Genomic DNA, 144,179 nt, shown 5'->3' with positions numbered 1-144,179 from the left:
GGTTTGATTATGTTTTTAATGAAACCTTAGCACCTGTGACTTTGTCCTATGTGAGCCTAGGCAAACCCCGTCAAGGTCGAGGGATAAAACCGTTTTACAGGATGTTTTATTCCCGGCTAGTTGGAAAACTTCCATGCAGTGATAAAGTGGATCTAGTAACAACTGTGGGAATCTGACCTTGGCCGAGGTGCAGCATTACTTTTCAGCATGTGGCTTCAGTCTGCACAAACAGACAGTCTGTGTAGTATGGATTCTTGCTTGCTGGAACGAGAAGAGCTTTTTTCTGATGAGATAATTGAACACCCCTGGTACACGCTTGAACTGCGGTGCAGACTGCTGCCTGTTTGCATGTAGATGTCCATGTGTACTTCATGTGTTTGTGGGCTACCTTTGCCTTTCAGTCTAGTTTGTGGTTCCTACCCCTTTGTTCCCTTGAACATTTTGGCAACTCGTGAGATTCTGCTGTCGCTTAAGTGTTTCAGTTTCATCTCTGAGCTGTTATTTTTTTTTTCCCCAAAGTCATCCTCAGTTTTTTGTGAAAACTGATAAGCTCCATCTCTGTTGATCAAACCTTCTTGTGATTATTGTGTCTCTGAACTTCCAGTATAGTAGATTTGGAGTGGGAAGAGAATGCTGCTGAATTTTCAGTAAACCCAGATTTAGTATCATTTTGTATTCTGTTGAGTTTCTCAAAACTGATGTAATCAAGCAATAGCTTTACATTTCTGGAAAGTCTTACTAGAGTTTTAAGAATTACTTGTTTACATCTCTAAGCAATGAAACCTTAATTTTAAACTCCTAAATAGCCTTTATGACACTTAAATTTATAGTTCAGATTACATTGTAAACTAATGTGATTTAAGTCAGTTCTTTTGCACACCTGCAAGGATTCTGCTAGTTCAGGTAAGATTGTTTAAACTGGTCGTCGGCTCAGCCCCACACAGCTGCTTGCTCACTAACCCCTGGTGGGATGAAGGAGAGAACCAGAAAAGTGAAAGCTTAGAAAAGGTGTGGGTTGAGATAAAGACGGTTTAATAGGCAAAGCAAAAGCTGCAGGCGCGGACAGAGCAGAACAAGGAATTCATTCCCTGCTCCCAGCAGCAGGCAGGCGCTCAGCCGTGCCCGGGAGAGCCGGGCTGCGCAGGGTGTAACGGGTACCGGGGAAGACAAACGCCATCGCCCTGAATGCGCGCACCCCCCCTTCTTCTTTCCCCCAGTTTTACATGCTGAGCATGACCGCATATGGTATGGGATATCCTTTCAGTCAGTGGGGTCAGCTGTCCCAGCTGTGTCCCCTCCCAGCTTCTGGTGCACCCCCAGCCTCCTTGCTCCAAAACAAAACATTTGCTCCCATCTGAAACATAGCGCCGTGTGAGGAAAAGTAACTCTGTCCCAGCCCGAACCAGTACAACTGTTGCTTAAAAGTAATTTTTATAAAGTATACAGCTGTTTAGTCAGTGATGTTGTGTAATGTTTTCCTCTCTGAATGTTTCATCACAATTTCTGAAAGAGCTTCAGAATTCTCTTTGGACCATTTCTAGCTTTTTATTCCAATTCTTTCTTCCGTGTGCCCTGAAGAGCATCACACTGGATGGCTGAAACGCTAAGTCTGTAATGAGATTCGAAGTTAAGATCTGTTTAATATAAAGTAATTTGGTTTGGCCAGCCTAATATCTTTTCATCTAGTAGATACTCCAGAGCAGACGGTTCTGTTTTAAATTGAAGACGTCAGTTGTTGTTCTAGCCAGCAAACAGATGTATTTTCCTGAATTTTTTTATATTCTGGCCAAGACTGAAAAAAAGTAAGTGACTCTGGGTACTTAGTTTCAGACAAACGGAGGAGTTTTAGAAATAAAGAGGCTTTCACCTTGGGAAAATTACCGCTCTTTTAAAGAACCGTAGCTCTTGAAATTTTGTTTTAAACAATAGATCATGAGTCTTTCGGGAGTTATTCTTATTGGATTTTATTTTGAGAATAGGTTTTTATTTATTCCTATCTAAAAATATTTGTCCTGTAGTCGAAAAAAGACTGGCTAGCTATTGGTGCAGAAAGAAAATCTTGTGCTATACTACAGTGTTTCTGGAACAAGTTCAACAGTCGAGGTTGATTTTTCACACATTTCGTGGAAGCCTAAGTGGTTTCACTCAGATAAGATACATACAGAAGTTTTCATGTAGGTGTTGTGATGTCCCCACCAACGTCAAGTCCTTCCCAGCCCCTCGCAGTGTCCTGCGGGTGACAACAGACAGAATCTCGCTGACGGACATTCTTGTTTGTACATAGTTCTCTATTTAATTTGTGGTGTCTGTTTGTTTGTGTTTTTCAGAGAGCTCTTGCTAAGACCGGAGCAGAATCTATCAGCTTGCTTGAGCTGTGCAGAAATACAAATAGAAAACAAGCAGCTGCAAAATTCTACAGTTTCCTGGTACTTAAAAAACAGCAAGCTATAGAGCTGACACAGGAGGAGCCTTACAGTGACATCATTGCAACGCCTGGTCCCAGATTTCATATTATTTGAATGGTTAGGTACAGCAGAGCTAGTGTTCGTTTCACTAGTGCATACGTGTATTGCCCCATCTGTAGGGCCCACAAGACCATTGCAGAAAGTTTAGATTTTATTGTCTGTATAAAGTCTTTGGTTTTCTTTTGGGGTTATTTTGGTTTTTTGTATTTTAAATTTACCACTTCAATTTTTAGTGAAACTGCTGGGGTGGGTGGCTTGAGTTCCAGCTGCAAAAACCAGACAGCTCAAGGACCCAGATGAAGATTGTTTTAACAACTCGGAGCAGATGTGTGCAATATTGGTGCATGTAATGTTGAGTATCAATGAAAATGTCTTACGATAATTTGACTAGGTGATTCAATAGTGGTATTTTTAACCTACACGAGTAAACCTGAATGGCCAGCCTATTGTCTGATTAAAAACTTTGCCAAACTTGTCTAAAATGTTCGGTCTGCTTCTCATAGTAGTGGGGGTTTTTCCCCTTCTCTAGATCTTTGTGCATACCATAGAATCATAGAATCATTCAGGTTGGAAAAGACCTTTGAGATCGAGTCCATCAACCCTGCTCTACCAAGTACACCCCTGAACCCTCTCTCCAAGCACCACCTCTAACGACCGCGGGTCTCTTAAAGCTGCCAGTATGAAAGGCAGTGCCTGCTACGTCAGCTTGCTTTGTCACTGCGTTTTTGCAGTCAGATTTTTGTAGCCCTTGATGCAAAGGGGAAACGGGTGTCTGTGGAAAGCACTTCCTCTACGTGATTCTGTTGCATACATGAAAGGACGGAACATGTGTTAAGCATTTTAGACGAAACATTCCTTTTCACTTACCACCTCATTATGGTCCACTACTGATAATGGCTAATTACTGTTAATAAGCGTCAAATAAGACCTCTAGTCATTTCATTTAAACCTTTAAGATATCAAAATGCGTTAGGCTTGTTAGAGCTGTATATAAACTCCAGACTTTTTAAAACAGACTTATAGATTGTAAATTATCTGATTTTTATTAAGCAGGCATATGAAGATAAGATTAAGAGAAGTTGAACAGATTGCCTTTGTAAAGATGCTAAATTCAGATACCACCTGTACTGGAAGGGCAATAAACTTGAATATACAGTACAAACGGGCACAGTTCCACTTAATTCTGTAGTGTATTAATGGCTCTTTGGATATATTTATGGTTTTAGTATCAATTTTTCCAATAATGCACACTCCCATGTTCAGAACATTTTACCAGTTTTGCAAAATAAGTCCCATTTGATTTTTACTTATAAAGAATGAAGCTTTACTGTTAGACCGGGTAGCACCAGAAATTATGTGAATATGTTGATTATGGAAACCTGTCTTAACTTTTTTTAGGGCAAAATTATTCACACTGAAGGTTCTGGTTTTAATGTTGGCACTTTTGTGAAAGAATTTTGGGACTCTGAAATTTCAGCGTATACTCAACTGTAAAATTATGTGAATGTTTAAAAAAATCTGAGGCTACATGATGACCATGTTTTAATAATCTTTGAAAAAGTTAATTGTATAAAGTTACTGCAGCTTTATTTTCAACATGATGTGCCTGTAAAACCATGGTTTTCCCCTTTGTAAAAAGAGACATTGTAGATAACTTGAATGTTTAATTATAGAAAAGGTCATTAGTTTCTTGTTACACATTTTTAGTCTGTTTTTGTTGCTTTTCAAGGTTAATATTCTTGAAAATAGTTGATGCTGTTATGTATAACTTTTCTAATAAAAGTTGTGTTATAAGCTGTTATGTGTGAGCTGTGTGTCATGTCTGAGCACCTTTCACTTGTGGAGGAGGGACCTAGCGTTTACAGGCTGCTTGTTCTGGTATTGGAGTGGAAGTGTAAGGATTTAGCTCTTTGAGGGATTTAAAGCTTGAAAATGTAAATAGATTTCTTGCCATTAGGCAGGAAGAGTTATTTTACTGGCCGTACTGTGGTTTTGCTCAGGCGTTCTATGTGAGGAATGTCTGTGCGGAAAATCGGGGGAGACTGTCTACAAAACGTGATTCCCCTCCGTGCCAGTCCCCTCCAAAAGCCGGAACATCCCCTGCTTGAGTCCCTTCAGCTCTGCTCTTCGCTTGCCTCTAGAATCGCCTCTGCATGCGGGTGTGTCAGCGCTGCTGACCTTCCCTGCCCCCGGTGGGCCCAGGCGCTGGGATCCCAGCCTCCAGCAGCCGCGCACCTCCCGCGGACCTTGTACGGAGCCCGGGTGTCGTGAAGCCTGTTCGGCGGCGGCGGCGCGCTCTGGAGGCTGAAGAACCAGCCTGGCTCCAGTAAAGCTGCCTTCACCCGCTCTCCCCGCAGCAGGGGCTGTACGTACTGCTCCCGAGCTGCCCGGGGAAGGGGTCGGGCTGGTCCTGATTGTGCTGCAGGCTGAGCTTGCCTGAGTGTGGGCGCGTGCGTGCAACTGGTCTGCACTGGAAAACAAGGATTGGACTCTTCATTCCTTTGGTTAAAGCTCTGTAAGGGAGAGAACTATGGGAACTCGGGTACTCAGACTGGCATGAAACGTGGTTTCTCTGCCTTTTTCTTCTCTTATATCAATAATAGAGGACTTTTACCACTTTTGCTCTGTTATCAGTACGCCACTGTGATCAGCACTCATGACAAGCTGATTTTGAACAAATGTATACTCCTGGTGACACTAAATGCAGTCTGAGGCAATGAATACAAGCTCTGCTTTATAACCTACGGGATTTGTGACTAGTTTTGAACATGGCCTGCAAGCAGTACCGACAGACTTACGTTTCTTGTAGGGCAGGCTTCGCAGTAGTATCCTGGTCAGCTGTTGAGCAAGGTCTAAGGAATGGTGATGGCTGAAGCATTTGCTCTATATTTCTCCTATATACAAGAAGTGTATTTCCTCACTCCGATACTGCGCAGACAGATGATGAGATGCAGAAAGGCTATCTCTTTTACAGCATTTATTCTGTTTTCCCTATGACTGCTCTTCCTTACAAAGATAAGGGAGTACTTTTAAAAAAAGGAAACAAAAAGATACAGCATCTGCATTTCATTATAGTTCCTTTTCAAATAAATGTCTGAAAGGTTTTAAAGGACTTTACCATAAGCATTCAGTTAGTTTTTACTAGATAAGAAGCCATTTTCCTAGCAGTTCAGCGAGTAACACCATCCACTTTTCAGAAACCAATCTTCTCGTGAAGGGTTTAGATTTGATTGATAACGTTACTGTAAAATGTATTCCTTGCTGCTTTACCATGCAGGCTGGAATGTCTCTAGTGTGCTTGGCTGTAGAGTTACACTGCATCAGTGAGGGGAAGGAACTGCCGTGAATACCTCTCAGTGCTCTGTCTTCCCCACTGGCAGCAGGTTTGTTCTGTCTGCAAATCTTAAGTATTTACATCGGTGACTACTCTACATGCCCTGCTTTCCAAATTGCTCCTTTTTGGTGGGTGCAAAGGAAAACAGTTCAGGAATCTAAGGAAATATTCCTGCAAGGAGATTCGGTTGTTGAATGAATTCCTGCCCTGGATGTCTGACCGCCATGAAGACACACATACTGCTCCAGTTCTCCCTCGGAGAGCTCTGTTCTCATTGCAGCTGGGGAGGGAGGCAGGCAGGTAACGTTACCTACATCTGCAGGTTAAATAGCTCTCTGCTTCCGGGAAGGGCAGGAGGAGAGGCCTCTTCGTAATTCACAAGACATTTTATAAGGCAGGTTCTAAGTGAGCTAGAAGGGTTGGCTGAAGGTAGCGCTGGAATTCACACTTCAGGCTTTTAAACTAACTTGGTTAGCAACCTAACTGGCAGCCATGATGTGTAACATTGCTTCAGGGACTTTGTTGGAGGGTCAAGTATACGGTCTTAAGGATGTTGAACTGTGCCCATCTGTTGTCATCCCACTGCCACACGTGTGCCTGTGCGCTGGTACTCTTGGGAGTGGGTGGGATTCTGGTAAGTTTTTCTGTTTCTAAAGCTCTCACGTGTCCACCGCTTATGGACCATTTCCTCAAGTGGTTATCATCTTCCGGCTTGTGCTTTTTCAAAGATTTTTCTTTTCTTACACCTACAAGAATTGGCTAGGCTGCCTACTGTGAACTTCTGCAAGGCAAATGTATAGAAAAGCTAAAGGACCAGGAAAGAGATTGTCCCAACACACAAGGAAGAAAGGACAATTCTTTCTGCATTTCTTGTTATCCTCTGAATGTCTGATAAAGCCACCAGAGAGGCAAGAACAGGAGGTAGAAAAAGGGAAGAGTTTCCCATGTTGTTCTCGCAGGAGTCCTTTTTACATTTGTTTTAGTTCAAAACATTTTCATGCACATCCAAAAATTCAGCTAGGAGAAAATATTCACACTAGCCAAACTGTAATGTTAATGTTGTGTTATAAGTAGAATAAAGTGCCAGAAAATTTCTGGGAGAACACACCCTCCAATTTCGTTTGGCCCTAGCTATTCCCCAGCAGCCAGGAAGGATACAAGAAGTAGTTCGGCTGTCATGAGCTGAGTTTCTACATGTTCTCCTCCAGGCCCACTCCCCCACCCCCCCCACCCCCCCGCTTTCTTGTTTGCCCAACTTTTGTTTTCAGTAAAAACATTAAAACATCGTAACATAGCCTGAAACTAACATTAAATAATTGAGGACTGTGTGGTTGATCTTTTAATCATGGATGTTTATAAGTGTTGTTTGACATTGATCAAGAATACAGGTGATGAGAAACACTGATTTTCTCATACTTTTGCATCTTTCTCGAGCAGATGGGGGTCTAAAGCCAGCAGTGTTCTCCATGCAAGGACTCCTCGCTAAACTAAATTGTTCTGCTACTTTCCCCTTTCCTGCCTTGCAGTGCCCAGGTAGTGCTGGCAATTATTTGTACAACTTAATTATCTAGGTTTGGGGATGGTGATTTCTGATTGGGAACTGATTCACAGTAAAACCCACCAAAAGAAACATGTTTTTTTTTTTCCTCCAGCTGGATCAATCCCTACATCCTGCGCACTGGGCAGCCATACAGAAACCTGTGCCAGCATAACACAAGAAGCATCAGGCAGGAGAACAGAGAAGGGAAGGGGTGAAGACTGTTTTTTTCGGGTGGCTGTGCCAGCTTTGCGTGTGTGTTAAATCAGTCTAAGAAAATTATTCACAATAATGCTGTTTGAATTCAGGAGTCTCCACACTGGCTAAAACTGGTGGATTGTCACGTCTATCGTCAACTTGCACACCAGTATTAATATTCTGCTTTTCCAAGGCAAAAGTTGAATGTTCTCCCTCAAATTGGGTATTTCTATGACAAAGCTCAAGTCCAGCCTCTACCAGAGGATGTGTCTGCACTAGCTTTCTGTTCGTTTTGTGAAAGTTAATCTATCCAGTCCTTGCATTACTTGAGAATAAGCCAGAATTAGAGTCAACGTGCACTTCACAGGCAGCATGTACCACACATCATAGTGGATTGTTAACTCCGAAACAAAGGGATTGGGATACCATAAACTGTTCCACTGCTGAGCATTTTTTGGAGAAAAGTTCAGCTAAATTTGTTTTTGTACAAATTAAGCTGCTTCTCATATTCCTTGACTACGGAACTTGATCTCCAAAACAAAAGAAATGCTGATGTTTAAGGAATAAGAAACCACAGTCAATGTTGTGAGAAAAAATAGGAGAGGCAGCTTAGCATTTGGGTTCAAAAGCCAAATTGGATGCTTAACTTGGGAATGGTTCTCTGATTGGTCAGATAACTGATGAGAGCCCCTGAAAATAAACTTAATGTACCATTCTGCATTTTGTAGTTATTGCATGGGAACTTGCAGTTAGTCTTGAAGATGCTGAGGGAGGCAGCAATGAGCCAGAAAAGGCATGAAAAGGTTTGTTATGGTGGCAGCTACTTAGCAACACAAGCTGAAGGTTTTCCTTGATCATTTCTCAAGACTGAAATAAGTGCAGAAGACACTGGGTGCTTCCAGTGCTAAGTTTCATCTTCACATCTGTCAGAAGCAGTTCCAGTTCATTAACTGTGGCAGGCTGCTCCCCGCGGTGTGCATTGGGGCTGGGATCTCTCTCGCCTTCGCCACTGAGCCTGTGGAATCACAGGGAGGCTCTGTTCAGAGCTGAGCAGGTAGCCCTGATACTAAAAAGATTTAAAACCAAGACCAAGAAGAGCAGACCCACCTCATGCGAGAGGAATGGGTCAAGAATACTTAAAACATCCTTCATATCAGCAGCAAAGCTGCTCTGTGCTGCAGCCACCATCATTCCCCTGTCTCGCTTGTGCTGTTCCATTGGTAGGGGTGACATGACCCTTGGAGCGCTGCAGGTGTTCGACAGGTTTTACCAAGTACCACCGAGCTGCTTTTGATGAGGCACAACTGAGCAAGCGGCTCAGTCTCTGGTGCACACAACATGGAGGAAGTTCTCGATGCAGCCCGGACTCCCTGTCGTGATTGCCAAGAGCTGTTCCCTGGATGGCACATGCAGATCACTCCCAACATGCAGAGCCTGGGGAGGAGAAGGCTGAGCCTACCTCTGGAAGGAGTGTTAGGTCTAGCTAGATAGGTATGCATATAACTTTACCTAAAATTATTTTGCATTTATAGCAGACATTTATAGCAGACTTTGTTCTTATGTCTCAGTAAGTGCCGTTTCTGTTAGGACAAGGCCCTTCTCGTTCAGTGTGATGTGCAGTCCATTCATGCCCCTAGGGAAGTACAGTGGGTGCCAAATCATAGAATCGTAGAATCACAGGATGGTTTGGGTTGGAAGGGACCTTAAAGATCACCTAGTTCCAACCCTCTGCCACGGGCAGGGACACCTTCCACCAGACCAGGTTGCTCAAAGCCACATCCAACCTGGCCTTGAACACTGCCAGGGAGGGGGCAGCCACAGCTTCTCTGGGCAGCCTGTGCCAGTGTCGCACCACCCTCACAGTGAAGAATTTCTTCCCAATATCTAATCTCAGTCTCCCCTCTTTCAGGTTGAAACCATTACCCCTCATCCTATCACTACCCTCCCTGATCAAGAGTCCCTCCCCGTCTTTCCTGTAGGCCCCTTTAAGCACTGGGAGGCTGCTAGAAGGTCTCCCCAGAGCCTTTTCTTCTCCAGGCTGAACAACCCCAACTCTCTCAGCCTGTCCTCATAGGGGAGGTGCTCCAGCCCCCTGATCATCTTCATGGCCCTCCTCTGGGCCCGCTCCAACAGGTCCATGTCTTCTCTTTTCTGGGGGCCCCAGAGCTGGACGCAGCACTGCAGATGGGGTCTCACCAGAGTGGAGTAAAGAGGGAGACTCACCTCCCTCAAACTGCTGGCCACACTTCTCTTGATGTAGCCCAGGATGTGATTCGCTTTCTGGGCTGTGAGTGCACATTGCTGGCTCATACTGTTTTCCATCCACCAGCACCCCCAAGTCCTTCTCCCCAGGGCTGCTCTCGATCCACTCATCATCCAGCCTGTATCTGTGCTTGGGATTGCCCCAGCCCAGGTTCAGGACTTTGCACTTGGTCTTGTTGAACTTCGTGAGGTTTGCACGGGCCAGATGTGCTGAGCATATGTATAGCAGAGCCATAGGACTCTGAAGCCCTGAGGCTGGACTGAAACCGAGAGGAGTTGGTTTTCATCGCAGATAAGGTGGAGCCATAAGGTCTGCCAGCTGTGGAGGTGGATTCAGCAGGATGAGAGCCAGGGCCTGCAGTTCGGCCGCGGGGACAAGGATATGACAAAGTTACCCACCTGCTCAAAAGATCCACAGGTACAAACATGAATATGCTGTCTCTGTGGTCTTTCTTCAAAACCCCTCTCCATTTCCATGGTTCCTGACACCCAGATTTTCAACTGTAACAGTGAGTTTTCTGCTTAATTTTAGGGCCAAGACTTTTCCTGACAAAGGACCAAATTTCTGGAACCAAGGCTACCTGGGCTCATTCTGTATTGTAAAGCAATGCACACCTTTATCTCACATGCAAAAAAGGCACCATTAGTGGAAAACCACAACCAAAACATGCTTACCATACTGGCAGGAAAGACTAGACTACTCTTACTCTTCAGATTTTGGTGGTTACATGCTCCTAAGTGTGGCACTTCTATTTTTATATTAAAGTATGTGGTTTTAGTTAACAAATAGACAACAGCAATTTTTTGAACCTAACACTTTCTTCCTTATGGTAAGAGGAGCTCGGTTGCAAAATCCCTGGATACGTGGCAATGCAGTACATCTGATTTATAACGTGTCATCTGTGAAGAAAATGGGCACGTTATCAATGTTTGTGTCTGGTTGAGGGAGAGAGCACTGTTCGAGAAGGGTACCACAGTTACTGCATTCCTATAGTGTAGCAACTGGCTCACACATCATTTCTGACTACGCAGGGAAAAAGCTTGGCCTGAGAGTTCTTTTGCCCAAAAGGAAAATGGATGCTCTTATGCAGCAGCCCTAAGTCTGGTACTCAACTGTGAGCTGCCAAGAGTTCTCTCACAGCCCTGGACTCAGGGTTTGCCTGCTCCCTGTTTTCCTCAGGGGTACGCCGTGCAAGGACATGTGTGTAAACACTCCTCCGTGAACAGCACTTGGCAAGTCACCTGGACTACAAAGTGCCCACTCTCCTTCCCCTCCGGCAAAGTCATCTCCCAGCCTGTCCTACTAGAAAACCCGACCGTGGCTATCCAGGGGAAAGCCCATGTGAGAGAGCCCCATGAGGTGTGTGCCCTGCCATTTTATTCCTACATCTCATCACCTCAAGCATGTCACAGCTGCAGAGGAAAGCCAATACTCTGTTTCCCCTCACAGCACAGCCTGCCAGAGGCAGAGGTGAGGAGTAGGATGGAGAGAGCATCTCTCCCCAGGACCCTCACAGTTAGGACAGAGTCCTTGCACCCAAATCACTGATGAGCTGATGCAGCTTAACCAAAAGGTACAGGTAGTAGGGAGGCACTACGTTTATGCAGTTTGACTGCAGAACTAATTGGCTCACAAAGTGATGAATTGTCACTACAATACGTTCTGCACGTGTTTAAAACGCATCCTCCTATAACAAACTTCTAGATCCCAGTTAAATGTAGCAGAAGTAGCTAGCATTTAAAAGAAACTCTCACAAACTGCAATTTCTCCATGTTGTTTTTACATCTTCTTTTTCTGGCTTAGGGTTTAGAAGCACAAAAAGTCTGGTAGGTATGAGTTCTTGATGAAAGCCATGTAACGGTGGGCAAAAGGCCAAGAAAAGATGATTTAAAGGAGTTAATTTCCTGCTAACTGAAGGATGTGTGTGAGGTCACATGTATTTATCTTCTATCATGACTCCATATTTCCTTCTGGAGGGGAAGGAAACTTGTCTTCATGGCATTTCTGCACTGATATTTTAACTTTAGAGGACCTCACTGTAAAAGAAGGACCAACAATCTAAGCAGTCCAGGGAAGGATCTTGAATGCTTGAAATACTTAAAGTAATATGAGGTAGAAACGGTCCACAGAAAGATGTCATCAGCTATCTGCTACCAATGTCAGTATCTATCTGCACTGCCACTGAGGACTGAGCTAACCTACTCCCTCCGTGCCTGGACTGGTCTCACAGAGCCAGAAACCTTTCTCGGGAAAAGTCTTTCTCAGAAATCACATTCCTGAATATTCTTTTCGTGAGTCTGCAACTGTAGTCACTTGGCTCTCAGTTATTTTTCTCCAGTGTTGGCAATTTGTTATTTCTCTCAAATGTTCATCTGGCTCTGTTTTGCTTAATCGTGGTGTCTCCCAAAGGCCTGCACTAATGAGTTTCTACATTCGTACCATATGCTTTCTTTGCCATGGAGAAGTTTAGTTGTATAGAAAACAGATTTTGAGACTCTTTCTGTTCCCTTCCTCTTCTCTCCTCAAACCTGAACGGTCTTCTAGGCAGAAGAGGCTTCTTGGGTCCCTTCACCCTGCGATTTAGAATCAGACCACATCTTAACAATGCTCCCACGTAATTTAGATATGTGGCAAAACTTCAAAAGCAATTGTCCAGTTCCCTCCTGATTTGGATTTAGGTTAACCAGCTTTTTTGGAGCCGTCACTTGAAATCCCAGAGGCCAAGGTCATCCACACACTCAAAAAGTGGCGGAAGCTCTGGGTGACAAGAGACACGAGCTTCCTATTGAAAGAGCTGTGCTTCTCAGGGTGCCACTTACAGCCAGGCGGGACGGGGAAGGATTGCTCCTGAGCAAGGGGAGGTTTCAGAAGGTTTTAGCAGGCTTGAGGTAGCTAGAAGATCAGCAGCGGAGCACAAACCTCTCAGGAAAGGCCAAGCCAGCTGCCCTGGAGGTAATCACAGCTAGCAAAGGGAGTCACCCAAACTACTCAGCTGATAAAAACAACCCATAAGAACTAAATATCCCAGACAGAGAATATAAAATCTCATTTAAAATTATCCATTTAGGAAACAGCCCAGCAGGGAATGTTCTTCACAAGAAAGTCCTTGGAGGACTATTATTCCCACCTTTTCTGGCAATTACTTTCTCTCCACTCCCATAAATTCCCATCCCAGGGCGCTTCTGGCACAGATCTGCTATCGACAGCAACACTTAGCTTAGTGAAGCATCACAGATCCAGGTTCAGTAGCACAGAAGAGTTCCCTCGTGCATTTTCCCCATATGAATCACTTTGTTTCTAGTTTTCTCTTGTAGATGCAATGGAAGCAGTGTTCAAATGACATTCTAGTTTTTCAGATTGTCCATCAGGTTGAAAGTGTACACGAGTGCTGTTTGCAAATCTAGGTCCATGCACGGCCTCTTCCCTGGTACGAAACTCTATCTGTTGGGTGGAACATAGGGACATATGGAAGAACCTGGTGCTTTCAGTCCAAAGAGCAGCAGGCAGGAAGATAGTGGCTCACTCCAATACAGCTGTGCCAGGAAACCTTCCGGGCAGGCAGGGAGCCATTCGTGCACTGTCCATGCGTGAAGTATGGGAAGATGTTGAATGATCTGAAGGATGGAGACCAGGACAGTGGCATTGACATACACTGGGGCTGGGGGAATTGTGCAGAGGAGTTCTTGTTAGTGAGCACTGGGAACTTGGGGCAGAACAGATTTGTTCAGAAGAATTTTGGGGAGGAACAATAGTTTTCCCATAATGAAGGACTTTTTTTTTTTTTTTTTTATGGTACCAGATTAACAACAGCATCACTCCATTATATCCTTCAGAAAGAAACTATTTTCTTTTTCTCAAGGCTGTCATTTCTCAACCTGTTTATTACTGGAGGCTTAGACTGATGCACTTTGTCACCACCCCAGAGCAGCATCCAGGACAGCCAATCTCCTCAGCAGTCGTGCCAATTACAGCCCATCACAGGGTTGCGCTAGACCTAATTTTGCATCCCTTTGTGGCACTGAGATGGATATCCCAGAGCCTCTTGTTGATGAGAGTCCTGTCTAAGGAAGAGACTCACCACAGCTGAAGGTCACTGGTGATGTCCTGCCCTCTCTGCTTTGCAAGTCTACTGGTAAGTAAGAAGAGCATCAACATCAGTCGATGGCATTTTACTCTGAGATGTTAATGAACTTTCGGGCAGCTATATCAAATCTTAGCTGATTATCCAGGCACTGCGAGAAGAGCAGAAGACAAAACTGTGCTTATGTCTCCACGACACCATTTCCAGTTTGTCTGCTGAAGTTCCTGCTGCTACATTATTTTACAGCTTTTGAGATTTTTGCCCAGGTCTTTTGTCATCTTTATTTTTTCAATTACTATGGATCTTCTAATTGTCTACTTTTGTTTCTTTTTGCTGGTTTTACAGACAATTCCAAAGGATACTTTAATGTAAACACTGGGCTTACCTGTAGGATGTCCCCTGATAAACTTGACTATCAGTTACACTAGCTCACATTTTTCCCAAGCTGGCCAGATCTCTTGAAGCAGACTAAAGTAAGTTGCATTAATGTATAAGAAGAGACTTAATTTACTTTTATATCCATTTTCAATAAAACACAATTTTCTCTGAAAGATCTGCCTAAAACCTTTGTCTCCCAACTTGAAATATATTTCTGAAAGTAATAAAATTTTCCATTACACCAGCAAAGTAGATATTAAATTTTATTTCTCTAAGTATCAGAACGTCCCATCCCTCGAGGGATGTCTTCTGAGTATCTCTGCAAACTTGATAAATGAAATACAATGAATCCAACTGATGTCCTACCTGCAGAGCAGGGTTATTATAAAACAGGGAAAAAAGAATGTTCTTACAGAAAATTGAATCAGAAAAAAAAATCTCCTTGTGTTCTTAGCATACGCAGAAATTTCTGGCAAAAATTATGGCAAGGTATTTTACTCCTGTATGTGCATGTAACTGTAAGGGCGGCTTGCTGTATACTTCACTCATTTAGAGGAAATATCCCTGTGACAGATGACATAACTATGCAAAAAATAACATAGCCTGGTGATAAATTCATTGTGGAGCCTTGACCTATTGTCATTCTAATACTCCATCTCCTAGGGACTTTCTCATTTCAGGTGTCCTAGCCTCCTCAGCTGTGGCTTTGTCTTCCTCTATTCCTTTTCCTTTTCCTTTTCATTTTCCTCTTCCTCTTCCTTTTCCTTTTCCTTTTCCTTTTCCCTTTCCTTTTCCTTTTCCTTTTCCTGTTCCTTTTCCTTTTCCTTTTCCTTTTCCTGTTCCTTTTCATTCAATTCAAACTACAGGACAAATGTTTCATTCTCTTCATCCAGGTATGGACTTCTCAGCTGCTCCAGGCCACAGGCAGGTGAAAATCTGTCCAATACTAGTGGAAACTTTGCTACATGGACAACAAAATCACTCTGGGAAAGTGTGGCATTTTGGCCCACTAAGAAAAATTGGCTGAAATGCCAGTGCTGTTGAAGCAAGTGGAATTTTCCCCGTGGATTTCAGCAAAGTTGGAACTTTGGTCCTGGAGTTTGGAACCATGGAGCTGGGCTGTCTGGGGGGACACTCTATGGTCTTGGCCAGAAATGCCGGGGATCTTGTCCCACGGGAGCTGGTGTGCTGTCACTGCTGTGTCACCACTCTCTTGCTCACCACCAGTGCTGTAACAAACAGAAATGGTGTTGTGGAAAGATGTGCTGGCATCTGCCACTCTTTCACTCTCTTCTCATTCCTTATGCTGAGACAACACAAATAACATTCAAACATTACCATTATGAGGCCATTGGCAAATTTGGTCAGTTAATTTATGTGCTGCCCTTTTGCTTTGGCTGGCAGGGAGGAGCGAGCCCGAGCAGAGATTTCATCATCTGACCCATCACTCATGCCATGACCACTACTGGAGACAGGAGCACAGAGAAGTGCCTCCTTCCCCTGAAACATAAAGTGGCCAAACACTAGAAATGACTGGTGCAAAAAATGACAGCCCAGAGAAGGAAGATCACCCCTTAATTTTTTGCAGGTTGAAGAAGATAGATGGAAGCGATGGTGTCTTTCGGGGTTCAAGAGAGACGTGAGCATACTGCCTGTCTCAGCACAAGCCGCTCGCTGGCCAAAGAGACTTAGGTGGAGGATTGGCCACGGGGTGAATATCACGGTTCAGTACTAGCCCGTTATTTTCTTTTCCTGTTTTGTTGTCCTATTGTAGCTGCTTTCTGCTAGTTGTTTCCATGCCCAGTGAAAATCTTCATGGTCACTCTCCTCTCCAGGTGTTTGGTGTGCCCAAGGCAGGCGAGAAGGGCATGTGCTGTACCAGAAGCCTGTCCTTGAATCCTGCAATTTGGATTTCTTCTAATCAGGCTGCCCTGCTCAACAGGTACCTTGAAAAAAACTCTTGTAGGAAATGAATGTGGCTGCTGTCAAAGAGCAAGAATTCAGATGGGATGTTTGATCCCTCCTTAAAATAATATTAGACAAAATTGAATCTTCCTTGGACAACACTTCCATCCAGATATGGCAGCAATCTAAGTACGGTGGGGCTCTCTGGTGCCCTCTGAGTGTATTTCATTCTCCCCTCCACTTTGTCAGAAGCAAAAAGAAAATGCTCTTGATACTGAAGAAGCTACCCTGATGTACAGACACCTGACCTGTGTAATGGTCAGTCTGGTGACCAGACACATTCCTGGAAAAAGACTCCCAGATATCTGGGATATCTTGTCCTACCCAAACCTGCAAGCACCCAGGCCTGGCTGTTGTTGAAAGCAGGATATGAGACTGAAGAGACCCTGGGTTTGGTGTCCTCTTAAAACCCCTCTACCTTCTTGAAACCCATCCTGCCCACTTCCTCCTGCCAAGCTCCAACCTGCACAATGGATCCTGCTTCCTAGCACCAAGCCAGGGCTGGCACAGCATTCGTGTCTGACAGAAATAGCAGTTTCATTACTCCTAAAGTGACTTGCTGAACTTGAAATAGGAGTGCTTGGGACAGAAAGATGCGTAGCAGATACCACAGACCAAGGAGTTTGGGGATACCTCATACCTACTAAGAGGTACAGCCAGAAAAAAAGCCACCTGTTTCCCTCTAAAATGTCCCTCTGTATGCAGGTAAAAATGATCACAGAATCATCGAATACCAGGTTGGAAGGGACCTCAAGGATCATCTGGTCCAACCTTTCTTGGCAAAAGCACGGATGATCCAGCACACTGTCCAGCTGAGTCTTAAAAGTGTCCAACTTTGGGGAATCCACCACTTCTCTGGGGAGATTATTCCAATGTCTGATTGTTCTCATTGTGAAAAAAATTCCTCTTGTGTCCAATTGGAATGTTCCCAGGAGTAACTTGTACCCATTAGCCCTCAAAGGATACGCAGCCTGAATTGTGATAGTAGTTGGAAATGTTTTAAAATCCATTTGCAGGTCACATCTAGCAGGCAAGCAGGCTGTCATCAGCTCTGATTTTGCCATTTCATTTCCACTCACTCTCATTCATGTGGAAAGATCCCGGAGCGCCCTGGGCTGTGATCTGCTCAGTTCTATTTTTGGCTGTCCCCTTTCTGAAGGAAGGTGACTTCTCACATGTGGTTGTTTTCCAATTATCACTTGTTGAGACGTACCCCTTGGTTATATTACAGAGAGAATCAGGTGGCAAGTACATATTTACAAGTCTTTATTCTAAGGCACAGGAATACCTTATTGATCTGAGCTTTGAACTGAAACTGTGGGGACTCTCACGAATCACATTTCTTCTGGCTGAGTTGACCCAGCCTCTTACTCTTCCATGGGAGATACAGAAAATTAAGTAACATCTAATTTACTTGTGTGTGTGTATGAATAGGGTGACGGTGGTCCATTGTACAAGATTTAAAATAACCAAGTGTCTCCTACAAATATGCTCTAAAGTTCCCATTGTAATTGATATTAAATAGGCTTTTTTCCAGTTCACCCACAGCACACCAAGCGGTGACCCAGCTGCTTCCTTCATTTCAAAAGCTTAATCTTTTTGGTGTGTAATATTAGTTTGTAAATCACTTTATCAGGAAAGCATGGATTTGTGAAGGGATGAGTGGGTGAGCTAGCAGTGCTGTGGCCTTTCTGTTTGCTCTATCCCACTCACAAGATGCATGGGATTACCTTTGAGCTCTCTCAGCCGCATAAGTTTGAAAACTGGAAAAAGCGTGATGATAAATGAAATATTTCCATTAACAAGGACCAGACGGACTTATTCTGCATCAAAAATTAGCTCAAATATTGACAGCGTTACAATAACACATCAAATACAGGAAAACAAAAGCCTTGGGGCTGCCACGTCAGCTTCTGGCAAACCATGCCATGGGCTGATCAAAGCCACCCTCTGTCCCCCTCATCTGCTGTCCCAGCAGAGTCCTAGGGCAGGTCCCAGGAGTAACCAGTGCGTCCCAGCTGCAACAACAGCACCAGCAGGGGCTTTCTTGGAGCAGCCTTGTAATTAGTGGTGGCTCCCTTCTGCGTGAATGTGCAGGACCACCTCAGCAAAACCTCCAGACACTGGTTTTCCTCCATTCTGCAAGCTCCCAGAAGTGGTAAAAATCCCATTGAGAGCTGCTGAGAAGAGAGGATCTGTTTTGTTGATGCTGTGGATATTTCGTGGTTCATACCCTTTGACTTTTTTTGGCAGCCACCTTTTCCTTTGCACCAGTGTGGTCAGCAGCTGTCTTTTCTCCTTGAAACTTGAACAAATTTGATCTATTTCTGCAGTTTCTATTACTTTGGTGAGCAATTTATCCCAGGGTCTTTACACCAGCTGTTTTCCTCTTCCAGCTGTTTGCACACATCTGATGGAATGATTTCATTAGAGCAGCTTCAAGCTCATTGTAGTCAATGCCCCAGTTTCTTTTACAAGTCACTGAGATGCAGTTCATTTTCTTGCTTGTAGTTTTGAAGATCAAAACTGAGATGCATCAACATTCTGGTAATTTCTGGTTGTTTCTTACCCATTTTTTCATTTTTTAGACATCCTACTTTTTCTACATGAACAACACACCCGTTATCCTCCTCCTTTCTGTGCATTGTTTGATTCAAAAAATCAAATTCGAGAACCAACTCACTGAACTTTTCATCTGCAAATGTGTATTCAGCGTATGGTGAGTGGCTTTGGCTCTGGTTCATAAAAGCAAGAGTACCAGATGTAAATATGATACTTGCATATCCAGGGAAACTGAAGGAGAAAACAAGCATCTTTCTGGCAGTGCAGAAGGATGCACACAGTAAGAGCAGGAGCTCCCTGTTTAAGATATGAGGTCCATAGGCCTGGACTGTGCAGCCTTGCTTTTCTCCTGAGCATCCAGTATTGGAGATGTCTGTGAGTAACAGCTAACAGCAAGAGTGCAGAGAAAGAAAGAAAAGGTATGATCATGCTGCAAAAAGCATGGGCAACTAGTTGAAAAGTTCAATAATAACACCAGATAGCTGGAATGAAAAGTGCCCTAAAAATGTATGATTACTCTCTGCAGAGGCGTGCAGTTTCAATACAGTAAGTGGACTATTTCCTTATCAAACGTGACAGAAGGTCAGAACAGACTGTAAGGTACCATACAAGTATGAACTATGACCATTATTTAAAGCCACCCTACTGAATAGTCTGGCACCTGGAAATCCACCTACCAGTAAGAACAGTTATTTTGTCCATGTCTAAAACATATTTCTGAACCTTTCCTACCTGTCAGCAGTTAAGTCAGAAATAATTACGTAATTCAATAGCATGTTTCTGTAAAAATAAGTAGCATGAGAAAACAGGTCTTTTTCTCCTGTTCAGCTTTGTTTTCCAAGATACTCCCTTCTGTGCTGCTCTCACTCTCCATGTATCGTATGAAGGATTCATAATATCTGAAGGAAGAATCAAGTGGCCTGGAAATACCTTATTCTAAATTGCATGTTCACTTGGCTTCTGATCCATGGAACAGTCTGATAGAATAAACTGGTGTGGTAGATTTTATTGAAAAGGGTTTTATTGAAAAGAATAAGCAAGGGAGTTTACTCTTAAGGCAGCAAGGGTTAATCTGCTACAATTTTGCTAAGTTAATTAAAAATGGAACAATCCTGTGATTGCATCAGGGTTCGTATTAAGACTAAATCAATAAACAAATCGGTTCAAATCACGGAATCACTAAATTAATGTAGCGAGTAATCAAACCAGAGTCCGAGGTCAGCAATGGAAGGAATTACTTTGAGTTAGTCATGTTTCAAGTTCTCGTGAGAGCAAGGGACAGAATTTAAGGAAAAGCTAGCTTCCTTTCCATCTCAGGCTGCAGGCTGTAGTCTAACCAGTGCATGAAATTACTTAGCCAGTGAAGAATCATTTTGGTTTTAGGCCCATGCCAAGGAGACGTTGTAATCCCATCCGGTTTCATTTTGAGGAAATGCAATTTAGAGAGTTCTCAGCAGTTCCTCTTTGACACGGCCTCTTCGTGCTTGGCTGCTGCCAGCGGTTACGTGTTAACTGTTCTCTCTGAATACCACAAAAGCTAGAAACTTCCCAGAGAAGAATAAAGACTCCTTCTACGAGGTGCAAAAGAAGTGATACAAAGAGAAGCCCACTGTCCCCAGACCAACTGCTCTTTCTTCTCCCCAAGCACTTGTTCCCATCAGCGAACTGCCAGACAGTGCTCTTCTCACCTGTCTGACTTAGGGAGAGGCTATTCCACAAGACACTTTTCTTTTTAATATATCCACAAGTCTGAATTTCTTATTCCAGTCTAAAATGTCCATCAAATTGTTTGTGGCACACAGAAAGCCCCTCATGTGGATGTCACGGTGCATCCTCCCTCCAGACATTCTGGACTAAGTGCCCCTCCACAGACTGCTCTTCCTGCCCACTAATCAGCCAAATAAGTGGCAAGACTACAGAAGAGTTTGGAATCATTATTTTATTTTATTTCTTGTTTTATTTAAAGTACCTTTAAAATCCAAGCTCTCTTATTTTCCTTACTGTGGCTGTGGCTTTCTTCCCACTCTGCCTTTATCCAGGCAATTTCAGGGGAACATACTCTGTAAAGCTAAATGTGATGCTATTTTCCAAACATTTCATGCATTTTCTTCTTCTCGAGAGAGTACTGCAAGGAAAACAGTCAGCTTTTACCTGTGGAGATTTAGTTCAGGCTTCACTGGTGAAATTTTGAGAGACACATTTTTAAAGATACTTGAAGATCCTGACAGATGACTTGTAGGATATTTAGTGCTGTCTTTACAGCTGATCTGTAAGCTTTTGAGTTTCTAACTCTCAGTGCCTTTAGAAATCAGGTGTAATGCCTAATGAGTGGGTGCTTTGAGCAAGTGAAAAATTGTCCTATTCTTTTGCCTATGCTTAAAAAACCTCCCTGGTACTAAGCACCCTACTGTGCAAAGTGTCCCGGTAGGTACATTTTCCTATGTTTATCCATTTTGGTGTACTGCTTCAGTTAAGAGGGTGACCATCAGATGAACACACTCTTTAAGAATTGATTAGGACATCATGAAAAGCACAAGACAAGGAAGCCAAAATGCTGTAATTTTTAACCTCGCATGTAAACTTGAAAAAGTTATTTCTGCCTTTGTTTCCTTGTGTATAACACAGGTTAGGGAACAGTGTCCTTCCTTTGCTGACATCCGTTTTGTCACAGGCACAGGCTATTACATGAGAGAGAGGGTCAAATCTTTCTTAGCCAGGGTGGCTCCACACCTGACGTCGTATCATCAATAATTAACATAATTCCTGTCCGAGCACAGCAAAGTCCTGTGTGGTCACCAGCTCACAGTGAACAGTCAGAATAACCAAATGATTTCTTCCAGCTGAAAACACTTCTATGCTGTAATGACCGGGAGTTCAGCCTGCTGGGCATAAATGCATCACATCTGGCAGAGCCCTTGGGGTTGTGCCCTCACCGGGTAACACTAGAGGGCTGGGCAGGCAATGATATCCCTGCCATAGGCTTCTATGGGACAAGTGAAAAATATACAGGCAGGCTAGTGTGCTTTACAGGGTTTGACATATTTTTAATGAATTAGAAAAAATCCATGGTAAATTCATTAAGACTTTTCCGTGGGGGTCTCTAAGCAGAGTCCCACAGCTGGGATTTAAAGGTCCTGAGACAAGATGTAGAAGTTTTCCCCTTGGATGAGGCCCAGAGTACGCACTGGAAAGATAAATGCACACTTCTCTCCTAATCTTCTTTCTTTCTCTGTAAAACATTTAGGCTTAGATCTTCCCTGGAGATAAACTGGCACAGTTTCACTCGTTGCAGTAGAGCTGCAATAATTTACGAAGGGCCTATCCATTTTAAATCACACCAATTATGGCAGAGACAGAGGGAATATTGCAAACCACGGTCCCTTCTGAACGACCACATCCCCTCCAGCTCCTGGTCCCCACCTGACTGCTCTCCCCGTCTTCACTTTAAAGCCAGGCTCAGCGGAGATTTTTTCATCCACCAGTACCTCGGTCCCGACCCAAAAAGAGCCTGAAGGAGCAGAGCTGCAGCCAGCAGCAGCTCGGGGCCTGCACGCCAGCCCTGGGCCAGCTGGCGCGGCCCCGCTGGCCGTGCTGAGCGCAGGCAAAGGGAAGGCTTCCAGCAGAGCCGCGCCTTGGGGACCCCACGCCACCTCTGCAGCCGTCCTCGGGGCTCTCAGGGGAGCTCAGGCTGCCTCGCGCCCTTCCCGCTTCCCAGCCAGAACGCGGGGCCCCGCGCCCGGCCTGGCCTCGCAAATCACCCAGCCTTCCTCCGGAGCCTTTGCAGGCTTTGGGGTTTCCACTCAGCGGCCCTCTGAAGTAATTAATACAGAGGGCCGTATGCTGATGCTGCAGAGCCCATTAATCACTTTTGCTGAGACAGGGGGACTGTTTGTACAGAGTTTGCAGAGATTATCGCCCTGGCTCCGGGATTTGTCACATTGCATTACAAATGGTCTTTTAGTGAGCTCCTCGGTTCCCAGTGGGCCATAACCTGTCTGAGGCAAAGTCAAATATTGTCGAGCAGCAGAGTTTTCCCAAGAAAGGGCTTATCTGTTCCAGATTGCTTGATTTTATAAATAGGACTTCGATATGAGATACAAATGCAATTAATTCCTCAAGGGCTACATTTGATAATGGCACAGAAATTAATCTTCAGTCGCAGAAATAACACTGGCTGTTTCACTGAGTTTAAGTAAAAGCCTGTAGAGATATCCACTATCCCACCAAAAATATTGCTTTATTTTCCATTTTGAGAGAATTATATTATTATTCTTGTAACCTACCGAGATTTCTTATTTGAAAAAGTTTTAACAGGGATTAATTCATTAGTAACTGAAGGAAGTGGCACAGCAGCCACAAAACAGCTGTGCTGCAAGCACAGTACTGCACAAGCAGGAGGCTGAGCCAGTGTTCCTGGCTTTCATATCCACTCTCCCAGCCATAAGCCAGTAGGATGAACCAAGATTGAGTTTTACAAAGTCATTCAACACGTGCCAAGGTAGGCTGGTGTGAATTAGTTGCCTAACACCATTGGGGAGCTGTTCTAGATAACATAATGGGTCATTTTCCAAGGGCAACTGGGAATCTCTCATGTGATTCTATGATGAGGTGCTGATCATAAACCCATTCCTGGAAAAGTTTACCAGCACAACATTCAGATAAGGACAGTCATAAAGCCAAGGGCATTAGTGGAGGGTCAATGTTTTCAGGACTATACTATACGTTTTTTAGCCATTCCTTCTGCTCTCAATTGAAGAGCAGAATTTCCAGTCTTAAGATTTTACTTAAAGTAAACTTAGTAAATTAGATAGACTTAAACTTACCTAAACTTAGTAACTGTTAGTGTTATTGATTCCTTTTTTAGGTTAGATTTTCTTTTCTGGGCCAAATGTACCTATACACGTAAACACACCTAGTACCTTCCCCAGAGTCTTGTTCTCCATCTGGTAAGTGGCAGCTCTGTTCAGTTCACTGTCCATAGACCTCGTAGGCCCATGCAGAAGACCAGAGCACCTAAATGCCACTGGTTTATCTGTGGCTTTCAGAAAAGGGAGAACCTGGACAGAGATGGAGGAGTGAGAGGAGAAGAAGGGAAAGGTGATGCAAAGGCTAGTGGGATCTGCCTTTCATGCAGAGATGCTGGTGCAGGGGTATAGCCAAAGGTAAGCGGTGTTCATGTTGTCACTCTCAAATATACCAAAGAACTGGTGATTACCACTAGGCAGGTGGGTAGGGTATCAAGAGAAATGTGTCCAGGGACTGGGACACACAGTTTTGGCACAATCATGGAGAAAAATGCTGGGAAATGCTTCAGGGAAAAAAAAAAAAAAAAAAGAAAAAAAGAAAGAAAGCAGTGAAAGCAGGGCATTAGTCTTCTTCAGTATAATGGTACCAGATTTGTGGTGGAGGTAAGCTTGTGTATAACAGGAGGGTAGCTGAGAAAGCCTTCATCAAATGTAGTTTAAAAAAAGCACACATGAAAGAAAAGTTTTGTTACTTAGAAGTTCTGTGATTATGTATTTTGAGCAATCCTACCACCTGCAGCTTGAGTCAGCTAGCTACTTCAGAGACTTTTGGAAGGCACAAGTGAACAGATGGTGTGTTTGTGACACCATCAGGCAGTGGGCAGTGAATATTAGTAAACTGGCAAGTATCCACCAAAAATTATTCCAGGGCAGATAATTAAATAAGTTATAAATAACAACAACAACAAAATTAAAAAAAAAAAATCTCAATAGTTTTAAAGGAAGGAATGAGGGGAGGAAACAAGATTTTTTTCAGATGAGTTAATTATAGAGCCTTATTTCTTACCTTCTCCTAGCCCATTACACACAGAGAACAATTGAAAATCCAATAAATTAAACATCCCTCAGATATTCTACATAACTGAAGCTAACTGTCTGCCATTTTGATATGGTCAAGCACATACAATAACAATGTTCTAGTTCTCACTAGCATTGAGAAATAAACACAGACTTGATGAAATCAAGTCCCTCAGACATCACAAAAAAACAGATAGATGGAAGAAAAGTCCACTGTTGGCACAGAGCAGTGATTTGTATGAATGCCATATGCCCATTTTAATTTTACTATCTTCAGGTCAGAAGCTTGGCAGGCCTGGCTGGGTTCTGATAGCACCAATCTTGGATTTTTTGTGAAAATTTCTCACCGACTCAAGCTTGACACCAACAGTATTGTTCTTGTTTAGGGCAACAATAAATCTGACTTCTTTTCTGCACAATGCAAAAGGAAATACTGCAATTCTGTAAGCATTCTAATGATGATAGGACAAGGGGTAATGGCTTTAAACTGAAAGAGGGCAGATTTAGATTAGATCTTAGGAAGAAATTCTTCCCTGTGAGGATGGTGAGACACTGAAAGAGGTTGCCCAGAGAAGCTGTGGCTGCCTCCTCCCTGGACAGCGTTCAAGGCCAGGTTGGATGGGGCTTGGAGCAACCTGGTCTGGTGGAAGGTGTCCCTGCCCGTGGCAGGGGGTTGGAACTAGATGATCTTTAAGGTCCCTTCCAACCCAAACCATCCTGTGATTCTATGATTCTACAACGCATAAACCTTATATAATTTTTCTAATATCCAGGTTAATTAATAAAATAATCTAATATAAACAAGCAACTCTCGTTCTGAAAACTCATTGTGGATACTGACAGGCGAGGTCTAAAAGTGGGATAGAAATACAGTCAAAGGACTTGGGGGAAGATTCTGGCTATGGAAATGTGGTCATATAGTCATCGAGGACTGCAAGAACCTTGCTAGGGTATGCAGAGAAGCAGTCAGGATGGCTAAGGCTCCGCTAGAACTGATATTGGCCAAAGATGTCAAGAAGAACAAAAAATGGTTCTTCAGCTACATGAGCAGTAAGCAGAAGCACAGGGAAGACACAGGATCACTGCTAAACTAGGGCAGGGAAACTAGTTACTTCTCAGTGCAAGGCCATTATTTGAAAAGTTGTGGAGATCAGGTGCAGGAGCTGCGTGAGAACACTGGCACGATCCATGTGATCTAACAAGTGAACCTTTATTTCCGTGTTTTTCAGTGCAATTTATAACCCTCGACCACACCCAATAAATACTGATTGGCTTCATCGCAAATAACAGCCCATAGTCCAACCCGATTGGCCATATTGCGAGTCATGTTCAAGTCACGTTCACAGATGTTCACACCCATCTTCTTCAGGAATTAAAACTGCGTCATTAATGGCGGCTGTCTCTTCTCCTGCACCTGCAAGATGTTCATGCCCCCTGCACCAGAAGTTGTTATGCTTTCCACAGTTCCGGTATGTCCCAGCCCAGGCTCTCTGAAAAGGCTGGATTGTTCACATGTCACTTATTTTGTAAATATCCTTCCACAATCAGGGGATGTCCTTGATGACTGAAGAGGGCAACTGTCATACCCATCTACAAGAAAGGCCCAAAAGAGGACCCAGGAAACTGTAGGCCCATTAGTCTTACTTCAGTCCCTGGGAAAGTAACAGAATGAGTCCTCCCAGGAAGTATCACTAATGGAATGAAGCAGGTGATTGGGAAAAGCCAGCACAGATTTAACAATGGCAAATGATGCTAGACTAGCCTGATCACCTTCTACAACAAAATAAAATCTTCTCTCGACATGGGAAAGCAGTAGATGTTGTTCACCTGGACTTCACAAATGTTAAAAACCATTTCCCACAGCCATCTCCTGGACAAACTGGCAAGACACAGACTGGGTGGGTGGTCTGTGAGATGGATAAGGAATTGGCTAAGAGGCTGCACTCAGAGGGCGGTGATCAGCGGTTTTCACTCAGGCTGGCAGCCTGTCACAAGTGGGGTCCCCCACTCTTCAACATCTTCATAAATTATCTGGATGACGGGATTGAAAGCTCCCTCACCAAGTCTGCTGATGACACCAAAGTGGTTGGTGCAGTGGGCACATCAGAAGGGAGAGCCATTTTACAGGGAGTCCTTGACAGGCTGGAAAAGCAGGCAAGCAAGAACTGTATGAAGTTTAACAAGGGCACGTGCAAGGTCCTGCACCTGGGACAACATAGCCAAAGAGCCCATTACTGGCTAGGATCTGTGTGGCTGGGGAGCAGCATCAGTGAAAGAGACCTTCGAGCCCTGGTGGACAACAAGCTGTCCATGAGTCAGCAGTGCGCCGCTGGAGCAGCGAAGGCAAATCAGGTCCTGGGCTGTATCCACAGAGGCATTACTAGCAGTGGCAGAGATGTGATCATCTGACTCTGCTCGGTGCTTGTCTGGCCACAGTTGGAGCACTGTGACTAGTTCTGGCACTCACAATTCAAGAAAGATATGGACAGCCTGGGGAGGGTCCAAAGGAAAGCAATAAAGATGGTCAAAGGGCTGGAAAACCCACCCTCTGAGGAAAGACTGAAGGAGTTAGGTCTTTTCTCCCTGGAGAACAGAAGGCTCAGGGGGACCTCATCACTATTCCAGTATTTAAAGGAACTACAAAGCTAAAAGAGGACAGAGACCCTCTCTTCACAACGAGACACATGGAGAAGACAAGGGGCAACAGGAACAAGATGCACTGGGAGAGTTTTCATATCAACACAAGAAAGAAACTTTTTACAGTAATAGCAATCATTCAGTGGAACAACCTCCCCAGCGATGTGCTGGAATCCCCATCACTGGAGGTTTTCAAGATGCAATTGTACAGGGTGCTAGATAATCTCATCTAGGCTCCCTTTCCCATGAAAGGTTGGACCAGATATTCTTCCGAGGTCCCTTCCAACCTGTGCTGTTCTATGATTCTATTCTATTCAAATTATAATTTACATCTTAATTTTACAGTGCAGGGATACAACTGTAAGTCTAGTGTACAGCTGAGTTTTATTTAGGATTGATTGTGTACTAGGTGAAGACTGGGCTCTTACAACAGCGTCAGTGCAGTCGCCAGTTGACTTGCGCACAACAGTGATCCCAGCCTCTAAAGAGCTTGGGAGCTCAGGGAAATATTTACACCATCATTCCAGAGGTGAGAAGCCAAGACACATCCAAGGGCAATGGTATTCAGCTCAGGCACCCGGGGAGTGGGTGGCAAACCAAGAGCTGAATGCAGAGTTCCTGTCCAGCACCTTTTCTCACAAGACTCCTCTTGTCCGTGCTCCTCCTTGAAGAACATCCAGCAGAAAGCAGAGACGTTCTGGTTTTCTAAAGTGCGCTCAAATAAGTTGAAATCTGCTTTCCTGTTAAGTGCTGTTGTTAGGTGCTGCAGAAGACACTTCAACCTGGAAAAGAGATGAATGAATTGAAATATCACAGAGGTCTATGCAGTCACAAGTGGCATGGGAAGGGTGACTAAGGAGTGACTGCTTAATGTTTCATCCATTACAAGGGCCAGCTGGTAGGTAGTACATTCAAAAGAGATGCATGACAGTACTCTTCAAAAGATGTGTTCAAATTGTGCAACTCCTTACCACAGAAAATTAGAGGCTTAAAGTTTATACAGTCTCAAGGAGAGACTGGACAAGTTAGTGAAACAGAAATTCACTGTGTGCTGCTAAAAACTAAATATTCTTCCTGGGTCAGGAATTCCCTAACAAATTGTCAGAAAGCTGGAAAGGCATCTGGGGAAGTACCAAAAAAATGTTTAGTCTATTTTCATTCTGCTCCTGAGAAAAAGCTTTCGGCCACTATTGGAGGCATGAGGCTGGGCTAGACAGATTTTTGGACCATCCCAGAACAGCCGTGCTTGTATTCTTGGGAACTGACAGAGAGGTCAGGGGTGGAAAGACGGAGCCAGGAATTCTAGAAAACTGCTCTCTTCATTTTTTCTGAAAACCTGCCTGTTGAAATGGGTGCCAATTCACAAAGTGAAAAATTTCCTCAGTGTTTCTCCAAGACAGCCTGAAAAGAGTAACTGCCCCGAAGAGTCAGATCAGTAGCATCTTTGGCTCCAGAGGAAAGAACATGGCAAAAAGATCATTCTGGATCAACTAGAAGTCAAGACTGCAACAAGAAACTCTCAAGTCCCCTACTGAGCTCCTGGAATGAGATTAGACTTAAAAAAATGCATACCATGCTTTGGGTTATGATTTCCACAGCCAGAAGAGCCTCAGTCTATTCCAGGCTGTTGCTGCAAGTACCCTCAGGAGCAATTAACTACATGGATTCACCCTATCAATAATGGCACGAGTAAGGTTGCTCCTGGATGTAGTATCTGCATGCTGGGCAGCGAGCCACGCATACTGTCAGGCAAGCTCTACAGAAGAAGGATTTGGCTACAAACCTGCCAGTGCTGCAATGTGTGTAATACTGAAAAACCATAAAGACAGGGAGTGTTTGGCATCATGAGACCTACATTCTGTGGGAACTTGGGCTACCAACGCAAGACCTGTGAGCAGGTTAGTCAGTCCAGCTCCCTGTTTTGAAAAGGCAGAAACTGAGTCAGAAAGGGCAATGAAGTTTTCTTAAGGGAATCAGAAATATTTTTATTTTTAAAATTTGTTTATGGCTTATTATTCTGTTCCCTACTCTCCTTGACCGCTAAGCCATTTCTGGTTCACTTTTCACTACTGACCAACTCTTTCCTCCAGTTAAAACCCAGAAACCCTCATATATATTTTTCTCTCTTCCTTGGTTTCTTTTAAATCCCAGTGAATAATCTACTATTTCTTTTCTTCCTCCAAGCTCTCAGCTCTGGGTTGTTTTTAATTGGACCCTTGTTAAAGGCTTTGTTGCTTCCCTGTATCCATACACAGAATGCAGCTGCATGCTCTCCCTCTCAATCGCAGGAGAAGAAATCAGAAAATGAAGTCCCCTCGAGAGAGCCCAGCCTGTCTCTTCTGTAACAAGCCGTAGCAACTTTTGCAAAAAGACTGCCTCCATGGGCAGACAGCTGAGCTCTCCAAGACGAATTTGAGGCTCAGAGTGCACAGACATAATAATTACCAGAAACACACGACAATCCCCTCTCCCAGCATTAGTTAGGCTATTCCTAATTCACAAGGTGCAGCCTCTCACTCACTCCACACTCTCTGGGCACGAAAACTTTTTGCTTTCTGTCATTCTCTCTCGGTACACTGCAATCTTTCTCCCTGAAACTGTAAATGATAACACCTGCTGGGGCTCTTATTTGTTCATTCCCCGTATCTCTGGCTGCTCCCTGTGTGAGATATTACGCCCACACAGAGGTATGAAATATACAGTAGCTGCTTGTGAAACTTCTATATGAAAGATGCAATGAGTATAAATAATGGCATTGTTCTGACGTTCTTCATCTTGTATCTGACAGAACATGTTCAAGAAACTCCAGGAACACTCTAAAGCTGATGGAGAAGTCATTCACACCATTATCAGTGTAGCTGAAAACAAATGAGCAGGACTGCTCTGGACATCCTATTTTCCTTTCACCACCAGAATGTATTTATTCTTCAAGTCATACCATATTCATATTTACTTTAATAATTCATAAACATCCCAGGTTCCAGAAGCTTCTAATTAACTCATCTATTTAGTGTTGTTAACAGATGCCGAGGGAGTGATTTATTGTACAATACCGGATCACACCAATGTATAAATCCAGCCAATTGAATTGGCAGGCAGTCTGGATAAATTTCTTCTGCTGCTGGTAGATGAGACTCTGTCCTAAACTCAGCATTAATGCCCTGCAGACTGTGGATGAAGCATTATTGTTTTCTTCTTCTATTACTCTGCACATGTAGCGTACATTGTACTGTACAACACTGGTTATTTCCCTCCTTTAAAAAAAAAATAAATTAGCGCATAGGATTCAGGGTATATATTTATCCTGTCTGAGAAAAGAGGAAATCAATAGCCCCAAAGAAGTTTTTGCTCAAGCTCCTTTTAATTTACTTCTGCCTTTCTGTAGTTTCAAATCCAAAACCAGTCCCTCTGACATGCTACAGCAAAACGATCCTAAACTTCTTTAGGAAAGTCACACTGGGAACGCTTTCTATACCAGACTTGTGGCCAGATCTCCAGACCATTTAATGATAAATAAGGGAGCGGGACTGGCCACCAGGGCTTTGGGCAGAACGCGGAGCTGACACCCACAACAGCAGAGTTTGGTCTGCAGGTACTTCCGCAGCCGTGTTTCACACAGTGCCGACTCACGCTGCTGGATGAGCAGAGGGACTCCGGCACGGTTCTAGCCTGGGCCAGCTCACCCTCCACCACATAAACCCTGGCTGGGCACCACGAGAGCCCAGCCTGGACGGAGCCAGCCCATGCCAGCTCGGCGCTACAGCCTGCTCGTGGCGTCATGGATTTAACGGTGTAAATTCACCCTGTCAGCTTTGGCCTGGCGGACTTGTTTCACTTGGAAACTAGGGCAGGGTGTTTTCCAAATTTCAGAATGGTAACAACACATGGTCCGATTGCCTCTGCTTGTTGCCTGGGCAGAAACTCTCTTCCAAAACTAAAAGGCAAGTTATTTACCTCGCTGGAGCAGAGCTGCAGCTATGCTGCAGACAAATTTCACAGCTTTTCTCCTAAGAGCTCACTCCCTTTTCATTCCAGTTCTTCCCAACAGCAACACCATGACTCAGTTTATGTTAACAAAATACTAAGGAAACAGATAAATATTGTTTTAAATTCCTTGAGGTGGGAGTCATTAGAGAACTATTAAAATATTCTTTTTTGCCATAATTATGTTTTTGTTTGTCTACAGAGAGACAAAAAGTATATTTAAGCTTTGTGTTTCAACAGCAGTGAAAGGGACTATTGTAAATAATTAGGGTGTGTCTTCTGCTTAATCTTTAAAAACAGTATTTTTAGTAGTTACTGGATTTTAGTTTTGACTTAGAATGAGATTTTGAAGATGAACCACCTCTGCTGTCTTCTCCAAGCTTTACTTGTAACAGTGCTTTCTGCAAGTGGGTTTGGGGAGGGGGAAGAAATACGAGGGGAATATTTAAGGGGGAATGGGAAGTAAAACTACATTAACACGGTACTGTGCCTAAATAAGTGAAGGAGCAGGGAATGACAGCTTGGGAAAGGTGACACACATTAAACACACATGTTGCATTAAGGAACTTCTAGGAGTTTATTTCTCCTCAGGACTCACTATTGGCAATCAATGTAGGAACACCCCCACGATGAGTGTGACTGTTCTAAACTTCAATTAAAGCTTTCATCGGGAGCAGGGCAACCTTCCTTGGGGCCTCCACCTCTCACGGTCAGTTCCCAAGGCGCACGCGGTCTCTCATACGGAACAATAAAGGCACAGTCCACTCCTGCCAGCTGAGGGCGAGGGACGGCTTCGACCTCGGGCTGCAGCGGCAGCGCACTGCGCTGAGAGCACAGAGCACACCAGTGCACCTCTCCTGCGCTGGCCGGAGGGAAGTCTCTGCAGACTCTAGGGAATGACCCTGCAGCTTCCCCTAAGACTGGCCAACTCCCATCACTCAAGCTGGTTTCTCAAACTCCATGAGACAACTGTCCTTATAATTTGAAAGCCAACAGAAAGCATCATACATTACAGCTGTGTACGTGCTCCAGACATTCAAGGACCCGTGCAGACAACACTCCTACGAGAACTACTGTGCACACGATACATAGGTTGAAGGATTGTTTAAAAAACACAGCTTAAACTCAGGTAAGTGAAGAAACAGAAAGCTTTCCTTTGAAGAATTACATCTCAGTTAAGTAGAAAAGCACGAAGAAAAGTTGAAAACCCGGTGAGAGGTGACTGGGAACACTGTGACAGCACACCTATGCCACAGCACGTACTCTACTGCACACCCCCTATCACGTCACCTCAGTCACTCACTTCTGCCTCCTCACGCCACCAAACACGCAAGGTACAGGAAACAGCTACCGAAGAAAATCAGGTACTTGAAACATTTTTGGCAGCTCCCTCCTCCAACCCAGTTCTATTCTGCTCACAACCTCACAGGACAGTGAAACACGTGCAATAGGGTCTGTACCCCACCAGCTGGCTGTATCTCAGGACTCCCCCCCAGCTGTGCTATACTGCGATGGCATTAGGGCTCAGCCAGTGCTTTGCTTCAGCATTTTCAAGTTGCATCCTTCCTATCTAAAAAAGAAGAATAAACTAGAGACAGACACGACACACTGGAGATGCCCATTATAACATCAGGAATACCAACGCAATCACATGCCCTCCAGGATCTCCTTAACAAACAAAGACCGTGAACAACAGACGCGTCAGTTCAGATGGAGCTTACAGAGTAACTTGGGCTGGAAGGGACTTCCTAGGGCACGCAGTCACTTTGCAAAAGAGTTAACTTTTGTATTTAGGCAATACAGATAAATAAGATACTATGCTCTTTTAGGTCAATTCCACACTCTGTAACAGCACAACTGTCAAAACTAGTTTTAACAAGAATGGCGACCTAGATTTAGAAAGAAGTCTAGTATCCCACCAAAACCCATACAAAACCCAAGAAGCATTTCTAAAAAATTGCTGCTGATCATGGGAGCTCTCTGGTAGGAATCCAGATGCTGGAGAGAATAATGAAACATGATAAATATTTTATCACAAACCCAACTACTAAACAACAGAATAAATTATTAGGACAATAACCTGCAAATGCTGAGATGCGGTAATAAGCAGTACCACCTCATAAAAATAAGTTTTAATATCAACAACTTGGTTTCACACGATTGCATATTAATCTTTCTGCAAAGTTCAAACAACGTTCAAGGCCTGCATTGTTTAAGAAGATGGGGTTATTCTTCTTCATTCTTTTGCACTGACTGCACGGCTTCTGCTTTAACCCTGTTTCGCTTTCTTTTTCTTCTTTTCTTCTTTTCAGCAGAAGGCTCCTGACCCTCCTGTGTTTTCTTCTTTTTCTTCTTCAGACAGCTGAGAGGGTTGGGGCCGCCTGCCCTTTTACGTTTTCTTCTCTTTTCACCTTCTTGCTTTGCTAGTCCCCCTCTTTCTTTAAGCTGCACAATGCTTTGTTTTTGGTGCTCCGGAACAAGCTGACTTGTCTGCAACTTTTGAACAAATGCCAAAGATTTAGGAGAAGGTTTGTCTAGCACCATAGTGTTCTGAATAATAAAGAGCAATGGAACGCCAGCCTTCTTTTTCACTTTGTTTGCTAAATCTTGGTCCTGTAAAATTAAACACTTTAGTCAATATTTTGGGATTAAACTGTATTTGCAATTCAAATGCACTTTTAATACAAAACTACAAAGATAAATTACATTATGAAAAAGATAAGAAACTTAATCTAGCAGATATACACGGCAGTGCCTTTCAGAGCAACTTAAATTTCAATTTCTCTCCTTCTGATTAGGTGTACTTCTGATGGAAAACTTATTACCATTTCCTTTTCTCGTGCAGGTATAAGCAAACATGCATTTTTTGAGGAAAAAGTCCCAGTTCAGTGGTATGCAGTCCATCACTGCACAAGAAGTAACATAATTTCTTCTATAGCAAGTCATTTTAAACTCCTTGTATCTTACATAAGTATACAGAATTCTACTGTAAACTATTTTGTACATATTGTATATAATCTATACATACAGTCCCAATAACAGATCTAAGAAAAAACCTGACTTTCTTATTTGCACACAACAGCTACCTTTATTCTCTAGTTAAAACTTCCAAAATGTCTTAAAATTGAAAATATATGTGGTTGTTTAAGACTTAATTTCACTTTTCAGACTACTGCTTAAAACCGTTTGGGGCAGGGGATGCATGCACAAGCAATAAGCAAATTGACATTCATCAGCTGGTTTCTTGCATGTCACTAGGTAGTCAGTATGTTTTCTACACTTTCTGCTAAACTAAGCAATATCCTTCTAGGGTAAAACAATCTAGTTGTTCAACTGAGACAAAAGATTCCTTACTTCATAATTAGCAAACACATTTAAGAGCGAGTAAGGCTTTACAAGGTAAATTCCCACAAGCTATTTAAAAATCTCACAGTCGAGGTTTCTGTAGGGTTCCTTAGCCTTGGGTATCAAAGGATCACTTCAAATGACACGGAGTTATGCTTCCCATGAGCATTTACCTGTGTAGCGATAAAGAAGTGATGAGGGTTGCCTTCTCCAATCATGGAAAGTAAGCAGGCTGAACCACTCACAGCATCCTTGTGGTGAGAACAGTTTCGAACCTGAAATCTTTGGGCAATTAATTTTGCTCCATACAGTGCTTTTCCCAACGATTCCAGTTCTTTTAGAACACATCTGAAAACCAAAACCAATAATGATTTCTAAACGAGAAAATGACTACGTGTGCTTTACAACAGCAAAAGGTTGAAGCGAGTTAATCAGGAACGAGCAATGCCCAGTTGTTCAGGCTCTGTGATCTGTAAATGGCACCCGGTAACCTGAACGCAGTGGCCCATCTGAAGACGTCAGCAAGACTTCCTCAGTTCCAAACAAGATTAACCAGTAACAACACTGCTATACTAAATGATTTAAAAATATTTCCTATCAGTGACAATGCTCAGTCCTTATGTTCGGGTACCACCTAGCATATGAACTTAACAAATAAAATTACTTGAATTAGCACAAAGTCATGAATCACTGCATGCAAGTTAAACTCTGTATTAGCATCTATCACCTTGCTTCAAACTTGCTTTCAGAATGCAACCAACTCAAGCAGAGTAAGAAAAAAGACTGTCCATATGATTAAAAATCTGGAAGTTTAGGGCTCCCCAACATTCCCACTAGAGAATAAAATGCAAACCTAAAGACCTAAAGATGTTCACAGACAGTGTAGCAGTCTACGAGGATGCTAGCTTGGATACTCAGAAATGAACGGCAGATGAAACCAAATTTACTCTGGTCACTGAGTCTTACTATTAAATGTGGATAGTGGCAGAAATGTCCTGCCTTGAAATACAGCTTCAAGGACATGGTAGCAACTATTTTTCTTTCCAGAAAAGTAAGTTTAGCCTTTGAGGACAGTTTTTGTGAAAATTGAGCCTTTTCTTTTTGCAAGACTCTCTCAGTGAGCCAGCTGATTTCCTCAGGGAAGCTCTGGTCATGACACTGAGGAGCTGCCTCACCAACTTCACATTCTGACAGCAGAGAAAAACGAGTCCGTTCAGCTGCCCTACGTGAAAACAGGTCAAAAAGACCAGAATTGCCGAAAGAAGGACGGAAGAAGCAACATTTAGACATGACTGGAATATAGCTTGGATCAAAGTGATTCCTGAACCTTTCACAGCTAAGGCCATGAATCGATACTTTGGACTGTTTAGAAGTACGGGCCAGCCCTGTATGCTTTGCAAGACGGCTCACTGTTTAATTTTTGTAGCCTAGGGTATACATCTTGCTGATATTTTCAGCACTTGCCTCCGTGACGGGCAGTTGGCTATTCTGTCATTGCAGAAATCCAAGTGAGGGAGATTTTATCACACACAACATAAACAAAATAAAACCAAAGGCAAACTGAAGGCAACTTAGACCTTAATGTGCACGCTCCGCTCCCACGCCTTTGTCCAGCACATCCTTGCTCTCCCTTGAGAAGAGCTACTTTGGCAACAACCCCTCACCGGCAGGCTGAAGCTCCAGACAAGCACTCACCCCCTCCCGCCCCACAGATCGGAGCTGGCCTCTGCTCTTCCCGCTTCGCCAAGAAGAGCGCTGGGGGCGGGGAGCGGCCCGCCCAGGCCTCCCTCACCCACCCCGTCACCCCGCCTCACCCCTCAGCAGCTCCTGCCCCCTCTGAAAAGGCAGCCGCCCCTAACGAAGCCCCTGTCCTTCACAGCCCGCACCCACCGCCCCCCCGCCCCGCCGCCGCCGGCGCCCGGCACGCCGAGCACAGCGCCCACCACGCCGCCCCCGCGCGTGCGCACTGCGACTCCCGCCCCCCCCCCCCCCCCGCTCCGGGGCCTCCAGCGCCCCGCGGCCCCCTCCCCCCCGCGCACGCGCGCTGGGCTGGCGGCGGTGCCCCACCGGGTGGTGCAGAGGTCGGTGGCGCCGCCGAGGTAGCCGGGCAGCTGCTCGCGGATCTGGATCTTGTTGCGGAGCGCGGCCTGGCAGAAGGTGCCGTCCAGCAGCACCTGGAAGGGCTGGCAGAAGTGGAAGTTGTGCCGGTAGAAGCCCATGTTCTTCTTGGCGTGCTTCTGCCGCGTCAGCCCCATGGCGCCGCCGGCCCCCCCCGGAAGCTGCGCCGGGCCCGGCCGAGGAGCGGGGTGGGGCGGGGCCTGCCGCCGCCGCCGTCGCCCCCTGGGGTCCGAGGGAGCAGGTCGGCGGGGGCTGCGCGGTGGTGTCCCTGCGCCGGGCCGGTGTCCCTGCGCCGGGCCCGGCCCGCGCCTGCCTGCCTTGGGCCGCGGCGGGGGCGTGCGGTGCCGCCGGTGGGGAGCGGGGGCGCCGGCTGTGCCGCCTGCCCGCCCTGCGCCGGGCCGGCGGAGGGCCTCACGCCGCCATCCAGCCCGTCGCGCTGGTTCCCTGAAGGGTAGTTCGTTGCCCCGGGTTTTGCGGTGCTGTGGTAGCTCCTGGCGCTTGCTCGGAGCAGAAATCACACCGTTTTCTGCTAATTCACTATAATGATTAAATTACACTGCGTGACCCGGAATGTAGTTTAATCAGGCATTGGCATACTTGGCTTAGGAAGGGTTATTCAATGCTTGATGGTGTTGTTGGCCTGTATCGGCTACATCAGCTCGATGTGCACGAAATTGAAGCTGAAAAGCATATTCTACATTTTAGTACTACTAGTCTTTTTCCATGACAAACAGAGAATCTGATTTCACTGTAGTCTGGGAAGAGAGCTAGGTTGCACAAACTTCCCTGTCCAACCGAAAATATAAGCCCACCAGACATTTGGCAGTGAAGGAACTGAAGTTAATTCCTGTATTTTAGGCAGGGAAAGGGATATGATATCTTAGCACCATCAAAATGATAGTCAGAGACATCTGCCTTGCTATGCAGGTACAACAGGAGACATCTTTCTGCCAGGGACAGCTGTATTGCTGGCAAAGTACTGCAGGTACCTGCCAGTTAGCTGTAATCAGTCAGGCTGCTCTAAGGTCATTTAAGCAAATGCCCACCAGTCATATTGGTCTTTTGGCTAGGAAACAGGCATGGAAAACATCTGCTTTCAAGCAGGTTAGTTAAACTGAAAAGTAATGCATTTAATTATTATTCTAGAAACTCCAATGTTTAAATGGGAAGATATTTTGAAGTACTTACAGGTTGAAAAGTGCGAAGAACAGGTGATTGAGAGTATTCTCCATGGGGTCCGATTGCGCTGTTGACAGTATTTTCCTGTCATTAAATCCTTCTTTCCAGCTGTCTTCAGGGGACACTTGTGCGTGCTCATGAGTGTCATGCACGTATGTGGATACATGCCTTGACTCTCTGAGCCACGGGATACACTGAATTCATTGGTCTTTATTAACCTTCAGTCCTGTCGCCGACATGTTCCCATACTGGCACGGTGTCCCCATTCTTCTACGTAACTGCACAGGTTCATTACGTAAAAAATTAGACAAAAACACTCAGCAAAATTCTAAAATAAAACCTTACTAGATTATTTATTTTTTCTTTGAGTAGTTTTTTCTTTTTTTTCTTTTTTTCTTTTTTTTTGGTGGGACGAAGATGCCTAATTAACTGCCCCAAACCTGGCAGTTATTCCTTCTTAAGAACATTTCCCACATCTCATAGCCAGAATGCGGAATCTTCAATGATAACAGCAGCTATGACAGAATAGAGATAGAAAGGAGAAACAAGTAAATGAGTTTGAACTAGTCACATTTTGAACTAAATGCAAAGTAAGATATAATCCAGAGCAGGGTCTTAAATACCATTGTGATGAGACACTCTTTCCCTGCTCAGTTGGTAAACAGGATCATCACAGACAAGTTGTAATGCGATTGGTGTGGTAAAACAGGTTCAGAATGCTGGCTAGCAAAAGTAATAGCACAGATTTCTCCTTCATTGTGCAGAAGGTAGCATTAATTGTATGATAAGCGACTTGCAGTAGCATTCTGCAAATTGTATTTCACTTCTATGCAATTCTTTTAAAGTTTCTTTTTAATAAATTTTAGATGTTAAAAATAATATCTGTAAGAATACTACAGCACTGCAGAGAAGTACAGGTTTTTTCAGCATTTTCTTTGATATTTTGACAGTATTTTGCGTATAATAAAATTCACCATATTCCTTTCAAGTTCAATGCTTATACTGTTTCCATGAGCCATCTGTAAAGCAGATTTCTTAAAAATAAGGCTAAGGATCTTATGGGAGCTGCTGAACCTACTGGTCTCCAGGACCTGGGGACTGCTGCTCTTGACTGGTGAAGTCCATCCACGCACAGTCTTTCGAGCCGGGAGGGTTCTTAGGCTCGCATGTGTCCTGGACAAGCGTATGCAGGCACATGCACACACAGAGGACGCTAACACAGCCAGCCATGCGGACTACCACGGCACAGAGAACTCCGCCAGACATCATGTGCAACCTATGCACAGGTGGTGAAGTCTGGCTCCCCGTCTCCAGCTGATCAGGGCTGAAATTCCCAAGCAGCAGCTCACATGCCCTCGCTGCCTGTCCTCACCAGCATGCCCACATTCACAAGTCCCTCAAATATCAGCGTGGCTCCTTGGTCCCTCTGATACCCATGTCTGGCCCTCAGGTTCCCTAACCCATCTGTGCATGTACGTACGTGCCTCTCCTCCTGCTCACTGGCTAGTCCAGAAGTCTTCCAGCGGATTATGCATCCACAGGATTAAATTCACTGGAGAAAGGTAACAACTAGTTAAGAAAGATAACTAGTTAAGAAAAGGGCTTTATAAGAAGATAGGATAGGCTGCTGTGATCAGAGAGCTCAGTCAGACAGACGTACAGACCACTGCCAACTCATATGTGAGCTCCCCTGTACCCCATTTTCCCACACGTCCTCCTAGATCCACCCTGATCCTTCCTTTACCCCTGCCTTTGGTCAGTTCTGTGGACATACCATAGGAAGCTTTCCATAATCCCACAAGTCCCTCCTGATATCCCAGAAAAAGTTTTGCACGGTCCTGTATACCCCCTCAAATATCCTGTTATACTCATGATACTCATGTTTGCCCCTTCTTATCAGAGACAAAGCCCAGGCTGGTCCTCTTCAGGGTGACCTCCTGGGCAGCTCTGTTAATGGCCTGAAGACTTCTGCTCCGTCTTTGTTACCACTTGCTCATTCGGCAATTTTTGTGTGTCTGTGAGTGTTTAATATATCACTTTCCTTCCTATTTGTTATTTTACACTGAATAGTCCTTGACCAGATGACTTAATCAATCAAATGCTCTTGCATTCCACATGCCCTTACAGAAACTGTCTGTAGCACAGCAAAGCTTCTCATAAAGCTCAGAGGAAGATATCTTTTTGAAATTATTTGCTAATGTATCTTTAATTGAGAAGTTTCATCAGTTATCAACTACTAAAAGACTTTGAGTTCCATATAAGCGAGCATTTTATTGAAGAACGAACAAACCACTTGCATTATCAGTATACTGCCTACCAGCAGTACCAGTGTGGAAGAGAGCCTGAAGAGGAGAGTGGAAGGTGTGACTTGTTTTTTTCCAAGACAGGAAACAGAATTTGAAATGGGGAACTTCTTTTTCTGAAATCCAAGTCCCTGACCATAGCCAGACAGGATACTCACTGGCCTAGGGTACAGTTCTGGTCTAACAAAAAGTTCCTGTGACTTTATTGACAATATTTAACTTGTGTGTAGATGTACAACATTTATGGAAACAAGGTGACACACTGAAGGAGACCTTCTGTATATCCAAAGTAAGTTCATACCAAACTTACTAAACCTGAGTGATGATAAGTGTCATAGGAAAGCCGGCTTCACCCATGGCACTGCACACAAAACTTGCTCCAGCAGGGAAGACCATCTCTTGGCGTGTACAAGTTTGGCTCTGGTTTTGAGATGCTAGGTAATGCAGTAGAATTAAAGGGCATAAAATTGTTGTGACATGTGGATTACTTGAATCAAAAGCTGTTCTTTATCAAAAGAGCTTTGATGTAGGCCTAGTAACAAAGATTTCCCTTAGTAGCTGGCACTTTGGCAAATGCTTATAGCTTGGCGAGAAAAAGATCTCAAATCCTCATTATTCCAAACTTGTCCTGTGTCAGACCTTTTTAATCTGAATGCATTGCTTTTGGGCAAATGCTGTGCTCGGTGGTTATCTCCAATAAGTCTTAGCACCAGACATCCTTAAATATGAAAAATTAACCAATTCACAAAAAAGGGCAGGGTTTTCAAGTAGAGTATTTGGAAACAAAGACTATAATAAATAAACACAGGACAGTAAAACATTGTTGGAGTGTGTCTGAAAACATTTTCCTGAGGTATGAATTTTTCCAAGGTATGTACAGGCCACAGAATAAGATTCAGCAGCATCTAAATTACATTTGTCAGAATGTTTATTATTCATGGCTGGCTCCTCCTTTCATCACCTTGGGGCTGGTTCTGAGCTTTTGAATTTTAGCCTTCATCATGTACATTCATCTTTTACAGTACCTGTTTTTCTGTTATCTCATGGGAATGCAGCATCTGGGTTTATAATAAACATGGCTGTGACAAGCCCTCGTTTTTCTTTATGGATTAGTACAAACTCAGCAGTTGAGAATTTTGTATACGGTAAAGCTTTCTGCACCTTTCTGGCTCTACTGTTACCATAAGCCTTAGTTAGAAAATTCCTTCTGGCTTAAATATTGTAACTGCTCATCACAGTATGTCCCTCATTAATTATCTTGTAAATTGTGTGTCATAACAAGTACACAGTTAGTGTAGAGCTTAGGGTATTTAGTTTCACTACATACTGGTGACCTCCGTGGGCAAGAGAGAGAGTATTTATACAGCAGATATCTGTACAGGCTTTTAAGTGACTGCTTATAGTAGCAAATACTTTGAGAACGTTCTGGAGGACAAAGGTTTTGCAGGACAAAGGTTTTGCAGGCAACTTCAGCTTTCTCACTAGAGCTGGAAGAAATTATAGGGATGAAAATAATCAGTGGGATTCTTGACAGCTTCTCAAATGTTCTACCAGCCTTTTTCTCTTCTTTTGACCTAGAACCAAGTTCAAATGAATGATGAACAAAATCAGATCTTATCTAACTTAATCTTTTGTCCTTCTGACTAGATACACTTCATTGATACACACCATTTAGTTTACACAGCATTTTTCGTTGATGCAGCTCTTTAAGATGTACACGTTAAACAACTGGTTTCATGCTGCTGTAAGGACACACAAGGGCATCCTTCGGAGCAGCCTTTCCTCCCTGCACTGTTTGTAGAGATACGCACTAGTTAGTTGCCATTCTGCTCGCTCTACACTCGCAGAGCTTGTAGAAGCACTTGAGAGTGACGTAAAAGCACTATAGTTTAGGAAAATAGGAAGTCTTCATGGAGTACTCAGGACTGGAATTGTAACTTCAATTTGGGGAGCAGGAAGAATGCAGAAGACAGGAAGATATCTTGCCAAACACTGATTACGTGATAGCTGAGTACTAGGTAGATAGAGGGGAAGAATGGAGTGATGCTTTACGTCTTGTCTGCTATTGTGCGTAGGAAAGTACCCATTGTTTCATGTTGAGCAGAACATCCCTCTCCCCCTTTTAGTATTTCTGAGAGAAAGTAAATATATCGGTCCATTTCAGTTCTTTTAAACAATTACATGGTTTTACTTTGGAGATTACAGGAAGGTGGAAGACATAAAACATTTTGGATTTTTGGTATGCTTGCTTCCATTTGTTTCCTCATTACCTACATTTAGCCCTTATCTGGGGCTAAACTGCAACAGTTGCTCTGACCTCTTACCAACCAGGAAGGGGAATCAGGGAAAAAGAGGAGATCAGTGAATTGAATTGAAAACAGATTTAATTTAATGAAATATCACTAATACTAACAAAGGCGTACAAAGTTATACTCATCCAAATGAACATGCAGCAGTTACAATCAGTAGGGCAGCAGTCCTCAGGAACACAGACAAGCCACCAGAGGAGCAGGAAGAACCCCATAGCAGCTCTCTCTCCTCAGCCAACCTTCCCCCTTTATAATGACCATGGCACTATGGGACGGGCTACCCCTGTCGCTAACTCAGGTCAGCTGCCCTGGCTGACTTAGGACTGCCCACAGCCTGCCCAGCATGGCTGGGCTGGGATTCTGTCCCAGCCAAACCAGGACAAGCAATTTTATTGTTCATTCCTATGTCATTTTTTTTTGTTCCTGTTAGTTTTAGGCTAAAGGTTTTGAAGTGCTATAGGAAACGATCCATTAATAATAAAAAATAGCTATAAACAAACACCTGGAATGTAAAAAGAGTGGGTAAGAATAGAAGGTAACTAAAAATGCTTACTGGAAAACAGTTATTGAAAAAAGCACAAAGTTGAGCAGTGAAAAAAAACCCCAAACTTTCCCAAGAGAAGCGCTTATATTTTTAAATATTTCCTTCATGTAGAAATACCTTATTATGCTACTCTCCAGGACAGCTGCTCCATTTTTTTTTAATATAATGGTTTTACATCTAGTCAAGCAAATGCCAAAAGGTTGCCTGTCTAAGAGCATGGCTGAAACCATACGTGGCCTTTGAAACCTCCATTCTTACAGAAAAGAAATTGAATTTTCAAAGCTCACATTCTGGTCCTGTAGTTCCTTTATTGCATTTGATGTTTGCCCTGGGCATTTCTATGCTGTTGCAGCTCCACCTTTACCATTTCTCTATCACTCTTGTACCTTATTACATTCCATTTCCTATTTCAAATAAAAAACCCAATAAAACCAATTTCCTCACTTTGATTCTCTTGAAGAAAATGAGAAAAAAATGTGGAATGGACTTCAGTATTGGTACCAATAACTTCCAAATTCACAATTAGCCTCATGAGAAATATTAGTACTTAAAAATTCTTTGGCCCAAAATTCCCCATGCAGTTATGTAGCCTGATCTTAAATTTTCACATTGAGCTCCTCTGTGGAAAGTAGTAAGCATTGGATGAATATCTGACACTTCAGCAGACTATTATTTATCAGTAAAACAGACAGTTGTAGTTGCTGTAGGAATAAGTACACAAAGGGCCTGACTTCAGTGACTTGCATTTGGTGATCAGTGATAGCTGAATGAAGCGGCTGTAGAGTGCTACCGTATTTATCAGGAAGAACCTTTTTAACATGGGTTGATACACCAGGGGAGATCACATTTCCTTTAGACTGTGGTCAGCAGAGCTCAAATGGCCGAAAACCGTGATTTACACAGGATTTGTACACAACGCTGCTTCCTGAAGCTGTAGTCGGCATTTGGAATTGCCTGCACATGACACGCAGCGCTACTGAATGCGACTGTAGTTGATAGAAGCGTAACGCATGTGTCTGCTGGAGGGATCTGAGGATGCCCGATACATCTCCCAACCACTTTTCTTTTGTAAACAAAGGAAAGAAAAGAATGAGCATTTAAGAGATCTTGTCTGTCCCATGGCTTCTGAAACTCCATTCACAAGACTTCTTGCCTTCCTCCTGTTTTTACCCCATCCTGTGGGAAAGGGGAGTGGGCGAGAGGCTGGGAGGGTACCATTGACACAGAGGCACCTTCTCGTCACAGGAATTTTGCTCTGAGAGTGGTATGTAAGTGAGAGGCTACTACCAAAAGGCATCCTGTGAATAAGAAAGGGATTTCAAAAGGAGGGAAGAGACCATGCCATATGTAGAATAAGCTTTTTACTTGAACGTAGGGATTAAATACAGAAGTACAGCCTTGTATTCACTATGTTTCTCCCAAACACAAGCCTTACGTTACACAGAAAAGATGTTACATACTCTAATTAATTTTTAAGCAATGCACCCGCCTGCTAAGGCAGAGTAAGCACGTTACGTATAATGGCACATTGAAAAAGGTCAGCAATACGATCATATGGAGATGTGCCATGTGCCTGCTTCTTGATGTTTGAAAGTTTAAGGCTGAATACCTCATCTCTTTGAGAAAACGGAGCTTTTCTGAAATTCAAACTTCTGCAAGGCTGAGAGATATCACAAGGCAAATTTAAATCTGTGTTAGGAGAACCCCTTGCCACCGAGTTCTGGAGATTGTTTTACTGGAAACAATTTCTTTTTGTGGATAATTAATGTTGTTTTAGGCAATTGTAATTATTAGTGCAACCTTTTGTTTGGGGGGGTGGTGTGTCTCAGTGCAAGTACAGACTGCTGTACATGTGTCTTAAGTGATTCTTCCCTATTCCTCTGTACTTTGTGATAATGAAATTAAGGTGTTCATTATGCTTAGACATATTTGGAATTGCTGAGAGGGTAGGGAGGAAAACCACAGAACTCAGACATGACCCATTTACCAAGCGGTAACAAGTCATTGCAGGTTAGCCCCTCTCTGGTAACTATTCATGTGCACGGTCTTAGCCTGCAGCACACACAAACGTAATTCAGGTTGGTTCAGCCCTTGAGGTAAAGTCAGTCTGACAATTTGGAAGGGATTACATCTTTGAACCCTTAATCAGATAATTTCCATTTAGCAACACTAGCTCTGCTCATAGCACTGATATGGTGCAGCAGTAGCGTGGAGGGAGATGACACATCTCGGTTACACCAAGGGTTTTACTTAAGCAGGACTGGGGAATAAACGGGTTTGGTTTGGTTCCAGCTGTCTTTTGATTTAGAGTAAGATTTAAAAACGATTAATGGTGTTTGTGCACTATTTGAATTTTCTAAAATATTTTGTGATGGATGTCATCTGTTCTGTCGTTTTCCTCAGTAGATTGGGCAATGTTACTAAAATTTTTTGGTCAGCCATCCTTTTTAAGGTTTTCTTTTCAAGAACTCAGTATTTTCAATGGTGAATTTTTCTGTGGCCTCTTGCCTCCAGTGGTCTGCTGAGTTCTGTAAGTAGAAAGTTGGTAGTTGTGTTTCAGTTTTCATGTTTATCATAATTAAGCAAATTGACTGAATTATTCTGGCACTGCATTAAGTAATGTGAGCCCTATGCCAGTCCCTCGAATAGGGCTATTTTGGGTGCCCACAGCAACCTCTTTGAACATGCTGATGTTCTGTGCTGTAGCTACTTGTTGGTTTGGGGTTTGCTTGGTGGGTTTTTTTTTGTGTTTTTTTTGTTTTTTTTTTTTTCTTTTTAAATTACATTAAGTTTCTGTTAAAAAACTGATAGGCAGGAAAAACGTATCACTTTTGTCTTATCCCAGGAGTTTTCATTCCATTTCAGATCCCTAAGAATTTGCCAGTGGTAAAGCACTATGCATTTACTGACAGAAGGCATGTTTTTTATATTTAAATACCTTTCACCAGCATCTTTGAAGTAGACCACAGATCTCCAGCAGTCCATGGACTGGAGTTGAAAACCACTATATTACCATAACACTGTTTCCTAGTCTTAGTCCTCTTTAATTAAAGCTATTTGATTGTATTTGTAAATTAAAACTCGATTTGCATGTGCATATAACAGCAAAGTGAAATATTACTATTGAATCAACCAACTTTGTTCTGTAAAAAAACTTCAAAAGGCAATGCCAGTGGGAGTGCAACATTCAGTCATGGAAACCTGTGAAGGGCAGGACTCAAATTTGCAACACCTACACGACGGTTGAGCTCATTGGCCACAGCATAGTGCCTTGAAACCCTGCGTCGCTATTGCATCAGCCTCTCTACAAACCTATGTTTCAGAACAACGCCCTAATCCCGCTGCACATGCGCACTTCGGTCTCTTTGAGACATAAGGCACATTTGACCTCTGTGATGCTGCAATTCTAAACTTCACCCTTAATCTCCACTTAACAGTTTTTTTCCCAAAGGGAAATCTAAAGTGGGATTCAGCACACCTAGCTTTAGACATCTATTGCAAGGTGTCCTTAGCTAAGGTGAGTGTCTCTTGTTGGTCAATGCAGGCCTGATCAGTGATATCGGTGGTATCTAGGTTTCCCTGGTGGGGATGATTATGATACTAGGTTCTTTGCTTTAATTTGTTCTAGCCCTGATGCAGGCAGCTGGTAGGGAATATTCTTGTGACGTTAAGGCCATTTTATAGGAACAGGCAAATGCCAGGCCTGTGTCTGCTGGAAAATGCAGATACATCTTCCTGTTGGTGAGCAGGTTCCCCTCCCCCAGTTAGAAATTAGTGTCAAGTACATTGTTGAAAAGGTTAAGGGTGAATTCTTACGAGGTCACATTTTTGGCATAGTGTCTGGAGAGCTTTGGAGTGTTTAGTATGCTTACCTGTCACAGCCCACTCCATTTTTCAGAATAATGTGTAGGGTTTGAAATACTTATAAAAAACAAAACAAAACCCTAACCAAACAAAAAAGAGCAGCAAAGCAAAAGCAACAGTTAACTTTTAATACAACACTTAAACTCTTTCCTGGGAACAGCGTTGAGTAGTTGATAGTTCAGGGTTTTGTTTGCATCTAATGTTAAGATTTTGTATCCCCTCTCACCGCACTTATGACTCGTTATTCATCCTCAAGACTCACATAACTCCACAGCAACCTGCTTTTTTTAAAGCTAAAATCTAAAGCTTTCAAATCTATTCTCTCTTGGAAGTGCTTCTCCCTCAATATCAAGCTGGTGTGTAAGGTATAAGTGCTCCCCCCGAGCAGAGCCTCCCTCAGCCCCGCTGGGGAACCAGTGTGCCCAGTGGCACAGCTGCGCCTTTACACGACCGCGAGCATCAGACTGGCCCAAGGAGGCCGTGGCAATGTGCAGCCGTAGGCTCCCGGGCTGCGAGCAGCGGCTCGCCAGGCGCCAGCCGCCCGTGGGAGGCAGGCAGCGAGGGAGGGCCCCTCGGCCCCCGCCCGGCCCAGGTCGGTTGAGGTAGGACGGCCACCGGCGCCTCGCACAAGGCACAGGGTTTCTCCTGCCCCAGGTACACCGGGAGCCGCTGTGCCGGGTGGCGAGGCGAGGCGAGGCGAGGCGAGGCGAGGCGAGGCCCGGCCCCGCCCCGCCCCGCCCCGCCCGGAGAGCGCCCGAGGCCTCGGGGGAAGGCCGCCGTCGCCGCACGGCGGCACTGCGCATGCGCCTCCTTATCCCGTCGCGTTTCCGCCCGGAGCCGGGGCCCTGCGCGCTGCCGCGGCCGCGCCGCCGCTTCCGGTGTTTCGTTTTTCTCTTTCCGGCCGGTGCGAGGGGAAAGATGGCGTCGCGCAAGGAAGGCTCTGGGGCTGCCGGCAGCGGCTTCGGCGCCTCGAAAGGCAAAGGCAAGGCCGCCGCCACGGGCGACTCGGCTGTCAAGCAAGTGCAGATCGATGGGCTGGTGAGCGGAGGGGCCGGGGCCGCCGCTGCGGAGGGGCGGGCGGGGCGGCCGCGGCCGCGTGGAGCCGCCGGCGGGGCTGGCCCCGTCCGTGGGGCGGTGCCGCGGCCGGGGGACGGCGTCCGCCCCGGGGCCGGGGTCCCCGTGGCGGCCCGAGCGGCAGCAGCGGTTTCATCCTCCTCCCGAGCTCCCTGAGCCGTGGCCGGGCTCCCCCCGTGCTCTCTCTGGGGAGGGGAGCGACTCCCTCCCTTGTGGAAGTGAAGGCCGAGGCAGGGCAGGAGTTCACTGCTGTTAAATAGTCCCTTTCATCCGTCAGCTCCGCCGCCCTGGTGTCCGGGTTTTCCTTTTCCACTTTTCATGCCTTAGACTGTTGAAAGCTGCACAGGTGTAAGAGATGGCCAGAACGGTGGGGTTTCCTCTTACCCCTTGTGCTTTTTGCCTTCTCGGTTAGGGCTGCCAGCACCTGCTGTGTTTTGTTATTAAGAAATAAAATAGACGGGTGGATTGCAGGCACTTAGCAGAGAATGGAGCCGTCCTGATGGAGGCAATCCGTGCAGACTTTAAGTGGAAGAGCATTTGCTAAAGTTGGTTCTTGGCTTTGCTGATGGCTCTTGTATCAGTTCATGTCTTATCCAGTTGGTAATACTCATAATGACGTAGAGTGGGGGAAAATAGTTACTTAAACCTCTTAAGAATAGAGGGATTGTTTGTTACTTGTTCGTTGTCTCTTGCAAGTGTCACCAGAACACTGTACAGCTGAAGCATGGAGAAGAATCAGTATACTGGTAAACAGAAAGAAGATCATAGTTCTGAGGCAAGCTTTGAAGCCTGTTTGGCATTTATTAGTGATAGTCCCCAGCCATTGTCCTGGATTTACAGAGTATAGTAAATATTTGGAAGAGGAAGAATAACTTATTTGTGTATAGTGGCTCTTATGAAAGAGACAATTTGAAGTAGAATATTTCTGCAGTATTCTGTTCGCCTGTCTGTGTATTTGTAGCTTTGGTGCATGTAGCATTTTCAAGGGGTGGTGAAAACTGACCAGTTGTGGAATGCGGCCCTAAAAATATAGCAGCTGACAGCAGGCTGCTGCTGTTGCAGGCAGGCTGGTGCCAGATGGACAATGGTGCGTGAGTGGCTTTTTATTAGAAAGTTTGAGGGAACAATGAAAAGGAATAGTTAAGAGCAGGATACAGGTTGGCACCTTTAATTCCGTTTCTGTGGGTGTAAAAGCTGGTTTATCAGTTTTTGATTTAATAACAACTGTTAAATTGGATTTCTTTTGTTCCTGCTTTAATGAAATGAAGAGAACAGGTGTTCCAGAATTGTTCTCTGTCTGAGGTGTAATCTGCTTGGTGAACTACTGTTCGCTCAAATCAGCTGCAAGCGGCCCTGGTGATCTGCTGCTGGCAGTCCCACAAATGCCTGCCATTACTTTTGGCCTTAGGCTTTTCTTTGCCCCTGGGCCTTGTGTGTTGTTCTGGTGCAGCACAGTGATGCCTCTTGCATGAAGTCTGTGCGGAGGAAGGTGACTTCCTGAAAGCAGTTGAAAGCTTTCACCTTTCCACCTGCTGGAGGTGTCTCCCAATGGATCTCACACAAAGTGTTCTCGGGACACTAACAGTGTGGTTCACAAACTTCCATGGCACCTGTGGTGAAGAGAAGTAAGTGTTGGCATCAATTTGCTTGCTTTGTAAACAGAATGTCTCCTATTCCAAATCCCTAGAATGTCTTACTGAGATTCTGATAAAATGTTTCTAATCTTACTGATTTAAATGTCTTGCCTGTGCTTTCACAAAGTAATGGGGCTTCGTCAGCCATCTTGATGACGGGCCAGGGTGATTACGTGCCAAAACTGGGGACGAATTTTGGTGGATGTCAGGGAAGTTGGTGATCTCTTTCTCTCCGCTGGTGTCTCATCTCCTGGCAGTGCCATAAGGAATCCTTTCAAATGGGACTGCTTTGAAAGCAAAGGTGTGCTATGTAGGTTGGTTTTGGGTCTGTGTACGCAAGGTAGAAGATGCATTAGTGTTCTCTGTATGTAAGAATGTGAAAGTATTTTGAGAACGCTTGTTACTTCAGAGGAACAGCAAAGTAAAATAGAACTGTTGGTAATGAAGAGAAGTTCTAAATGTCTGTGTTACCTTAAAACATAATACATAATGATGCAGCAATACCTACTTAACTGGCCTCTTTTTTAAATTTGGTACAAGTAGAGCATCCTATAGTTAATTCCTTTCTTACTTTATCAGATTAATTCCTTATTTTATTGTGTAATGTTGTAATTTGGGTTTAGATCAAGCGCAATTTTGTTTCAGGTAACACAATAGTAAATTAAAAAGCACTGCCATGGCAGGAGTACAAGCTAACAGTGGAACCCTAACTAATAAGGTAGTGTAAATTCGCGTAACTTTTTAGAATGTTAGTGCTGTGAGAAATTTTGGTGCTATTATTTTTTCAGAATATTAGGAAGATTGAGGGAGAACTAAGTCACATTGTAGACACTTCATAACTTGATTGAAGTACTGGAATACTTGTTTATAAAATGCTTCTGAAATTAAATATGAACATAGGTTTTCAGTCTTCACAGTGTGACAAAAGGGAGAGGAAAAATACAAGTCTCTGCCCTTTTCTGTTGATTTTTCTGCTAGATAGTTAAGGTCTCCGTTGTCATGTGATACATATGGCTAGCTACTGCATCAGCATGATACTGAGATTCCAAGTATTTATTCTCTTTTTGATAGCTTGAATGTGGTTTCATTTTCTGATTAATTTTTGAGATTTGTGGCAGACAGAAATTATCTCTACATTCCATTATATTGGCAGTTTTTAATTGGGAATGCCTTTTTGTAAGACACGATAAGCAAAAGCGGGTGGTTTTCTTTCTCCGGCTGGGAATACAAGCAATGACTGCAATATCAAAGAAAATTGACTCTGTTCAGTTGGTTTTACGACACAGGAAGAGTCACTGATGGCATGTGGATGCAGAGCCATTGGTGCTGAGGTTTGTTAAATGAGACATCTTTGAGGTGCTCTCTTTTTGGAACTAGGCATCTCCTGAATTACTGAATTGAATGGGTGTTGCAGTTTAGGCTGTGTGATGAATAGAAATACAGGTTTTCTTTATTCCTTTTAAGACAATATTGTGATCTGCTTTGGGTTTATTTGGTAATAAAGATTAGTAGTGGCAGCCTGTGCTTGTTCTACAGATCGCTGTGTTTAACTCATCCCCAGTGAGTAGGGTTCTATAGTCTATATAAGGATTTGTACAACTGGAAGGGATAACATGGGCTTAAGTGCATATTATGGAAGGTCCTAGTATGTCTCACTGGTTTGTGCCATCGTGAAGTGCTTGAGCTGATTCAGGTTGTATTGGTTCAGCAATCAAAATATCCCATGTGTGTTAAGTTTTTACATGGAGCTTTTTTTTGATACAACAGTGTGTCAGAAAAGTTGTATGCTTAATGAATAAACCTGTAGCGAAAGCAGTTTCCAATGTAGGTCGTCCAGTCTTTGTAAGAAATTAGAAATCACAGGGTAAAAAATAACCTTCCGCAAACTCAGATTTATAATGTGCTTTTTCTTTCAGATGAGATACAAGTTTTCATTTATTTGTTTTTGCCAATCCTGAGAAAAAAATCAGATGAGTGTGATGCATCACATTTTGTTGTCTTTGCTTCCTGTTGTAGAAATTTATGTAGACTTCCCATCGCGTTCTCTCAACTCCAGTCGCCCAAAGAAAATTTGTGTTCACGTGGCAGTTTTCTTCTCTGAGTACCTACCTGTGCCGCCGAGTGCCCTTCTGTGTTAGTCTATGAAAAGGAAAGATACTTGTGCGTTCCTGTTTCTTGCAAGGAAAAAGGTTAAGTTACCAAATTATTGCATTTATTGATGTCAAAATGCAGAATAAAGTCCATAAATTTACTGGAACTTTTACAAGACTTTTGTACCTACAATTGTTAGGTTGAATGGTGTGAATTTTTATATTTGGGTATAAATATTAATTTTGCTTATTTCTACAAAACTGATCAGAAATCTGAAGTTCAGACTTCAATTGCGTACCTGAAACTTTCATAGCTGTCTCTAAAACTCACATTTTTTTCTGGGAACGTGATTTAGTGGGGCTGTATTGTTGATTTATACAGATGGCTGTATTGAAAATAACCTTTTCGTGAAATCATGTGAACAACTGCTGCAGGTTTTTTTCAGATCTTGATGTTTGTTTTCCTAAAGCTAACAAACATAATCTTTCTCTGATTCTGTGATTCCTCTTTCTCATTCTTTGTCCTGTATTTATTTGGGGTCTGCGTTATACCATGGAGATAATGTATGGAAAAAAAATTCTATTTTTGTTTGGCGTTATGGCTGTTTCGTGAAACACCACTCTGTTGTACGGGGTTTCAGATATAAACCCAGTTGTGAAATATTGCTGTTTTCTTCAGAATGCTGTTGTTTACTTGTTTTCCAGTGGAAAATTTGAAATGACAGAGGGTGAAAAGGAAATACTGGGTTAATTTTGTGCTTATTGGATTAATGATAAAGGTAGTTGGATGTCTTGCATCTGCAATTTTATTATGAGAGTCATTATAATCGTAGAAGAGAGTGCAATGAACAATTCTGCTCAGCTGCATTTCCTGATAGTTATTTATTATCTCTTAAATTGTAAGCTTTTTTCAAAATTACTGTTCTGCTATTGCAGTTTTTACTTGACCTCTTTTACATACTCACTGAATTATAGCCTTTAACTGTATGAGTGCTGGCTGTTTGCTCTGTAGTACCTTTGCATCCTGTCTTTCACACAGCAAAGTGAGTAAATGAGGCAAAGAGGATGGAGAAACTGGTACTGAAGTAATGCTGCTGTGACCATGAGAGCGGATGGGGCGAGTTAGTTTGACATTAAAAAGTCTTGTTTTCCATTTGCTGCACTATTACAATGGAAGTTTGCAGGGTAACCTTGTTTCATGTTTGTGGTAACTCTTAAGCATTTGCTTTTGCAATGTTAGTGTTCTCAACAAAGTAGTCGTATGTATGATAGCATGGTTTAAGCTCGGTATTATGTTGCTTTACTGGAAGTAGCAGGCTGATGGCTGTGCGGTGTTGTGAGACTTTGGTTGTTTCTCTTCATTTACTGGCTGGTTTCCTGTTGCTACGTAGTTTAATCTTGCAAACTTGTGCTCTTGGGTAAGTTTATTCTTGGGATACCTGAAAGTTTAGTTTTGTACCAGGAAGCAGCATGCAGGTTCTCCAGTTTTAAAATTGTCTACTGTTAGAAGTACCAGAAAACGATGTAGTGCTAATAAGAGATTCTGAATTTCCATCAAAACTTGGAGACTTTTCTAGAGTGCTTTTTTTAGTGAAACTCCTAACCCTACTCAGCTCTCTAAAATTGTACTACCAAGGGCCTCCTCAGCGTATTTCTGCAGTTCTCACAATTTTAGTAGTGGTATCAGGCAAGGTGTAAAACTGAAAGCAGAGGTGAACTGGTTACCACTCAGATGTAAGATCAGGCAGGATTAGTAGCATGAAAGGATTAGATGAGCATGCAAGTTTATGTAATACAGAAATTGAACTAATATTCAAAACCCAAGTTACTCCATGTGGTGGATTATGAGTCGTGTCTGACCACCAGTATGTAGATAACGGATATATGGAAACTTTCTTCTGGGAAAGTAACAGCTGTGGGTTGGGAGATGTGGATCTTTTAGCAAGGCGTGCTGGCTGCTAGGCCAAGTAAGTGTTTTTATTAATCAAGTTTGCCTTCAGAGTAGTCACAAGGAAGCATGTTGTTACTGGGAAGCTGATTCATTTTTGCAAATCCTCCGCGTGAATGTGTTCTAGGAAGGAGAGTAAAAGTAAAGGGAAAGAATTCTTCATCTAACTAAATTCTTAAGCAACAATATAAGACTTTATTTTTTATTTTTTTTTTATTTTTAAAATCCTAACCTCTTGAGTTTATGTGTGCATTCAGAAAATGATATCCAGTAGTGCTTTTGGAGAACACAATGCTGACTAACTGAATAAGGTTTTCTTATACATTGCTCTTGCATAACAGTATAACTGGAGCCTTAACAACGTGCTAAAACATTAATACGTGCATTGCTCTTATTTCATTAATGGGAATGATGTTTCCTTTTTTATTAAACCACTGCATGTGAATTCTTTTTACACTTCTGCTTACTGCACACAAATTTTGCATATTCTAGAAAGTAACAGAAGTTATGTGGGCTTCTCAAAACGACTGTAGGTTTCTATCCCTTTATCTTCATAGCTGCTGATGTGGAAAGCCTTAATACTAGTAACAAATTGCCATTCCGTAGTTAATGAATATTGCTAGAGCTTTCAATAGAAGCCTTCATGGATAGCAGTGGGTGAGGGATACCTGGATCTTCAGGCCATCAAACTCTGAGATGAGGGTTAGAGGCCATGTCAATGTTTAAGATGATCTTCTAATGCCAGGTACTACTTCTTCCAGCTGCTGAATTCTGTAAGTCTTTGAATATATATTTAGGCGTACTTCTTAAAGTTTGTATAGAACTTAAGCTAAACCTTAAGGTACCCTTGTCAGTTTGTTTATATTGAATACAAACATGCCTTGGCTAAAACGTAAGTATGTTGAGAAGGTGGTTAGAAGTTGTAGGCCTTGTCTGCGTTTGTGTTTGCACCAGCGTGTCTATAGTTTAGATATTTCTCTTGTGTTACTATGACTGATTTATTCAAAGATTGTTACTTTAAGCTTCATTATGTCATCCTCGATTTGGTGATGATGTAGCGTGCCTAATGGTTTGTATTCTCATCTGTGGTATGTAGAGTGGTTTTTTTAATTTTTTTTTTTAACATAGATAAAAACATCTGAGTCTGCCTCTTTAAAAATACCCTAACATTACTGCACTGTTTTTCAATAGTTACTTTATTCATAGTTGTGGTATTTAAGTTGCTTGTGCCTTGTTTTCTTGTAACCAGCCATTTTTGTCCTGAAGGCATACAGTAGATAGGGTTGTATCCCCAGCTGTTAACAGGGAAAGAAGCCTAGTTAGCTTCTTGGGTGAGGAGCTCTTTTGGATGATATGTTTGATCATAGTAAATGAAATAAGGTACCATGTTTACTGAAAATCAGTTTTTGAGACTCATCTTGCAAATGTTTATTTAAGCACTTTCTAAAATGACAATTTCCGACACTCTTGGAAAGAAAAAAATCAATTTCCATAGTATTTGAGTAATTGGTAATAACACTGAAGCCTGTATTGAACTGGCTAAAAGTCCCTGACATTGCTTAGGTTGTGAAGACTATGCTTTTCCTAGCTTTTCTTGTGGTTTCTTCCCTTCTTTACCCTTTTGAAGACTTTGAAAGAATGCCCAGACTGTGTGTTCTACCTGCTGTTCTCAGTACAATTTCTTGACATTGCAGAGCTGTAGAATGGGATTTTAGGATAACATCCTTCAGGCTGTATTGTGTTTTGTGTGTCCTCCAAAGGAGTTCAAATGGAATTTTGAGTTGAAGTTTAATCTGTTTTGACTTTTTCTTGACCTGTTTCCCTAAAAATTTTGGTCAGATGATGTTGGCGCTGAGAGTTAGTGTGTGAATTGAATACTGGCTTGATGTGTTCATGGAATCTTTGAACCATGGAGAAGACAGAAGTGTTTTGTATTAGCTGTGTGATGCGTATATACTTTCTAATAATCTTCAGGTACAATAAGTTGCGAGAATCTAACCCGGGGGAACTTCTGCATATAATCTGTGCCTACATTGAGAAGAGAAAGCATTGATGTGTAGTAGCAAGCTGAAAGGGCAAGAACCTCCTTGGAATATACTAGTTTTCAGGCTTAGTGAAGATTTCTTAACCTGAAATGGATAAAGTACCCGCATCATGGTTGTCCAAGGACTAAAATTTCGGTGTGTTTTGTCAATGGATAGCAGGTATACTTGCTAACAAAGCACAAACTTTAAATGATTTGTAAGAGTGCATTGGTGCACTCAGCATCTACTAAGTGTCAGGGTAAGTATACTCTAGTGAGGCTTTTAAAAGTAGAACATCTGGTATCACTTCATACCGTGAAACTAGTGTGCTGACAAAAGGAGTTAATCTAAATGTGGAGGTGGCTTAAATGTGTTGAGCAGTGTTACACTTCAAGACTTGAGGGACAAAATATTATTTCAAAATAGCCTTTTTTTTTTTTGCTGTGTGCAAGGAGAAATAATGTGTTGCCCTCTACAGTGCTGTCATTAACACTTAAACTTCTCATTATTTTTTTGTTCCTCTTATGGGCACATCAAACTGGTTTCTTGCCTTGTAATTATGTACGCATAGCTGTTGAAAACAGTAAATTGTGCTGTTGTGATACTGATTTGCTATGTTAATACCAAGGAAAAGAGTGTTTCCACCAAATACCTTTCAAATAATTTACTGCATTTTAATGACTGAAACGTTACATCAGAAGCAAATGAGACAATAAGCATTACTTTGTGTCTTATTTAGGTGTATCTACAAGTGGGGAGATGACAACTACTGGCTTTGTTGCTGAGACAATGCATTATATCCTCTTGCACACTGAAACACTGTTAAATCTTCTCCTTTGTAACAAAATTAGACCCTTGCAGCTGACATGCAGCATGGAGTGGTTGAGGAAAGCATACAAGATACAGCAGGTCGTGGGTGGAAAAACAGCAGATACAGATACTGAAAGGCTGTTTGTGGTATGTATGAAATGAACATTTTTTATGCCCTATGTCTTAGGACTTTTTCTTCCACCTTTAAAATAAATCTTAGAAACCTTATGACAGGCCTTGCAAGAAGAGGAACAAGTCTTTTGTTTTTTTTTTCTAGTCTTTGAAAACAGGTAATTTATTTTCAACTTATTGTTGCTATAGCCTTTTTAAAATTAACCTGTCTTTGCCAGAGACATTTTTTGGATATGATTACTTTGTTATTTTTCCCTATTTACACACATGCTCAAAATACATTCTCAATGATGGTACAGTTTTGAGCATGCTTTTCTTTCATATATTTCTTTTTTAATCTTCAGGCAGCATTAAGATTGCAGAGATGCTATACCTGCTTTAATAACAGTGCTTAGCAGTTCAGTTATGTTGCCGTGTAACATAATGGTATCATCTTAATGGAAAGTAAATAAGTTGTTAATGTAATAAATTGGAAAATTTCAGGCTTGTATAGTAAGTAGTCTTGTTAGTATTTTGTAATATTATTCAATAGTCTAAAATCGAGAGTGCAAAACAGAAAGAATACAACTTTGATAATGTCTCTTGTAACATGCATACACAAGGTTATTTAGGAATAAGCGTGGGAATATTCTTGAATGACTTGTATGTGGATGCTTGTTTCGGATAAGCATTTTATTCATTTCTTTTGGCTTAATCTAATTTTAAAGTGAATAGGCTTATTTACTCACTGGAGTTTGAAGGTGCACCTGAATTCTGCTGTATGCATGCAGTAACGGGCCAATCCCCTCTTATAAATATTTGGTCTTTTACTGGAAAAGGAGGGTTAGGATGTTGCTTTCAGCATGTAAGGCTTGTCAGTCTCTGCCTTTGTTCTGCTTAAATGTTGTGTACTGCTTTGCAGTCCACTTGCTGCACATCCCTCCCGTTTCATAGAGCCCTGAATCTGGCAATTGGCGATATACCTACCTATTTGTGTTAAGCAAGTGTCGTGTCCATTTGGTGTTTAGGACCTTACTTGGAGGTGTAAGTCACTTCTTGTCAAAATTTTTATGCATATCTGAGGAAAATAAGCAGTCTCATTGACAGATTCTTTACTAAAGTAGAGCTGAGTTTTGAGCACTTAGGACTTAGTTATTTTAACTATTAAATTATTATCAATGCAAAAAAATCACCTGTTTTAAAGCTGTCTAAACTTAAGGTGACATATAGGGTATTTACTGCAGCTATCATCACTTTTTGGGAACAACCTGAAAGCCATACTGCCTTACCCATTGGTGCGCTCAGGGATAAAATTAGAATGATTGTTTTTAATCTCACTGTCACAGTAGCTGTTATTAGAAATGGAGGTTTTCCGTGGCTGGTTTTCACGTGGCCATGTTCAGGTGGTGATATAAAGGCAAGTCTTATCTCTGTCTGAAAAATGGGGAAGCTGAAGTTTACTGGCAATAACTGACTTTCATGTTTTTTCCTCAGTTTGATACTTTAAGTCAGCAGTAAAACTGAGGCTCAGTCCAGGCTTGGTTCTCTGGATCGCTCTACCTGATCCTGGGAGGATCTGTCTCTGTTGCAGCCCCTTAGCACATAACCACGCATTTGCCAGAAAGGATAAGTGCTTGAATGTGGAAAAAATTGTTGCACAAAAGGTTGTAAATTATTAAAATGACATGGAAATCATGTCCAGTAGGGATTTTACTGGTTACTTGGAAGCATCTGTTGAATGCATATGGAAGTAATGATTTTAAGACACACCCTTAAATAGTGTATGTATTCCAGTTCTGTTGTACAGGGTATGGTCTTTGAAAAAAGATCAGTAGCCACAAATCAGCCCCCACTCCTTCCTGCCCATCTAGCTCTGCCCTATTTTACTAATTTTTGAAAGTCAAATAGATAAGGGTAACTGTTTTTCAATTTTTCTTCAGCTTCAAAATGGTAAGTTTGGCATGATCTGATTAAAAAATAGTCTGTTAATAAAATTTGCTACTGCTGCTTTTGGCTGTCTTCTTTAAATCTTTTTATAGAAAGCTGATAGAAGTTGATGCTGAAGAAAAAAACCTTCTACTTGCAAATACAGTATAGCTCGGTGAGCACTCTGACTCTCTGAACGATGGTACTTCACTAATACACAGAACATACGTATTGGCTGTGTGTTGAAGTGTAAGCGAAAGGCTCTGGTGTATTGAGCGGAAAATGTTGAAACTATGCCTGCCTTTACCGCTTCTATGTAATTTCCATATGTTGTGCTCTAAAGGAGTATATGCATCAGCTTTCATTCTTGAAATGATCATTAGGTATTGAATTCATTAAAAATCATAAACATAAATTGTATTGGCAACTTCAAAAATTGCCTAAAGTACTGACTGTTTTCAAAAGATTGAAGTTTGGTGGGATTTGTGAAATAGGAGAAATAATACACCGAGTGGTCCTGGGGAAATGCTCTGTCCCATTTGTAACTAGCAGAATTTCGGACATTAATCTTACTACAGCCCTATCACTGTAGTAAGTGTGCTAATAACACCTAATGCCCTGCTGATCGCACGATTGAGATCCTGGGGCTGCCTTACAGAAATGTTTCTACAGGGGAGTGATTCTGCAGTGCCTGTGGCCCTGATGGTTTCCATGGGAATGAGCATGAATCCATGTACTGTGAAACGTGTTATGAAACTTTGTATTGTGGAGAAACACATTATACCGGTGTGTGAACAGGGCAATGGAGAATTTAAATACACAAATGTAATGGTGCATTTTTACGTACATTCATTGGGGCAGTATTTAAAGTGTACTAATGACTTGTGAACAGCCATGGAGATGGTTAACTGGAACTGTTGTGCGGTCTAAAAAAAAACGCATGAAAATGTAGTGGGACAAAAATCAGGAAGAGATTGGTCTGTTTGGTAAAACACACCTTGATTAACATTCAATATTTTTCTATGTTTCTCTGTTTTAATAAACGTTTCTCCACTGTTTAACGACTTTTTCCTTTGGTGCACTGTAGTTTCTGTTTAACTTCTTCCCTTTGCAGAATAAGCAGCTCACTTGGACGTGAGTACATAAATGACTTAAACAGATGTTCCATAGTACCTACAAGACATTAGCTGATTAACGTAAGTTTCTGACAGAGTTGAGTAAAACCACAGCCTATGAAAAACCAGCAGACCACCAACCAAAACCCAGTAATCTCTCCTTCTAATGTTGTATTTGTACAGAAAGAGGCTTCATGCCTGTACTACTCAGTCCTGAATTCTACCTGCCTGTTTATATCAGTAGGAAAATCTTTTTAATTTTGTATTTGAGGTAGGATATTTACCAGTTTTATTTCCATGTATTAAGTAATAGTTGATTTCATGTTCTGCATCTGATTATATAAAGCCAGTGATTTTTGTAATTTGGAGTAGCTTTTTTTTTTTTTTAGTAGGCTTTATGTCTTTTTTAAATCCCTATAGTTTTTGAAGTGTCCCAGTAACAGAATGAAAAGCTGACCCATGTCTACAGCTGCTGGGTGGGCTTCCAGTAAATACAATGTATGTGTCAATCACTTGGCAGTGTCCGTAGCAAGCCTGGACTTGCACTGTGTGAACAGCCACCTCTGCTGGAAGGCTGGGACTGCTGGAGGGTGCAGGCAGGCTGTATTGCTGTAGGGGAAGGCCCTGTTCTTGTTAGACTGGGTTTCCCTCTTGCTTGAAGGAAAATTCTAGAGCTTTTGAATCGCAGCATTTTGGAAGTAGTTTTTCTTAAGCAGAGAAATAACAGAACAACTGAAAGAATGGATATTTATGCAGTATTTTATATGGGGCATCTCCTGGTGGTGGTTTAAGCTTTGCATTCGGTTTGCGTTGAAAGTATTGCTGAGATAGCATAATCTGTGTAACAAAGTTACAGAAAGTGAAAAAAGAACTGAATGTCCACTTTTTCTAGGCCAAGCTTCAGGGTAGGCAAGGTACAGCTTTTCCAGCCGTGCCCCAAGGAGTGCACCTAACCAGTTAATGTTCAGGAAGGAGTAATAAAATGCATCTTGGCCTGTCACTGAGTTTGAGTTGTGCTTTGTGTCAACTGCTCACTGAGAGAAAGTGGCAAGGTATATTCTGTCTAGCTTAATGCTGTGTATGGAGGTTGTCACCTTCTTTGTTCTGTAGGAAAAAAACCACCACCACAGGGAAGTGTTGAGTTAGATGGCTATAAGCACTTTATGAGGCAGGGTGTAATACGGAAACCCATCAAGATTCCTATGATTACAGGGTGATAGGGATCCTAAACCAAGTAGAAGTAACTGAAAATACTGATGTGAAATTAATGATCTGTTACGATTTGGGTAGTTTTCTTCGGCCTAACGTACATATTGTGGAACTGTGCTCCTTTTTGAAGGTTACTGGTGTTCTCTTTTGTACTTAAGTTATCCTGAATCTTGAGGTTTACAGACTAAGCAGGTGATATGGTACCAACAAATGTAGTAAGTTACCCAGGAAACAAAAAGCTTTGGATGCTTTTCATATGTTTCTTAATACTCATATGCTCCTGTACTATTTGAATACTTTCAACATTGCCCCCTGCACCCCCCCAAAAAAAGGAGAGCCCTGCAGTTCAAGATGGAATATTTTCCATTCATTTTGACATGGATTTCCAAAATACTAGGTAATGAGGACCTACATGAGACAAAACCAAAAGAATCCTATGTTTTATTATTTCTGTGTGAAAATACATGCAGTATCCCCTGCTTGAGGACCACCTCAAATCCATATGCATTGTTTGTAATAGCTGAATTCGGGCTTAGCTCCAGGAAACTTCCCCTCTCATGTAAAAAAGAGTGATATTTGCACCTGATTGAGATGATATGAAATGGCATGCATCATTCTGTTATGCCTCCTGTATAATTATTGTTTTTAAGCCCCAAATTTCTTTCAAGTTCAGAATAAGATTTTAACATCTGGTGTTTGTTAGTTGTTGAGTGACATAAAATGTAAGGTTACTATTCCAAGAACTGTATTTTCAAAGGCTTTGTAAATGTTGGTGTTAAGGCTCTAGCCAGTCAAGATAAGGGTAAAATATTGTGGGGCTTTTGAGGCCTTCTGTCCAAAGGATAACTATTATACTTGCTAGACAGAACAGTGAGAGCGAAGACTCATTATTTCTGAACTTGCTGTTCAGAAATAACATTTTTTTTTTTTAGTTACCTTAGTTTTCAGGTCTACTCAGTCTTGTCCTTTTGGCCTTACATCTTGTACAGTATGTTCAGATTAAGTGTCTTTCTGATTACTTGTCAGGGAATTAAAATACCTTTTTTTTTGGCCAGGAGTCATGGTTAGGATTGAAGATATCTGTCAGAACAATTACATTAAGATGTTGAGGGTCTTAATGGAAAACAATAATTTTTTACTTCTACTGAGATAAAATTGGTCTAACAGCTCTAAGAGCTTTTATTCTAAAGCATGAGGAAGAAAAGAATAAATGTTTAGACATTGATCGTGTTGTGAATGGTCAAAAAATCAGCACTGTTGAAGAAGAGAATCTAGAAAAATTCAAAAATCTCTGCAGATGATCTAGAGTATGCATTTAAGTGAATTCAGGGTTGGTTGTAAGTAGAAATTATCTTTCTCAAGATTAGTATAGTGTGGAAAATTCAGTTCGCCTCATGACATGACTTTATGTGGTGGCAGTCTTGCGTCATGAAGCTTCATATCCAGCACCTACAAGACTAGGGTGTCAACCTGTGGATTTTGTGCTTTGGACACTGTGTCTGTCAGACAGTGCTTTCTAGAACATGTTTCTGTGGACTGTGCTGATTAAATTGGAATTTTTCATGTGTGTCTGTAAACATCTGTCTCCTTAATCATCTGGAGGAGAGCGTTATATGTATTAGACATATGTTTTCTTATTCTTAACCATTGCAGTGGTATCTTTAATTTACTTTAGAGTTCTTTTTCTCCTGGCAAGAAAGTTGAGAGACTTTATTACTGTCTTATCAAGTGGTGCTATAGCCAGGAGACAGATCAGCTCAAGGCAAGTTTTTGCTCGGTCAGCTTCCAGAACTCGTGTTTTGTAAGTGTAGGGTAAGCATTTATCTGTAGTGTGTGTGTTTGTTTTTTTTAAAAAAAAGCAAGCAAACAAACAAAAAGCCCCCTCCAACCAAACCCTCACCAAACCATAAAAAAGATCCAAACACAAACAAAAACCCCCACCAAAACTCCACTCATCTGGAGGTATTAAAAAACATGAACATTGCCCATGTTTCACTATATCTTGCTCTAGTTTTATTTTTTTCCCAAGTCTTTGTTTAAAAACAAAGACGTTCCATGCTTACCTGGGGATTTTGGAACCGTTTAATTACGTTTCATTTTTGCATAGCTACCTCATTGAGTTTCAGCATAATGCAGCTTGTAGGTTTGCTTTTGGTGTAGCACGAGCTTGGGAAGCAGTCAGGGCCACTAAATTAGTATAAGAGTTGATAAGTAAAACTTGGTGTATCTTCATTTGGATATTATTAAACAGATTAACTAACTCTCTTTTTCCAGAGGTGCCATATATGCATTTTATATGTATCAGGTAGACATCTTGATTCTAGGCATCCTTGAGTTTAATGCAATTCAAACTCAATTACATGAGTTGTCGTTAGTAATTATAGTTGAGATCTATCCATTTCCAAAGCTACATTAGCAGTTCTCCCTTGAACTTTGTCTATGCTAGGAGTTTAAGTAAAATTGTTCATGCTGTAATGCTTAAATGTAAAAGTTAACGGTTTGAGTTTCAGGAATTCATATGGAGAAGGCTCCATGTGTGCTATGGATGTATTCAAAATGTATCAGACGCTATTAGCGGTAATACTTTCAAGACTCTTTTGCCAAGCTAAGTATTGATCACAGTTTCCCTAGCGTTAAATATTGAGAGGATGTGGGTGTTGTGGCGCCTTCCACTTTTCATGCCCATGTCAGTTACGGTTGGTTTGAAAACAGCTACAGAACACAGTGTTATTTACACTCTCTCCCCATCCTCTCCCCAGATGCTGGCAATTGGTGCTGGTGGCAGTGCTGACAAAGCTTTCTTGGGTGCGAAAAAGTGTTAAGCGTTCAAAAAGATTTAAACACTTGATCCAAGACTGTAAATGCACTTGTTACACCCTGTGTCCAGTGGGCTAACAGAAGCTCTCTCTTCCTTCGTATCGCATCTGTAAGACACAGCACAGGTACTGGAAACCTGGTTCCAATGTGGTGCCTCTCTGGAACACAATCGTAAACAAATCTTCAGTGCTTTGATTTGCTGCTTTCTCTCTTTAGAGAAATACAGCAAAGTTCATCGTGGCATATTCATGTCTCTACAGCGGAGCCTTCCCAGGACCCCCCAAAGGCTTGTGATACTTCAGCTGTCAGTTTGTGTTATAGGTGTTTCTGTAATGAGATACAAACTTTTGAAATTAACAACTGTGATGTCGGGATGTAGCCAAAGTTAAAATTTGGCGTTACATCCCTACAGCTGAAATATGTATCTTTGAAGTTTTTAATAGTTTCAGAATGGTTCTTTTTTTTGTAGTATGACTTCATTCTTAATGTTTGAGCAGTCCTTTGAAGATTTGAAGATTAGAAGCGCTGCTGAACGGCAAGCCTTTTTGGTTTTTTTTTTGGTGTGTGTGTTAATTGAGGATTAATGGCCATTAAAATCTGACAAGTGGCTACTCCAAGTGATTAAATTGCTTTGGTATTTTGAACATTAAATTTACAAGGCTGGGGGACTCTTGAGTTTTATTTAGGAGTTACTTGTGTATTCTCTTCTGAAGAGTCTTTGTGTACCTGAATATTTGTACATACTAATTGTATTTACTAGATCAAGCTGCATATGATTATTGACTTGTGTATTCAGAGGATCAGAATTTAGAAATCTGATTTTTTTTTTTTATTTTTTTTTTTAAAAACAGTAAGTCGAATTACTTGATGTATTTTCTACTTGACTACATAAGCTTTCCTGGTTGGCCAGCAGCATTACTTAAATAACAGTTGAAATGTGGTTTGGTTACTGCTAATTTCACGTTGCAATAGTATAGCAGTGAAGGGTGTAAGGAAATTTAAAAACAATTATAGTTTCTACACAGAGGCAGTATCTCTTATTAGGTGAATAGGTGTATGGGAATTGTAAATAGTGTTTGGCAGGTGAGTCAGCATTGAATGAAAGATGGGTTATACTGGTGTTCGCTCAGATTTTTTTGGGATGTTTCGGAAAAATTGATTGTATTCCTCAGTGTGTCATGTTACTTGCATTATTTATATTCACACTTCTTACATTTATTTTCGGACCAATAAAAGTATTTTGAGTCTGTTCTGATGCTTTGTAAACATAACATCATTTTTGGGAAACATCTAGATACAAGGTAGTGTTCATTTTTTTGGGGGTGTGTGTGGTTCACTCAATACGAAATAATTGGTTTGTGCAGTCAAATCAGGAAGTGTCATGGCATTGTCATTTGTATACTGATCATCTCTTCCTGCTGTACCTAGACTAGCAAACAAATGGAAACAACATTTTTAATGTTTGAAACTGGTCTTGTTTTCACTGGAGAAATAGTTCTACTTGAAGGTCTGGTTTTAGTACGGAAAGACAAGTTCCAGTGCACGTTTCCCTCTTGGTCATATGGTAGTATTTTGATAGCAGGTTTTTCAATTCAAGTTTAAGAGCTTGCTATACTGAAGACTTGTCTTATGTGCTAAATAAAACTCTCCAGAACAAAAGAGGAGAAAAAAAAAAAAAAAAGGAAAACAAGAATCATGTGTCACTGGATGCATTTCTCAGACTTGTTCATTTATCTTCTTATAAATGATTTCGGTAGCTAATGTGTTTTCCAGCGCAGTCGTAAACCTGAACTTCTGCAGCTTGCTTAACGGGTGTGAAATTTAGAGTAGTGAGTTCATGACCTTCTGTGCTACCTTTCTCAGACTCAGAAAACAAGCTTGCAGGTAGGCCTAAACTGGGGTCTGTATCTCCCTCGATAATATCTGCTGCAGTCTTCAGGCTGGAGGTTGAAAACTGCAGAATTGTGTAATAACTTCATTGTGCGTTGGGGTATTTGGTTAGCATTTAAGTATTTTCAACTCCTAGTTTTGTCTCCCTGAAAAATCATTGATACTCTGTGACAGCCCATGCTCATTTCGTTTGTGGTTGCTTTCTGTGAACAATTATCATCAGAAATGCTGCAATAAAATTGGCATCGTATCACAAATGCTCTTGGAATGGAATCAAACAGGCAAACAGGATTCACAGTATCAGGAACAGTCAGTGTGCGTAGAAAACTCAAGAGTAAACGAGGAGGAAAATTACTGGAAAAGGTGAAGCTTACGAGATCATAAAGATGTTGAGAATAGTTATATGGCAGGCAGAGAGCATGCTGTGCTGTAGTCTATCTGGTTAGTTATGAATTCCTTGAGTGTGGAGGACACAGCTTATGGCAAATATATGCTAAACTTTAACTTTACACTACATGCAAGTTGAAAATTATTTATGTGCTGGCTCTGTGGTAGGAGACATCCATCTTCTGCATCCAGGTGATCTTGAACTGGTGTTTGCCATACTGCTTTCAGCACTGTTAAATTCTACTTCGCTGCCCGCTGATCTTAATTTCCTTACTGTTTTCCCATGAAACAAGATTTATATAACCAAAGTATCTCTTTGTCTCTCTGCTCTGTAGCCCTGTTTTAACAAATTGAGTAAAAAGTTTTGGCTTCAAAGGATTTGAGGGACAGATTTGAATGTGTATTGGGGTGGTGGCGTTATCTACCCGTGATTGAGATGCTTCAGTGCAAGTGTATCTAGATGCAAGAGAAAGCACAAGCAAGTGATTGTTGTGAATAAACAAGGGATCAGTGGGTGTTAGTCCTGTTTGATGTTAACATCCAGCTTAGTTGGAAAAAAGGTATTTCTTTTCCATTCCTTGCAGCTCCCTAATCCCCTGCTAGGCTGTATATGAAGCTTTTGTTTTCCTGTTTTACCCCAAGAAGGCAATGTATTTCTAAATAGTTTTTCTAGGCACCTTTTTATTTCATTTAACCTATATTGTGGTGCTTTAATTCATTAATGGTGTTTTTAAAATTGTGACATAAAGTTCTGCTAAACAGCTAAGGAGAAAGCCAGGGACAAATACATGTTCCTGATATGTAAATATGAGCTTAACTTTTTTTTTTCCTCCCCCGTAGAATGTTCATTGAATACCAGTATTTATACAAAATCAGTTCTTGGGGTGATTGAGCTGAAATCCATTAGACTAATCCGTTTGCCAACAGACATTAAAGTAGTATTGCTTTAATGACAACATAGTCATAAGACAATTTCTGGTGCATTTTAGCTGGATGGGTTAGGATGTAGTGAAATAAAACCCACTTTTGCTGGACAAAGCGTAAGTTCTTTCAAGTCTGTGCTTAATGTCTTATTCTTGTTCTTGCTGTTAAGCATAAACAGTTACTTAAATGTAAAGCATTTCTAGCAAATGATTGACTATTTTTAGTGTTTTTGTTCATAGTGTTCCAATTTACAGTATCATCTCATTAGAATTACCCATTGTAGAGTTCAGATTTAGGGAAGTGAGAATTGTATTAAAAATAGGAGTAATTGGTGCTCTCTTTTTTTTCTTTCTTTTATCATTCATTGTTCTTAAATATCCTATGACACACAGTTTACAAAATATAAATTAAACTATCACCTGAAGTAAAACTGCAATGAGATGTAATTTTGAAGGTTAATGCAACTGAAATTTGATGCACTTTGTACCTTTTAAAATTCCCTTCCAGTTTCTGCATAGTTACTTTCAAGGTGTTTTGTTAGTTTCTTGTGCAGTTTTTCCCTCAGGAGGGAGCTTATTGCCCCTGCAAGATAGCTTTTAACAATTACAACAACAAGGTAAAGTAAAAAAAGATCAATATTTCATTTTAGAAGGGTGTTTCAGAAAATTGGTTTAGAACTGCGTTTTGACTTTAATGGTCTTTTTTATCCTCCTGTAATATTAGGATAGCTGCCTGTTCTTCAACCTGTATTAAAATTGCTGGTGTTTAAGCCAGTAGCTCACCTGGTTTGCAACTCGAATTTATGCAACACTTCAGCAAATTTAAAATTCCAAATATGTAGTTTGAGGTCAAAAAAAATCCCATTGCATATTATGGTTTTCTTATTTTGTTTTCTAGGTTGTGTTAAAGATCATTAAACATTACCAAGAAGAAGGACAGGGGAATGAAGTGGTCCAAGGAGTGCTCCTGGGTCTTGTGGTAGATGACAGACTTGAAATCACAAATTGCTTCCCTTTCCCTCAGCATACAGAAGATGATGCAGACTTTGATGAAGGTAATGGTTACTGTTTTGCAGAACTTTAGGTAAAAAAGAAAATGCATATGTGAAAAAAAGTTGTTTTTTTTTGTTTTGTTTCACAGTGACCAGAAGCTTGTACGTGATTAGAGATTGTTTTTATTTGACTTGACGTATCCATGGGTTACTCGCAATGCCGTATTGAGTATCCAACTGGAACCTTGTCTGCATAAGTAAAGTTATAGGAGTAAATACTGTATTACACGGACATACTTGGTTTAGAGTAAGGCTGTCCACACAGGAGGTTACATTAGTTTCCAGTCTACATTAATTTCCAGTCTATAATCCATATAGGCTTTCAAACTTTTAATGAATATGGCTGTGTGTATACGTGTATGTATGCATACATATAACTGTGTATGTAGTCAGGTGTAGAGATTGCCTCTCTGTGGGTTTATTTGTATGTGTTAAATACTCATCGAAAGCTTGGAGAGCAGAGCTCCAAAAGGCTCTGGTTAACTTGAAATCTGGGTGATCTTTTTGCTTCTCCAAGTGAGCTTCAGTGGCTTCTGCCTGTCTCAGTGTTTCCTTGCTGGTCCTGGTGATATCTTGTTACTGCCTTTGTACATCAGTCTAGTTGGCTTGACACAGAGTGATACAAGATATATAAAGTAAACTAGAAAGGCTAAAGATTTTAATCTTGGTTATATAGAGATGTGTATATTTAATGCTACAAGTAGAAATACTTCTTTGTTAGGGCTAAAAGGGAGATGGTTTAACTTCAAGAGTAACCAAGGAGGGCATACAGTCAAAGTAGTTGTGGTTGGAAGCTTGATTCTATCTAATTTCGATAATTCAGTTTGAGCAAGATTACTTAATCTTTTAAGTATAAACTGCTTTTTCTTGCTTATAATGAGATTAGATATTATTAAATTAATATTTTATCTTATTACAAAAGAATCTCAGACCCTGCCTTTAAAACAGCAATCATTTTAAGAATTCTTTTCAACTTGATAGAATTTCTAAGCTGTTTGTTGCTTCTGTTGTGGGATTATACAATTTGCTATATTAAAAAAAAGCAAAACACCAGGGAATCTTAATTGTCCTACATTAATATGGTGCTTGAGTCAGAACTATATTTTATTAAAGCCTAAAAGATGTTTTAAAGATTACTTCTCTTCTGGAGCTCTTCAAAGGATTGGAGTAATCTGAATTTTTAATTGGAGCCCATGCTTCAGTTTTTCCTGTAGAAAATGGCTGAATTATTTCCGTGTAGCAGGTAGGCAAGCACGGAGTGAAATGAATTTCTTAGTTTCAGAGATGGATTCGTCACGCCATATGACGACTACCATGCTGAAGCTGTAAGCCTGTGGTCTGGTATGCAAGGTTCAACTATTCCTGCTTGGGAGAAACTTTGTTCCAAGAAAGTGACTTGTTACCAGTCTTTCCCTTTTTAGCAAGTAGGCAATAATCCTGGCATTAAGTAAGGTGCAAAAGGCAATGTTTATGGAGCTTCCTTCACCTGGATGCATTAGCTTCTCAATGTTCTGTGCCCATCCTGCTGGCACAGAAGGAGCAGCAAACTCTAGCCAGAGTGGAAAGTGAACCTACCACAGTGACGCTGATGCATACCTCTAGCAGTGATCGGAAATCTGCAGCCAGGTCAGGGGAGCTTGCTTGTGCTGAGCACTGTAAGCCAACCTCAAAAGCCATTTTGTGTTGGTTTTCATCTTCCCTAGCCTCTACCGTATGGGTCACAGAGAGGTTCTCTCTGTATTCTTCTCAGTGAAATACAGTTAAATAGACTGAACCATTCAGGAAATGCACAGTGCTCCTGTTCATTCTGCGTTCTGTTCAGCCCTTTGACCTATGTGGTAGAGGCTAGGGAAGATGAAAACCCAAACAAAATGGCTCTTGAGGTTGCCAGCTTAAGCATTAGGTACGTTTTTAGGCTCGATGTAGAATTGTCTTCTGTCTTGCCAATGTGAAAAACAATAACGACTTATAAATACTCTTTGTTTGTTTTCCCTGGAGCTGTGCTTCCCTATGCAAGCATCATGCCAGATTTTCAAAAGATGCTTTTTTTTTTTTTCTTCTAGATACAGATATTCCAGGAGAGAAAACTCTTGTTATATGCCATAACCTTAGAGTTCAGGATGCTAAGAACCAAACCAAACAAGGCATGTCCTTGCCCGCAAGACCCCTATGTTACATCAGTATCATAGCTGGCTTTATCTGTTTGAACAAATTCAGGCCCAGAGATATGGAAGGAAAGTATAAGGGTCTTGGCACTTCAGCACCAGATTGGTACTTAACATTCTTTTCTTTGGTCAGAATAACATATTCTCTTTTCTTATTCTTTAGAGTATTTTATTCCCCCCCCCCCCCTTTGGAATAGGAACAATCCTGTTGAGATTCCAAGTTTCTGGGCCTGCAGAAAGCCCTTCTTAGTGGACTTTGGTCATACTTGATCTTAAGTTAATGCAGGGACTGTTGCACTGGCTGAAGGGCCACACTACCCCAGCTGCCCTTCTCCTGAGGGGAGGAAATGGGGGGCAACCGTGTGTGGTTATCTGTTGGCACTCCCCTAATCTGCTATGCTGAGAATTGAATGAATACACCCAAAAAATAATTTCCTCTGTATCATTTTGCAGGAGGTCTAGGAACAGGTCACCTGAAAAACACTCATTTGCCTTGTGGTCTCAAGGTGTCTGGTTAAGAGAATTGAGCTTATGTGCAGGAGGGTGATATTTGAGCAAACAAACTGTTGGATAATTGGCAAGACACATTTAAGCTAATGTTTTCCTTTTTTAAACTGAGCAAATGTAATATAAAACACATTTTTGAGGGTGCTAAGAAAATATCCTTAATTTGAACTTGAAATAGGTATGCATGACATTTAAGAATCAGTTTGATAAAGATATATTTCTAACTTGTTAGCAACAACCATTTATTCAGATATGCTTAGATGTGCTTTTTTCATGGTGCCATTTTGTCTCTTGCTGCTGATGCCTGAGATGACTATTCCCTGCAACAGAATTCCTTCAAAAATGAAATTTCTGATTTAAAAGACCCATACCCAAGCTTGTTCTTTTAGTGCAAGAATATTTTTAGAGAAGCTTGAATTGGACTATTTCTAGAAACTACAGAAAACATGAGAATTTTTTTTTTTCTTCAAGTAATTCTTATTGCAAACCTGGGAGGATTGTCTGCCATTTATGAATCCACAGGTGTTTTTCATCTTAGAAAGTTTCTCCTGCAGTGTCATCTTCCTATGATTCTTTTTAGAAAGTGTAATTTTTTTGGTAAGGTTTTCCTGTCAGGGAAGTCTTAAACACTTAGGTTGGCCTGCTGCAGCACAAGATTTTTGGAGGGGGTGGGAGGGTTCAACCCAGCTCTCTGTTAGAAATCTGTAGGTGAAGTTTAGTTGATGATGTGTGAGCTAATGGAGGAGAATTGCAGAACAGGGCTGTGTTGTTGAGTCTTCATCAGAAGATGCTTCAACACGAATGTTTGCTATCTTGAGGCTGCGCTCTGGACTTTTGGTCAGGCATTTACTTTTCAGATAACTGTGTTTCCTTGTTACTAATGACCTTAAGTCCTCATAAGTATTGAGTTTATTTCTCAAAGCACAGATCTTTAATTTTAACAAGATACTTTCAGTTACCTACACATACAACCCCTATTCCTGTGCCCCCCTTATCCTCCACGCAATGGATTCAACTCTTGTGTAGGGAAAATCAGATTTCTGCTGCAAGGATTTTTGGCTTAGTCACTTCTGTGGAACCAGCTTCTTTCGTAAGGGTAGTTTTCTGAGAATGACTTTTGCTTTAGGTACTTCCAAGCTTTTGCCTGAGCGTAGTTTTGCTTTCTTTCAGTTAAGGTTTACAAAAAAGGTGTAATGCATGAGGTATGTTTTTCTTCCTAAAAATAAATGTATTATTCTTGACTATAAATCGTGTCTCTAAGCGACATGTTCAGTCCTTTGCGCCTCATTGTCTTTATCTTCAGTGGTGTTCATTGAGTAGCTCTTCTCCCTGTTTAAAAGAAATTTATATTCCTTTCTTGGAAAGCAACAGTTAAAAATGTAGTATACATCGTGTAATTTGTTACAGATCTTGTGAGACATTATTTTGATAAGGTGTTTAAAAACAGATTTTATTTCAGCCTGATATATTTTAGTACCTTACAAAGCTGAGGTAATAAATTAAGTGCTGAGGTAATTATGGTAATAGAAGCTTTGAGACAGTTACATGATTATACATCAAAATAAGTCCTAGCTGGTTGTAACTTTTTCTTCTTTTCTAACTATGCAGAGTTTTCATTAGATTCCCTTTTTAAATGCTACAGATGGAAAGGTGATATCACCTTCTCCCCTTCCCCTGACGTGATTTTTACTTTGTTACCTGAGAAGGTTAATTTTGTTTTTCAGTTTTTGGTTTAGAAGTATCTAGATAATTGAAGATTTTAATCCCTGTATTTTTTTGTGCTGTAGCATGTATTTAGTTGTATCATCAGTAAGTAACATCATCGGTTAGTAACGACTGGAAATAACATAGTGCAACATTTCCATGAGAAGGCTCACCATTTTCTTTGTGGCTGCTACTCAAATGAGTTCATTCTCAAATGAATGCGGTTGTATATGGAGAAACACACCGTAGCTCCTATACTGTACTTTTTCAGGGTTTTAATCAGCCCGGGGTAGGAGCAGTTCATTCTGCTGAGCCTCATCTCCAGTGTTGCCAGTACAGTGACCCGCGGATGTGTGGCCCTTGCAGAAGCAGAGGGCTTCAGCTAGCCACAAGGACCATCCTTGGAAACGTTAAGATAAAGCAGTGAACCGAGTGTGTGCCTTTGGACTGTTGCCTGCTGCACTGGGAGTGCAGTGAGTGTCAGCTGTGCGGAGTTCCGCTGGAGGACTTGTTCTTGAGGTTGCATCTCTTGAAGTGAAGCCTGTGGTTTGACATTGTAGGGGCTTCCACACCAAAGTCAAGTGAGTTCTTGTGCTTTCCGGCATACTGTGTCTGAGAGCGTAGGTGCGGTGGTGTTTAGTGGACTGTTTTGGCTCTTTAAAATGTGTCTTGAAAAAGGCAACTGTCTTGTAGAGTTGTGGTTTTTTCTTTTATTAAGTTAATAGTGTAGCTCCACAAACAGCCTTGTGAGTACAACTGGAGAGGTAGTATGAACCCCTAAGGTGCTTGAAACCCCTGTGTGGCCAAACCAGAATCTCCCAGACTGTATGTATATACCTTGAGGGACCAAATGGACTCTATGAAGGTTGCTTGCTTTTGCAAATATTACTGTAGAAGTCCTGATGTCATTAAATCATAGCCCCCTAGCTGTGTTGATTCATCTCCTTTCTGTAAAGGCTAAATTTTGTCAGTTTTTCTTCTGAAAGCAACTTCCAGTTATTCCCATTTAAAATCTGCTAGTATTATAACTCAAAGGTTTATCATTGTAGACATATCCTTTATTTCTTTTGTATTGTTGCAGGACAGAACGTGAGCGTGCTGTAACTGTGTTCTGAATAGGCAGACACAATTTTAGGTGACAAATTTTTTTCTGTTTTTTATTTGTTTGTTTTGTTAGGTTTATTCCCTTCAGGTGTAACAGTTGGCAAAAGTAGAGAAGGCCATGTGTATTGTCTTTTATTGTAAGAAAATGAATGTTTATGAAATGTAGAAATACAGTTATATGAAATTCAGGTTTTATTTCACTGAAAACAGGAACAGATGACCCAAAAGGTCCTAAATCACAGCCTTGGTTCTAGCTCCCGTTGTCCATTTATCTGAATTCCTCAACTGTGTTTTTCATAAGTTCCTGTAATAATTTAGGAAGAAAGCTATACTATGTAAATGTTGACTTTTCAATTATGAAGTGCTGGCAAAAGCCCATCAGGTTTGTGCATACATTTATGAAGTTTCACTTTGTCCTCTATGTAAAAAAGGATATTGAATTTTAAGTTGTTGGGTTTTTTTCTTTATCATTTGAGTGTAAAGAAGTCATGAAATAGCCCGTAGACTTGGTAAGGATTAATTTATAAAAGGAATTCAGATGATTATGACAGAGGGTGGATGGTCAGTTGTTGAACACACAAAACACTCTCATCTAGTCTTCCATATTTTTGGCATTTTTTTTGTGGTTTGCCAGAACTGGTGTTGGGACATACTGTCTGACAGAGGTTGGTTATTAGGTGTGCTTAATAAGATGTATCACGTAATCAAGGTTCTTTAATAAACCTGCTAATCACACCTGAATTATTTTGTGTTTTACCTGTCGCTAGTGTGAGTTCTTGATTTGTTTCCTAAAAGGAAACAAATATTGACACAGTTCCCCTGATTGTAACGGTTCGGTGGAGCAGCAGGCGTGCAGCCTGTTAAATGGCTTTGCCTGCGTTTTCATCCTGTGCGGACCTGCCGCGGGTTTTGTCTCTGTTGGGCGAAGGAGAAATTCAGACAAAGGGCCCCTCTTCAGGGCACGGCGCCCCGTCTGCGCGGGCGTGCCTGTATCGGGTGTGCCGGGGGTGACCTAAAGAGTGCTGTCGGTGACCCGCGGTGGCACAGAGGGCGGGGAGCCGCCCCTGCGGGTGCCCTCACCTCCGCTGGGGAGCCCTTGGAAGGCCGGCGGGGCGGGCGCGGCGGTCCCGTGTCGTCGTGTCCCCCCCCCCCCCCGGCCGGGGGCGCTCGCAGGCAGCGCTGCGGGCCGCGGCCGGCCCGGGGCTCGGGCGGGGCAGCGCCCGCGCCGCCGGCTGACGCGGGCCTGACGCTCTTGGGCAGCAGCGTGTTGCGCCAGCGCGTGGCGGAGCGCACCAGGTCCTCGCGGCTCGAGTGACGCGGTGGTTGTTGGCGGCTGACATCACCGCGGCCGTGCCGCGCGGTCGGGGGCGCAGGGGGCTGGGGGACGTGCGTGGGGGCTGCTGTGGGGGCCTGCGTGTCCCCGGCGCGGGGCGGGAGCGGGCTCGTTCCGCGGGTCCTCCTCGCCGCCTCCCGGTTCCGCCACGGCAGCTGGGGACGAGGAGGTCGCGCTGGCGGCTGAACTTCTTCCCTGCGTTGAGTGCGTTTTGTACCGCCGGACACTGCAGGCTTAAAATAAATGCGTCTAAACGGTTCCTTTTCTGGTAGCGCTGCACGAAATGCCTGCGATGGTTTGTTTATCCCAGTTCTGGATTTTCAAGTCGGGTTTTTACTGTGGAGGCAATGGTAGATAAATCCTTTTGTTCAATGTCTAATTTTGAGTCAAAAAAGAGAAATCATTTTGCTCTCTAAAGCACCAGGCATATTAAAGTTTTGTTTAAATCCAGTTCCATTGAAATTTTGCTGCCAAAGAAGTTAGTGTAATTTGCTTTTAAATGCAGAAATGTTGTACTACTTCTTATAATTGTTTTTATTAAAAAAACCATATTTCATGGCATTTTTCCTTGAGTAATTTTAAACATAAAAACCTTATGGCTGCCCCTAGATTCTGATAAATCCAGTCACAGTTTGTTTTTTTGATAATCTATGATTGCAATGGATATTATTGTCATATCTAATAAATTTTCATGCTGAACTTTACTGAAAGAATACTGCTTAAGAATAATAATTTAGTAATCCTAAAAATGAAGTTAGAGAATCATCTATTTTAAGTGATAGGTAGTTTGCTACATGTAACTGTCTTCTAGCAGCAATAGAATGAGCTGGAAGATTGTGTCCAGCTCAGGTCTGCATTTAACCATTTCGCTGTATGCAAGTTTGAACTTGAAGCCAGGAGATTTTTACTTCATAGTTTGTGTTCTGTCTTGTCTGTATTCTTTACTTATAATCATAATATATGATCATTTGCTCTATGGATATTTCATAATGATTTTGTAACACTTGCAGAAACTCATTAATTTTTATGTAATCAGCAATATGAAAGCCCAGGTTTTTTACCTGCCTTTTAGGTAAATTATTACAAATGAGCTATTCTGAATTTGATTTTTCTTGCTAATCTAATCAGGCCAACTTTGACTAATGACATAAAAGCGCACAGAAGAGGATAACCAATTAAATAGTAAAAGTATATTCAGATGTTTAATATCTGTTGATTTCAGGCATCAGTCTGAATTTTGTGCCTATATCATAGTTTGTGATAGTACTTGAAAACAGTAAGCCTTATTCTTACTATTTATTAGGGGAGAGAAAATGTACAGGTCATTTACCCTGAGTACTCAAAAGGTTTTGAAATAATTTTTGGTAAGTTACAAAGAATATGAAGGTTATTTGATTTTTACAAATTCATTTAATGTATTGTCTTTCAGTTTTGGGAATATGCAAGAATTTTGAAATCTAAAAATACTTTATATTGCCCCACACTTTAAATTGCACAGATGCAAATGACCTTATATTTGTATTTTATCATTAACTCATGGAAATACTATGGTAAACAGTATCTAATGTGCTAGTTCCTATTAAAAGCAGAGATTCCCAAGTAATTCTTTTTAGCTGTTCTACTGTGGATTAGGTTATGGAACGGTATTGCTGTGAACATATGGCAAAGGTGGAACTTTCTGGCTGCTCCCCCTGCTCCCTGCCCCAGATGTACTGTATATTTTATTAAGCATTTGAATTTTGCTGGACCGCAGTTCAGGAAAAAGTCTGGATATAACCATTTGTATTTTAAGGAAACAGAGTTTTTTCAGCCAATTGCTAGAACATATAATAGACATCCTGGTAGATCCTATATTCATCTTACCCAGCTGAGGTAGATGCTGCCTTGGGTGCCTACACATTAGGAAGGTGGTAGCATTAGGCTACCTCTGTGTTTGGAGGAAGTAAAGCTTCATCCAGAAGGAAGCCCAGACTATGTAAAGATGATGTTGTCAATTCTGCTAAAAACTCTACTTCTTCATCCTTGATTGTGATTCTTCAGTCTTGGACAATGTGCTACAGGAGTGAATGTTGCCATTGGGCTGCCTGGATCACTCTCTGGCTGCTTTTTGCATGTCTTGTTTTGGTCTGTAGCATGTCCTTTCTTAAGAGACCGATCGCTTGTGGTCCCTGTGTTCTCCCCTAGCTTTGGCTAGATATTTTGACTGTATGCTCATTTGTTCTTTTGGTTGCACTTCTCCCAGTGTGACTGGACCAAGAGGAAGAGTGTGTTCTTTTAACACCACCTTATTACCTCTTTCCATTCCCCCTCCTTTCCTTTTTTGCTAATGCAAGTATTTAGCCATTTCCTTCCCTGAAGAATGCTGCAATAAACTTGAGGGAGCTGAAGAAAAGCACTGCAAAATGAACAAATCCCACGTGCTGATATTTTTTTCTGAGAGGCAAAATTAAGGAAATGCCTGTAGTTCTATTGAACAACAATTCAAATCCATCAGCTGGGTGAAAAATAATAGAAACTGATGGACATAAGTAGCAGTGGTAAATTAAGAAAAATCTTTTTTGTTCTTGTTTCTCACTCTATAATGTTTTATGGATTTCTGAACTGCATAATCTGGAAAAATTATGGAGCATTATTCTCTTCTGGAAGAAAATGACACATACTTGAGGGATAGAACACATTATACCCGTTGCACCTTTTTTGTTTATAGCATTTATATTTATTTTATTAATGGAAAGACAGAGACACATTGCTGGCCCAAGGTTCAGTAGTGAATATTGAATACTTGAGGAACAGACTTGAAATCCATTTTCCTAACAGCATACCTACTGCAGCAGTGGAGTTGAAGGGATAAGAAGTTGATTCACAAAGATTACTAAAAAGATTTTTCTAGAGAAATGCTCACCTTTGATAGAAAAGAAAAAAATCTGTAGAGTTTAAGTTTAGAACTACATTTTAGCATTATTTATTTATGACTAATGTAGGCTGTTAAACCCAGTGGTGCAGTCAGAAATATATGGAGAAACTGAGAAAGCTCAACCTGAGTACATATTGCATTTCACTGTAGTCTGGTAAGTCAATGTATAGAATCTTAATAACAGAAAAATTTAGGGAAATGCGAACTTCATTAAAGCTCTACTGAAGATGAGCAGGCTGTGCATAGCTGCACATGTAATAGTGTATAGTAGCTTCAATTTCTATAATTCCTTATCAACTGTAGCTACAAAATGTATTTATTGCAGATAAGGTTGTTCTCACCCCTCTGACGTCAAGACATTTACTATATTTTTATTTGTGGTGTGTTGGTTGAGAAGTTACTGCAGTATGCAGCTTGTCTGTTGTTGCGCTGTTTGCTGAATACACGGTTTGATTTCTTTTATTGGATTACATGCTTCAGTTCGGTGTAAATTCATGCAGTAGAAAAAAACACATTAAAATACATTGTTTACTCTACAGTAAAAGACTCATATGTTTTTGTAGGTTTAGTGTGATAAATCCTCGATACACATATTTATAGCCTATATGCAGCATTGTGGCGTTTAGGTCAATAATAGAAATGGAAAGATTTCTTAAAACTTTTTTAGAAAATGACAGGCATGTTCTTTGTGCGATATATTTAGGTCGTAAGGGACATCTGCTAAGGATAATTTTTTAACACTTGCTAACAATCCTAATGTAATATGGCCTATTCATTGGTCATATTGTTCCTGACTTGGCTAGCGTGGATTTTAGTGATTCCCGATGTGCATTCAGACTCTCTTAATTGCTAGTTTCTTGCTGTTCTATCTTATTGTTTTGTAGGACAATGCATAAGCGGGCACAGAATAATCAAAATGGTTTCCCTGGCCATATTAGGCACCTAACAGATATATTTGCTGTGCAATGTGTGCGTATTTTTGCAAGTGGAAGTCTCGTTGAAACAAAATAAATCTTAACAGGGAAGTAATTCAGCAAGATTTGAACATGCTATTCAATATGTGTGTGTGAACATATATATAAAAAACATATATATTTATATGTGTGTGTTTGTATATACTTTTGTATATATAAAAACCTAATCTGTGCAATATATTGTTGAGAGTTTATAGCGTGCATTTATGCAGCAGAGAAATTAGAGGGGTAAGTTAGAGAGGCACTACAGATGCTGAACATCAGGATTTTGGAGTTCTCGATAAACTGTTAAGTTGTGCCAGTTTCATGACTTTGGTTGAGAAAGAAAAGCTGGTTCAGAGATATTTGCAGCATAACTGAGTTCTAATCTTTTACATTCTCGTGAACTCAGGATCTCACTTAGCTGTAAGGCATTTACTCCTGAAGAGGTGCATGTAAAGTTCCTCGAACTAGGACATGCGAGCCAGATAGTGAGAAAGATGGGCAATGCCAGGCTTCGTTGTTTGAGGAGAGAGAGGTTATGGTGGGTTTTAGGTTCGGTATTAGTGAAACAGGAAAACTGAACAGCTGAAGTCTGGCAAAATTACTGTAAGGGGTATTTGCAATTTGGCTGCCACATGTAGATGGAAATAGATTTTTTTTTTTTCCTTCTTTTCTCCCAGCATGTTCTTTTTTTTTTTTTTTTCCTTTTTTTTAAAAATTTTTAGCCGTTTGTATTGCTCCGTACTGTGTTCTTACCTACTGATAGAGTAATAGCTGTTTAATGCTTTAGGATAATCGTTCTAATCATTAAGTGTTTTATCTCAATCTGGTTTGTGCAACTCTGAACTGTTTGCAGTATTGAAAGGAAAAAAAAAAAGTAGAAATTGTAGCTTTTGCAGCAGGTTGGGGGAAGCTTTTATAACTTTATAGCTTACTCCACTTACTTGAATCTTGTTTAAACCTGAGTCTTATCCCACTGATCAATTTTGGGAGGAAACAAAAGGACTTTATTTGCTAGATTTCTTACTCTCATTTTTACTCGGTTGTCTTAGCCAAGCACAATAGATGATCTTTAAAATCCTGCATAGCTGCAAAACATCAAAGTAGGTGTTGTTTTTTTTTTCCTAATTCTTTAAGTGATTTTTAGTTCTGCTCTAACAAAGCGTGTTTAGGAAAACTGGTTTGGGCTATTAAAGCAATACTAATGATTGGGTATAAATCAGCTTGTGGCTGTTAAGTCAGTTGTTGAGCACAGTTGAAAGACCATAGTCTACGCAAATGTTGATTTCATTCAGAGTTTAAATCTGTAGCCTTATGGCTTAATTGAAGTATTTTATTGAACTTGATAGTTGTTCTCCACATTAAATACTTGAAAATTTGATTCATCTATGCACTGTTGATTAAAACAGTTTGGCAAAAGCTTTATGTAAACTGCTTAAAGTATGCTTTACGAAATTTACAGTTTAAGCATAGAGCTGCTGATTTTCTGTGGCTGCAGCCTGGGAGAAAGGAATGAGGGAAGACTGTTTGAGAAGGGAATTGAAAATGCTGTTGTAAGGATGCAGTTTGGACACTGGGTGCCACTCCTGGTACACACTGAGGCTCGAAAGCCTTTCTCACGCAGTGGAACAACAAGCACTCTTAAAAAATGGAGGTCTTTGTTACTCAGGAAATTCTGAAGGTCTTCGTCCCCTGAGCCTAGGAGTTCTTCTAGTTGAAAAACATATTCCGGAGTCCTACAAGGACTAACTAAAGCTACAAGGGCAGGATTTTTTTTTGTTATTATTTTAATTCTACTGGGGGTGATTTTCTAGACTTGATGTGTTGCACTCTAGTTAGATGGCTTCCATCATGTACGAGGAAGACAAGGTCGCAGCACCAAGTATTCAGGAACTAGACCAAACATGGCAATTCCTCTCAGGAGCTGGAAGAATACTTTCAAAACAACAATAACAAAGAATGAAATGTCTGCTTGGAAGTGTGGCTTTTTTGGTAGTTGTGTTTTTTGGGTTTTTGTTTGTTTGTTTATTTGTTTGGTTTTTTTCTTTTTCGGTCTTTTGATCATGTGCTTGTTAGAATAGTACAGTGTTAAAAATCGTTGAGCGGTGTGTTACTGATGGAAGACTAGATGAAAAACCAGAGGATCGGTTTGGGATTGATCAACGTACAGAAACGAGAATTGGAGGCATATGGTGATGGTTTCCAGTAGGCACCAAGTGCTGAAGATAAGCTGAGGAGTGGGAGTAAGAAGTGTTTAGATGTAAATTGGAACAAGGTTAGTGCTCCCATCCTGAAAGCTGTGTAGCTCTCAAACGAGGAAGCGCAACGTGATTTATGCTTTATTGTGCTCATGCCCAGAGGCGTCAGCTGGGTCTGGGTATCCTAAACATTGTACAAACACATTCTTGCTCAAACATTTTAGAAACAGCACAGGAATTTAGGTGTCCGGGTCTTAATGACTTTCGGTGGAATATTGGCATCTTTACCTGGCTGATTTAGAAACTGAAATTTCAGTTATACGTGAAAGGAAAATAGGGGTTTGGGAAGCTGAATGCCACAGCACTTTAAAAATGTTAGATTTCTAAACCTCATTTCCACGCAAAAATTTTATCCACTGTTTGAAAAGGGATTGAAATAGTGGGTCAGAAATTATAATGTGCTTGGAGCAGGGGGGAAAGCAAGATACTACTTGAAATAATGAATAGCAGGGTGAGGGATGACAGAGTTCCTTGTAAAATTCTGCTTTGATGCAGTGGTGTAGAATTAAAAACAAAAGGTCCCTCCATCCTCAAATGTAGGAACTTGAGCTCTGGGTTTTAGTTTTTAAAATTATATTTGAAAATGAGTTCCTGTTATTCATAGTGCTCCATTCTGTGACGTTTGACTGAATATTCCGAGCCACTTTTCTTTTAATGATGTTTCAAGTGAAACTGATATATTTGGATGTGTAAAGCACGAAGTTAAAATGAAGAATAAATGTCAAATCATCTTTTTTTTTTTTTGTGTGTGTGTCTGCTGTCAGAGCTTACACTCTTTTTAAAGGTGAAGACTTTCAAAAGTAGTTAAAAATATTGACTGTATTTTTAATTGAAACTTGCAGGTCAGGTCTCTTAAAGTTGCCATTAAATTTTTTGAACTTTCCAGGACAAACACATAGGCCTACAGAAAAATATGGCAAACATGAGTCATTTGGTATCTCCTTTGCAATTAGCTTAGCTTTATGTAGATAGTGAATAATACAAAGCCATGTTGGTTTCTGTGGTTTTGCGAACTGTAGCAAAAAGCCTGACTCAAAACAAGCAAACAAAAAAAAAAACCCAAAAAACCTTATTTTAAATTAGACCTTCTTATCAAAATGCACCAGATACATAAGCAGAGCCAGAATTGAATCAACTGGCAACAAACCTTGTTTTGTTGACACCTGGAAACCTATTAAATGGGCCACTTGAGATAATGAGTATGGCATATGATAAGCTAGAGCCACTTGGGTTTTATTAGGCTACTTGATGCTTTGATCACAGCTTTATTTAAAGAGTTGTCTGTTTATACTGTCAATGTTCCTTGTCATCACTGTGATTTAGATTTTAATCTGAAACAATACAAAGAGGGATTGCAAAAACCAAGACAGTACTCAGATCAGGAGTTGGTAGGGGAGAGATGCTAGTTCAACTTGTCAACCTTGGAACAAAAGCACCTGCTAAACAAGACCTGTAATCTGAAAGAAGGCCAGTCAATGCTTTTCAGCGTGTGTGGGACACGTCTTTGTCATGCCATGGAGAGCAATGAACTCACTCATGCTGGGAGCAAACAGAGGAGTTCACATGGAGCCGTGTGCTGCCATCTCGGGTGGAGGGATCAGGGCGGACACCAAGAAGGCCACGTGTATGTTGGCATGCTGCAGCCGTGTAGGAGCTAGTGTCACGAGTGAGCACGGCTGTAGGCTGTGGGCGCAGCTCTGCACTGCGCTGTGAACAGCCGGGTTCTGGTCCAGCTTCGGGTGCCCAGCACTGCCCTCTGTATGGTGCAGACGTGCTCCTTGTGATTTTTCCTGCGCTTTCCCTTCACACATTTAACTGGCATTTTAACATGAAAGAAGCCACATTTAGGTGTGTCCTCTGATCCTGCTCATTCTTGCTAATAAATTAATAACACCTGATCCATCTTAATAACTTGAATATGGGAAATATCTGTTTTTATTCTTTCTCTTCATAAAATTTTGATGCAGTTTTGCAGACATGAAATGAAACCATCACTATATACAAAATACCTAGGTCTAACTTTTTGAGGCTTTGCTGATTGGCAGAGCTAGGAGAACTGCTTGTTTGATAGCATCTGTGTATTTGGTTTGATTGTGAATATTTAAGCATATATTATTCAGCCTGTAACAAGACTACTTTTCTTGCTGAGTTTATCTGCTACTGAAAATCCCCCCACCCCTTTTTTTTTTTTTTTTTTAAGTATATAGCAAAGAAAAAGGTAATGCTTAATAATAAGGATGACAATAGTTCTTAATTGGGATTTTCTTTGTTTCTCTTGTGGTTTTGGGTTTTTCTGAGTAGACAGGGTGAAGGAACATTTGATTAAGTCCCTGTTAAGAAAAAGGTTTCTGCAAAAGAAGAAGAAAATTTTTTTTTTTTCCTGTATCCAGGATGGCTGCAAGAAGAAGTAGTGGGTTTAACTTTTATCAGGGGTGAGTCATGAGGAGAAGCACTGTAAGAGTAGTGGTATGCTCCTGTGGATTGAGGGGAAGTCCGGGGAGGTCTTGAAGGGTAGGCTAGCCAAATGCTCACTGCAAACAGTATAAAATGGGAGGAAATGGCTGTCGAATGACTTTTAGCTCTGTCCCTATGATTTTTATATCGTATTTATCCTGAATTTGAAAGAGACTTTTAAATTACTAAAATCTATGCATTTCGACATCTGTAATTTGATCAACTTGTTTGGTAATATTTTCCATATACCCCCTATATGTGGAAGTCTTTGTGCAGGCGTTGATGTGAAGGTGGTTTGATTTCATTGAAAATATTTAGAGTTATGAAATGGAAAACTGGAGTTTGTATGAAAACATCTTGAATGTTGTAGTTCAAGTATCTCAGAATAGTGTAAAGAAGAAATGTTTTACTTTTCATTATTTGGCATTTTACTCAATTGGATGTGTTGCCATTTTTTCTCTTTTGACACAGGAAGGTAGTTAATGTGAACATGGTAAACAGTGTAATGTCCAAATGTCTTTTGTGATCCACGATGTTGTAAAAATGAGAACAAGTCATTTGGGGAGGATTATTGGGGGTGGTGGGTGGTGGGCAGAAACAGGGCAAATCTGTCCCACTTTTAAATGTGGTTTTTTTTTTTTCTGTTTGTAGATTACATACAAAAGTTAAACCTTCCTTATATATATTTTCCTGTAAAATCTAATTTTTCTGTGATTTTTTTTTTAACAATTTGAGTGTCAAATTTAGTTTTCATTAAGTATATGCAAACAATTGTTTCATTAGTGAACATTTTCTCTTTCAGAAGAAATAAAGTTTAATTATTAAGCTAAACTTTAAATTAGTTTTACTGTTGACTTTTTTGCATTCAAAGAAATGCTATAATCAGTTAAAATAGCAGTGGGTCTGTATTTTCAGGTCATATGCATGCAGCGTGTATATCACCTTCTTAGTTATTTCACATCTCCTGTCTTCAGAAGTTCTCGTCATTGTGTCACTGCCCTTCAACTCGCTTCAGAGCTTAAGGGAACCTTTTTAAACTTGTGTCCGCAGGAGATGCTGGACTGACTTGTGCGGACCTCAGTCCTGTAACTCCTTTGAGTGGTGCTTCTGCGACTAGCAAGGGCTCTGGCTGCTTTGTAGTTCGTGCTGCTGCGTGGTCCTGAGTGGGCAGGGGTCCTGCTCGCACGGTTTGCGTGAGCAGTTATCCCAGCGAGATCTGTAGCCGAGCCCTCACTTGTGTGCAGGCATGAACTGCAAAGTGCCGTATAAACGGGGATAGATCTATGACTGCCGGTGGTTACCTGGACCTAGCCCGTGTATTTAAGAGACTTCCAAGTATCTTCTACAGTTAGTCTATTTCTATCTGGTTGTTCTCAAACGTGGTACTTGGCTTAATGTTTAAAAAAGTATTGGCCAAATAAAGCAAAATTACAGGAAACTGTTAAGTAATACAACCTCCACTCTCATGAAAAATCACTATTGTATTTTGATAAAGCCAAGATCACCATTCTAGTTTTATCAAGAAATGGCTAAAAGTGTTAAGACAATCGTAGATGTGACTGAATAACTAAGGCTTTCACTAAGTTTATTTATGAATACTAAATGTCCTTTGACTATAAATCTGTTCAAACTCTTACAAGTTGACAAAAACTGCCATTTTTTTAATGTAGCTATAGAATTAATATATTGTGAAATGACCAACATAATTGATCCGGTGTTTTTAAACACTTCAGCAGTCTTTTAATTTAAAAAGTATTCAGTATTTAGAATGGTCATTGGTATTTTTCTTCCCAGAATACTTTTCTTCTCCAGTCAGGACTTCTGTAAATGTATATGCATGCTTCTTTTTGTCTCTGTGTAGCAGAAAGGTGTGTAGCGCACTGATCATCTATAAAACGCTATTGCTGTTGGCTCTGTGAAAAGGAAAAAATATTCAAGAGAGACTTGGAAGAAAAGAATGGAAAGGGACCTCGGTTTCAGGCCTGGGCAACTGCAAAGCACTTCTGAGCTGGTGGGGGAAAAAAAAAGAAAAAGGCTTTGTTTATACTAGTAAATCATAACTAGAAGCTATAGTGAATGCAGAACTAAAGTGGATTTAGCCAGTGTTGTGTAACTTTGATCATCATTATGGTTTGTTTTTGCATTTCCCTCGTAGTGTCCCACCAGGCTGTCTTTGAATTGGCTTTGTTGTCATCATGTCGTCCACACGTGCAGACTCCGAAACTGCCGTTCTTCTGTCCTATCTGGAACCTTGCAGATGCTGTATTTTCTTTAGCTCTCTAAAGTGTTTCGCTTTTTCTTCTGTCTTTTTGTATGGAGTATTGCTTTATGGTAAATTAATGTTTACTGTCACCTTTTTTTTTAAAGTCTGTCCCATCTCCCATCCAGATTATGGTATTAGGGTAACAGTTGATTTATGATTATTTTCATCTCTTTCCTTGATCTTTCTCTTTCCTCCCCCCAGCTTGTCCTGTTAACAAAGAGCAGATCTGCCCTTGCTTGCACCGCTGCTCTTTTTCCCTGCACTTCCTGCTTTGAAACCTTTTCTCTACTTGATCTTCTGACCTGCAGAGCAGGCTGATAAAAGCGCTATCTCTTTGCTGCACCGTTCTTTTTGCTACTTCTGCTGGGTTCGTATCACCAGTGAATCAGGGCGATGAGTTTTCCAGTGTTTATGTTACTGCCTGCTCCAAACTTAAGATTGTTTTATTAATTTAGAAGGAAGTCTTCATCTAATACATGATTTAAATAATGTTATGATGAATGAAGCGTAAGGATTCTATCTGGTTGTAGAACCAATGCACATTTTGAAAAGTATACAGTTAAAAGTTAAACTTACAAAGATGGCCAGTGGTCCTTTTGCTCCTTCTGTGCTACAGCTTTTATGCGAGTTAGATGGTATCTGGCAACATATCTGTTACATGTGGCTGACAGAAGTTTCATGGATCTTGTAGTACTGCAGCCAAACCCTCCATCTCTGCATGCAGCACGCAGGCTGTGTATTTGGGCAGTCTACCTGAAGCAGCAGATGTCCTGAACCAACTGCCCTGTTTTATGCAGGAAAGTGTAGGTAGCTGAACCACAAAAGTGCACTGTGTCTAAGATGTCTGCTGCAGGGAACCCAGCCAACCTATGTAGTAGAGAGTTTAAATGGTTGTAAAGCTGCCAACACTAGGTAGAAGGTGGGATAAGAGAATGATTTGTACCTAGAGTGTGAGATTAATACCCTGCACTTGCATAGCACCTTTCATTTGAGGATCTTGGCATGCTTTATGATCAGTTAATTGCCTCATAACCTCTCTGTGAGGTAAACTATCACTAGTTTACAGTTAAAGAAACTGATGCATAGAAGAATTTAAGTAACTTCTTTGGGATGCCTGGGTAGTTGTGGGAGAAATGTGTGAAGTTTGTCTCGTGCTGGTTTTGGAACGTCTAACACCACAGCACTTCATTTCCCTAAACAAAAGGCAGTAACTGATTCTCACTCTTTCTTGCTCCTTTGGCTCTTCAGTTGTGTGGGTTCCTGTCCTATGTGTGTTGTGTGGGTGGTGTTTTTTTTGTTTGTTTGTTTGTTTTTTGTTTGTTTGTTTGTTTTTTTTTCCTGTGGTCCATTGAACTGTGGTCATGCAGATGGCGGCTGTAGGGAACTGTTGGAAAGGCTCTTCTGACTGTGAGTTACAAGAACTGCAAGTTGTCCATGTTTGTTAGATGCTGAAGAGTGGAGTTTAACTATGAAAAGAATTTAAGTCTTTTGACTTTTTTCCCATTCTCCTCAACATACAGCTGTCATAAAGGTTCTGCTTGTGTTCACTCTTGTTCTTGTCACTTAGAGAAATCCTAAACCGTTAATCCTGTAGTGCCTGAGTTACTGTGCTAGATGTGTGTATTGCTGCTGACAGTCTAGCAATGCTAGGTGAGCTACACACTGATAACTAGTAGTGCTCATGTTAAGGCATGGCTTTGTCTCTGTTAGAACTTAGAAGCATGAAATAAAAATTGCATTTCTGTTCTAGTGTGTGGACGCACCCCACTGTGGCTCAAAGAAGGCTTTCACAGTCAGTTTATTCCTAACTGGCCTTTTTTTCATGTTAGGAATAAAATAATCAGAGATGCCTTTTTGATAGTTTTAATCATGTCTATATAAAACTCCTGCTTATCTATACTGGTTATAAGGACAGGAGTAAGTAGAAGTTAATATGTGCCAGGAAAGATACATCAGGTATTTGGTTGAAGAGGTGTTAGAATATGAAAATTAAATTTATCTTTTAGGGAAACAGTGCTACAGGCTGCATCCTTCGTAGTAGTATGTATAAAAAGCTTTAGAAAGGCAACTGAGAGTAGTAATTCTTAAGATAGAAAAGTACTTCAAAATTTTTTGGAACTGAGACAGTTTATATTCTGGTTTGAAGTACACATGGATAAAAATGGACACTGCATAGACCCCTCCAACTTACTACGCATGCCAGTTCTTGTTAGTAGTGACTTCTGGTTTTAAGGCAGTGGACAGTGAGAGGTGGTGAAAGAAAGCCGGTATTAGCCATGTGCTCAATAAGCAAAACACATTTTTTGACCTCGGCTTTGGAGAAGAAAATGGAAAAAAAAAAAAAAAAACAACCCCAAATCCAAACCCCCCCAGGATTTTCCCTTAAGATACTGCAGACTTGACAAGACTGATAATTGGTTTTAATACTTCATTTCAGCTGCTGTTGCCTCACAAGATAAAGTATTTTTTCTTTTGCTTTTTAATAGGCAATAATGCATCTTATGCTGCAAGGCAAAAATCAAATAAAAATTGCATCTTGTGCTGCAAGGCAAAAATCATAAGGTCAAGTATTCAAGATAAGAAAAAATTTTTGTTATTTACATGGTTTTTTACCCCAAACCTACTGGTTAATTGTTCTGCTTTTCTGATCTGCATCTCATTAAGCAAATCTATACAGTACTTTAAGGAAAAAGTACTTAAAGTAAGAGCAACTAGAGCTGAACATAATTTAAGTAGTTTCTTAGAGAGATCTTTTGAAACAGATGTACAAAGCTTGTCTCTGTTACAGCAGACAATTTTAGAAACTTTTTAGATGGCACAAGGATGACTGTTGTGGTGGGAAAGATAGTGGATTGTTTCCAGCGAACAGGTTAAGTTCAAAACCCAACTAGTTGAGTGGTTTTGAGCTAGATGCATCTGCTGCTGATGTTTTTGAAAATGATGCTTCTACTCCTGCTCACTCTAGCTTATCATCCTAACTCCAAGAAAGTTAATTAGGGTCACGTTAGGTCTGTTACAAATTTCAGAGGGTCGTACTGGTGAGTGTTCAAACTTGCATGGCAGATAACTGTGCAGAATTAATCCCTTGTCTTCTAAGTATACCTGCAAGACTTCTGACCATGGCTGTTTTCTTCTAGTGTTTAGTGATGCTTGTTCTGCATTTGGACTGTAACTAAAGAGCAGGTGTTACTGGAGTACTTGTTGCTGTAGCTTCAGTAAAGTTATGGTCATCTTGAAGAAAAATGAACACCTTTGGTTGTTTTTCTCTTCTATGTAGTACAAAATGTAAGGTGGTGTGGGGGTTTTATTCATTTGTGTGCTCCTTCTGCATGAGGTTTCTTTCCCAACTGACTTGCATGCGTTTTTCATTGTCGAAATGGTACTGATGCATCGCCCATTTCCAGTGCTCAGTTAATTTGTCACACAGAAGATAACTGACTCTGCTGGCCATAAAATTTGTTTTATTGCCAATACATTTAAACACTTTGATTAACTTTTATTGGGGTCATTTTATTAAATTTGATGCCTGTGAGTATCATGCTGCGGTAAAGATTGCTACTTCAGATGCCACAAATTTTATTAAATTGTTATCTGAGAGCATGGTGGTTCTTTGTTCCTGGCGTGGACATCAAGTTGATTTGGAATCTGGCAGAAGAACATGTTGTTTCCTTCTTTTAAATTGGTACCATGCTAAGTAGTAGGGCCTCCCAGATGCTTTACGCAATTATTTTTAGAAGATGCAGAAAACCCCAGCAATATGAAAAGACTTCTTTTAAAAGCTTGGATGGCTCTTTTGAAGGACAGATTTATTTGCTTTGCCTCTTCTACAAAAGAGATCACACAGTAATAGTACCCAAGAAAATGTACCTCTTTTGCAGGTAGTTTTATTGTCTTTACAGAAAATAATCAAGCTGACCTATGTGAAGCACGTATTTGCTGTTTCCCTTCACAGTGGGCTGGAAATGAAGTTTTTAGTATTTAATGGTTCAGCCCTGGAGGAGATTTTTTTTTTTTTTTTTTTTTTTTTTTTTTTCCCAACTGAACTGGCTACTTTTAGTGCAAGTTAATTAGATTTTACTCCCAGGAAGAGTAAGACAGTAGTAGTCTCACTGAAGCTCAATATTGATCTGAAGATTACATTTTATTAATTTATACTTTAAAAATATATACATTTTCATTATTTAAGAAACATTGCTGTTAGAAGCAGATGTTCTTATTTTTATTGATAATAAACAATGTTTATATAATGTAATGGAAGTTATATGATTCTGTATCATGAAGACTTTGTGTGGTAATTAATTGATATCATAGCGTTCAAATAGTATCACAAGTCCATTCCGCTGAGGACTAGAGACGTGCCAAACAGTTACAGACTGGGACTTGAACAGGCTAAGTAGGTTATTAATTTTAAGTAGTAAATGGGCTATTAGGTAATGTTTACCTAAAATTTATACTGGGAAGAAGAATATCTTCAATAAGCTTTTAGAGAAAATTTTAGATGGATTAACCCTGGTCCCCAGTGGTAAAGAGAAAGGCAAAGAGGGATTGGCAAAATGTATGAGAGTGGTGCTTAAGAGGAAGATGCAGAAGATATGTTACTGCTTTTATGTTTACTTGGTGATAACTTGCTACTTTTGTATTTACTCAGTTGCATAAGTAAACAGGCAAAGCTTAAGTAGCAGAGACAATGGAAAGAAATACGAGCGTTAAATTGGTTAAGAGAGGTCACAGCAATAGGAAGTACAGAGAGAGAAGAGAATTTATACATGAAGAAATGTATTTACTCTGACGTGACTTGTAGTTTGATGTTACTGGGAGTGAAGTGGTGATGGGAAGTAGAAGTTATGAGGCAAACTATTGGTCTTTCTTTTTGAGCTTAGTCTCTCTTTTCATGAAGATAAGGCTAAAATGGGTAAGTTTATTTTCTACATTGTAAAAATTGAAGGATTTGATTCAATGCATAAAAACAGCATTTGAGAAAGTTGATGAACTGTGTGCTAAGTGATTATTTTACCTCCACGAAAGACCCCAAGGACCTGCAAGTTTTTGACACTAAGGGAAACGTGTAATTCTTTAAAATAATTCCTGCTGCTAACTTAAGTAAAGAGAGAACTTTCGTATGGAAACCTAATACGTGTGTTCCCTTAGTCATGCCAGAAAGGCAAATACGATGTTTCATATAGGCTTTCTGTTGCTCCTGGTAACACAGTTGCTGAACATCTGAGAGCAGTGAATGTATTTCACCATAAATTGGTAATAATCTGTGCTTTGGATAAGAAGAGGATAGTAATCGTTTTGCCTTGTGTCACCTAATCTGATTTTCAGTTCTTCAGTTACATAAACACTACAAAAATCAAAACAAAGGCATCTGTTCTAGAACATTTGGTGATTTCTTTTTTTTAATAGCAATTTCTATTTTCAGTTTGTCTTCTGTTTAAAAATGATTATTTATTTTTTTTCTCAGGCTTTCATGGACTAATCCTCTGCCTCCATATTAAACCATTGCTTTCCTTCTTTAAAAATGAAGGGGATAGCTGGGAAATGTCTGGAGTTCTTGAGCATTAAATAGTTCTACATGTGAAGAGCTAAAGCATACCAGCCCTATCCTTTTTTTTTTTCGTCTTTTGGAGGAACATGCTTTTTATGGTATTTAGAAATGCTCCATCATGGTAGACTATTTCATGATAAACACATATAAAGTACAGATTACAAAAACGTAGTGTACTGTATAGATGTTAGGGAAGGTGATCTGTCTGCATACTAGGAAAGATGTTTGCTTCTACTCAACAAAACCAGATTATTGTCTTAAGCAAGAGAGCTATTTAGACAAAATACTGTCACTTTAGGATACATACGAAATGAATGACTAGATGAGTGAGTCTGAGTTGCCATCAGACGGTGGTATGCGTTTTTGGCACACCATACTTACTAGTATTCTGATGTTTCAGGCCAGATTTTATTTTAAACATAATTTATTTGAAAACTGGGCATGTAAATAGTACTTTTACCCCCCACCCCCCAATAGAAACACGTGTTTTACAAGTTTTGTCCGAGATGTTTAGCTATGTCATTGTAAAACTGGAGAGAACAAGATCTGAACAGATATGAGAGTCACAGTATTTGAATTTTGCTCACTGTGCTGTTTTTTTTGTAAGAATATTTTATTCTCTTCACCAGTAAGAAGACAATATGTTGCAGTAAATTACTATAGCTGGATGGCCTCCATGGAAGTTGAGAAAAGAAGAAAAACAGCTGACCTGCTAATAGATTGTATAATTTGTTACTGAAAAAAAAAAAGGGTAGTTCACAGCTATTAGAAGACAGTGGGCAATATTATAACCAACTAGAGGAAAATGGGTTGTAAGTCATTCCAAAATAAATAAAGCTTGTGGTTATTGCTTATGGGGGGGGTAGAGTAAAATTTTAGAAATATTTTAACATGTTGGTTTTCAAAGTCTAATTAATTAATGACTCCTTAGGTTTTTTTCCTAAGTGTGTCAATTATAACTAAAGGGGAAAAAAACCCCCAACAGTTTTTCAGTTATTTTGTATAAAATTCCACAAAAGATGATGGACGAAGTCTGGTAACTGCACTATTCCTTGCAGCAGACAGACTGAAGCAGCATTTTTAAACATTTCTTTAGAACAAGACAGGTAGCTACCCAGTTCTGAAAATTTTACTAGCCTCAGATAATTGAGGGAAAAGACACTGGCAAATTGAGTTGACCCTAATCTGTTCACACTTAACGCTGTGGATGGAAGGAATCTTACTGGTTTTTCTGACGCCTTTTTTGACTTTCTTAAATTACATTAAAGTAACATATAGATTTTTCTGGTACTTCGAGTCTTTTGGGTAGCGGTAGCTGCTGTGAAAGTGATGGGAAACAGAGCAGTTTAGAAAGGTGGAGGAAGGATGGAATGGTAACTTGTGAATGTCTCTTAACAGTATCTCAGAGGCCAAATTTATTCTATCAAGACTGATCTCCCTAGGCTCGCTTTTCATTAATGAGAGGGAGAAGCTCCAAGAGACTAGCTGTTTTGGTGGCAGGGAAGATCTCAACTGACATTTCACCCCAGAATGAGAAGGTATCTGTGATCTGGCCAAAGTAGAGGCACATTGCTGAATGGAATTAAGCCACAAATGGTAAAAATAAATATTTAAAGGAGTACGTAACTAGCCTGTTAAATGTTGAAAGTATTACTGAAGGAGATGATAATTTTTCATCCAAGTTTATAAAGCAGTACTACGTTACACCTTCACAGAAACATGCAAGTGAAGAAAGCATAAAGTGAGATATCTTGTATTTTACTAGAGACAGGAATTACTTTTCAAGGTGTAACAAACTTTCAGTGTAACACCATTTGTTTTAAAATAAGGTACTAGCTTTTAATAAAGTTTTTCCTATGCTTTAGCTGATATGTTTTGATTGCTTTTTTTTGCAAAACCCCTCATAAGTTCTTTGTTTGAGCACATTTTAAACTAATTGCACTTAATATTCTGGTGAGCTGGAGGGGACTGTGTCTATGAGTGGTTTTTTTTAATTATATACTGAAACAGTTTTTAAAAATACTAGATTTTAGGCATTATGGTACCTCAGCCGTCCTAGTATCCAGTTTAATGAACTGTCTCCATTCGAACACAAACATGTTTTCTCTGCTGTTTCTTATGTGCCTAAAAGCTAGGTGTCTCAGAGCATTTTGAGTCATTCATAAACCCTTCACTAATTTTTAATGAAATTCAGTCTTTTTCCTGTAAATTACATTTAAGTGACTCAGAAGTTGTAAATGGGTCCTTCAGTTCCTAAGCTATAGGAAAGTGTCCTCCTCCCTGCAACATCCCTTTGGTGGTGTAGTGGTTAAAGCCTGTATTAGAAAGGTGGGCCCAAAGGGGTTGCTATATGTTTGCTTATTTGTGTCAAGATATTTGTCAAACCAAAATGTGGACATGTTGCATTTGCATGATGCACCAACTGCCATGTTTCCCTGCTTGGAAGTGTTAGCAACTTGACCATGGGTATTAAAATAGATGTGATAAATTAATAGACTTTTATCAAGCTTTCTTAAGCATCCTGACAGAGGAACGGTTTCTTAACAATGAGAAGGATTTGCAGCTGGTTTTGGACAACTCTTCATAAGCAAAAAGGACAGTGTTTGTGCTTTTCTTTGTATGTTTAGTTGAAATGCTGCGAAAAGGTAATGGGGGTGGATATGGAGTGTGGGAATAGCGAAAAGAAAAAAAAAAAGAGCTGCTCTTTCAGTATTAAATGAGAGTTACATGCAGGAAATGGAAAGGCAGACAAAAGCCTCAGAAGTGGAGAGAACAACTTAAATTTGTTGTAACCGTAACACCTCTTCCCTTCTACTCCAGTCTTTATACTGTATTAGAGTGTATTAAAGTGGTTGTGTAGGAGAACTATCCGTATCAGCTTTGTAAGTTGATATGAAGAAATTATTAGTATACTGGTCAAAGCCCCAGCAAAGCAAATGTCAGATTTATAATCAAGAAAATATCAAGAGACTGGGTCATTAGTTCTTGTTCCTGTACATAGGAATGGCTGTGCTTTAAGTTGTGATTAACTTTTCTTAAGGATGTAGGTCTAGGATAGAACTTGAGAGGATCCCCACGTGCTGACTGTAAGCAGTGTATTTAGTGAACTTACCAATAAAAGCAGATGTGTTTCAAGGTGGGATTTTTCATGTAAAGTAAAGTTTGCTTGGATTGACAAGAAAATGAGCCATAGGGAATGTCAAACTAAGGAAGGCGGCCAGCTGGGAAGAACAACAACATATATTGGCTAGATTTTATCATCTGTCCTATTTAGAGATGAGATTCAGAGCTTTTGAGTAATGGGAACAAGGTGATTGAAACTGTTCGTATAAAGCCTGAGCTGGTGAAGTAGCGTTCATTCAATAGGAAGATGCTCAAAGATGTCACTTCTCTAGAAGGGGCGTGGAGGTGTTAGCTGGTGCTGTGGCAAAAATCTTCACTGTAGTGATCTAATCCGAAGGATCAAACTCAATTTGGGAACTTGATCCTGCATTTGCTGCAAAATTAAACATATGCTTCAGTCCTTTTAATTGTTCTGCTATTTTACCAGTCTCCCAAGAATAGAAATCTCTATTCTCTTTCTTTCTCACAAGAAATGCTGTTCACAGTTGGAGTTTGAATAATATTCTTTGTGATTCATCGTGTCCGTGTAGACTTCTGCAGAGGGGAAGACATTTTCTTTGATGGTTCCTGTCTTGACTTATTTCATGTAGTTATTAATTGGTCATAGAGTGAAATACAATATGTACCATTATTTCCTCTGCATAATTTGATCCTACTCGACCTGCCGACAGCACCACAAAGCTATGTGTGTGGGGGGAGTGGTTTGCATGCACTGCGGGATGGGGAGAAGAATGCAGAATGACTTAAAGCAGGATATGTCAACATTTCCAAGCCCTGTAATACTGCTTGGCAATATAACTTTTCAGAGACTATTTCCTTATAATTTAATTTATATAAAAATACTCGAATCAGTAATTGTAACTCCAAACAGCCAGGAGTCCTTGAGTATTAACGCAGTCTTCCATTGTATGTTTTGCTATTTCAAACTGGTTTGGAGCTTTCCTTTATCACTAGAGTACTTTTATATTGATACAAACTACCCCCTAAATACCTGTTTTAGTTGACAAAGCAAATGCTTGCCCTTTACACAGCTTTTTACATAGAAGACTTTTCATTTTAAGAAAAGATTTATTCTTTCAGAATTATGACACTCCTTTTTAATAATTTGCTGCATAAATCCTGTATCTGTATGTAGGACAGTCTGAGTATGGATTCGTCCTACTTCACATTCTAAACTTCTATGAATTAAAGTTTCCGGTTAACATCACAGGGCTCCTGCTTTGAGTTTTACAATCTTTTTTCAGTTTCTCATACGTGAAAAACAAAGTAAGGCTGTACATGTGTATTATTTGATAAAGTTTGTAAGTTCTGGATGACTAAATCATTTTAATTCTATTTAAGTTTCTTGTGGTTCTTCTAATTAGTTATAGTGCTTGTTAGGGCGTGCATTACTAGGAGCAGACCATTTCATTGCGCTGCCATTTCTGAAGCAAATGATCATTGTTACAGGGAGACCTTTGTAGGTAGTGTTTATATTAAATATGTTCTTACAGCAGTCTCTTGGCTGTTAAATTTTGTAATTCAAGCCTCTGTCATTCAGAGCTCGCTCCCCGGCAAAGCAAATCTTAGGTAACAGAGGCATTTATATTGTGGCCTGGAAGCAGCGGTGTATTGATTAAGTTGGATGGTTTCAAGAATGGTAAATTAACTGTAACATGTAATTTACCCCTTCTTTGTTACTTTAGTAGGACAGGTTTTTTGAATGATGTATAACGGAAAAAAAAATTGGTTGGGTGTTTCTAGTTACAATACTGTTCTTTCTAGGAGGAGTGATTTGTTGTCTGCAGGTGAACTTTCATACTCAAAATACATGTAATCTAATCTAACAGCTAAGGGATGGGAGGGGTCCTGACTGTTCCTTTGTGTGCTTGGCTGCATGTTTCTGCCTCCTCCCTTGCGTAGGATCTAGTGATTACATGGCCGCAAAGTGAGTCAGATTGGTTTGTTGATCCACCGGAGAGTGAATCCAACAAGTTGATGCAGCTCACGTAGCTGGAGGAAGAGGAGGAGTGAGTGGGGACCACCCATTTCAGCAGCAATTTGGGGTAAAGGATTGAGTGTGATATGAAACAGTATAGGTTTTGTTCCCATCTTTTTGTTGTCTGTTAACACAGCAGAGAGTTTATTTTATCCTGAAATGGTCAAGAGCTGTAAACGTTATTGGGGTGACTTGTTTTACTTTTAGCTAAATATCTAGATAACATGTCAGATACTGTAATTCTGAAATAAGCCTGAGCAAAAATATTATTTGTATCACAGCTGTAGACTTATTTGTCAAAGTGTGTAGAAAAGCCGAGCAACTGCTGCGTTTCTCATTAAGGGAGGAACTAAATTTGAATTCACAAAGACAGGTTAGGTGAGTATTTGTCTTTAAATGATACTTTGAGATTCCTCCAAACTGCTGTATATGGACAAGGTAGTGTAAACAGATAATGATTTGTAGACCCTAGCATACAAATTTCATAGGGCTGTCCATGTCAAAATAATGTTTTGGTCATTTATACTGGTGTTTTTATTATTTTTCTTCCCCAGAGCTGATTTGAGTTATGAAAAGCTTTTTGCATCACACTTTTCTTCAAAGTATTTCGAAGTTACATTGCAAGGTAGACTATTTACAACAGTTATTTGGAACAGAAGTTGCTTGGGTTTTCTTAAGTGAACAAACGCAAGTGCTCCCTCCAACTCTCGATTTTCACTGTGTCAGAGGTGGTCCCTTTATCTATTCCTCCCCTGGAACCTTTCATCACTTTTCTGCAGGGTGTCAAGCAGGAGAACACAAACCTAATATCAACACCTAATAATTTGGTATACTTGATATCTCAATTTAATTTCTGCATCATAGATTCTTGGTATCATGCATGGTTCATATCATGACACTCACTACTCACTCAACCATGTTTTCCATGGCCAGTTCTCAATCTCTGTTTTCCTTAGTTGACCACATTCTTTGTCTGTTCCTTGCGTTTGTCTTATGTCTTGCATTAAGTACATGTAAAACTTCTTTGATTATTTTAATAAAGGCTATTGTGCAAAGGTAAGTGTGTTAAAAGGGTCCTGTACTGTGAGAGTTCTCTGCAATACAGTTTGTGTTAACGTGTGGTCTGTTTGGTGGAAAAGTTTCAGTGTTCCTGTGATGGCATTAAACATTTTAATCGCTTTCAGTTCTACTATGAAATTTTTATCCAGGAAAAATAAGTTTGTGTCTGGATATCGCTTCTTCGTCATCTGAGTTTGACTAACCAAATGCCCACTAGGGTATTTACTCCTCTGATTTTTGTCCCAGGTTTGATGTTAGAATTGTTTAGTGACCAAGCTCTGTTTCCACTGTCAGTAATGTTCCTACCATTTATAACACTGTGTAAAATCCAGTCTCTCTTTCATCAGTACTAATGGAAGTGAATGATAGTATGAGGTGATGGAAACATTTTATTTCCTAAACACTTCTCAGTTTGCCGTTGATTTCAGTTACTCTGGAGGACTGATCTTTCACAGCTGTTGCAAAATGTAAGTGGGTTTTTTCCCTGCTGTGCAGATATCTGCCTTTTTCTAAACTCTCTGTGGTACAAAAGGGTCTTTTTAAAATGTCACAAATACAAAGCAATTTATGTTGGCATTAAATGTAAACACTTTGCTGTCATTGTTTATGGAAAAAATTGAAAGTTTAGGAGTGAATGAGTAAAAAAAGATAAATATTGAGCAACCTTCTTATAGAAACAGGAATGAGTGTTACCCATAGTTTATTCCTTAGGAAATATCTTACATTCAGTTTTATCAGTTACTGCTTGAAAATACTTGGGGCTTCACTTTTATGTAATTACAGTAACAATGCCTTTTATTATTTACTCTTGTTTTATACAAATAAGTTTTGTCAAATGTAATGATGTGTGGATGAATTAATTGTTCTAAGTTTGCTTGTGGTCTTGTTGTTGTGGTCATAGCGAAAACTATGTATATGTATACATATCTAGTTTTATCTGTATACGCATAAATATATAAGTATATAAATACGCTTAGATAAATGGTGACGTATGCATAAAACTGCCTAAAACACCCTATGATATAAAATAATAAGATAGGTTTTAAATGAGGTTAACTTTACTTTTAGAAATTATTTTCCACTGAGGGTTAGCACTGGACGTTAATGCATATATATGGAAGCACAATGTTGATTCAGATGGAAGAGGAAATATCAATTTAGATTGGGGAATGTATTCCCTATAATCCTCCCTGTTCTCAGTTATTCTTACAGAGCTTTGCATAGGGCTTGTAGCTATGTTGCGGGAATACTAACTTCAGTAGCAGATGTGAGCCTGAAGCTTATTACATGTTTCACCAGATGTTTCATTTATCTTTAGGGCAACCTTCTGGTTTGTTTTTTATATCAAACACTGTGAGAAATCAAAATTCAGAATGTATTTTAAACATGTTATGGGTATTTGGAGATAAAGGAACCCTTTAATAACTTGAAGAAGCATTGTAATGACTCATATTAAATATATTTTTCTTTCAAACAGTATTTCAACAAGATACTTTATAATTTCATGTATTGATCCAATTTGATTTTTACAAATCAATATTTTACAAATAAGCTTGCTGGTAAAGATAACGTAACCCTAAACTGAGCAGGTCTTGTTTGTTTATGTAAACTCATTGTCTACTTTTGTATTTCTTTATTAATAGTTTGTGTGATTTAATGCCTTACATGTTCGCTGTTAAAATCTGCTTACAGCTTAAAATAATCTTTTGGTTGAACAAACCTCAGCATTTTCAGCAATAATCGTGAATCTCAAGAAGAGATCCCTCAGAGGGGGTGGTTCAGTTGGTAGTTGCGGAAGGAAATTGATCTTTGAGACACTTCTGTGGCTTGCTGTCTTTGTCTTTGCATGGCAGCCATCGCCTCTGTGCAGGATAGGAGGTCAGAAATTCAGTTTCTGTGTTCCTGCACCTGTGCTTAGAACCATGGACTATCCTTGTCATGCTTGAGTTACAAGATTGTTCTAAAGCTGGTGTGTATTTGGGATCTACTAACCAAAATTTTAGTAACTGTGACTTGCGGCTCAGGGGTATAACAAAACCATGTTTTAGAAGGTTTTACCAGTGACAATAGGGGACAGCAGGTGAAATGTCTATAAAGTCTGTTCAGTGATTTTGCTCATCAGGCATGCTTAGTGGTGTTGCTTACCAGGCACTGTCTCCACCTTCACTCTTTTCTTTCATCACCGTATTGGTTCCATGAAAAAGAAATAGGCCATTCACAAGCTTACCAAAAAAACCCCAGAGTGAACTGTTGGTGAATTTCAACTAGAAGGTAAGTAGGAACCAAGTAAATGCTTAAATCTGATTCTGTTCTGTAGATCTGAATATTACACTTGAGTTCTGGAGAAAAGTTGTTAGACTTTGCAAAACAAAGCAAAGATCATGTGCAAATCTTGCATTGGAAATGCAGCATTGGAAAACAAGTTCTTTATTGCACTTGTCCTTGAAAGAAGTAAGAGAGATAGTAATTTTAAAAATCACTTTGGATCAAGAGTTGTTGAACTCTTGTGTAACATGGAACAGGTCTTAACAAAGACTATTCTGTGTACATACTCTTCTGTTTGTGGATCTCTCTTTTGTGGCTGTGCAAACACTTCTCCGCTTTGGGACTTAATTACATAGCCTCCTTCTAACAGCTACAATTGCTTACATAGAAAAGTAATATCAGGAGAGTATTTCATGTATTTATAGCTATCTTTTAAAACAACAGCTGGCTACCAGAGCCAGTGTGATGTGATCAGCAATTGCTCTCCAAAACAGAATTTAGAAGTCTATTTTAAAAGCTAGTTGGTATATCTTGAAGTCTGGGGTAGTATTTCTGTTCCTCATGCTTCCAAAGCAATGCCTAAGAAAAGAGGCCATCAGGATAGACTTTCATTGCCACATGGTCTTGTGGGGGTAGAGGAGTAGAGAAGAGAGAACAGCCTGGGCTCCGCTTCTCCTTTAAAAGACAACAGAGGAACAGGCGAAGTTTCAGTTGTGTCAGAGTGATCACACAGTGAATTTAGGCAGTTGCCTAAAAATCTCACTGGACGGTTGTCCGTTGCCGAAATGGTACAGTTTACCATGGACTGGGTTACGCTGAGTTCCTAGTGGAAGCCTGGATTTGTGAAATCATTGTGGATTCAGCTGTCCCACACTGAGGTTTTGCTAGTGCAATTGTCAGTTTGTCAAGTTTTTGTAACTTGCCGGACTCTGGCGAGGCCATTTTTCATTTGGAATTTTTTTTCCACCCACTGAAGGAGTAGAACACTGTTTCCAAGACCCCTTGACTTAAAGTGTAAAAACTCAAGAAAAATTATTTGTAGAAAAAGTGTCTTAGACTCTTAAGCTGAACAGTAACTGAAATTATTTACTATGCAGAAAAAAAAAATCTTTTTTTTATTATGCTATCAACCAACACAATCTAGTTGGTGTTTTATGGCTAAGGATGCTGTGCACACACAACACAAGCTCTCTGTCGATGTGGATACATTCATGCTCTCTAATAAGCAGCTCTGTGGCTCACAGTCTTCCTACAGAAAAAGGGTGTTTTTTTCAGTCCCCTTGAGTACATACTACGATAAAATATGGAGGAGGTAGAAACACAAATTGTAGTTTTTAAGTGGTTGTTTGGAGATTCTGAGAATAGTATAAACATCTTTCTTCTGAGGCAGAGAAAAATTTTGACGAAGTTTGCAGTATTTCCTGCTGGCACCTGATACTATGATTGTGATACATAAAATAAATTGGGAAGTTTAAAATAATTATTTTAAGTAAACAGAAATTGAGCTTATTCTTACTGAATTATCAGCTTTTCAGATATCTCAAAGTTGCCACTGTTCAGCTCATTAAATTTTTATTATTCTGAACTGTTTTCTGATTTGAATGTATATGTGACACATGTAAACTTTTGGTTTTCACTGAAATACCTCAGAAAATAGCATTCTTTTTAATATCTTGCAGAGAAAGGATGTTCAACAGTTCATCTAGATTTTATTCTGGTTATTATTCAAGAGAATTTACTGACTTGTTGATGGCTGCAAGAGTGTTTCTCAATTTTCTTGATTTAAATGCAGTTTTAAACAGAGATCATGGTCAGTGTACTAAGATGCATTTTAATTTGTGTTTCTTTCTGCCATGTTTCCACATCTGAACAAAATTAATTCTCTAGGCCTCTCTTTTCAAGTCCTCTTGACATTGCAGTTCAGTGTTATTCAGTCCTTGGCTTTGTTTCCTTTCTGTCCTTTGACAGTTCTGGATTTTCATGTTTCCTTACCTTATTGAACTGCAGTCACAAATTTAAGCACAGTTTGTGAAACAAAATATTTTTGGACTGGCCTACCCATGTTAATTTTCTGAAACCATTTCTGTTGCATTTTTGACATTCAATGAGAATGGATAAAATAAATACAGTCTGTGGCTGTTGATCAAAGATTTTGTACCTATTGTGATTAGTGTCTTGTTTGCATTTGAAAAAGTATTTAGGCTGAATCCTTTGGGAATTATATAGAGCTCTGCAGAATTGCTTTTAACATTTTCAATAACTAACAAAGATGAATGCAGAATGAAAGTAGCTGCATTTGAAACACAAAAAGTCTCCTTTGATGAAATTTCACACTATGGTTCATTGTTTCTAAAAGTCTGTGTTTTACTCAAACCAAACTTGGATTACTTAGATCACCGTAATTTTTGTTCAGTATGTATTGGGATCTTGGATCCTTTAAAATTAGTTTTTATTAAGAAGTAAAAATCAACCAGTATGTTGTGTGACTTGAAATAAGGTTTTTTGGGGTTTTTTTTGTTTCTTTACCATGTTCTAACTTATTAAGCCATCTTTTCCAGTCGTAGAATCACTGAATAGCTGAGGTTGGAAGGGGTGTTTAGAGGTCTCTGGTGCAATGCCCCTTGCTCAAAGCAGGGTCAACTAGAACAGGATGCTTAGGGTTTTGTGCGTTTGGCGTTTGATCATCTGCAAGAATGAAGGCTCCACAGCTTCTCTAGACAGCCTGATCTGGAGTTTCTGCATTCTCACAGCTTTAAAAACAAACAAACAAACAAACAAACAAACAAACAAGGGTGTTATGTCTTATGTTTAAGTTGAATTTCCTGTGTCCATCACCTTTAATCCTGTCCTTGGGCACCACTGAGAAGAGTCTTGTTCTTCCTTCTTGATATCCAAGTCCCTCCCTGCTTAGGTATTTATGCACATGAATAAGATCCCCCTGAGCCTTCTCTTTTCCAGGCTGAACAGCCCTGGCTCTCTCAGCCTCTCCTTGTATGACAGATGTGCCCATTCACCTCCATGGCCTGTCCCTGAACTCTCTCCAGTAAGTCCATATCTCTCTTGTACTGGGGAGCCCAGCGCTGGATGCAGCGTCTCAGATGTGTGCCACCATTGCCTCTTGACCTACTGGTAATGCTCTGCCTAATGCAGCCGAGGAGGCTGCTGGTCTTCTTTGCTGCAAGGGTGCATTGTCAGCTCATGGTCAGCTTGGTGTCCACCAGGACACCCAGGGTCTCTTCTGCAGAGTTTCTTTCCAGCCGGTGAGCTCCGGCATGTCCTGGCGCCTGGGGTTATTCCTCCTTAGAGGCAGGGCTTTGAATTTCACTTTGCTGAACTTTGAGATTCCTGTCAGCCTGTTTCTCCAGCCTTGTTGAAGTCCCTCTGGATGTCAGCACAAACCTCTGTTGTATCAACCGCTCCTCCCGTTTTTGTGTCATTGGAAACTTCCTGAGGGTACACTTTATCCCATCATCCAGGTCATTAATGAAAATGACAGAAGAGTATTGGACCCAGTATTGACCCCTGAGGCACAGCACTAGCGACTGGCCTCCAGATGGACTTTGGGCTGCTGATCCTGTATGCCTCATCATCACTGTGTCTTTTATCTGAAGTCTGTTTGGGTAGTATTAATCTTGATGAACTTCTATCTGCAGCTATAGTTCAGGTTTGTAAATCTATTTTAGTTATGAAGGCATTTTGGCAGTTGGTGAAATATAGGTACCACCAAGTGATTCTGTGATTTGTCTTTTCCTCAAATGGGGCTCTTTTGCTTTGGGGCTGTGCTCAGAGTAAATGGCGAATGCTGTCCCAAGGGTTTATAATCTTCAGAGAAGAAGCAGGGATGGAAAGAATTGGCTTGTCCAGCCCCCATCAGGGAGTCCTTCAGCTGAGCAAGCAGTGGAACCGCAGCCTTCTGCCTCCAGCTCCAACGTACTGCACATTACATTGTGCTTTTCCTCTTACTCGTTAGAAAATTGATTGCAGTGGATTTGTCCCCCTGCTTCCAAACTTGTTTCCCATGTACAAAACCTACTTAAAGTTTATAACTTCCTTCTTGGCACGGAGTACTTTTTCTGCCTGTTCAAACAGGGTGTGAGTTTAGTTCTTGGCTACTTTAAAAGAACAAGCCACACTTAGATATAAAAGTTGCAAGTGCTATGTTGCTGAAATATTAGCTTTGGCTTGCAGAATCCTGCCATATGATGTTACAAGCCCTAGAAAGAGGAGAAATTCACCCTAACTCTGTCTTGTGTAGCTTGATCTAAAAGCCACAAGCTTTACTTTCTAAATTTAACATTCTTAAACTGTTGAGGGTTTCAGTTTTGTTTAAATTATTTGCTATCTTTTGCCTTTGAACATAAAGTGTATTCTCAAGTTGTTAGATGGCAGATGCTGCTTTTGAGAAGGCATGACTGCCTGTCACCTCGAATATCTAACCACTCCTGGTTTTATTGTTCCTCTTACTGTGCTATGGAAAAGACTTTTTGAAGCTGGCCCGAATTCATTCTTTCTTTGAGGACACATTGAAGAAGTTATACTAACAACAGGCGTTGCTAGTGTTAGCCTAGGCTTTAGAAACTCTACTGAGTAATACCAATGGTACTGCCGTTCAGTAGATACCATGCAGTGTTACAGCTCCTAGCTGCAGCACTATCGCACAATGAAATGGGGATTTCTGTTTTGAGTTACCTTGGTCTGAATTCCCTCATTGTTATTATGTGGGGAGTGGTGTGAAATCATAAGCTGGATTTTTGATGAGATGAGCTATGTAATACTATGAGCAAACACATGCTGGCGGGCTTCTGCATCTTGTTCGTTGCTGAGAAGTTGCCTTTCCATTACTTGTTGTTGAACTTGCTTTACAACACACTTTTTCCATGTATATCGAAGTATGGCCATGTGCATTAACATTTACCATGGTATCCACCTGGATTCTTGATTAAATGCGTATTTAAATGTAGGGGGGGTGTGTATATTTCCACCACCCCCTCACCCCCAGTATATGTGTGTGTCTATGTACGTACACACGTAAGTGAAAACAAGGAAGCAGTAAGTGACGGTAAGTCTTGATTTCCTTGGGAAGAAAATGGGACCTGTAGTAACTAACTATTCAGGTTGTCCAAGACAAAGTTGGAAGTCTGATACAGAAATAGTTTTGGGATTTGGAGAAGGTTAATGCATCAGCACTGTTGGGCTGGATCTGTCTTGGCCAGTTGAAATGTCACTTAGTAGTACCACGATTTACTTTCTTCACATCCATGTGGAAAGCCTCTGAAGACTAAACAATGCTTGTTTAAGTATTTTGGTAGATTCTTGCATGTTGAAATAAGGACTGGCGTTTTCCTTCCCCAGATTAAGGAGTAGGCATTGTGGTTGAAAGGGAGTTAGAACTCAAAAAAAATTACTTTCATGGTTCTTTTGTCAAAATGGTGTAGTTGCTGCCAGTGAGCCTTTCAAAAATCTACGTGGCTTTCCGTGGCACCTGTGCTGTAAATTGCTAACCCTGTGTTAAAGCATCATTTTGGAGTTTTTTTGAAATCTATACTGTTTTGCCTGAAACTGTATGCTTTTAAAATGTTAAGTACTGTAATACTGTTTCACTAATTAAATGTTGCACATGCTACTTGATCGATAGCTGTTGTAGCAGCAGTCATGTAAGGAAACAGTACAATGATGTAATGATGTTATAGAACATCTCTGTGTTGGAATTGGCATAAAAACAAGGTTTCACCTAATGAAGCATAACGTACGTCCTCAATTGATTAGCTCCAAAATTCTTTACTCGTTATTTTTCTTCTAATGCTGGTGTTGAGCTGTATGAGATGAAGCTCTTGCTGCCTGCTAGCATCCATGGCCACTAAATAACTTTTTGCATCTCCAGTACCCTCCTAATGCTATCATCTGTCATGTTGATATTTACATAATATTATCTGGCTTCAGAAATCGAAGGAGGCTGATTTTCGCATGCAGGAAGGGACTGCCTCTATCTGAATTTGATTTAACCTGCTGTTCCTTGGTGCAGCCAGCATCTTCCAAAATGATTGTGCTGTGGCCATTGGCAGGGAGAACTTAATGAAAAGGCATAGGTTTTAATGAGATTTCCATGAAAATGTGTTATCATCTAACTGCAATAATTGAGGAATCTTTTGGGCAAATTCTCTCACAAGGTTTGAACCACTCGTGCTACTCTTCCTCCAAAACTGAGTATTTTTCTTCCATCTCCCTAGAAAATGTTAATCAGAGTCTTCTGCTCTTGAGCCCACCTACAATCAGTTTCCTTCATATTGTTTCACAAACTCCAGACTATCCTAAGGGAGAATTGGGAACACCTCTTGGTAACCAACATACTACGATAAAATACTAGTGTAACATGCATCCCTTATGAATATATTAAAAAAAAAAAAAGCTTTCAGATACTCAGTTCTGGCTCTCATTTGGCATCAACTAAGTATGGATCCACAGCCTCCACATGTGCAACACAAGCCTTTCACTTCATCTATAGAAATGTTTATGTGGAGGGGTTGTTTGGTTATCCTTTCAGAAAACTGCATGTAAAGAATTTTTTTGTGTTAGCACTATGATAGTAAAAGTTGAGTTTTTCCCTATCTCTTTAAGAGTTGCCCAGTGATAATAAGTGGTGTTGAATTTATCTGTCTCCTGTGTAGTGGTTGGATCTGTAGCTTGAGAACTAAACCAGCAGGGAATCAGTCACTCTTGGATCTTTTTATTGTTGTTGTGGCAGGGGTTGCAAACAAGAGGGCTTGATTCATTTCATCTGAAAGTCAGTGCTTGGCAAAGCAAATGGCTGACCCTGGATCTCATAGTGGAGATGGTTTCTCACCTTTCTACTGGGTAGGACTTTGACTGGATTCCGACTTATACCTTGTAAGTTAGTTAACGTTGCTCATGGCTTGAGGACTTCACTGATAGCGATGAGGAGTGCATGTAGATGGTAGTACAGCAGAGATCAAAATGAAGCTTTCATGCGGTTGTCTCAGTCTTTTATTTTTTTTTTGGTCATGGACAGTGAAATGGCTACCTGCTCACTGAGATGTGTTATGGAGAGGTGTCAGGTGGTGTTTTACCTGTTGTAAGAGGTATACTGAAATGTCCTTGTGACATTGTCTTCACCTAGGTATTATACAAAGCTCCTAGTTAGTGCTTTAAATGAGGGGTGAGAGTTAAGTGCTATTCTTACTGAAAAGAAAGAAGTTAATATGGCATTTTGCTTCTGTTTGATCAGTGAGTGATAGCACCTGGGCTAAATAAAGCTGGCAGACTTTGTAAAACTAATGTGAATTCTGGGGGTTGTGTATGGTCCTCCTTTCTTCCTTAAAGGAGAAGTAGACAGTAACTGCTTCAAGCCTTCCTGGTGCATGGGGCAATCTTGCTCTGCCCAAATAGGCCCCCAATGGAAGAAGCTGTAAGCCTGAGGCTGAAAACATGCTTGTCTGTAATTTTTTTTTTTCCTCTCCTCCTCCAAGTGCACTTAACACATTTGAAAGCTAGACACTTGTGTAATTTTGATTCAAAAGACATGTCTTTATGGGGGTAGCTATCATGTTGTTCTTCTGTTTTGCCAAAAACTAGAACTTTCTTGACTGATTCTCCCTGCCAAATATTTAACAGTGTTACCCCTACATGATGGGCTGATGGAGGTCACAGAAAACAAATAGCGTGTGTAACTTTCAACCGAAGGAACAGTTTGTAGTAATGATTTTTCTTTTAATGCATCCTGATTTACTATAAGGACAGTTAAGGAAAATTGTTGTATGGGGGTTATGTCTGCTTCAGTATTCAGACCACAATTTGTGAATTTGAAACTTAAGAATGGTGTGAGAGATTCTTCAGAACAGACATGTGGATGTTTAATACCAAGGCACCAGAAAACCACTTGCTTCGTTGTATCTGGTAAGGCAAGGTGGGTATTTTGGCTTTAAGGAAGCTGTTGAAGATGTCCCTCCTCTTCCCCTTGCCCTTTGAATTTTTTCAATGCAAATGCTGAGTGGTACAAGATACCCAAACTTTGAAGCTTTATAAAAAAGAAAAATCTTTTTCTACTTTTCAAGGGGAGGTTGGGGATTTGAAAGCCCTCAAACCCCCTGTGGGAAGTCATTATTGTTTTTCTTCAGTTATTGAAAAGTTATTAGCAAAATGAGACTGACTTTCTTGTGACGTGTACTGTATGATATTACTGATTTTCAAAGTGCAGTGATTGCCAAGTTGATTCCATTTCAGTGCCTGTCCCCATCTTGCTTTTAAATTGTTGAATACGAAAATCTGTGTTAAATTAAAGAAGTAAAAATGACCGTGTAATTCATTAATCTTTAAACATTTCCGGATTTTTTTCCAGGTAATTTAATAACCTCTTTGACCATTTATGTAATATAAAATTTCATAAAAATACATTGATCTGATTGACGTTTATGTAGGAAAGGAATTAGATTTTCACCACACATTTTTGTGTTACTGTGTGCTTAATTGCTTTGTAACTTGGAGCACTAAGGTAGATATGTTGATAGTATTTTGTAAAGAAAGAGCTTTTACCTGTTAATTTAGCTTCACTAGAGTAAGCAAGCAAAAATCAGTGGCCAGTAAAGAAATTTAAGGAAATCTTACTAACCTTTTTACAATTTATTTTGTGTTTTTTTTTTTTAAAGGAGGTGCTTAGTCAGATAGGAGGTTACTTCAACATACAGTTGGTTTTTGACTGTGCCGATTCCTTTTCCTGCCTTAAATCCCACTTTGCATTTTAGCACTTAGAATGATACTCATTGGACAAAAATTGTATAAGTGAAGGCTTCGAGGTGCTGAAGTTCATGGGAATGCATTCCTAGTAGAAAATATTTGGTGCTTTCATTAAGCATTGGATGTTTATTAGGAAATGAGATAGCATCTCATCCTTTTACAAGGAAGGCAAGAATTAAGTTCCCCAGATGGCATTTTTAGTGTATAATTTACTGCTGTCATGACAATGTAGGCTGACGGAAACTTTTTTCTTGATAAAGATTTTATTCTTGTATAACATCCATCTTTAGTCAACATAAAAAAAAGTAGTGTAGTAAGCCAAATGGATGCTTAGATATGGATAATGCTTACCTGCTGTATAGGACAAGATTGAGGATTAAGTGGTGACGATTTGTAAGATACTGTGAAGATGGAGCTTTCTATATGAATGCCGAGAAAACTACTCCAAATATATGGCAGAAAACCTTCAAAATATATTGCATTTTCTTCTGGCAGTTGTTTCTTTTAAAGATCAACAAAATACTGAAATTATATTGCTTGATTTCAAGATGCTGGTTTAAAATGGATTTCTGAATTAAAAAATGCTTTACTATTTCTGGAAGATAGCATTATAATGCTTTCATCATTTGGAATAATGTTGTGTACATTAGAAGATGATTTTGCAAGTTATCTTGACAGCCCTGCCCATCTTCTTTAGACTGTTCTTGAGGCTCGGTTGTGCTTATTTAAAAGCTGTACAAGTTTCCATTATCTTGAGTTGTGTAGAGAATTGTGTGGTCAGTCAGATTTATTTAGTTTGTCCAAAGGCTTATCTGAGTGTTTGCTTATGTGTTAATAAAATGATATGATAGCTTGATTGGTTTGATTGCCTCCTAATTCGGTGGTTATGTGCTTAGACCAGAGCCCCAAGCTTGCTGTCAGAAAACGCTGGGCGCGTGCCAGCACATGTGCAGGAAGTGGTGTGCTTCCATTTGCTGCTTTCCCCTTGTCCTGTCACGCACGTCCCCATGCTCCTCATGGCCTTGATTTACTCCTTTTCTCTGAAAGCTTGTCCTCATCCTCCTTTATTCCCACCAGTGACCTGGCGCTACCCTTTCCTACCCGGCCCTGCTGTGGTAGCAGGTATGTCCTTGCTCTGGCCCATGTCTTGGAGGTGTCTCCGTAAAGCAACACGGTAGCGATGGGCAGTTACTGCCTGCGTTGGTGTGGTGTCCCTCGCTCCAGGACAGTTACCTCTGCCCGTACTGCCAAGCCTCTAGTCATCAACTCCAGTGGAAACTGTGCGTGGGGAACTGCTGTCCAAACTGGTGATAAGTAACAGTCTGGAGATACGTGCTTACATCTTGGGTAGGTATCTCCAGACAGAAGCACTCCAAACACGTTTTATTTTTATTATGTTCTGTTACTTTTCACTGTTCACTTACTGATTGTGATACCTCCTCTGAGTGTCTCATACTTTTTCTGTAGAGCACAATTAATACAACGCAGTGCAAGGTTAAAAATGAATGAGTTCATTGAGCGTACACAGTGTTCACAGAGCATACACAACATACTTCAGAGTTTTGCCACTTCTTTTTCTCCCCTTCTTTCTCATAAAATGAAGGACGTTTTGCTTCAGAAAGCATTAAGACACTAGCAAAGCCTCAGTTGCTGTAATGAGCATCTATGCACCAAAGATGGTTGGACTTGCTCTTACTAGAGCAGTAGCATTGGTGGTGTAGATGGAGGTGATGGCTACAGATTTGCTTTCAGTTTATCCCATAGTCTATAAAGAAAATGCAGATTTGTAAAGTGTGGTTTGCAGATGGTGTGCAGTTTTTCCACCACGGTTGCGAACTTAATAAAATATAACAATTCCTTAAGAAAAATTTAATCCACTTTGGACAAATATGTTCTGCTCTTTTTTTTTTTTTTTTTTTTTTTTTTTTTCCCCAGTCCTTGAATTTAACATTTAAAATGGAGTTGAATTAAATCTTTTGACTCACTTTTGTTTTTCTGGTCTTATGACTGACTATGCCTCTTGGACTTTTGCCTGTTTTCAGGTGATTTTTTTCCCATCCAGCTACTTGCAGGCCCTGGTCTGCTTAGCTTCCAAGTTTAGAGGAGATCAGGTGCTTTCAGCGCAGTATAGCAAAAGTGCATAAAGTAGAGTACTGTTTTGTAACCCTGACTTGATATTTCAGAGGAGGAAATGAATATCATTGAGGAAGGCAATATTTACTTTTAATTTTTTTTTCCCCCTGAATGGGAGAATTGTTGAGTTACTGAGCATGTGCATTTGTCTTGGGAGAAGGAGGGGGGCAGGGGGAGAGTGTTGGACATAGATAAAAAAATGCAAATGTGTGCATGCATATGTGTTACACACTTGGAGTATAGGAAATATATTTCAGCAGTATCTAAAGGCTTTTTCAGATAAATCATTGCCTTTGCTGGGATTAACCTGTGAATTCTTGTTTCTTGTTGCCCATCTTTTTTATTTGTATTTTTGAACCAGAATAAGTTGGTTGTGGTACTAATTGTATTTGTATAATCACAATCGGAGTTGTTATCAATAGATGCATTGTGATTCATAGTTTTTTTGACAATTAATTGAGATTGTGTGTGTGGAGGGAAACGAATTAATCTGTTGTCTCCATAATTCTCTGTGCTTAATTAAATTAAATAAATCAAATTTCCTTCTTTTCAAATGCGTACGCTGGTTCCTTGAACTAGCATCTGCTAACTTGTTTTAGTCATTGAAGATACTGTCTGAAGCATACATGTGGTTTGGCAAAGCTTAATATGTGTAGAAAACCCAGAATTTTTTGTACTGCTAAAAAGTACCATGTAGTGTATAGCACTTGTTCAGTATGCATGCTACCCCATGGTAGCACTTCAAAAGAGACAAATTATTGACTTAAAAATACTATCCACATTAGTAGTCACGCTATAAAAGGAATATTTTGGCTGCTTTTCAATATAGTTTGACCAGAATAACCAAAGTTTGCCATGTTCCTGTTGCCAGTTAAATTCAGAGCAGTGTTGGCACAGAGGCTGGGTGCTGTTTCTTCTGATGGACTTTTGTGTCCCTTGGAAAGTACACCCAGTCTTGAGTAAATTTTGATTACTGACAACCCAAAGTTTTAGCTCATCTGTCTTCCGGATGTCCAAGATTCTGTGAGGAAACAATATTCGTCCTCGGATACTCCAGAGAGTGTTTTTGAGGAGGCTGTTGTGGGTGAGGGAGCAGTAAAGGTCTACCTTGTTCTTGAATCAGTGACCTGCCCTCATGAAGACATGTGTAACTTTCACTGTTTGAGTTCATAGTTTAAGGACAAATTTGTGAAACGTGAGTCAAGACAAACACTTAATTGTGAAATCCAGACTGAGGGCTATGCAGATGTTAGTGGTTTGTAGCACAGAGTTGGCTGTTGCCTCCTTTGGTAGTGCTGCCTGTGTCCAGCGTACGCTGCAGCGCGATGAGTGAGCAGCATGGTTAAAACCAGCCTGTGGCTTGTGATTCTGGGTGTGAAGTTCTTCCACTTTGGTGGGGCTTGGTTTTTTTAGGAGGCATGTCGGTTGCTGCTCTTAAAACCAGATTTCTTAAGATGTATCAACTTAAAATATGTTTTGGAAATTAAGGCCTTGAGCATCTGAGGTGCCATCAAATGTATTGCCTCCAGGCCATCTTTGATCAGGCATTCACATGTCATAATATTTACCAGTAGTCTGAATGTGGCCAGGCTGAAATGCATCTCATCTGATGGTAACGATAACTATTTAAGGACTAAATTTCGGCAACACGTACAGTGATATGTGACTCCTGAGAGCTGGGCTTTAATGAATTGTTTGTAAAGAAAGAAAAATAGTACAGTTTTAGCGGTAAATAAACTTGTGTCATGCATTGGGTTGCTACAAGAACACTTGTTTTGGGAGTGTTTTAGAAATAAGCTGTTATTTCCAGAAGGGTGTAAATTTGCCAGTTGATTTTAAAATGCAAACAAATCTAAGACACCAGAGTTTACAAACATCACATGGACCTTCCCCCCCAATGCCTGAGTTGATTTGACCTAGTCTTAAATTAGACTTTCAAATAGTGAAGTTACTGACTGAGGATATTTTAAGGTGTTTAGAGAACGTAGCTGAGTTGTCCCAGTGTTGAACGGGTCATCACATTAGTGTTTGGTTTTTGGCCTTGTGTCTGATTTATTATATAATTTTGGGTGTGTTACTTTCTTATTGGTGAGGGAAGGTATATACCTCCTAAATGCAAAAGCCCAGATAAAGTTTCTAATGTTGCCAGTACTTTTCAGAAATGGAAAAAGTGTTTACATTGTTTTAGTATTTTCTTAAATCTTTTACAACGAGTTTGTTAAAACGTAGTTGAATCTAGGGGGGGAAAAAGTACCCACCGAGCTATTGTAATCAAGTTTACTGGTTTCAGTCAAAGGATTTTGTTAGTACAGATTAACATGAATCTGTCGTATTCAAGCAAAACACCCATACCGTGTAGTTTTGCACTTTTTCTGCTTTAGATTTAGATAGTAATGCTTTCTAGCTGCATTAAACACCACACCACCATCCCTGATTTGTTTGCAAACTATCAAAAAAAGAGAGAATCTTCTGTTTAAAAAAATCCACCCCAGAGAGGTGCTCAGGAGACAGAGGCTGTGTGTTATCGATGCAGGAAGCACACTGAGAAGTGCAAGAATGACTGTTCCTCACCATAAGGACCTTCCTGAGCAAATAATTTGCTTTAAAATATAGGTACACTGTTTTATGTGTGAAGGAGAGGGTGGAAGCATTCTGGTCTGGCTGTTCGCCTGTTCTGTTCTTTGCTCGCCTCAGTTCTAGGCACCCTCAGACTTTTTAGTGGCACCTTTGCAGCACGGCTTGGGAAGGATTATGACTTGAAATGGTGACCTCCTCGTTAGAAGTGCATGACCATCCCAAGTCCTAACAGACTGAGGACTGGGTAGGAGGAGATGGCTCTTGCCTAGTCTGTGCTAAACTTCTAGGTAAAAAGAAGATTGGGCAGAAGATGTAAAGAAACAGTGGTAGTGATATCAACAAAAGCAACTTGGGGGCTGTTATCCATTTGTGCAAGCTGGCAGCTTGTTGGAGCTATCTAGCTACTAATACATGTTATAAAATATATATGTTTGGTTAAAAGAGTTTCCATTTCTCCCTGGTGGGGACTCCATCATGTTTTAATTTCTGCAGTTGTTTTCCCAAGGCAGAGATGTTAGCTAGTGATGCTTTATTGGTTCTTTGAGATTTTTCTGCTATTGCCTTCATTATCATCTAACTGCTAACAGTCATGAGAGGAGGAATTGCTGACTTGAAATTTGGATAGTTTTCAGTGAGCCCTCCTTCTTCTAGACGGTATCACTTACACTTATGTTCAGTTACATATTGCTGGCTATACCGTGTCTAAGAAAAGAAGTTGTCCTGGGACTTGGTTACCAGCTACCTCTCAGATGAATGTTTTTAAGAGCATAATATAACTTTGTTCAGGTTTGTAAAAGATCTGTATGTTTTTGTAGGGTATTCCCTCTCTTTAACATTATACCTCTTAAAGGACAAATTTTCTGAAACACACGTTTTCGTAGGAATCTGTGTAGAAGTGTCTTCCCATCATTGCATGACCGCCTCTACCAGTTAACTTCATTCTCAAAAAAGTATTTTCTTTCTTTCATCTGCTTTCGAAAACCCCTTTCTAGGTTTTCCTTTTCATGAGTTCATTCGGCTAGAAAGGATCTAACCATAATTTCACATCTTAGCATGTTATAGCACATCTTGTCAAAAGCAAGTCTCACTTGCTTTCCACACAGATATATCTTTGAAAAGCTTCTTTTAACCAAAATAGTTTATTCTAGCTACATTTAATAAATGGATTACATGCTTTTTCAATTCAAAATCGTGGTCACAGCAGGAATCTTTTCGTTTGTTCTGGGGGAGATATGTATTCTTTTAAGTGTAAAATTTGGAAAGTTAACATCTTCCCCCCAGAAAACCCCAACAAAACCTTTAAGTTTAAGGACTGAGTTTCTTTGACAAGCTGGATCTTGGCTGGAGATGCTACCTGCTAAAGCATGAGGGCTGCTGTGTAAGGAGTGTGCTTGAAACTGGCTGGTATTTCTGCAATTGTGCAATGAAAGTGGGATTGAAATTTATTTTTATCTGGCAAGGGGAAAGATTTTCAAACTGACTTGAAATGGTTGGTTGATCTGTTCTACTTAGCTGTCTGTCCTGGAGCGTGTAGTGGCATCTTTAGATTCGCCTTGGTTTAGAGACAGCCAAGTGGTGCAGGCCTTTCTTTGCTTGCCCTGTATTACGGGATTTCAGACTGTAGCCTGGATGATTTTGCTGTATTAGTTTTGGGGTGCTGTATTATCGTGGTGTTCTGGCTGAAACGCAAATTGCAAGTCATTTGTACTAAGATACTATGAAGTAGAATGCAAGCACCAACATATGCTGATGGAAAAAGTCTGCAAGGGTTTGTATAAGTATACATAGATTACTTTAAAAATGCAGCTAGTAAGATATGACAGTTTAATGAAAAGGGCCAGCGGACTGCAGAATGTAGTTTGTGCTGTAAGGGTGATAAGTTGGAAAAATATTTGTCCAATCTTAAAAAATGTCTCCGCATATCTTTAAAGAATATGGTTGGATTTTCTTTTTCTCTTGCAAGGGTATGAAGTGGGTCTGAAAATGTAGCACATTCTGTTCTCTAATTAATTTGTTGCTTTCTTTTATAATGAATATCGTATTTTCGTCTGCATAGGGAGAAGCCTTGAAAAAAATAAACAAAAATAAATGCGTAGGAGGAGGTTATCTTTGTAAATTTTGCAGCTGCAGACAAAACTTAAAAGGTTCTGTAGTATTGTTGCATTTGATTTCCTATCAGTTGGCTGTGGGCATTGGTTCATCTGATAATCTCACTGAAATATCTTTTTCCTTAAATTTAACCAGCAGGACAGTGTCTGTCTGTTTAAAAGGTCTGATAAGTGATAAGGTGTGTTGATCTGCTTGATGGGATTATGTTAAACATTCCTGAATACAATTCTGTTCCATCAAGGCAATCCCCTTGAATAAAGCGTTTAGTAGAAACACAGTTTATTTGTTGGTACGATGAAACATTACAGCTGTTGGTGTAAAAAATGACAATACGTGTTCTCCACTGTCTAAGGTAACTTACTGTATATAAATATGTTATTATGTATAAAATATGTATACATTTATATACATCTTAAAAAAAAAAAAACAACCCTGTTGAAAATTTGAAGATAAATGCAGTCAAAACTATTTGACACCTATAGCTGGTCCCCCAAACTCTAATACTGAAAGTCTAGTTTTATGTTGTGAAAAAGGCATAATAGGTTATCTTCTATTTCATACACTCATTAAGTAATTCTTCTTTTGATTCCAATAGCTATCTAATTCCTGACAGTATTTTCACTTAAATCACAGTATTTCGATGTTACTAAATGGTAAATTGTTGCTGCTTAGTGAAACCCAGTATCAGGGTTTTTTTTTGTAAATGAGCAAGGTAATACACACTGTAAATGACATGTAACAGTTTGTTGATCACTTTAGCAATTAACTGCAGCTGAAAAAAGTCTGCTTACTCAGGCTAGTCTTACTCTCATTCTCTGAGGAAGCTCTGGATTTTAATGAAGACAGTCCAGCAGTGCATAAACAAACTACGCAGTTGCAAAAGTGAAAACAAAATAAAATATAGTTTACTCACTTTAATACCAAGCACTCTCCTGAAATAGTACAGATTATGTAATTTTACTTTTTAAATGTACTTCTTATTTAATCTAGTTCAATACCAGATGGAAATGATGCGAAGCCTTCGCCATGTAAACATTGATCATCTTCACGTTGGCTGGTACCAGTCCACATACTATGGCTCTTTTGTCACTCGTGCCCTCCTGGACTCGCAGTTCAGTTACCAGCACGCAATTGAGGAGTCTGTAGTTCTCATTTACGGTTAGTATGAGGTTTCCTTTATTATTCTTTTCCCCTCTTAATATTATTACTACTATTTTTGTATTCTGTCTTTTGCCTGTAAGAGTAGCCTGGCAGGCCTTTTCGAGTAAATACCAACCCTGTGTCTACGGCAGCCTCAGCAGCAGCTAAGTCTAGACAGGGTTTCCTTCTTTCTGTTTATTTTTCTTGCTATCAGAGCCCTGATGTGTACGTTTTGGAATGCTGGAGTAGCTGCTTCATTTTTATTCCTTCATCTCCCCTCCCTCGTCGAAGGGGCTAGTGGAACCCGACCAGATGTCTAACAAACCCCGCTTGCTAGCGTGTCTGGCTCTGTACGTGACTGACCAATCATCTCACGAATTGCCAAGTTTTTTTTATACCTCTGACAGAAGCATACAAAACCTGGACTGTTTCTTAGCACAAAGATTTTTTTCTTTTCTGCCTATTTAATGGTGTTTCCTCAAGCTCTCCAGACCAGATGTTCTGTGCTGTATCAGAACCGTAGGCAATTTAACAGCTTTATAGCCTCCCCCTCCCCAAACACTCACAGTTTGCCATATCTGGCAGACTTGCATATAGTTTCCAGCTGAGAAGTAAATGTAACGTCCTGAGTATCTGTCAGAAAAAATACTAATGAATACGATCAATCTTATGAGCTGCCCCAAAATTGTTTCAGTATGTTAACAATTGGATTACAGTAAAGAACAAGTTGTTAAAGTATACTTATATTGGCTGGAAACATTGCATCATCAGACCTTGATGAATTTTCCACTTGTTTCAGTCTATTTTGGTTTTCATTTTATCACCGATTGCTAAAAGTTTTACTGTGTTAAATTTCAGACAACATGAATGTTAACACAACTTTTATTCTCATGTTGGCATGCTTCAGCCGTTATCATGCTGCAAGTGTTAAGCTTCTTTGTCCAAGGAATGTAACAGTTTGTTTAGAAAATTTCCCCCTAAATTCAGCAGAGTATGTCAAGGCAAAACTAATCTTTTCATGTACCAGTTACATTGTTATGCACGAAGCAGCAGGGCAACTTGATCTGAATTAGCTTATTGCTACTCAAAATGACTTTTTTTTTGGGTATAAAATGTAGTTTAATGAATATTTTAATTTACTGCATAATGACTGGAGGGAAAAATCTTTATTTAAATGAGGTAGCTCTTACATAAATTCTGTGGATAGTTCATATGGAAGAAAAGAAAATGTGAATTAGACCTTTAATGGGGAAATAATGTTGTGAGTAGAATGGGTCTAGATTCCCCCCCCCCATGTTCTCCAAGTTAAATTTATTAATTAGCCCCACTGTATATAGTTGGATATATTTTACATTTCAGTACAATCGGTTTACTTCTGCTATAGTGCCTTTTCTGAGTTGGCTGTCTTATTTTTTTTTCAGGACTACTTAGTTATTTTACTCCTGTTTATGTCATTCAGATATTTTTTTTTTTTTTAAAAAAAGCAGTCTGAGGTTAGTAGTAATACGCTTCCTCCATTTTTAATTATAGATCCCATTAAGACTGCCCAAGGGTCTTTGTCACTAAAGGCATATAGGCTGACTCCCAAACTGATGGAAGTTTGCAAAGAAAAGGACTTTTCTCCAGAAGCGTAAGTAACTTAAAAGAATATTTTCTCCTAGGTTTTTCTGGATTATCTGGGAGGCAGAAGCGTACATGGGATGATGAAATACTGTATTTTAAAAATCTTATGTGTGTGCTGGGGAAACTGGATATGTATGGGTAGCAATAGATGTGCGCTGAGAAGGCATGAAAAGTCTGTCTTTGGGCGTCTACATAAGGGCTGAAGTGGCGGAACCTGAACTGATTTTGGAGATGGTCAGCGGGCTGGCTGTAAGGACCATGGTGAAGATAGCTGTATCTGGGGACACAGTCAAAAATACGGAAAAAAGAAATGGAAAAGGGGAAATAGCTGGTCTGTCTTTAAGTTCTTTTTTTTCCAGAAGGAAAATTGAACAGGTATTCTGGAATAGCTGTTCTTCTGTATTTATTCTAAATTAACTCCCCCGTGTGGACACAATCTTCTGGAGTAAAGTAGGATAATTAATTTGTTTCAAAAGATTAGTGGCTTGTAATAGATGTAGGCCTTAGCCGTCCTCTTTTTCCTCAAACAGTTTGGTGTTCAACAGCAAAAGCACAAGCACTTGTTAAACTTTCTTCTATGAGGAAAACCAAAATCATTTCATTGCTCGGTCTCTAAACATAACATTTCCATGATGAACAAACAAATCTGTGCTTACGCAAAAAAAAAAAAAAGGTAGTTAAAGATATATTTCCTGAGAAACTTATAGACCATGCATTTATTTCCAGATTTTAAGAGAGGTATCTACTTTATAATAAAGCAATAACAATAGTTTTTATATGTACATTGTAAAAAAAAAAAAATACTGGAAATTTATATTTTAATATCCACCATGGAATCTAATTATTCCAAAACACACACTGTTTTGTCAGTCTAGTTTTTGGTCAGTAAAAATTTTAATTCTTCAGCTATTGGGGAAATTGTTTTTCATTCTAGTAGTTATAATTTTAGAGGTATTTCAGTGTCCTGTGGAAACAAACTGTTCACTTCTGTTTAAGAAACCCTGATGGCAGGGAAATCGGTAAAATATTTTGGAAGGGGCAGAGTTAATCCTGTCAGTACAGTCTTTTGCTGGAGGCTTTTTCATGTAAGTAATGTATTAGCAAGCAAAGCTGCTGCTTGACTTCTGAGAGTTTTTTCCTAGAACAGCTTTTCCTAGTCTTTGTAAACGTGAGGTTTTGCCATGCAAATGCTCTCTTACCAAAACTCGACTCTTGTTTGATTGTGGAACAATGAAAATGAAGAGATTTTACAAAATTACCTATTGTTGTTGGAGCAACAATTCAACAAAGAGAACAAGAGAGTTACTGATTATATTGATAAATATTTTTTAACTTTTTTTCACAGCTTGAAAAAAGCAAATATTGCTTATGAAAATATGTTTGAAGAAGTGCCCATTGTAATTAAGAATTCATACCTGATCAATGTGATGTTGTGGGAACTGGAAAAGAAATCTGCAGTAGCCGATAGACATGAGTTGCTCAGTCTGGCTAGCAGGTAAGTACTTGTTACAATAATGGATGTATTTTTATTCGCTTTCCCAAACCACAGTTTAACACCTTGGGTGAAATCCCAGTCTCATTACAGTACGTGGAAGCTTTGCCCTGACATTTAATGGGGTTAAGACTTTACCCTTCATGTTCTTTTGCTGAAGGAAAAACTGCATGGTAAAACCATAGCGTTAGATTCAAGGACTAAATTCAGTCTGTAATCCGCATATACCTGTACTGCTTGAAGTGTATAATCTTTTCAGTAATGTATATTTCTTCAAGAAAATACTGGCATTCAGAAAATTCAGGCAAATAGGTCTGGAAATAAAAATAGGTTTTGTTAAATATTCCTTAAGTAATTCTATAAATTATTTTAATAAAAAATAAATCACATTTGTTCTACTTCAGTAGCAGGATGCATTTGAAAATAAAAAAATAAAGCCTCTAACTGAGAAAGTGGCAGAAATGCTCAGACCTATTGTCCTGACAGGCAGCATTCATGATGTCAGAAATTGTTGAAGAGTTTCTATAATGATTGTCTCATAACTTTATCTAAAAATAACTGTTTGCTCCTCTAGCACTTTTCCCTGGGAATACATTTGTGATAACAAAATAGGCATGACCTTTAGCAGTATGATCAGAAATTTGGTGATGCTTAGATCTTACACAACACGGTACAGTTAATTGGGTTATTATTGGGCTGACCAAAATAACCAGATACATGAAACGATGCAGCATCTCGTTGCATGTAGAAACTGGGATGTATTCACTAATAGGTTTTTGGGGTGTAACACTTTCTTTTTACATCAAGGTATTGTCTGCCAAGATTCTGATCCTCTCTCACTCCGACAAACAAGTTAGCTGATTAGCTGAATACTAGTGGACTCTTTTCCCTTTTTTTCATGCGTGTGTGTCCCCCCCAGTGTAAGGCTGTTGCTAATGGTTCTATATTGCTAGCCGACCATATGTTGCCTGAGTTAGCAGAAATTTTCCACTATTTTCTTCACTTGAGCTTATGTGGATGTATTGAGGGATCTGATAGCTTTTAGAGAAATGGGTAAAGAGAGAACAGGTATAGGGCTGAACTCTGCCAGGGGATTACAAATGTTGCAAGAGACACTTAGTCAGTAATTTTGTCCAGTAAAGGTGTGACTTTGCACCTTGGAGTTAATGAAGTGAAGAATTTTTGCTGAAATGTTCAGTCTGCTTGACTTTGCAGGCTTTCTGTCAGGCTCTTTCCTTGGTCAAAGATCACAAAGCTTTTACCATCTGAGGAGAGGGTGGGCACTGGATGTAGGAGATGACAGTGATTCCTCGTGAGCTCTGCCACTTTACTGTGAAAAGGAGGACCATGCTGAGGATACAGCAGGTTTTCAGGTGACCTGACATGTTGTCCTTGATTGTTTTTATGGCTTTACCCCTGGAAAAAGGGTTGGAATTACCCAGTGCCCTGGATCCTCGCACAGGCTGCTGCTAGTCACACCATACAATTTTGGAAATGGAAATTAATTTGAACAGATCACAAACCACAGTTAAAGTTTTTAATCAGCTTTACATCTTGTGTAGTAACTGTTCCATACCACTGCCCTGACTCAGGATAAAAGATAACAACTGTACAAATTGATTTCCTTCCTGGAATGATAGTGTTAATAGTCTGGTGCAAGACAGGCTTTTGTGCTGGTCCTCTTATCAGTGAATGGAGTGAGAATCGAACATCAAAACCCCAAAGACCCCAAAAGAAAAAGGCAACTTCATAATTTGTTTTTAGAAATTCTTCATAACAGGAAAAAAAGGGGTAACTTTCTCCTTAGTGAATCAAAGTTTCTTTTCAATAGGTGTTTTCTTGGAGCAGTGCAGCGCTGTTCTTGACAATGGCACAGGTGGAACCTGGATTCCTGATACACCTGGTTAAAAGTCCGTTTTCAATTCAGTGTGCTTCTTTGAACTTAACCCAGTTACTATCCTGTATACTGGCAGCAATTTCTTGAGCTTATTGAAGTGTAGAATTTCCTGCTAATGGGGAATTAATTAGATAGATTCATCAGTTTTCAGAGGTATTTCTGAATTATGTCTCCTGAACTGACTTTCCTGGCAGCTTTCTTTTGACTTATCTGTTGTATTTGAGGAACTTTTAAGGTGCTTAGTTTTGTTTGAAGGAGAGAAAGTTTTGGAAATTACCCCAGTGGGTTTATTTGGAGGTTTTTATATGTGTCTTTTCTAATATTTGATAGCTGCTTTTAGTTACCAGGCAGGTTACATTCAGTGATAACTTACATTGTTATAACTCAGCAGCTGGCAAATTAAAACATTTTAATGCTCGTTTATTCAAGGTAGGGTGACTTATACTGCCTGCTGAAATATTTAACTAGTTTTTACTTGAATTCAGCCATGAAGATTTCTCTTGTCAAAGAATATATTGCCTGAAGTAGGGGAGTTTAAACCCCCGCTATTCTGGAGTTTTATTTTCACTTTGCATTTCCTTATTTTTGTCTTGGAATAGTTGTGGCTAAAACATTTCAGATACCAACTTTTAATTTTCATGCATATCCTCCTCACTTAACTTTGCTGTTGTACAATTAGTTGGCAGTAAATTTAAGCTACTTTTGGGGGTGTTGGTTGGGATTTTTGGGGGTTTTTTGGTCCTTTGGGAGCACCCCTGAATGTTTTTTAATCTTCTGAAGCAATGGTTTTGGCAATGAAATTATTTACCCATAGTTGTTCTCCTCTAGAGAGTTTGTTTCATCAAGATTCTCACATGTTCAGCCACCCACCTTGTCTGAGTTTGAAGCTGTACCTATTTGAGGTACTTTGCACCTTAATATCTTTCTCCTTTTGAAGTAAATTCGTGATGATTGTGTAGAGTAGTTTGCTTTTTGGGGCATAAATTTGTGTTTCTCTTGTGAAATATGAATTGACTGGAATATTCTAGGGAAAGAAGTTGAAGGCAGGATAGCACAAGGCTAGCAAGTAATAGCAAGTAAAGGCCTTTTGCTGAAACTGTTATCCTCCTGCTACCCTTAAGGACCAAAACGTCTTGAAGACCTTGGAGTACTGCCAGTCTTTTGATAGAGACTCAAGAATTGAAATGCTGTCAGATAATGTTCCAGATCTTCAGAGAAATAATTACAACCAACTTTCCCATTCTCATCCATCTCTTCCCTATTCTATTGATGATCTAGTTTAAATTAAAAAAAGCTTTTTTGTGGTCTAGCTTCATAATAGGGTTGTTCTATAATATCTCAATTTGTCTCAAGCAATTTTTCTAATAGTGTGCGTCAGTAGAAGCAAACATATGCTGAACATTTACTGCAGTAACATCTACTTGGCAGATATATTTTTCAAACATCAGATGCAGTATTTCTGCAATAGTGACATAAGGAGGGTTACTTTAGCTTTTGAAAACAATATTAACCTTTATACATTGTACCGCTTATTCAGAAATCTCAATGTGCTTAACGGATTATTAAGATAATTATGAAAAGCTCTAATTTGCAGATGGGGAAGGCTGACACAGAGAGGGTAAATGTGTTGCCCAAAGGCACACATCAAAGTCGGAGCAGAAAAGGGAATGGAGCTCGAGACTCCTGACTTACATATCTCATTCAAACAAAATCCTCTTAAAAAGAGCACAGGTTGAACTTGGGCTGAAATGCTGAGATGTAAACAAGTTCTGCGAAGTGGTGGGGAATGTTCCTTAGAAATATTTAATCAAAAAGATGTGCTTTGCCTAGCAGTACCTCTCTAATCCACCCAAAGTTGTTCCCACCAGGAGGAGAAACACTGTACAAGGTGGCATCTTTCCCAAAAAACAGTGACTCTGAGAGGGGCCTCAGTAGAGCTGATGGAAAGTGGAAAAACCGAGCAGCAGATACAGCATTTTCTTACACTTCCTCTTGCTGTTTCCTGTTCTCATTTTCCTTAGCAAGGATGCAAGCAAAATAAAATAAAGGAGGGGGTCTATTTCTGGCAATTGTAGGCAAGTTTAGGGGACCATCTTTTCTGGACTCCTCCAGCTTCATAATTATTATACCCAAAAATTGGGTGCCTGGGTATAGCACAGTGATTCGGGCTGCAGAGGCTGGATGCCTCTGCTTCCTCCCGGGCCAGCACAGGTAGGTGGGCATCTACAAAAGTGCAAGCTGAGGCCCACGAGCTGTGTGTAGAGACAGTTGAAACTGATGAGCAGGACATGGGAAGCTGAGAACTGCTGCCTTTCTTGGAAGCTTTGGTGTCTGACTCAAGGCTGCATTTTGGGTGTTTCAGACCTTTAGTGAGTGTGTACTTGGAGTCCTTTCCTGATTAAAGATGCTGAAGTAAATGTGGGCTTCATGTGTAGCTCCCCATTATGAATCCTACAGAAGCGGAGCCAGTTTGAGGTTCCAGCCCCAGCTGCTTGCATCATTCCTCCCCCCTACCCCTATTTCATCTCTGCACCCCTCCCACCCTCAAAGATTTTTCGTTCCCTCATCTGTTTCAGAATGTGGCCGTACAAATAGCTTTGTGGAATAGTCTGGTGGAAACAGTCAGGCTCCCACTCTTCCCTTCCAGCCTTTCCCTCGGCCTCCCTAAAAAAAAAAAAAAAAACCCCAACAGAGGGTGTTTTTGCATTTACAGTAGACTGTTTCACTGCAAGAGTTTGAAGTGTGCCCACGCAAACAGCTGAATCCATACAGCTGAGAGTGCTGTAATCCTTGGGCAAAGAGGGAGGGAGGGAGAGGCAGGAAGATGCTGATGCTAGAACCTCTTAAACTGGCTTTGCTGGCAGCAGCAAACTACACCTTTGCTCTCCTTAAAACACATCCGCAAAGGGAGGCTCGGGTGGTACGAGCATTCCCTCAGGAAGAGGGAGGCTTGCATTCAGGTCTCTTAGCCTTAGCCAGATCCGTATCCTAACAGGATGCCCTTGAGTAATGAGCGATCTGTGAGTTAGTTAATGTGCAGTTGTTGCTTTCTCCTTCTGTGGATGCTAGACCGTAACACTGCCAAATGCTGCAAGGCTCACCAGCGGGAAGAGCCAGACAGAAAGGACCATGACTGTTACCTGCAGATTAGGCTACTCTGTTCACAGGTTTCTACTTCTCACCCTCAGAATTATTTGACCTTTGTATTTGATAATTGTTAAACGAGGGATCAGAAGTAATCCCTGTGTCAAGGAGTTGATTTTATCTCTGCCCTTTTGGGTGAAGGATTATACCGCATGAAGTATTTTCATAGCAAAGATGCACAGCACAAGAAATTGCTTTGCATGCAGGCTTTACTTTCTAGTCTGTTGGGGTTTTTTTTTGTGCGGTTGTTTGGGTTTGTTTTTGTGTGGGTTTTTTGTTCGTTTGGGTTTTTTTTTTTTTTTTGAAACAGTCTTTGACAGTTTCCCTTTGGCTGTTTGTATGCGTTTGTCCTTTTTTTGGGGCATTTTTGATTGTCATCCAAGTTGCACAGATAAGTCTCAAATGATAGCTTTCTGGAAGTTTTACAGGTCACTCGCTACAGGCAAGTGATCCTAATAATTCTGGTGAAGAAATGCTTGCACATTAGGTTGTTTCTTCATTAGGTGTGTAAGACTCCACATGACAGGTATTTTTGACTGTCCCAACTTCAGGAGAAGTTCCGTTCTGTTTTTTTTTTCCCCTTTTATTGTCTATATTTCTCCCCCCCAAAAGAACGCAGACCCTCCGTGTGGACTTTCTGATGATTGATATTATAGCAATTCTGCAGCTAATATTTTCCTTCCACGAAGATTCACTGATACCTGAGGTATGGTGGTCTCCTGGTGCTATCGTGAGGTGGAGCTATGTCTTTTAGTTCAATTCAAGAGTGTGCTCAGATGATCGCCACTGGGTGATCTCAGACCTGACTTGTTTCAGATGAAACTAAACTGCAAATAGGCTTTAGGAGGCTGCGTACTGTGCTTCAGCCACTAATACACTTTCAGATCACAGGACCACATCAGAACTAGTGATAAGAAACCCTCCCCAGAAACACACGTAGCCTGGGCATTGGTTTCTCAGCACCAGCTGTTTTGCTTTATAGGTCAGTTCCTGTTGGTCTCCACTACTCACTAATCTAAATGTAAACTCAATTTAATTGACTCTTGCTGAATTGGCTGACTGAAGTGCATCCATTGAAAATGCAGTTTCCTTATTATTGATGCTAGCAGAACAACAATAAATGCAAGTGCTGAGCTCCACGTTGCCTACATTTGGCTATCAGTCTTGTAGGAAAGTGAGTCTTGATGGGGATGTGAGCAGCATTTACTGGCACCCTCGTTTTTCCTTTTTAAAAAAATATTTTGGTTTTAATTTTTTTAGTTGCGTTGACACGTATGGGGCATTTAGGTACCTAGCAATGTGATCTTTTAAGATCTGCTGTAGGGGAGTGTAAAAGGTAAGGAGGTGCCTAAAAGAGCCTTTGAGCTAAGTAAGTGTATGGTGAGTCTTACGGGCTGCAGCAATGTGATTTAACTTCCTAAATCTCACCAGAATAAACTTCAGCTGAATAAAACCTGCTTAAATATCATATATATATATATATATATATATATATATATATATATATATATATATACATTTTTACAAATCACTTCCTATTGATCTTTCTGGTTTTTTTTTAAGAGATGGAGCAAAAAAGGGTATTGACCACATGAGAACTGAGGAAAAAGCTGGTCCTGTATTTGCAGCATACTTATCACTTCGTGTCTCAGTCACATCTGTTTAAGTTATCTGGTTTTAGCTTCTTGTTTCCCTGGCAATGAGAGCAAACACTGTATTACTGCAACTTCTAACAATAATTCTCTGTTTCACTATTCTGCTGTACTAAGCTGGTCCCAAAGAGATTCATATAAAATCATTCTTTGTAACCAGCTGTATTTCATATGGACACTATCTGTAAAATAATTTTGTATTCCTGATGTCCACATACCCTACAAGGTTATTAGTGTGTACCTACGTAGGCATTTCTGATAATATCCAGTTCTAACACTAGCTCTGTATAATATAAACTCTATAAAAAACTGAAAATATGCACACTCCTAGCCATGGCAGTATTCCACAGTTCTAAATATCATGTGCTTGAAATGTTCAACCAAAAAAACCCCAAGAAGTTTAAAAATAATTATTATAGTGGCGCCTTTCTTGCTGCTGTGTAGCTGAATCCTCCTCACCATCTGCCCCTGTACACAACTGAGATTTAAAACTCTGGCTTGTAAATAAATTGTGGTCTGGAGTTACTGATACAACCTTTTGTTCAGTGAGAAGGCAGCTCAGATAGTGACATAGTTGTGCTAGTACTCAAAGATAAGGGTGTCTTTAGCTACGTTCTCAGCAGGTATCCTTTAGTGCCTCGGTACGTTACCAGCTCCTGTCTCCGGCTATGAGTTCTATGGATTTGGGCAATAATTTACACTTTAAAAGTATGTGGTTCCCTTTTCACTTCATGCCTGTCTCTTCCAGTTAGTTTCCCCTGTCCACGGGCTGTAGGATGGCAGGAATGCATTGTAAAAGGCAGAAAGAATCTTGTGTAATGTGGAGAAGCCGTGACTGAAGGATATGATTCTGACATAGAAGTGCACCAAACTTTTTATTTCAAAGAAACTGTCAGGAATAGTAGTGGATTTCACTTGAGGAGGAGAAGGATGGAGTTTAGCTTTTTGAGTCATTGGTCTTCAGCCAAGTAAGACTGGGTAAGGCTTAGATCAGAGCCAACAAACTAGCTTCTGATCAAAGGGATCAACAGAGAGCAGTAAGTATCCTTCTTTTACTGCACTACCCTGTAAACAATTTAGGATGAATACTGTCTCCATGGGCACTGACCTGAAAATTTCCAAAACTTTAACTTGGAAGCTATACCTTAAGTTGAACATTCCTGCAAAATACTGAATCCGTTGCTAAAAATGGTTACAATAAAAGTTGTTTAACAGACTGCATTTGTCTGGCCAAGGCAGTAGATCACATAACTGGAACTGGACACGCCCAGCCTAGCTGCTTCCATGTTGCCTATGGTATGGAATGTGGAGCTGGCTGGACTGGACGCAACACTCCCTCTCAACGGCTAAGATCAAGCAATGTCTGCTGCGCTTCCAGGCGTGGTTTGATAGTCTAGTTAAGGAGAGGGAGTTCTGAAGAATATTTAACTATCTCTGCAGAGGAATAGTTGAATATTTGTGAAAAAGCTAGCAGTAACTTGAAACTGAATTCTTTGAACATATCTCCTGGAACGTTGTTCGGGGTTGCATGTCACAAAAGCATCAGACTTTTTCTTTTAAACGTTTGACCTGCATCTGTAATATCAGTAAATTCACGCAAGGCATTGTTTTTTCATAACTATGAGGTTCCCTGCAAAGACCAAAACACTTAAAGGTGGTATTTGCAATGTGGCAAAGATGCTGGAGGAGGAGGTGCCGTGTAAACTATCATCAAATATATGAACAATGATCACAGAATTGCAGAATGGTAGAGGTTGGAAGGGACTTCTAGAGATCATCTAGTCCAGCCCCCGCTGCCAAAGCAGGTTCACCTACAGCAGGTCGCACAGGACTGCATCCAGGCGGGTTTTGAATATCTCCAGGGAAGGAGACTCCACAACCTCCCTGGGCAGCCTGTTCCAGTGCTCTGCCACCCTTAATGTAAAGAAGTTTTTCCTTGTGTTGAGGTGGAACTTCCTGAGCTCTAGTTTGTGCCCCGTTGCCCCTTGTCCTGTCACTGGGCACCACTGAAAAGAGCCTGGCCCCACCCTCTTGACACTTACCCTTTAAATATTTGTAAGTGTTGATAAGATCTATAAGATTTGATTTATAAGATTTATAAGATAACTGTGATTTATGTGATTTATAACTGGGAAAATGAAAAAAAGTGCAAACTGCACCATTAGTGCAGGAATGCTGGTCAAGTGACTTGAAATTAATTTTGGTTTAAATATCCTTTTTTTTTTTTTAATAGAATCAATCTTTCATGAATGTTTCTTGTATTTCAGTAATCACCTAGGGAAGAGTCTGCAGCTGCTGATGGACAGAGTGGACGAAATGAGCCAAGACATTGTTAAATACAATACTTACCTGAGGAATGTAAGCAAACAGCAGCAGCAGAAGCACCAGGTTGGTAACATGGAAAACCTGAATGAGAGGATTTTTTTCCACAAAATACAGTTTGAGTGGTGTTATCCAAGACAGATGAATTTGGATCTAAGCAAGATAAAATTCTTATAGAAACATATCCATTAAGTAGATTTATAAAATGTGCTAGTCAGTGGGGAATTATCCAATGGATTAACTTCTGCTGACATGTAGTGTGGATTGGTCTTTCTTTGTTATTTTACATGTTTGTTAGTGGTATATGATAAACCAAAGTCGTTGATAAATGTGCCGGGGACACAGGGATTAGTGGTTTAGTCAATGAAATGAAAGAGCTGAAACTACAAGTGAATTGTTCCAAAACAAACCGTATTTTAATATCATCACATGTAGTCATGCATCTAGAAGTAAAGAAATGTAGTCCATATTTAAAAGACAGCAGACTGTTCTCTGATCAGAAATGACATTTTAGTCGTGTTTGTATCAGTAGGTAGTGATACTGATCAGGTGATTGCTGACTTTTAATTCCTGATGCCAAAAGGCCTCTTTAGAATCCAAAATAGTCCGATTAGAGAATACTGAGTGTGGAGACCACCTCTAAGTGGCCCTGTTTGAGCAGAGGGGTGTTGGACAAGGTGTGACATCCAGAGATCCCTTCCAACATCAACTGTTCTGTGATTTGGAGACGATATTACTTTATTTGCTGTTGCTGCACTTTATAAAGCAATACTGTGTCTAATTATAATAATATATAAGGTGATTCTCCCCCTCTGCTCTGGTCAGACCCCACCTGCAGTACTGCGTCCAGCTCTGGAGCCCTCAATACAAGAAGCGTGTGGACCTGTTGGAGCGGGTCCAGAGGAGGGCCATAAAAATGATCAGGGGGCTGGGGCACCTCTCCTATGAGGACAGGCTGAGAGAGTTGGGGTGGTTCAGCCTGGAAAAGAGAAGGCTCTGGGGAGACCTTATAGAGGCCTTCCAGTGCTTAAAGGGGGCCTACAGGAAAGGTGGGGAATGACTGTTCACAAGGGCACAGAGCGATAGAACAAGGGACAATGGTTTTAAACTAAAAATGGGTAGATTTAGATTGGATATTAGGAAGAAGTTCTTTACCTTAAGGGTGGTAAAGCACTGGAACAGTTTGTCCAGAGAGGTGGTGGAGGCCCCATCCCTGGAGACTTTCAAGATCAAACTTGATGGGCTCTGGGCAACCTGATCTAGCTAAAGATGTCCTTGCTCACTGCAGGGGTGTTGGACTAGATGACCTTTGGTGGTCCCTTCCAGCCCAATGCATTCTATGATTCTATTCTATGTTTCTAGTTACGGAAGAATGCTCGTAAATTGGAAAAAAGCACTATGAGAATGATTTAGAAATCAGATCCTAGAGAATGCAATTCACTTCACGTGATAAATTAAGTTAACGACTGACTTGCTTACTCAGGAAGTACCTGCATGAAAAATAAATTTGAACTCTTTAATCTAGCAGACAGAGATATGACAAAATTCAATATCAACCATCTGAAAATAGGCCAGGCCACTTTAAAGATAAAATATTGCAGGTATTGCTACACAAAGTAGCTAATTATTAAAAAAAGCACCTGTGGTTCATGTGAAATGCTTCATCACTGACTATTTTAAAATGAAAATTGGCTTTTTTTCACACTAAAGTGTAGCTTGAACAGGGAGTACTTTAAGGAAGCAGCACATGATCAGTGGTCTCTCCTGGCTTTGGATTCCTGAGGACATAGAAGCTTCATGCATGATATCTTCAGAAAATTTATTTTCCTTTGCTGCCTAATTTGAATAGAAAGATGGCATCCACTTCAAAGGTTTTTGTTAATAACAAGGGGATCTATTTATTTTGAAAAGCAGAGCAAAATAGGTTCTGTGGTGTCTCACTTCTTTTCTTTACTAACTATAGCTGCTTTAGTAGTGGCTCATTGCAGCATAGTTAGTGGTCTTAACTTCATTTTTAAAATGGAGCAATTGTGATTAAGAACAAGCCGTTTCAATAGAGAATAATAGGCAGACTGCTGAGAAGTGAATGGGGTAATGCAAAGAAAGAAGAAACTACGTGCAATTCACATACAAATATGGGCATTTAGGATTTTATTTTTAACATTATCCGAAAACATGTATTTGTCACTACTACTGGAAAAAAAATTACTTCATTTGAGTATGCCACCAAGTATGAAGTGTTTTCAGACTCTTATGCACAGATACATTTAAGTAAGTGAGAGAAAACACCCTGTACTCTTTGGCCTGTTTATTTTAAAGATTTCATCTTTTTTTTTGGTGTTGAATATGAGGGCTTCGATAGACAAACCTTACTATTAATTTCTGGCTGTGACATGCAGTATGAAATCTCACATAACGTGTATTTGACTGTACGTACTTCTGCAAGAACAAATGTTTACCCAATAGCTGAAGAAATGGTCTGCCATAACTTTTTATAAAGTTTGAGTAATCTACATGGCAAAGGGAAGCTCTGAAAACAGATGATTTTTTTTTTTTTTTTTTTTTAATAGCAGAATAATTTCTGTAGTCTGCTACTCCAGTATATCCTCTGGTAACCCGCAAAGAAGAGGCATCAAAGTGGCAGAATATTTAAATAATTAAAATGGAGAAGTGAACCGTTATGCTTTGTTTCAGCCACCACTTTGTTCTCAGCTTAGAGTTATTTTTTTTTTGCTTAAACTACCATGTTTAATCAAGTTCTCTTCCCCTTTCACATTAATATTGTTTTGACCTTTAACTTGCACAAAACTGAGTATTTCTGATTTGTATAACTATTTGAGGTAACGGCTTCTCATACCTACGTATTCCAACCTTGCTTTCCTCTTTTTTGCATGGGAAAAAAAGAGGCTTTATCTACCGTGCTGTATTCTTTTCATCAGATACAGTATTTATCTCTAGGAAGAAATTTTAAAAATTACCCCACCACCATAGTACCCCATAATTTTCCAGTGTCTCACTTATTTAAGGTGCCAACTTAGGGAGAGAAATGCTTGTTACCACTGAATTGAAATAAACAGTGAATTGCATTTGCATTATTTGAAATAAACTGAATTGCATTGAATAAGTATAATTTTAAAAATATATTTGCTGGCTAGGTAAAGAGCATCTGAAAAGAAAAGCGTTTTGCTGCTTTGGAAGTCCTGTTGCATTCTCCTTCTGTTGCTTTATTTTCAGTACCAGCAGAGACGTCAGCAAGAAAATATACAGCGTCAAAGCCGAGGAGAAGCCCCTCTTCCTGAGGAGGACATCAACAAACTTTTTAAACCACCACAGCCTCCTCCAAGAATGGAGTCTCTCCTCATTGCAGGTAGTGTTCTAGCAGCCTCTTCAACTCGTCTTTTCGTATACGAATGTTAGCTTGGGTGGAAGTGCAGTTGTTACCTTAGAAAGTGTCTTTAATTTTTCATATCTTTTCCGTTATGATGTGATATTTTGACATTGGTAATATTCCAAATACTGTCCTTCATTTGGTTCAAGGCAGTGGTTTCAACCTGTGATCTACAGCCTTAGTGTCTGAAGTATTTAAAAAAAAATCAAAAAGTAGCTAAGAAAAACCACCTTATTGCTAGTAGGCAGTCCATGCTTCTGTTAGAAAGTAAGCTTCCACACGTAGAAGAACTTTAAACCATCTAGGTAAGTGACAGAGGCATGTTACCCATGCAGATGTGAATGTTTCTAATTTTTCGAAAGCGAGCCACTGTGTTTAACCAGAACGGCTACATAAAGCTTTAAACTTGATGTATGGAGGCTTTCTCCCCCTATTTCTTATTTTGCTGTGGTACCTAGCTTCCGTTTGACCATCTGCACCTCCTGGGTTGATGGGAAAGGTCAGAAGCGGCAGCCAGAGCCTCTTCCTGGCTCCATTCCGAGAGGGTGAAATGGGATTTTAAAGGAGGGCTGGAGAAATGCCTCATGGAGCAGGCTTTCTGCACGAGTGGGTGTAGTGACTACTGCAGTCAGTAAGCTACTCCCTGCACTCTTACCCCATCCAGCTCCTCCCTCAACTCCAGAACTTAGTTAGGGGGCTATGCAGACAAGAGGCAGGAATAAGTTCTTTGGGCTGGAACTGTTGATTCAGAGCAGCGCAGTTGTCTGCAGCCCTGAGTTACTGATAACATCCCTAGGTGTTGAACTGGCTGTTGCAGCAGCTAAGATTTTTACTTTTAATTTCACACAAAAGTGGGGTAATTTCTTTGATTTCTGTGGCCAGTGTTTAGGGAAACTATCCTCATCTTCCTGCACCCCAAGGTGAATGAAAATGTAAACAGGATCAAAGCATAGGTATAGGTCCCACCTCCCCAATTTTTTCAGTTTGCTGGTCTGCTGCAGTACATAGCCACACTTTGATACCAAAGTCAGTGCCTGCCCTGTGCCTCCTGGAAGAGTAAGAAAATATTTGGGACCTCACAATGGCAACAGTGAGCAAAAAACCTAGATGCCCTGCTAAGTAATCTAAATTTGGAAACTGTCATGAGAAAGCAAATTGTTGAACTATAGCAGCAGGATTTTTGGATCAGTTAGCTATCACCTAGTTTTGTACTGAGAGAAAATGAAACCAAAGTCCTGGTAATTTAGTGTACCGAAAAGAGCGCTTTGACATTTAAAAAAAAAAAGTTAATTTGAACTACCACTTCTAGATTATTGTTTTAATACTAGTACTGTTTCACACTGCTAGTAAGTGCTGCTTTTAGAAGAAATAATGTTCTTGGTTTATTATTCCTTCCAGGGTCTTTAAAAACCCAACCACCTATTGTTTTGGTAGTCTTTACCTGTCAATTAATCCAAGCAGCATTAAAGTATTTAACATTCAGCTTTAGCGTAGCTTAAAAATGAAACTGAAGTGTGTATGTGTGTTTTATGAAAGTGATGGCTTAGGATGAATCATCTTTTATAAGAGGAGGAATTGAAAACTGTTAAAGGAAAAAACACTTTTCAGCCAAAGCACTTTCTTTGTTTCATCTTTTACTGTAGTCAGGGGAAGAATTGAAAGCATCCACTTCAACTTAGATAAAGTAAAGTTTGTGGATAAAATAGTAAAACTTAGCTCTTCTGTCTCTAAGGCATTAAAAAACTTTTCAAATAGAGCATCAAATCAAGAGTTTATTTGCCTTCGAAACAGTCTTAATTTTGATTAAACTGGCTTTGTGTTTTGCTATTCCTAGCTAACAAGGGAATTAACTTGTGGAAGTATGTATATAAAAATGTTTTGGTGGGCATGTTTGATTTGTAAAGCACTGACAAGGCTTCATACCCTGATGATTTTTGAAATAGCTAATAAAGTGAAATATTATGTGGAAAAAAAAGGCAAGCAAAGTGTCAAACAGGAGTACCACGACTTTCAGTCTGCTGCTGAAAAATATTTATTACAAATATTTTAGTAGGGACAACAGATGCACAAGAACAGAACTGAAATTCAGTCTTGTAGTATTTTTAGAGCAACTAAATTGAACAATTAATGTGATTAAGATTCCAATACAGCAGCAAGAATTGTTTATTCTTCTTATTGTCACATGTCTTTTCAGAAATGGTACGTGATAGAATTGTAGGATAAAAAGAATTGTAGGATAATTAAGAGGTTTTTGAGCATACCAGTTTACCTGTTTTGCTAATTTAATTTCTTCTTACCAAACCTATTTTGGAATGCTGGAACTGTAAAATTCCTAAGTGTGGAGTAGTTGAGATGTTTTGGTCGCTTCTCTAAATCCTGAATGATTCATGCACATTTGGCTTTTTAAAAATGATGTTCTAGGATGTCTTTCTGAATTTCAAAACTGACAAGGGTTTACTCTTCTTTCCTATTGACAGGTCAAATTAATACCTACTGCCAGAATATTAAGGAGTTCAATGCACAGAACCTGGGCAAACTTTTCATGGCTCAGGCTCTCCAAGATTACAACAACTGAAGAAACTTTGCTGTCGCCCTCAACAGTTCTATACTGTTCATGATCCTCTTGAAAATTTAGTGTATTGGGAAAAGTTGTGTAAAACAGAGTCACCTTGGTTTGTGTAGAATTCTCCTGTAAGAAAAATAAAGGCAAATTTTAATGATATTTTAGTATTTCCTTATTTGTTGGCCGTATTGGACTGGAATTTTCTGTGGTCACTCAGGTTTTCTAAATGTTTGGCAGTTATTCATGTTTAGTCATAGCAAATAATAAAGGTTTTATTTAACTTGGAATCTGAAGTAAAACCAAATTATTACGAATGTTCAGTATAGCTGACTTCACAGAAGAAATTTTAGATTTCCCAGTTTCGGTAGAGAACTTGCAACCATAATGTGCTAGTCACTTGGAGCAGTTGCTTGTTTTTATTTTAATCTGTTTGGACAGCCTGGTGCGGTGAACCTTCTGTATCACAAATATTTCATAGGCTCCACATTGGGACGTACAAAACTAGTGTTATGTGGCGACTGATCCCCACCATATCGTGCTAAGCTGTGTTCCCGTTTCTTGTTGCTGCCACCAACTGGATTGAAATCCATTGACGCTACTGAAGTCTTCATGACAGAAGCCATAGAAGTAGCTAACCTGGAGCAGCTAGTGTGGTGTAGATGAACACCATACCTACTGTGCATTAACTTTGCTGTCTGGATGTGCCTTTATTCCTAAACCCGTGCTACTTATCTTTTTAACAAGATTGTTACTTTAAAAGTTTAGTATGTGGCAACTCACATGTTACTGTCATTGATTTTTTTTTTTTTCTTGAGTTGTTTCCTGCATGTCACTGTGTGATGAGTTCTGAGACCATAAAATGGCTGAAGGTGTGCGGTTTGGTCTTTTAAAATAAACATGGACCTAGCATGGAGTATTTCAGCCTCTAAGGTGAATGTTTTGGAAAGTCAGCAGTGTGTGAAAATGGGGTTAGACTAAGAACTTGTTCTTTTGCAGTCTAAACTAAAGTGATTGCAGTATTTATGTAAATATGAATGCAGATTTTTTCAGCCTTCACATACCCAGCAAACTGCCAGTCTGATCTTTTGCCTTGGAAATTTTGGGCACCTTTGTGTTAGCTTTCATGCAGTGAACTTCTCTAAGTCAAAGATTAGTTAAGTATCCTGCTACAGTGCCACGTGACTGAGTTTCACTTCCCATACAAATAATATTCAAACTATGTTAATTTTCTAGTTTTCTGAAGGACCAAAATAACCACCAGGGAACAGAAGTAGGAGCAGACAATTAAACTAAGATGAGACATTTGAGATAGGGAAAATAACCAATCCTCTGGATAACTGGGAATAGAAGACTGACTCTGTAGTGACTGTGCATAGAAGGAAGCAGCAGTAACATATATGCTAGAAGGTCTGCAAAGGAGGTGTTAGCAAAACAAATACTTGGAATAGGTTAAAAACAAGCTGTGTGGTTGGAATTAGTTCTTTGAGATTGAGGATGTAAATTCGAGAAAGAGGGCAGAAATATTGAGTGTGCTGGAATTTAATAAGATTAGTGAATTTTATGTAGCTAGGTCAAGTGTGCTAAACGTCACAGTCCGTGAAGAAATATGGAAGACTTCAGTAGAGATTTGTGGCTTCTGAAGTTATGGATCAGAGTCAGATAGGGGAATGAGATACAAAAGTAGGTGAGGTGTAAGGAGACTTTGGAGATTATTTGACTATTCTGCTCCGAATCACACTTGGTCTTCTGTCATGGTGGAAATCATTAGAGGAAGCCTTCCTGAGCGTGGGAGGTGTGGAGTCAGTTGAAGCTGTTGGTCGATAAATGAGAATCAGTAGCTGTGGAGATTAGGAATTAAAAGGCATGGGGCTGTGTCTCCGTGCTGGGTTCGGTGTGAGCTTTCCCCACTATCTGTATTCCTGGAACTTTGATTTTACATGTTCTCCTCCTAATGCGAGTGAGCTGCCAGCTCATTCACCATAAGATGTGTCCTTTCAATTTCTAATTACCATAGCACTGCTTATTTTTTTTTCTTCTTCCTTGGCTGTGAAAGGCTTTTCTGTATACTAATAAAAATGTAGTGACATTAGAGTCTTTAAAAATCACCTCTAAAGAAGTTAGAATCACAGAATTGTAGAATACCGGGTTGGAAGGGACTTCAAGGATCGTCTGGTCCAACCTTTCTTGGCAAAAGCATGATCTAGACAAGATGACCCGGCACCATGTCCCATTTGTATCTTAAAAGTGCCCAACGTTGGGGAATCCACCACTTCCCTGGAGAGATTATTCCAATAGCTGGAAAAATTGTCCTTCTGTCCAATCGGAATCTCCCCAGGAGTAACTTGTACCCGTTACCCCTTGTCTTTCCCATGTGACTCCTTGTAAAAAGGGAGTCTCTACCTCCTTTGTAGCCACCCTTTAGATACTGGAACATGGTGACCCCTAAGGTCTCCCCTAAGCTTTCTTCTCCCCAAGCCTGAACAAACCCAATTCTCTCAGCCTTTCCTCATACGGCAGGCTTCCCAGTTCTTTGATCATCTCTGTGGCCCTTCTCTGGACCCTCTCCAGCCTGTCCACGTCTTTTTGTACAGCGGGGACCAAAACTGACCACAGTATTCCAGGTGTGGCCTGACAAGCTCTGAGCAGAGTGGGATAATGACTTCTTTGTCTCTGCTGGTGGTGCTCCTGTTGATGCAACCCAGCATCCTGTTGGCTTTCTTCGCTGCTTAAGCACGCTGTTTGCTCATACTGAGCTTGTTGTTCAACCAGGATCCCCAGGTCCCTCTCCACAGAGCTGCTCCCCAGCCAGGTAGATCCCAGCCTGTGCTGCACTCCTGGATTATGTTTTCCCAGGTGCAAGACCTTCCACTTGTCCTTGTTGGTCTTCATAAGGTTCTTGTTAGCCCGCTCTTCCAGCTTATCCAGGTCTTCCTGCAGGGTGACTCTCCCTTCCAAAGTGTTCATTTCCCCACTCAGTGTACTTCATCAGGGTACACTTGATCCCATCACCCAGATCACTTATGAAGATATGAAACGGTGTTGAGCCCAGTGTTGATCCCTGGGGGATTCCACTTGTGACAGGTCACCAGTTTGAAGAAGAGCTATTTACCAGCACCCTGTGGGTGCAGCCTGTTACCCGGTTCCCCACCCACTGCACAGGCCACTTGTGTAGACTGTAACGCATCTGTTTCTCTAGGAGGAGGCTGTAGGGAAAAGCCTTGGGTAAGTTCAGGTAGACAATGTCCATTGTGTTGAAAGCCTTGGATAAGTTCAGGTAGACAATGTCCATCGATTGTGCCACATCAACTGAGCAGGTCACTTTGTCACAGAAGGCAATCAGGGTTGTCAAGCATGATTTGCACTTGGTGGATCCATGCTGGCTTTTCCCAATCACATGCTTCATTTGACTTGTGATAGCCCCCAGGAGCATTAGTTCCATTGAAATAAGACTGATGAGCCTCTATAATTTTCTGGGTCCTCCTTTAAGCCCTTCTTGTAGATGGGGGTGACATTAGCTGCCTTCCAGTTTTCTGGGATGTCCCCTGATCTCCACGACTTCTCAAAGATCATGGAAGGCAGCCTTGCAGTGATGTCAGCCAGCTCTCTTAACACTCTTAGGTGGATAATGTCTGGGACCATTGGTTTGTAGGGGTCAAGCTCTTCTAATAGTTCGTGTACCAACTCTTCCTTCATTGATGGTAGATCTGTGTTTGCATTGACCTGGATTTTTGTTAGAGAAGGTAGAACTTCTTTTTGGTCAGAAAGCCTGTTGTCATTGCAGAGGCAAGCAAGGCATCTGACTCATGGTTCCAACTCCATCGTGTGTCCACAGGTAGTGCATATGCACACAGGAGACAAAATGTGCATATCAGGGAAAACCTTCTGTGCCATCATTACTGTTACATACATAGTCCGCATATAGCCATTGTCTCTCCTGTCACAGTCCTAAGGTCTGTGTTGAGGTAACTGTTTTGTAGTTGTTTTTTTATTTGTGCAGAACTATAGTCCTTCTAAGAGAAAATGTTACTTTGGAATCCGGCTCTAATTGACGTGAGTCTTATAGACAAGTCTTCTAAGGTAGATGTTGTGCAAGTCTTTCAACAATGAGGTTTGAAAGGAGAAAAAAGGGAACAGTTATTTTAGTTTTTATGTTGGAGAAAAAGCGGTCTTTCTTCTAGTTTGTCGATGCTTAGGATCTTCGCCATTATAGCTCCAACTTTGCTGTGACATTTACTGCCTCTGTTCCACTGCTACTTGTAAAATGCTCTAATTGTACTGATAATTCGAGTCTATGTGGGATGTGAAGTGCCATCTCCTTTGTTTGTAGCACTAGCTTGGTCATACTGCCATGACTGCCTGCTTATGGGAGGGTGTGGTCCTCTGTCCCAACTCCCTTTTCATGTGTAGTCAAAACAAGGGCTTTACTGGTGTAAAGTGGGGTGGATGCAACTTGGTCTTGCATAAATAGTTAGAAAGATACTGCTGCTATATGTTTGAGGTAATGCTCTCCCTGAGGAGTCATAGCGATGGATGGTGCATGCTCGTTCCACAACGTGGAAGTGGAATAGGTTCATCTGTGAGCCTTTCGAACAATCTGAAATGTGTCTGGTGGTATGGACAGCACTGAGGTTATCCTCAGGACAGGCAATAGGAAAGGATGCTAAACTTTGAACCATCTGCTTGGTTAACTAAGAAAATACGTATAATCCCTCACATATGGTTGACTGCCACAGTTGTTATCAGAGAGTAATCCTTTATATTAACCTTTAAGGAAAACTAAACCAAATGGGAGATAGCTTTCCTGTAATCCAAACATACTTGGTGTGCCCTTACCTTGACGTCGAGATACGTACCGGTATTCCTTTCTCCTTTTGGCGTTTTCAAAGTTGGACCAAGTTCCGTCTGAACTGTGAGCATTCTGCCACTGACTGCCCACATGGAGGAAACCTGGGGTGCGTTCCCCAGTTGTGTTCTACGTAATGTTATCACGTCCTTTTTCGTCTCAGCTCCACATGATGTTCCCTGAAATACTTCAATATTTTAGAGGTTGAATTTCTACTCCTCTGCATCCTGTCAAAGTCTGGACTGCTGTGCAGGGCTGAACAGTGTGAGTGTGAGGTACTGCGTGGTAAGAGCGTGCAGCGTTTGTGCAGATGCAAACAGCTGCACAGAGTACAGGGTGGAGAAGGTCTGGGTGAGGTTGCAGATATCCTCTTCGGTGCTAACAAAGACATTGGATGGGGTTGGCAGTGGCAACCAATAACACTTGTAAAGAACATCTGACGTCTTTGTGTTTATGCTCTTTATGCTTTGCAAATTCCTGAGCACAGAGACATTTTTTAATCTTCTTGTTGGTCAGCGTTGCCTGATTTTTTGCGTTATGATGAATCTCTGATATGACAAATCACTGGTGACGATCTGAGACGTCTTTAAGAAGCAGCACTATTTAATATTTCTCACTTGATAGTCAAAGGACTCCTGGTGTGCTGTTAAGAAGTCGTTAGGAGCTGGTGATGCAAATAATATCGCCAGCCAAAATATGTGCAATGTGTGCAGTAAGAGGAATTGAATTGCTCTCTGTAGAACTGCTTCTCATCCAGTTTGCCAGCCCTGGGGTGAGAGATATGTCCCTCATGATTTTCTGTGCCTGTGCATTTTCTTCCCCTGGATTTTATGCTTCCTTTTAATTTTCTTCAAATTTTGCCCACAGCTTGTTGATTTTTAAGCAAAAAGAGCATACTGGTCTAAATCCAATGCCTTCTGTCATTTCGTGCTTTATTTTTCCATGAATTCTTCTGGAAAGCTTTGTCTGCAGTTGGAAAGATGCTTTAAATTTTGTGATCTGAACATCGAATTTGTGGTGGAAGTTTCGGTTGCTCAGGTGTCAGGTGTGGTCCTGAGTCCAACTTTCTCATGCCCCTGGTCTTCAGCTGCATTGGCACTGCTTGGGAGATGGTGTGATGCTGCTCCTTGGGACTAGTCCAGGGGGAGTCATTCAGGAGCTTTTCATACCAGCAGCTTTACAACTGGAAGGAGGTTTATACAAAGTTGGGCCTGTGTTTTATTTTTTGATCTTTTAATTGACAGAACAGGTTGCTGTTGACGCAGCTCATCATATGCTGAGTGGTAGCGAATTGCACAGAGCAGTAGAGGGTGTCTTTGAAAACAGCTTTGGCACAAGGCTCCTTAGTGAGAGAAAAGTTAATGTCTTATTTCAACTAAGGCAGGAAAACATATAACTGGAATGCACCAATTGCAACAGACTTGACTGTTTCAAGATGTGGTAATAAATGTGCCTGAAAGTGAGGCCTAACTAATAATGACCAATTTCGTATTTTAGGAGAAGTAAGCAATGTGATGATCAAGGCTAGTCTGTCTTACATCAGATTGTAACACTTGAGCAGTTTCTTCTTTGGACCAAATGTGTGACTTCCACCCAGATATTTTATTTATTTATTTATTTATTTTTTTAGCAAAAAATGCGTGTTCATGTTAATTGCTGTAATGTTTAACATAACACAGTAGTCAGGCAAATCCGTTGTTACTAGCTATGAAGAAGTTAGTTTCCAAAAGGATTAGCAACTATGAGCTTCAACGATGTTAACAACTTGTTAACATGGCCTACAAAGTCATATTCAATTTAATAATTTTTAATATCACTCCTGAAGTGTTCTAAGACTGTCTAGGTTTCTAGTACAATTAGGGGGGCAAAAAAACAACCTTTCAGTTCATAGAAGAGCACTTTCTACAGTTATGTGTGTGAGCCCAGTCAGTCATGGACTTCGTTTCTTGTGGCTTTTTGGTCTTTTTAGTTCAACCACAAATAGCTGTTCACTATGACTCCTACACACAACTGCCGCATTACATCTCCAGCTCCCTCCAGGAGTTTGTATGCTCCCTCTTTTGAGCGTGTGCTGGTCCAGCGCTCTGCCTCGCCCCTGGCAGGCCACGCGAGTGGCGCTCAGTCGCTGCCTGCTCCCAGCCCCTCTTGGGCTGCGTGTCGTGCAGGTCTGCTCTGGGACCTCGGCCTCTCAGCCCACCGATCTGTCGTCTCCTTGCACTTGGCCAACGAGTTTAGAAGTCACCAGAGTGGAGACAGGAGACTGTGTAACTGCATGAACTCTGTTTCTTCAGAAAAGCTCAACATAACCCTTCATTTATGCTGCTATTAACGGCTGTGCATAGTATGGGGGGGCTGTGCGGGAAGAGGAAGGTGTGCAGATCTGGGTTCGCTTGGACCACCAGCATCCGTCCTGGGGTGGATAACATAGGCTGCAGTTGAACAAGCTACTTGGAAATGAAAAACTCTCATTCACTAATTGATTTTCCGAAGACTTCAATGAATATCTAATGAATCTCCAGTCTCAGAGGAAAATTTTCTACTTGGGAAGGATACCCTGACATTTTAATTTTATGTATCTGTAGAAGGGAAACAAAGCTTTGACGGAGGAGGACTTTCCTCACTGAAGGGAGAAAATGGATCTGGGCTATGGACCGAGCAGTCCCAAAGGAGGAAACCACCACGCCTGGAGAGAAAGTTGTCCCTGTCATGTGTGCCACTAGCCACAGGCTCTCCTTGCCACCACCTCTGCCTGCCACCCAGGCAATAGCTGTGAGCTTGCCACTCCTGCTGCTAGAGTGCAAGTAGTGATGTTGGTAGACATAGGTAAATAATTACCTTATGTAAATAGCAGCTCTTCTTGATATGGAACATGCTTTGTCATTCACAACTGCCTGGTGATGTGGACACCAGCTTAGCGGGAATCTTGTGTCTAAACCTGGGTACAGCAGATACAGATAAATGCCCTGAGTGGGTCCTGGAATCCCAGCACTTCCCTCCTCCAGTGCAATAAGCAGCGATTCTGTCTCTTGTATTTTCAAAGCGTAATCTTCTTAAGACAGATGCCTTGTCTGTCATGTGCATTTGAAATGCTGCATGTGCTCAGTGCAGCCCATACTCAGCAGGTCCTTGATATCATTTGGAGAATCTAAGTATAATTGCCTGATTATTACGTCTTATGGAGAAAATAGTACATGATTAGGCCATTAGAAGGTTGTGTGCTAAGTAACTCGATGAAGATTGCACTGACAATTCAAGTTTTTCTTGTCTCTTGAGGGCTCAGATTTCCAAAGTTGAGTAAAAGCAGATTTTATGGTATGAACCTGTGTAGACTGCCATGCAAACTGTATGTTGAGGCTGTATTGGAAGCAGTTATCCTCTCTCAGAGCTGAGAGAGTGGAAAGGAGCAACACAATGCAACTGCCTGCTATATGTACCTGACAGCAGAGAGGTGTTAATGGGCTTCTTTGCTACTTGCCAAACAGCAAAGCAGTGTTGAGGCCAAAATGCTCAGATGTGATGAACCCTCCTAGCCTTGTAACCCTACCAGCCAGACCAGGTTGTTCTACCAGCCTCTTCTTAGCGCCTGCTTTTGATTTCTTATGTCTTTTAATTCTGTAATTAGCTCATCACATCGTTTATTTTCAGCTGTACTCTCTGCTCTTTTCCAGCCTTCATCCTTGGTCATTCTTTGAATTTTCAGCAGGGTGATGTTCAAAACTCTTATTTTACTTTATGGAAGCACCAGAGCTTTTCATGTGAAACTGTAGTTTTTATATTTTTTTTTTCTTTTTTTCTTTTCTGTAACCTCAGTCTTGGAAATAGCTGAATCCCTTGAGCAAAAACTTCCCAAAAAAAGATCCTATTAGTCAGACAGCTAACATCAGGAATGTTTAGCCTGAATTGTTCAAAGTTATCCTGAAGCGGAGTATTACAATGGAAAATGTTAAGTAGCCTCTGCATAAATGCGGCTACTTGCGCTGCCATTAATAACCATGGCCTTGTAGAGAATGTTCTTGTGCTAGCTAAATTAGATTAACCAGTAAATTTTCTCCCATCTTTAATGTCTATCAGATTTAAAACTTCTGGGCCTAAGCCTGCTGCCACTAAAGCTGATGGTAAAACTGTTGGATTCTGTGTGAACATGGACTTTTCAGGAATGATGTCAGAACTTTGTACTGTTGAAATCTGTGAGTATTAAGAATACAAGAATACAGACATTACAATGCAAAACTAAAGTGAATAGCTTTCAGACCAGACTTAAGTATGAACCAGAATTTGTATGGCATTTTAGTCACTTTTAACATTAGCTTGTAAAAATCTTTAAGTATATTAAAAACATAGGAGTCCCTATGACTTCTGGTAAAATTACGTGTTTTTAATATTGTAGAAAAAAGGTTCTGTGATGAACAGTTCAATTCCATTTTTCTGAATGCTTCATATATCTGAAGTATTACAGCTCTCGGGAGAGCATAATATAATGTCTAAAGTCATATTGGTATTTAATGTTTTATCATTGTAGTTCTGCATGCAGCCTCTGCACCTTATTCCATTACCCTCAGATATGCTGTGGCATTATTCAGATTTAAATGGATTTTACTGCTCCCTAGCAAGAAAGCCATTCCAAAAATACTGTCTGCATTGCTTGCTAAAAACCCTGATAATATCAGCTGCTGCCCTTTTCAACTGGTGATCGCTGCCTGGTGCCACTATTAAATAGCAGGTAAACAAGCAGCATCCCAGGGTCTCACCTGGCATATTGTCACTTGGGTGTAGCAATATGTGCTCTGCTCCTAAGTACAGGTGAGACATTTACAGATTTAAAATACTGAGGTATTTTGTCCTGTATTTTATATGTGCTAGGCATAGACAGTCCCCATGAAGGTCTAGAGTATCTTCAGTGCTGGTTTGTGTTGGTTTTGAGTTCCCAGAGGTTTTTTTCCAGAGCTAAATACTGCCAGGCCAGGGCATGGGCCAGACCAGAGCTGGGTTTGGGAGCAAGTAGTTCAGTGGGATGAATCT

The 144,179-nt window shown here is 40.5% G+C and overlaps 3 protein-coding genes across 3 annotated transcripts in view; 2 read left to right on the top strand and 1 right to left on the bottom strand.

Moving 5' to 3' along the window:
- Nucleotides 1-4,266, top strand: part of RAD21 (RAD21 cohesin complex component) — a 25,695-nt gene extending 21,429 nt beyond the window's left edge. Inside the window, exon 14 of the mRNA XM_086465511.1 lies at nucleotides 2,328-4,266. Within this exon, the coding sequence (XP_086321637.1) occupies nucleotides 2,328-2,519 (192 nt within the window). The 3' untranslated portion in view covers nucleotides 2,520-4,266. The remainder of the gene's footprint in view (nucleotides 1-2,327) is intronic.
- Nucleotides 4,267-33,336: 29,070 nt separating this feature from the next.
- Nucleotides 33,337-36,826, bottom strand: UTP23 (UTP23 small subunit processome component). The gene is made up of 3 exons (XM_086465760.1): nucleotides 36,639-36,826; nucleotides 34,745-34,919; nucleotides 33,337-33,839 (listed from the first exon to the last, which is right to left on the bottom strand). Exons 1-3 carry the CDS (start codon nucleotides 36,824-36,826, stop codon nucleotides 33,453-33,455), a joined length of 750 nt encoding a protein of 249 aa, XP_086321886.1. The 3' UTR covers nucleotides 33,337-33,452.
- Nucleotides 36,827-47,804: 10,978 nt separating this feature from the next.
- On the top strand, nucleotides 47,805-134,476 carry EIF3H (eukaryotic translation initiation factor 3 subunit H). Its single transcript, XM_086465528.1, has 8 exons — nucleotides 47,805-47,926; nucleotides 67,745-67,901; nucleotides 116,087-116,254; nucleotides 117,767-117,866; nucleotides 119,205-119,354; nucleotides 128,312-128,432; nucleotides 131,601-131,733; nucleotides 134,232-134,476. The coding sequence occupies exons 1-8, from the start codon at nucleotides 47,807-47,809 to the stop codon at nucleotides 134,327-134,329; spliced, it is 1,047 nt and encodes a 348-aa protein (XP_086321654.1). The 5' UTR covers nucleotides 47,805-47,806; the 3' UTR covers nucleotides 134,330-134,476.
- Nucleotides 134,477-144,179: the final 9,703 nt, after the last annotated feature.

This window comes from Leptosomus discolor, chromosome 5, assembly GCF_034619465.1.
Source record: "Leptosomus discolor isolate bLepDis1 chromosome 5, bLepDis1.hap2, whole genome shotgun sequence".
NCBI classification, from domain to species: Eukaryota; Metazoa; Chordata; class Aves; order Leptosomiformes; family Leptosomidae; genus Leptosomus; species Leptosomus discolor.
Note: the sequence above shows the minus strand (reverse complement) of the source record. Positions and strands in the feature narration are given on the sequence as shown.

Coding starts and splice junctions, on each gene's coding strand:
- EIF3H (XM_086465528.1), top strand. CDS start 47,807: ATGGCGTCGCGCAAGGAAGGCTCTGGGGCTGCCGGCAGCGGCTTCGGC. Junction 67,902..116,086: donor TGATGCAGACTTTGATGAAG/GTAATGGTTACT, acceptor TATTTAATCTAG/TTCAATACCAGATGGAAATG. Junction 116,255..117,766: donor GTCTGTAGTTCTCATTTACG/GTTAGTATGAGG, acceptor TTTTAATTATAG/ATCCCATTAAGACTGCCCAA.
- UTP23 (XM_086465760.1), bottom strand. CDS start 36,826: ATGGGGCTGACGCGGCAGAAGCACGCCAAGAAGAACATGGGCTTCTAC. Junction 34,920..36,638: donor ACCGACCTCTGCACCACCCG/GTGGGGCACCGC, acceptor TTTGGTTTTCAG/ATGTGTTCTAAAAGAACTGG. Junction 33,840..34,744: donor ACTTCTTTATCGCTACACAG/GTAAATGCTCAT, acceptor TTAATTTTACAG/GACCAAGATTTAGCAAACAA.